The sequence below is a fragment of the Rhineura floridana genome, chromosome 2, assembly GCF_030035675.1.
Source record: "Rhineura floridana isolate rRhiFlo1 chromosome 2, rRhiFlo1.hap2, whole genome shotgun sequence".
NCBI classification, from domain to species: Eukaryota; Metazoa; Chordata; class Lepidosauria; order Squamata; family Rhineuridae; genus Rhineura; species Rhineura floridana.
In genome coordinates, this window is record NC_084481.1 from 239859655 (window position 1) to 239997918 (window position 138264).

At 48.0% G+C, this 138264-nt stretch overlaps 5 protein-coding genes across 14 annotated transcripts; 2 read left to right on the forward strand and 3 right to left on the reverse strand.

Moving 5' to 3' along the window:
- Nucleotides 1–9778: 9778 nt before the first annotated feature.
- LOC133377878 (transmembrane ascorbate-dependent reductase CYB561) lies at nucleotides 9779–30682 on the reverse strand. 6 transcript variants are annotated; one of them, XR_009760816.1, is made up of 8 exons: nucleotides 28688–29296; nucleotides 20968–21221; nucleotides 19004–19102; nucleotides 18547–18650; nucleotides 17490–17647; nucleotides 16277–16354; nucleotides 10679–11327; nucleotides 9779–10474 (listed from the first exon to the last, which is right to left on the reverse strand). XR_009760816.1 is itself a non-coding variant. In XM_061612669.1 (7 exons), the coding sequence occupies exons 2-7, from the start codon at nucleotides 21176–21178 to the stop codon at nucleotides 11132–11134; spliced, it is 846 nt and encodes a 281-aa protein (XP_061468653.1). In that variant the 5' UTR covers nucleotides 21179–21221; nucleotides 30326–30682; the 3' UTR covers nucleotides 9779–11131. The 6 variants fall into 6 exon arrangements, 5 of the variants coding, with proteins under 5 accessions (XP_061468653.1, XP_061468656.1, XP_061468655.1 ...); XM_061612669.1 differs by lacking the exon at nucleotides 28688–29296 and adding an exon at nucleotides 30326–30682 and having other exon boundaries at nucleotides 9779–11327; XM_061612672.1 differs by lacking the exon at nucleotides 28688–29296 and adding an exon at nucleotides 29311–29388 and having other exon boundaries at nucleotides 9779–11327.
- A 5573-nt stretch (nucleotides 30683–36255) lies between these two features.
- On the reverse strand, nucleotides 36256–47471 carry ZNF511 (zinc finger protein 511). 3 transcript variants are annotated; one of them, XM_061612680.1, is made up of 6 exons: nucleotides 47207–47453; nucleotides 46994–47067; nucleotides 46421–46622; nucleotides 45778–45902; nucleotides 41436–41630; nucleotides 36256–36633 (listed from the first exon to the last, which is right to left on the reverse strand). In XM_061612680.1, the coding sequence occupies exons 1-6, from the start codon at nucleotides 47282–47284 to the stop codon at nucleotides 36564–36566; spliced, it is 744 nt and encodes a 247-aa protein (XP_061468664.1). In that variant the 5' UTR covers nucleotides 47285–47453; the 3' UTR covers nucleotides 36256–36563. The 3 variants fall into 3 exon arrangements, 2 of the variants coding, with proteins under 2 accessions (XP_061468664.1, XP_061468663.1); XM_061612679.1 differs by having other exon boundaries at nucleotides 46994–47454; XR_009760818.1 differs by lacking the exon at nucleotides 36256–36633 and adding an exon at nucleotides 43510–43684 and having other exon boundaries at nucleotides 41539–41630; nucleotides 46994–47471.
- On the forward strand, nucleotides 47192–69445 carry TUBGCP2 (tubulin gamma complex component 2). 2 transcript variants are annotated; one of them, XM_061612674.1, is made up of 17 exons: nucleotides 47192–47633; nucleotides 48186–48314; nucleotides 49496–49669; nucleotides 51567–51729; nucleotides 52327–52534; nucleotides 52969–53168; nucleotides 54830–55019; nucleotides 55237–55382; nucleotides 56395–56575; nucleotides 58894–59074; nucleotides 64191–64363; nucleotides 64874–65002; nucleotides 66892–67012; nucleotides 67853–67996; nucleotides 68186–68314; nucleotides 68756–68919; nucleotides 69157–69445. In XM_061612674.1, the coding sequence occupies exons 1-17, from the start codon at nucleotides 47487–47489 to the stop codon at nucleotides 69266–69268; spliced, it is 2691 nt and encodes an 896-aa protein (XP_061468658.1). In that variant the 5' UTR covers nucleotides 47192–47486; the 3' UTR covers nucleotides 69269–69445. The 2 variants fall into 2 exon arrangements, with proteins under 2 accessions (XP_061468658.1, XP_061468659.1); XM_061612675.1 differs by having other exon boundaries at nucleotides 51570–51729.
- Nucleotides 69446–70440: 995 nt separating this feature from the next.
- LOC133377880 (erlin-1-like) lies at nucleotides 70441–84526 on the reverse strand. Of its 2 annotated transcripts, none has more exons than XM_061612677.1 (11): nucleotides 83685–84526; nucleotides 83280–83361; nucleotides 82615–82661; nucleotides 81580–81641; nucleotides 80248–80373; nucleotides 76251–76324; nucleotides 74777–74835; nucleotides 73578–73669; nucleotides 72878–72967; nucleotides 71940–72019; nucleotides 70441–71725 (listed from the first exon to the last, which is right to left on the reverse strand). In XM_061612677.1, exons 1-11 carry the CDS (start codon nucleotides 84509–84511, stop codon nucleotides 71501–71503), a joined length of 1764 nt encoding a protein of 587 aa, XP_061468661.1. In that variant the 5' UTR covers nucleotides 84512–84526; the 3' UTR covers nucleotides 70441–71500. The 2 variants fall into 2 exon arrangements, with proteins under 2 accessions (XP_061468661.1, XP_061468660.1); XM_061612676.1 differs by having other exon boundaries at nucleotides 82615–82682.
- CWF19L1 (CWF19 like cell cycle control factor 1) lies at nucleotides 83840–107763 on the forward strand. The gene is made up of 14 exons (XM_061612678.1): nucleotides 83840–84212; nucleotides 84856–84940; nucleotides 86277–86355; nucleotides 86805–86906; nucleotides 92756–92970; nucleotides 94494–94612; nucleotides 96276–96360; nucleotides 96869–97009; nucleotides 99320–99431; nucleotides 102032–102111; nucleotides 103223–103432; nucleotides 104313–104432; nucleotides 106188–106285; nucleotides 106507–107763. The coding sequence occupies exons 1-14, from the start codon at nucleotides 84187–84189 to the stop codon at nucleotides 106649–106651; spliced, it is 1617 nt and encodes a 538-aa protein (XP_061468662.1). The 5' UTR covers nucleotides 83840–84186; the 3' UTR covers nucleotides 106652–107763.
- Nucleotides 107764–138264: the final 30501 nt, after the last annotated feature.

Genomic DNA, 138264 nt, shown 5'->3' on the forward strand with positions numbered 1-138264 from the left:
GCGCTACAAAAAGAGTCTTGGCAAAGGAAGAGCCTCTTTGGCCCTTAAATCAGCACACTGTATTGTCCTGAGAAGTCACACTCTTTTTGGGTGTTGAGTGTTGCACTCAAGGCTTCTACATTGAGACAGAGAATGCTGCTGTCAGCAAAGTTATTGGACACAACCATCAGAATCCCTGGGCTGAATCTTCATGGCCTGAGCACTTGAAGCTCAAAAGTACTGAGTAAACTCTGCTTTGCACAACTGGGGCCTGTACTATGCACCCTCCAGATGATGCCCAGAACATTTGACCCAAAGTCAAAGCAGAATTGTTTACTCAAATGTATTTATGAAATCTGCAGCAGATGGGAATAGTCAATGAGTCATTTGAAGACTAAGCACCAGATGCCTGGATGCCCATCATTCAGATCTCCTGACCTCTCAGAATAGTTTTTATGGAAACCTTTGGTATTATATTGCTGGAATCTTTGGGGATCCTTTGGGGGGGGTGAGGAATCCTTGCACTTTCCTTAGCCAGGTCAACCAGAGTTGATTGCTGCATACATTAAGGAATGGATATCACTATGAAAAAGCCAAAATTATTCCCCAGTTGTACATGATGCTATAGTATTAATGCTTCCATGAAGCCCAGAGATGTCACCTTATTCTTAGCTCCATGATTACAGTTTTGAGAACAAAGAAGCCATATCACAGTCTTCCTAAGAAGATTTCACCAAAGCCTAAGTTGTCACAACCTATTAAAGCAAACAAGGGCTGGCATTTCACAAAAGGAAAAACGCTTTAATTTGATTGTGAGAAATAAAATCTTTTATCTCCACGGTTTCTGTTTCACCATAATCCTACTCAAATGACATAAGCACTTTCATACTGGTGATTATTTCTAAATCTCTACACTTGACAGGGGAAACATGACATTATCTCCCTACAGAGGAGTTATGGTATCTTTGGTGCCTGAAAGACAGTTTGAAAGGGCAGTTGCAGGTGCGTATGAAGAGCAGACTCTTTTGGGGAACAGCTTCCAGGTGTGCAGGGGGCATTATATTGTGGATGCAACCCAAATTGCAGCGTTCAAATGACTTGTCTTCAAATTGCATCCATTTGACGCAGTTCCACTGGAGATTATTTTGGATGTAAAAACAAGAAGAGTTCTGTGGCACCCCAAACATTGCCAAATACATGATGGCAGAACCTTTTATGGGTTGAATGTAACCTGGAAGAATTTCTATTGCCACAGAAAGTCTCTTCTAGGAACATGAACATCAAAATGACATATTTGGCCACTGCTTGTATGTTGAGGGCTTCCTCTTCGTCCTGCACAGGCACATGGGATGTGACTGCCTCAGGGGCTCCTCCACTCCCACCCAGTCTCTGGCTTCCGTCTTGCACAACTTCCTGCAAGCCAACTGGACACCAGGTCAAGGTCTGCTTTTCCTCATGTGGAACCTGGAACTGACTACCCTGGGGAAAATGTTACTTCAGAGGGTAGAGCCCAAAACACTGAGTTCAAATTACAGGAAAAAAGATTTAGGCTCTGTCCATCACACTAGGGCATTAATGTGAACGTGTGCACCTTTACCCACACGAGGGCCGTCAAGTTTATGCCTCAAGAAGATCTAGATATTTCCCATCCTCATGAGCAGTCAGGGCTTCATTGGACATTTCCCATCAGTACTTCCCCTCCTTCCAGAAGTTGCAGAAACCTGAGCTCCCCTTTGGGCAGGTGTGCAGGTATTTAATTTTATCCCAATCTACCAGATTTGCACAAAAGAACAGTAAAAAAAGGAAAAAGTGTGTGTCCTGGAAGCCTGAGATTCCTTCTGGCCATGCACCTACATATTTGCTTACTTGTGCCTGCACCTTTTAAAAAAAGATATAGTATGGAAATACATGTTTTCTTATATACGAGATTTGCACAAAAGAGCACTCAAAAATAAAAACAAAAACGTGTGCTGCTCCAAGCCAGGCAAAGATTTGGAGTTGTTTCCTTCCCTCTCCTTTTCCTTTCCAGCCTCCTCTACCTGCAAAGGCAAATTTTATTTTTAATGCAGCTGTTTTGTACAAGAGTGGCTTTAAAAATAAAAAAGCCTTCAGCAACAACTGGTGGGAAAGGGCAGGCAGATTCCTCCCCTTTCAGCTGATGGAAACAAAATTGCACTCAGGGAAACGCCACCACACATGTATTTAAAACAACAATATGGTTGGGTAACATGTGATTTTATATTTGACTTTCTCCCCTTGTCGTAGAGGGGGGCAGGGAGACCTTTTCTAGCTGGTGAGCGAGATCCTTGTGTCCGCACCGCTGGGGAGCCAAATTTGACGTATGGGTGCAGCCACCTGCCTGTCATATGCCTAATGCCAGGTGATGCTGAGCTTTGAAGCCCTGACTGTCAGGCCTTTGAAGAGCAGGTCAGGGCTGCTTGTAAAACGGCATTCAAACTGCCTTGCCCTGTGCTTTTGATCTGCACACTTGTTCTCAGTTGGGGAACTGGTGCATGCAACCAAACTGAGCAAGATTTAACTGCTGAACGTCAGCTGATGAGCAGGGGTTAAATCTTACTGCTTTGGCTGGCATGTCAGTTCCTAGCAGAGGGACTGGCATGTACAGCCCAGAGAATCCACACACACACACAGAGAGAAGACCATCAGCTGATGTCACCCCCAATTGGAGTGACATCAGCTGATTAGCAGGTGGGCATTTTTAAAAAAATGACCTTGTGAGTCAAGACTGGCCCTTGGGCTGAAGGTTCTCTGCCCTGGCCTTATCAGATTATCTGCAGATTGGGAAAATCCAAATTTTGTGGGGGTGGGGGAGTGTGGGCAGCCACTTGTCCAATGTGGAGAAGCCTTTGGACTAAACATTAGGAAGCGCTCCCTGGTGGTCTAAGCTGTTTGAGAGAGGCTCAGGCAGCTGCCTGGGCAGGAGTCAGATTCCCCTCGGCTAGAGGTTTCTAAGCGAACCCAGATGGCCACCTCTTCCGGTTGCTGCAGGAGTTTGGTTTCCTGCACTAGCAGGGAACCAACAACCTCTGAGGTAGGTCCCTTTCAACAGCTTTCGAGGAGTGGGAGGAAACATGAAAAGGACATCCATCCTCAAATGGAGGCTGCAAAGATGTCCTTGTGAGAGGAAAGGGAGGGACAAGCAGAGGTTGCTGTGATGTTCCTATATTAATGTATATATGGTAAGTGTTGGTTGTTTAGAAGATACATGGTAAGTGGAGTGAAAGAGGAGGGGGAGTGAATGGGCAGTAGAATGCTAGATGATTGGCTGAGTGTTTAAAATGGCTGAACGTATAAAAGGAAGAGTGAGAGTGGAATCTGGGGGTGGATGAGGTGAAACTGAGTGGGTTGCTTGGTGGGGTTTAGAGAGTTGTTTGCCAGGAGAGAGTGGAGAAGGAGGGGGGCGGAGTTCGGATTAGTATTGAGTAAAACCATATGCTTATGTGCCTTAAGAAGAAATCTTGTTAATCTTGTTAGCTTTGTTATCTGTAATAAATACTTAATTTGGTTTACCAAAGGCCTGATCCTTGGCTGGGGTTTCACAGACCAGAAGGGAGGGTAAGGTAATGACCAAGGCTGAAGGGGAACTGTAACAAATGGTGGCAGCGGTGAAGAGAATAACAATACCAGTATTCAGAGTCTCTGGGAATACTAGTATTGGGACGTGACTGGTGGTTGCCTAGCAGGGGGATCTGTTGAGATCTGTGCTAGAGCGGATAGGTAAACCATAAGAGAGTGCGGTCCGGACTGGTGGAGTCCCTGGTGGTGCCTAGTGACAGGCAGTAGCCATGCGCAGGTAGGAACCTGACAGGGAGAGCCAGGGAAGGCTGTCACATGTGGTGGCAGTAGCGGTGGGATACGAACAACAGAGAATCCAGATACGAATACTAGAGAATCCAGAACAGTGGTGTGGCAAACAGAAATAACAAAACAAGATTACTTGTGAGAGTGACTGGCAAAGAGTGTGTGGCAAAGAGTTAGTGAACTCAAACACCATGGCTGAATATATAAAAATGAAAAGAGAGGAGCTGGTGGAGAAGTGCATAACATTCAATTTACCTCACGAGGGTAAAGGGGTAGATGAATTGAGGGTAGCACTTATAGGATTTGCAACTGCCCAGCAAAAACAACCTGTCAGGGAAGAGACCCCAGAAGGATACTTAAGCAATCCCGCTTATATAGAGTACTTGAGAGAGAAGTTAAGATGGGAGGCTGAGGAAAAAGACAAGCAGAGGGAGTTGGAAGCTGAGAGATTGAGGATGGAAGCTGATGGGAAAGACAAGCAGAGGGAGTTGGAAGCTGAGAGATTGAGGATGGAAGGTGCAGAGAAGGAAAAACAGGGAGTTGGAAATTGAGAGAATGGGATTGGGGTTTGAGGAGAGGGAGAAGCAACGAGCATTGGATGCTGAATTACAAGTAGAAAAGTTAAAATTTGATAGAGAGAAATTTCACTCTGAGGAGACAAGGAAAGACAGAGATGGAGCAAAAATAAAAATTACTCCAAAGGACTTTGCTGTGTATGAGCCTGGTCAAGATCCTCAAATTTACCTCAGCACCTTTGAAAAAGCAGCTCAGTTGTGGGGGCTACCTGAAGATAAATACATGCAGTATTTATCAAACCTGATTAAAGGGGAATTGGCTGAGGTATACCAATATTTCCCCTCAGACAGGCCCGTCACCTATGCTGAATTCAAAGAAGCAGTGTTTAAAAGATTCAGACTGGGGCCTGATCATTTTAGAAAGCTTTTCAGAAACTGCCAGATACAGACAGGGAGGTCTTTCATGGAGCTGGGGGCAAAACTGATGGACATATTTGGGAAATGGCTGACAAGTGCAAAAGCTCAGTCTGTGGAGGAGGTGAAAAACCTCATGATATTGGATCAATTATACCATCAGTTACCACCAGAAATAAGGCTCCTGGTAAAAGACCGTTCCCCTACATCGGTGCAGGAGGCCGCAGAGATGGCGGATCACTTTGCCTCCAACAGAACTGGCTGGGTGGGGAAACCACAAAGAGATTTTAAAGCTAGACCAAATAACAATGGCAGAAGGGATGTGGTACCACAGCGAGTGTGTCCTCCAGTAAAATCTGAAGGGCACAGGACACCCCAGAGTGGATCTGTGTACCCTAAAAGTGAGGAGAAATTATGCTACAAATGTGGTAGACCAGGGCACCTACGTTTTCAATGTGAGGTTGCCAACCCCATTAGTAATCCTGCTCAGACAAGGGCAGTGAAAACAGAGCCCAAGGCTTTAGAAACAGCGAAAAAGGTTCAGTTCTGCCAGATAAACTGGACAGAAGTAACAGACCTTGATTCAAGTCTGAGAGAGGAAGTGAGTGTACAAGGGGCAAATTATTGGGCATTGCTTGATACTGGTGCCGCTCAGACATTACTGAGGCCAGATTTAATAAAATCTGAGGTAATATTACCTCAGGAAACTGTGACTATCCAAGGAGTGAGGGGTCAACCAGAAAGTTTGCCTGTGGCCCTGGTGGAAATGACTTGGAGAGGCCGAGAGGGCCGATATAAAGTAGGCATTAATGCCCAGCAACAAGAACCAGTAATACTGGGAAGAGATGTAATGGGAGCCCAAGGAAAGATATATGTAGTGACCAGACAGCAAATTAGCAGAGAAAAAGAAGCCATATTAAGGGGGGCTGAAACAAACAGGGTGGAATCTGTTAACCAGCCTCAGGTCACCATAGCAACCACTAGCAGGCCTGCTGAAGGAGACAAACTGTATCAGCTGGTCTCTGGAGAAGAGGCAGAGCATTCAGGGAAGAGCTGCATAAAGATATCAGTTTGAATCAAATAAAGGAACAAGCTCTGACCCAACAGATTCCTTTCACTGACAAACTGAGGAATCAAGTTGTGTGTGAGAATGGGATTTTATATAGACTGTGGATGCCTGCTGAGAGAAAGGATGAATGTGAACCAGTGAAACAAATGATGGAAGTGGTGAAAGAGAATCTCAGTCAAGCTCAGCAGAAGCAAAGTTACTGGTATGACAGAACAGCCAGGGAACGTGTGTATGATGTGGGAGATATGGCTATGGCGTTCATACCCAGGAAACATGACAAATTACAGGCTAACTGGGAAGGACCATATACCATCAGAGAAAGGCTTGACACAGTGACGTATGTAATCACCACAGACCAATTAAACAAAAGCAAAGTGGTTCATGTAAATATGTTGAAGCCTTACCATACCAGGGATGTACAGGTGTTGCAAGTTACCTTATTCCCTGAGGGAAGTGGGCCTGAACTTCCAGATTTGGTACAGGAAAGCAAAGACAAAGGAGGGGTAGATCAAGTGGAATGGTCAGAGGAGGTGAAGGAGGAAGTAAAAGAAGAGATTCTGAGAGTTTTGAAAACCTATAGGAATCTCTTTAGCAACAAACCTGGCCGAACCAGTATAGTTATACATTCCATTGATACTGGAGATCATGCCCCAATCAGATCTGTTCTGTACCGTGTGAATGGGAAAGTTTTGAATGAGATCAAAAGGGAGGTGGAAGATATGCTGGAATTAGGAGTGATCAGGGAATCCATCAGTCCCTGGGCCTCACGTATTGTCCTGGTTCCGAAAAAAGATGGAACGACCAGGTTTTGCATTGATTATCGGCTAATCAATAAAATTACTGTCCCAGATGCGTATCCTATGCCTAGGGTAGACGCAATGTTAGAGTTATTGGGGGCAGCAACCATTATCTCTACACTAGATCTCTGTAAAGGATTTTGGCAAATGGAACTAGACGAGCAATCCAGAGCCAAAACTGCCTTCAGTACACCAGATGGGTTATATGAGTTTGTGACCTTACCCATGGGACTAAGGAACTCACCAAGTTCATTTCAGAGGCTAATCAATACTGTGTTGCGAGGCATGTCAGATTTTGCAGTGGCCTATATCGATGACGTGGCCATTTTTAGCAAGTCGGTGCCTGAGCATGTCCAACACCTGACAACATTATTGGAGGCCTTAAGAAAAGCAGGCCTCACAATAAAAGCTAAGAAATGCCAGTTTGGACTAAAGGAAGTAATCTATTTAGGACATAAGGTGGGGAGTGGGAAAATCACCCCCTTATGGAGCAAGGTGGAGGCAATACAAGCGTGGCCGATCCCCTTAACCAAAAAACAAGTAAGGGCATTTCTGGGTGTGACTGGATTTTATAGGAAGTTTGTGAGAAATTTTGGGGAAATAGCAACCCCCTTGCATGAATTAACAAAGAAGAAGTGTTCTGAGCGTGTGGTATGGACGGATGAATGTCAGAAGGCTTTTGATCTACTGAAGCAAGCCTTGTGCCAAGGACCCATATTAATAGCACCAGACTATGAGAAACCATTAATCGTGGCTACAGATGCGTCGGACCTCGCGCGGGAGTCGTCTTGCTACAGGAGAGAGAAGGCACCAGACATCCAGTGGCATACCTGAGTCGCAAGCTGACGCCGAGGGAGAAAAACTATTCGTCGGTCCAAAAGGAGTGCCTAGCGGTCGTGTGGGGACTGAGCAAGTTGCGCCCATACGTGTGGGGACAAAGATTCACAGTGACTACAGATCATCGGGCCTTGTTATGGTTGCAGACTATGAAAAACCATAACACTATGCTGCAGAGGTGGTCCTGGGCCCTACAGGACTATCAAGTGGACTTACAGTTCATAAAAGGCAAGGACAATGTACTGGCCGATGGACTTTCCAGGCAAATGGCTGGGACTGCAGTGACGTGACCAGACGGAGGAACAAAGAAAGACATTTTCCCCATAGAGACTTTTATTTGTTAACGCGACGTATAAATCCTGGAACAGGAATAATACTCTGCCGTTGTTTTAAGGGGGGGAAATGTGATGTTCCTATATTAATGTATATATGGTAAGTGTTGGTTGTTTAGAAGATACATGGTAAGTGGAGTGAAAGAGGAGGGGGAGTGAATGGGCAGTAGAATGCTAGATGATTGGCTGAGTGTTTAAAATGGCTGAACGTATAAAAGGAAGAGTGAGAGTGGAATCTGGGGGTGGATGAGGTGAAACTGAGTGGGTTGCTTGGTGGGGTTTAGAGAGTTGTTTGCCAGGAGAGAGTGGAGAAGGAGGGGGGCGGAGTTCGGATTAGTATTGAGTAAAACCATATGCTTATGTGCCTTAAGAAGAAATCTTGTTAATCTTGTTAGCTTTGTTATTTGTAATAAATACTTAATTTGGTTTACCAAAGGCCTGATCCTTGGCTGGGGTTTCACAGACCAGAAGGGAGGGTAAGGTAATGACCAAGGCTGAAGGGGAACTGTAACAAATGGTGGCAGCGGTGAAGAGAATAACAATACCAGTATTCAGAGTCTCTGGGAATACTAGTATTGGGACGTTACTGGTGGTTGCCTAGCAAGGGGATCTGTTGAGATCTGTGCTAGAGCGGATAGGTAAACCATAAGAGAGTGCGGTCCGGACTGGTGGAGTCCCTGGTGGTGCCTAGTGACAGGCAGTAGCCACGCACAGGTAGGAACCTGACAGGGAGAGCCAGGGAAGGGCGTCACAGTTGCCCTACAGCACCGTCTGTTGATGGTCTCTGTCAACAGGCAACCCCCACTTTTTATTTAAATATTTGGCTTCCTGGCTTGTTTTGTTCTGTATTTTAATCTATATCCCTAGTCTGTGGACTGCATCCAACTGAGTAGACCCACTGAAAGGACTTAAGCTAGGCATGGCCACTAATTTCTACTGTGGGTATGGCTAACTCTTGCTAAAACCCAGTATTTCTAATTTAAATTGTGATTTTAAATAGCTGCCATTTTATCTGCTTGTGTCTCAGGAGGAGTCTTGTGCTCAGGTCCTGCTTGTGGGCTTCCCCCCGTTGGGGCATCTGGTTGGCCACTGTGAGGACAGGATGCCCCCTTTGGCCTGATCCACCAGCAGCAGGGCTCTGTCCTTATGGAATTTCATTGTTGTTTGCTGCCTTGGGCATTTTTGTTGAAAAGTTTGAATCTAAGTGTAGCAAAACAAACAAATAAGCCCACCCCACAGCCAACTCTGTACGAAGTGTGGCGGTTGGACAGAGGCAGATTGCTGCGTTCATCCACAGCCGTGTGTGTGTGAGAGAGAGAGTGAGTGAGAGAGTGAGTGAGTGTGAGAGAGTGTGTGTGTGTGAGAGAGAGTGAGAGATAGAGAGAACTTGGGCTGGAGAAGGTGCCAAGAGATGTTTCCTGCAACAAAGACAGAGTAGGAGAATATCCTCCTTTCTTCTGGTGTGGATCCACAGCCCTGTCCCCCTCTAGCTCACAGTCAACATACCTGCCAAAACATCTGAGCCTCTTGTTGGCTCAGAAAGAAATCAGACTAAGCCGCTTCAGGAGTGTAAATTTAACAGACGTCTAGGGCTGTGGGAATATTGGAAGCATCAAAAATACACCCAGAAAAACCATCCTGGCTGTTTCTGAAGCTTCTAGAGCTCCCACAGCCCTAGACTTCTGCCCTCAGCTGGCCACACCTCCCTTCCCCCCTGCTGACTTCAGACCTTTTGGGACCACCAATCACTGTCTCTGCCTGAGCCACCAGCAAAGTGTTCTGAGAAAACTGCCTGAAGGTGAATTTTTAAAAAATGCATTCGATTTGCTCCCACTATGTTTTACACTTAAAAGGGGCGGGGCTTGACTAGTGTCATGTGCCCCCATTTTCAGAAAAGAGAGGTGGAGACACAGTGGAACTGGCACAACAGTGAGTGTTCCTCTTCCCTTGATCCAGTCACACAGGCTACAGCTGAGATATCACTGTCAATTTAACTTCAAAAAACTCAAGACCTTTTCGTTTTTGCAGCAAATATTTATTTAAATCCATCTCATCCACCAAACAATATATACTGCTCATTACGAGAGACAGTTGATTTGTATTAAGGCAACATTTACATCAATGTTTTAGTTACAGGAACTGGATTATTTCCCCTTTGATTTTGTTAACTATCTTTTGGTGTGCAATTTGTGATGCTTGCAGTGAAAAACAAAACCTGAACTAAACTCAAGAAGTCCCCAGGAAAATAAATAATTTACTCATAATATGAGTATTCTTATAATGCCTATCAGGTGTCCAAAGTGGTCCTCACCCCTAGCTAAGTCATCCTTATATCTGGCCTAATATTACACCACCTGATGCATTCAGTTCAGAAGCTTCCATAGGATAATGTCCCACCTTTTTCTTCCAAAGATTTTTCAAACCCTCCTGTAGTGTGTTTGGGGTGCTTCAAACCCTACAACTATATATAGTTGAACTTTCCTGTCCAGCAAAGCACCACAAGAAGCTCCGAGCACAGTTTTGGGTCAGAGGAAAGTCCTCCACCCAAGCCTCAGCAAACAGACCAAGCAATTGTCATCTTCCAGGCTTTCTGGAGTGGAAAAGACCAAACATTTCAGTCATATCTCAGCTGGTAGAGAAAGAGATGTTTTCATAGCAAAACCAACATTCTTGCCTCTAGCTTCTCCCAGATGTTGAGTTTCATCAGTGCTATGGAAACAGGAGAAACTCTACATGTATTCAGGATTATTTAAATCTATCATTAATTTATTAATTTTTAAATTTATATCCTGCCCTTCCTCCTAAAAGGAGCCAAACAAAAGCACTAAAAGCACTTAAAAACATCTCAAAAACAAAATTGAAGGAGGGTGTGTGCCAAAAACCACTCACGAATTTTATTTTTTATTGACCCACCTCTCACAGTCTCAAGCTGGATAGAATCTGCAGCTGCCATCCCCACACTGGAACTTCTTCTGGGTGTTTTCACCAGGCCCCTTTGGGGAGCCCCCCCCGAGCTCTTTGTCAATCTGGCATTAACGACATGGCAGCAAATGAACACTGAGGAAGAAGAAAGGAGCAGCTTCCAGAGGGAAAAGTGGGAGCCCTGAAGAATTATCTTCCCACAGGGAAAATAGCACAACATCCCTGCAGAGCAGGGATGGAAGATGCATTTGCAGTGGCTGTTGGGGGAACTGGTATGGAAAACAGTGCTCTAGGGAGCAGAGGGCGGCGATGGTGGCGACAGAGGGAGGGCTTGCTTACGCGTGTGCAGCAGGGAACGCGGCAGCTGCACTGCTGGAGGAGAAGTGAGATGCACAGAGACACAGATCCTCAAAGCACAAGGCATGGGGGCGGGGGCAGCAGCCGTCAGCGGGAGCTTGCTGGGCTGCCCTCTTCTGTGAGGGTTTTGAAATCCATGGACAGCGCCAGCTCCTCGGCCAAGGGGGGCCTCTGCCACTCCTCCCGGGTCAGGATGTAGCCCACAACTGTCCCAAAAGCAACCAGCAGCAGGCCCAAGACATTGGCAAGGACTCCTTCGGGCGCAAAGGAACTGTAGGTGTCACTGCAAGAGCAGGAAGGGCAAGATTAGCACAGACACTTTCTCTCTGCCCCACCAATTTCGTTTCTTTGATTTATTTGCTTAAAAGTATTTCTAAAACACTTCAAAAATCTCTAAGCGGTGTACACACTGCGTACAATATAAAAGCAATATCTAGATCCATCCCAGTCTGATTTCTGACCAAGTTTTGGCACCAGAACAGCCGTGGTGGCCCTGACTGATGACCTGTATCAGGAGAGGGACGGGGCAATGCGACCCTGTTCATTCTTCTTGACCTCTTAGTGGCTCTTGACGCAATTGACCAGGATGACCTTCTGGAGCGACTGAAGGAGGTGGGAGTTAGAGGTACTGTATGGCAATAGTTCCACTCCTACCTGAAGGGCTGCTACCAGAGAGTAGCACTAGGAGATTGTTACTCGGCTCCGTGGCTTTTGGCCTGAGGGGTCCCACAAGGGTCCATCCTGTCTCCTATGCTATTTAACATCTCTATGAAACTGTTGGGAGCCATCATCCTGGGGTTGGAGCATCAGTATGCCGATGACACGCAGCTCTCTCTCTCCATTCCATCTGAATTAGGAGAGGCTGTGAAGGTGTTGGACAGGTGTCTGGAAGCAGTGATGGGCTGGATGGTGGGCAACAAACTGACCCTGATCCTGACCCAACCCTCCCCACTGAGGTGCGTCTGTCTCCATCATTACAGACTTTCAGGAGGAATTTGAAAACATTCCTGTTTACTCAGGCATTTGATGGCTGAAGAGGACTCTTCCTGGCCCCTGAAGATCACTGACGAAATAAGATTTTTAACTGTGTTTTAGAACATTTTTGTGTTTTGGAATGTTTTTAACTTTTTTTAGTATGTTTTTTCTATTTCTTGCAAAAAGAAGATGTACTGCTGGAAGAGCGACTGCTAACAAGTGATGGGTTGCACCTTACAAGGACTTGGAAGAATGATTTTGTCCACATCATGGACAACTTCATTAGGAGGGCTTTAAACTGAATTCTACAGGTGAGGGAGATGTAAACTTGGGGGTAACAACTGACAAAGGATTATGCACAGTAACGGGACTGGAGGGAACAACTCTAATGGGGTCCAGTAATCGTCTTCAAAAAAATGTAGGAAGGAAACCACATGGTCTTCAATGCCTGTATACAAATGCCCAGAGTACGGGAAACAAACAGGACGAACTTGAACTCTTAATACAGGAGAGTAAATGGGACTTGATAGGTATAACTGAAGCTTGGTGGGACGACTCCCATGGCTGGAATACAGAAATTGAAGGAGATAACTTGTTCAAAAAGAACGGAAGGAATAGAAAGGGAGGCAGAGTCACACTATATGTTAAAAATATATATCCCTGCACAGAAATATATATCCCTGCACAGAAATACAGGAGGATGAGCTTGGTAGCTCCACTGAGAGTATCTGAATTAAAATAAATGGGGCAAGGAATAAAAGGAACATGGTGGCTGGAGTCTACTACTGACCACCCAATCAAGGAGAAGACGAAGATGAAACTTTTGAAAGAAAATTTGCCAACGTTTCAAGGAGGCATGATGTAGTAGTCATAGGGGACTTCAATTACCCCAATATCTGTTGGGAGACAAATTCTGCCAAACACAGCCCCTCCAAGAAATTCCTGATGTGTTGGAGATAACTTTCTCCTACAGAAAGTGGAGGAACCAACTAGAGGATCGCTATCCTTGATTTGATTCTGACCACCAGAGATGACTTGGTGGATGAAGTGGAAGTTATAGGAACTCTGGAGGAAAATGACCATGCTATACTTGAGTTCTTGATTGTAAAGGAAGCAAAAGCTGAGAGTAGCAATACGCGTACCCTGGACTTCAGGAAAGCCAATGTTAATGAACTCAGAACAATGGTAAATAAGGTTCCATGGCAAATAGCCCTAATGTGAAAAGGAGTCCAAGATGGGTGGGAGTTTCTAAAACAGGAAACTCTTAAGGCACAATGGAAAACAATTCCATCAAGGAAAAAAGGGGGAAGACAGCAGAAGAAACCAATGTGGCTTCACAGAAAGCTCAGAGATGACCTGAAAACAAAAAAGGACACATACCGGAAGTGGAAAGAAGGCCAGGCCACAAAGGAAGAGTACAGGCAGGTATCACGGAATTGCAGGGATGGTGTCAGGAAGGCTAAAGCTGAGAATGAGCTGAGGCTAGCGAGGGATGCTAAAAGCAACAAAAAAGCTTTCTTCAGGTACAAGAATACTAAAAGACAAGAGAAAAGAAATGGTGGCACAGCAACTCAACGAGGATGGCAAAACGATTGTTGTTGTTATGTGCCTTCAAGATGATTACGATTTATGGCGACCTTATGAATCAGTGACCTCCAAAAGGATCTGTCATGAACCACCCTGTTCAGATCTTGTAAGTTCAGGTCTGTGGCTTCCTTTATGGAATCAATTCATCTCTTGTTTGGTCTTCCTCTTTTTCTACTCCCATCTGTTTTTCCCAGCATTATTGTCTTTTCTAGTGAATCATGTCTTCTCATGATGTGTCCAAAGTATGATAACCTCAGTTTCATCATTTTAGCTTCTAGTGATAGTTCTGGTTTAATTTGTTCTAACACCCAATTATTTGTCTTTTTGCAGTCCATGGTATGCACAAAGCTCTCCTCCAACACTACATTTCAAATGAGTTGATTACAATGAGATAACAGATAACAAAGGAGTTGATTGCAAAATGATAACAGATGACAAAAAAAAAAAAGGCAGAAGTGCTCAATTCCTACTTTGGCTCAGTCATCTCCCAAGAGGGTTTATGACCATCCTGGGAAACTTGAAGTTGAAGGAGCAGGATTGCAGCTTGAAATGGATAGACAAATGGTCAAGGAATACCTAATCACTCTGAATGAGTTCAAATCTGTAGGACCCAATGAACTACATTCTAGAGTATTGAAGGAACTGGCTGAAGAACTCTGGGAGCCAATGTCTATTCTCTCTGCAAAACCGTGGAGGATGGAGAATGGAGAGAGAGAGAGTTCCTACTTCTGCTGCCTTCCACCCCTTTTCCTTGATGGAATTGTTTGCCATTGTGCTGTTAGGATTTCCTCTTTTAGAAACTCCCATCCATCTTGGACTCCTTTTCTTATTCGGGTAGTTGGGCCTTGAACCTTACTTACAATTGTTCTGAGTTTATCAATATCGGCTTTCCTGGAGTCCAGGGTACAGGTATGGCCACTCTCAGTTTTTGCTTCTTTTAAGATCAAGAACTCTAGTATAGCGTGGTCACTTTTCCCCAGAATTTTCATAACTGCCACTTCATTCACCAAGTCATCTCTGTTTGTTAGAGTCAAGTCAAGCATAGCCAATTTTCCAGGTGCTTCCTCCACTTTCTGTAGGAGGAAATTATCTCCAACACAAGTCAGAAATTTCTTGGAGGGGACATATTTGGCAGAATTTGTCTCCCAACAGATATTGGGGTAATTGAAGTCCCCCATTACTACTACATCATGCCTTCTTGAAACATTGGCAATTTGCTTTCCAAAAGTTTCATCCTCATCGTGTTTGGGTGGTCAGTAGTGGACTCCTACTACCATGTTCCTTTTATTTCTTGCCCCATTTATTTTAATCCAGATCCAGTTATTATGCATATATGGCACACTTAATGCTTTTTGGTGGCCTTAGTCCTTGGACTTAAACATTTATTACCAGTACTACTTTCTGTTGGCCATGGCCAGTGAGTTAGCTACATCAGACTATATAGCTAATTACATCAGACTATATCAGACTGTATAAGGCCATCTATCACTATACATTTCTTTATAAGTACAATGTAAACAGTACATACTTTCTCCATAGAGCAAGCAATACATTTCTGTAGCTTATCCAGCAACTGATATATTTCTATGTTCAGAAAGTGATAGAAGTATCTATAGTCAAATTTTATGTCACTCAGCCTCCATCTTCTCCAGCAGCAAGCAGTATTATTATTTATTAGATTTATTAGTTGCATGATATCCAAAGGTCCCCAAGCGACTTACACAATGTTCAAACCAAACAAATAAAACAGACCATAAAAACATAACAGTAAACAACAAAACAATAGCAATACCACCACCGCACACACAGCCACAGGAAGGTTTGGCAGCATATTAGAACATATCAGAACAGTATTTCTTCTGGCCTGGAGGTACTGGTGATCTTGTTGTTTAACTCACCTCCTCTTATTTATTTATTTTATAGTCTGTGTTGGAATTGCTTTTTAATATGTTTTTAACCTTTTTTTCAAGATGTCTTGAAAGCTTTTTTAAAAAAATGTTTTTAAATATGTTTTGTTTTAATGTATTTTAAAGTCTGTTTTTATGATGTTTTAAAGTGTTTTTAGTGCTTTTGTTTGCCACCCTGGGCTCCTGCTGGGAGGAAGGGCAGGATATAAATCGAATACTAAATATATTATTTTATTTATTTATTTATTAGATTTATACCCCGCTTTTCCTCCTAGTAGGAGCCCAGGCATGGGTGAAAGACTGGGTAGATGTCTCATTTCCCTCGGAATTTCTCACTCTTATCCCTAAGGCCATCTCTGAAGTCTCACACTTATCTCAATCTCACTTGAGACAGCACTTGCTGAGAACACCTGGCAGGATGTGCCATATATGGTATGCAACTGGCACGGCTCCTAGATTTCAGGTTCAGCATTGTTGTCTGTAAGGAGGGGGCATGAGGACAGGAAAATGTAGCCTTCTGAATCCAAGAGGATTGACGACACTAAGGGAGACCATCATACCCAGGGCTTAACATAACTTTTCTATGGATGCTTAGAGGAGAAACCATACAGAATGCACGAAACACATGTGGAGAGCCCATAACACTAGCTTATCAGCTACTATCTAAGATGCACCTCAAGAGTTGCAGACCATACAGCTGTTAAACAAGATCATAGCCTTGAAGCACTCCTATAAAAGGAGGAGCATTTGTATAGCAAATTACCTCTGCTTCTTAAGCCTAGTCAAAGAAAGCTGATGTTGACATCTGCCTCTCACAAGGGTGAAATGATTCCATTTCTTTCTGGATAAGAGATAGAAATGTACTGACATGGAAATGTAACTAACTTGTATAGTTCTAATTTATAAGTCTGAACTAACTGAATATCATACTTTTAGATATTTTAAGAGAGCCAGTGTGTTGTAGTGGTTAAGGTGCTGGACTACGACCTGGGAGACCAGGGTTTGAATCACCACACAACCATGAAGCGCACTGGGTGCAGTCACTGCCTCTCAGCCTCATGAAAACCCTATTCATAGGGTCGCCATAAGTCGGAATCGACTTGAAGGCAGTACATACACACAGATATTTTAAATGTAGACTGCAATGTATAGTGATGGTGATATGTTATTCCAAGCTACAAGCCTGATATGTGACTTCTAACATATGTGATTATGATTCATGAATGAGAGATATATGGGCTTAAGCCTATACTGAAGGTGTACCTATAGGAATGTCACCTATCTACACACATTGTAACATACTTTGATTTGATTCTGACTCAGTGGCTAAAGCTACTATATGCATTACTAGTAGAGATATTTAATGTTTAAAGAACAAATATTATAAGAATTATAAAGATAATCTGCTGTTGAACTCCCAATTATTTTTCCTGATATCTGATATATGTAAGAACCCTCAATCCTATGCATTCATAAGAAAGAGGCCATGCAGGCAGTTTCAAGATGTTGCTGAACTAAGGCTCCCATCAGCTCAAGCAAGTGTGGCCAAAGGCCAGGGCTGATAGGAGTTATAGTTCAGCAGCAAATGGAGGGCCAAAGGTTCCCTGCACCTGTCTAAGACTAATCATCATCAGATCATTTCTGCAGATGTGCCACGACAACTGGTCTTTGGACACCTCGTCTGCTGGCCAGGCACGCTCAGAATCTCATTTAGCATCCGAACCGGGAGGAGGGAGACAGCGCTCAGTTCCTACGACAGCCAAGCATTAGGAACTGGACAAATTCCTATACTGGAGCAGCACTTTGGCCATTTTGCAATACTTTGGTTTGAGTCCTTTAACTGATCTGCCTCCCTTGCCATTTATACTCTGTCACTCACTTCTACTTATAGCGCAGCATTTTGGATTTACCAGAAAGAAAGCCAGCACAGAAAGAACAATCAAGCAGTTATTTCAACACAAGTGCCCCTCCCTTACTTTATTTTGAAGAGCAGGACCTCGAGGATGCCCAGCAGGGCGGTGGCGATGGACAGGATGAGGATGGCGGCTCCGAAGAAGACGTGCTGGGGCTTGTATCTGCTGCGGAGTGAGAACGATGCGCCGGGGAAGAGGAAGAAGCACAAGCCAAGCAGCCACTGGGAGGGAGGGAGAGAGAGAGAGAGGCAGCGGCCCACCTCCAAGGAGCTCCCCTCCCCGGAGCCCAACCTCCCTGCCTGCAGCCCTTACCTAAAGCACCAGGAGACAAGGAGCTGCTACCTGCTGCTCACCCTAAGCCCAGGTTTAGCAGGGAAGGGTCTCCCTCCCAACGACGCAGTTCCTAGCCCCACATCCTGAAGGGATCTTTCCCCTTTCAGGAGCTGCTGGGAACTGATCCCCGAAAAAGTACGAGCAGAGAAGGGCAAAGGCCACAAGGTCCAACTTAAAGAGGGTTCAGAATCCCTGCTCAAAGAGAAACACCCCCACCTCCACCACCGCCCTGATGTGTTGCCACTTAAACCTACCTCCGAAGGGGGGCGCGGCAGGGGGCAGCCACAAGGGACCCGGGTGTGTGAGCTGCCAGCTGTGCTCTCGGTACGTCTCACGTGGAAGCTTTGACTCCTGGGAGCCCAGCCAAGGCCCAGGCTCCTAGACACCCTAGACGTGCCTGGGAGTGTCCAGAACTCCACAGAAGCCCTATGTCCTCTTTGCAGTGTGAATGGAGCCCTCCCAGGCATAACTCGCCCCCCCCCCAGTGCAAGTGAGCCAAAGGCTGCTCGCTGGGATGGAAATGGGTGCAGGAAGGTCTGACCCTCTCAGGCTCCCTCATGTAGCAAGGGTGTCCTTCTCCCCTTGTGTCAAGACCCACAGACCTGTGAGCAACTCAAGCCCCTCCCCACAGCCCCTGATGTGGGGTGAGCTCTGAGCAATCTCAGGAGTCCCAATGCAAAATGGGTCACTGGAATCATCCAGAATCCTCCCCTTCAGGCTGCTCTCTGGGGCACAGGTATGTTCTGAAAGAAGGCCAGGCCGACTTTAGCATGCTTCCCCGCCTCACCTGTATGAAGTAGAAGCCGAAAGCCAGGATGCCACACCAGCTGTGCACGCTGTACATGTCCGGAAAGCCCTGCTTCTTGTGGTACTGGAAAATGGCAACCAGGCCTGGAGGGACAAGGAGTGGCCTCAGGGAACCCCTTGGCTCTCCTCACCCCCACCCCACCCCGGCCATTAACCTGCAGCAAAACAGCTGTAGAGAGAGGCACCCTCCTGCCTAGGGAAGAGGCAAATGAGCGAAACTGAAGGCGGTGACCGGGCAAAGGCCCTGCCAGCAACAGCGCAGGGAGGAATGCCAGGCGCTTGTGGCCTATCCCCCCTCCCTTACTGAGGGCCAGGGAAGGCTCAGCCCTCTGCGTCAGCCTGATGCCCCCTGGTTCTTCTGGGGGATGCCCTTTATGGCTGGCAGGGGTCAGGGTCAGAACATGGGGCAGACACCACCATGCCCCCCCATGGCTCACCAACTAGCGCAATGACGAGCGCAAGGGCATGGAGGAGCCCATGCAGGATCTTGGTGGAGCGCTTGCTCTCGTTCCTGAAGACCCGATAGACCAGGAGGGCTGCAAGAGAAGAGGAAGGCGCATCAGGTGTGTGGCTGGCTGAGGGGAGGCCTGGCTCCTTCCCTACCTCTGCCAGGAACTGCACCGAGAAGAGAAGTGGGAGGGACTAAGTAAATTGGTCTCGGCAGATCTCTTGCTGAATGGCTCGGATGTGCCTCCCCCTTTCTAAACCTGGAGGGGAAGGGTACCCCGGATTTGAACTTGCAACCCCCTGCATAAATGGCTCCCTGCAGGAGGCCTCCCCCGCCCCTCCTGTGAGTGGATCTTGGGGTTGGGGGGAAGAAGACATATGCTCCCCCCCATGTGTCCAGTTGCCATCTGTTGCTACTGCTGCAACACCTGGAGGGGAGTTAAGAATTTAAGAGCCTAAGAACAGCTTGGCTGCTGGATCAGGCCACAGGGGGGTATCTAGTCCAGCATCCTGTTGTTCTCACAGTGGCCAAGCAGCTGCCCTGTTGGGAAGCCCACAAGCAGGACCTGAGTGCAAAGAGCACTCTCCCCGTCTGCCCCGCGGCTTCCAGCACCTGGAATCTGGAAGCAGGTGGCCTCCGACTACAGAGACAGAGCCCAGCCATCGTGGCTAGCAGAGAGAACTGCTTCAAGGGGCTTGCAATGCAGGTGGAGCGCCCTTTCTTCTGCCCTGCACAACTGTTTTTGGATGAGCATGTGGAATATTCCCCCAGACTCCTGCTTCCCAGTCCTGCACTGAGGGCCACTGGAGTGTGTGGCTGTGGCCCTTTGCAATGCCTGTCCGACCCCTCCTTTAAGCTGTTAGGCAGAACCTCCTCCCCTCCTTGGTGGGCCTTGGACTATTGCCCCAGGAGGGCGGTGTGCAGCTCTCATCCTGCCCACGGGGGTGCTATGGGGAGCTTCTATTTTGTGCTCCACAACAGTAATTGTGAGGAACATAAACGGAGTCCCTCACTCCCTGCCTGGAGAGATGCCTGCAGGAGGATGGCCACAGAGGGGCTGTTGCTGGCTGCAAGGGGGCCAGCTGGGGGGCTGGCAGAGTCAGGATGCTGCAGCATCGCTCTGGGTGTTGTGCATGTGGTGAAGGGGGGGAGTGTCCCATTCACCATGAGTTCACTGGCGCCCTTGGGGAGGGGATGCACACAGGTAGGCAGTGGTGGCAGCAGAGTCCTGATTGGGGGGCTTTGGTGATGTTTCCAGGGACTGCTCTGTTTATATACATCATTTTGGGGTCTCCTTTGTTGCCAGTTCTCTTCTCCCCTCGCCCCTGAGCGGGTAGGATGTGGCGGCTGTTCTCCTGGTGGTGCAGCAGCATCTCTGGTCGATGTGTAACTGCTGCACAGACTACAGCTCCCATCAGCCCTACTGTAGGATGCCCCTGTGGCTCATGGGAGCACAGTCATGCTGGCTGGGGCTGATGGGAGTTGCAGTCCAAAGCACCTGGGGGCACCAGGTTGGAGAAAGGCTAGTGGGCAGGGCGCTCTGTTAGATTTCAGCCTATGAAAGCTCATGCCACTAACAAAAGGAGTTATTCTTTCTTCCCCTAAACCAGGTGTTTTATTGGCCAAAATCCCCACCTTTGGGGTTCTGCATTACAAAACACCAATATAAATTATAACTGAGCTTCAATAAATATTGTAAAATATTTTAATGTGGAAAAAGGACAGCCGTAAAAGTTGGAAAAGGGGGGAAGGCTCTATCAAACATCTGGGATTCTAAGAACATCATCAGCCCCAGCACGTGTCTTGATCACACAGGCTAGCTACCATCATACCTGGACCCAATTTTGGTCCCCTGGCTGGGGAGAGCAATGCGTGTCTGTGCCTCTTTCGGGGGAGGGGGGCATCCTGGTCAGCCCACCTCCCCAAACTGAGAGGGCTCACTGATGTCCTCACCATCCCCTTGCAGGAAGACCATCCCAATGACCATGCACAGCGGGTGGACGTTGAACTGCAATTTTGAGTTCTCCCACGCGATGCCTCCCTGGTAGTGGCCCATCCAGGCCCCTGTCATGGTGATCACAGCGAGGCCCAGGATCTGTGAAGCGGCCATCGCGTAGGTGAGGCCTCCTGGGCTCGGGGGCCTCCGGGCAGGGGAATCCTCCATGCTGAACTCAGTGGGGCGACTCCCCACCCAGCAGAGTCTGGGGCTGCCAATAAAGAACAAAAGGTGTCAAAAGATGTGTGTGAGAGGGGAGGCGGTCTGCGTTATATGGGCCCAGGACGGTTTGGGGTGGCCTCTGCGAATTGTGAAGGGTCTGGGAACTGGGGCCAGGGGGAGAAGGGCCACCCTCATTGCCCCGCTGGGAGCAGCGCCTTGCAGACACGGGGCTCATCTGTTATTTCTGGAGACCCCACAATTTTAGTGGCAAAAGAGTGGATCAGTACTCTGTGAGCCATGGTTGAGGAGGCGCACCCCAGTCCAATGGTGTTGGGCCACAACCACTGGGCAGGCTGCCTGGGGCCCCTGCCCCATCTGTTTCGTGGCTCCCCAAGGCATTCAGAGGAAGACGTGTCCCAGGTGTCAGAAGAGGAAGCTGGCGTGGCGTGGCGTGGCTCGTCCACATCCTCCCTAGGAGGCAGAGGACCCAAGCAGTTGCATCCACTACAAGCAGGGTCAGGGCAGCTCCATCTCTAGTACTAGGAACCTCAGGCCTCACCTTCTCCAACCTGGTGCCCTCCAGGAGAAGAGCACCCATCACCCCCTCTCCCATTAGTCCTGCCCAGCAGAAATGCTGGGCGGGGCTGATGGGAGTTCAAAATATCTGGAGGGCGCCAGGGTGTAGGAGGCTGCTCAAGCCACGCCCCCCAGCACCCCCTTCCAATCTGCCATTCAAGCCTTGCCTGCACTTTCCCTCCTCAATGCAGTATAAACATCCACAGAGCCCTCCTCTTCAAAGCCAGCAAAGCCCTCATAAAGACACAAAGAGGATGCACTTTGGCTGCCTCCCTCCCATCTAAGCAAGAGCTGCTAAACTTGAGAGAAGGAGTGCAAAGCCTGCTGCTGGCTCTCGAATCTCCCAGTGTGCATGGTGTGGGGCAGAATGCGGGAAAGGCAGCCTCCTCCTCCTCCTCGAGGGGGTCAGGACGGAGAGGCACCTGAGGCCCTCGCAGCCCATGCAGCCTCTCAGGGCCTTTCACACACTGCGCAGCAGCACAGCAGAAGTGAATTGGCCACCGGGAGCCACAGCCAATTGCAGCACCCTGAGGGGGAGACCCAAAGGAGGACGCACATGTGCTGATACAAGCCCATCGTATTTACACTTTGCAAAGAAAAAGTGTGTGGAAACTGCCCTAAGAGAACCTAGAAACTGCATGTGGTGTTCAGCCCAACCCACCTGCACAAGGTATTCCCATAGCTTCCATCAGCCTTCCTGAACCTGGTGCCCTCCAGATGTTTTGGACCATCAACCCCTGCTCACACAGCCATGCCCGCTAGCGCTGAGGAGAACTGGAGCGCAAAGCAGTGGGAGGGCATCAGCATGGGGAATAGTGGCTGGCTCACACGAAGGTATCTGGAGGGCTACACTAAGGTGCAGCCCAGGTTGGAAGTTGAGATCATCCTGTTGGGTCCCCGGCTCAGCCCAGCACTCCCTTGGGAAAAGGCTGGGCAGGAGAAATTGGCTCAAAAATAAGTATACTCGGTGCAAAATGTCACACTTGAAATATTCTCTCAGGTACGTATATTCCTGGGCAGAGTTCTCAGAAGGGCACCCTCTGTCCCCAGAAGTGGGAAGTGACTACTGGTGAAATTTCCAGTGAGGAAGCAAGGATCCACGCTGCAGCCCTCTTCTAGCACCTCTGCCCAAAGGTGCTTTCTTGACAGGAAGAAATTTGGCAAAACGAGGCATCGCTAAAAATCAGGGAGGAAAACGTTTAGGCATGATGGGGGTTGGATGTGGTTATGGATAAAACCTCTGCCCCACATTTATTGATGTATAAGAGGTGGAGAGAGGCAGCCCATAATATCTCAGAGATGCCTGACGGACTGCCTCCTAGCAACTGCACTGCGTTGCCACGTTTTGATTTCTCATGTCCCTTTGTGAGGGACGCCACTGCCCTGAAGGCTGCGCGTGACACAGCCCAGAGACGGGTGTAAACCAATTGTCTTAATCCAGTTTACCGTTATGATCTAATAATGTCTGCAGCTCTGGCCAAGAATCGATGCATGTGCAATTCACTGACAAAGACCACACCTCAGCTTCTGGTATCAGTGCTTCTGTGGTACACCATCCACTCCCCAACCATATCTCCCCTCCAAAAATGAGTGACCACCTCTGGCTCCCAGGCCATGGCTGACATGAAAAACCAATGGACCCACCCCTCCACAGCCCCCTCTTGAAGCTACTGGACTGATTTCACACAGGGCGTGGCCATTGAAAGCCAACCTTTTGTGGTGGTTTCAGGGCCAGGCCCACCCTCACTTGCCTATTATGAAGGGAACTCGCAATGGGCCCACAAGACAGAGGGGTAAACAAGAGCCCAGTCCCCAACCCACCCACTTGCCTGCCCCCTACGCAGCGAGGCACATCTAAGTAAGCTACAGGGGAGGAAAACATTCCCAATGGTAGGAAAGAGCCAGAAGATGCCCAGGGACCCTCTGGGGTCTCTTTTCTCGCAGAGGCTGGACAGCTGGACTGGCTGAGCACCACCACCACCACTTCGGCTATGGTAGGCCCTATCAGGGCAAACCCTCCGCAGTGGAGCTTCAAGGTAAGAAGAAGTCACCAGAACTAGTTGTGTGAGGTGCCTAAACTCAGGACTCCCAGTTGTCTCTTGTTAAACTGAGGAGACACACAATCTTTCACGGAAGCAGCTCTGGCGTGCCACTCTGTCAGCGGCAGGAGAGGAGACCTTCGGTTTTCTTTTTCTTTCTTTCTTTCTTTCTTTCTTTCTTTCTTTCTTTCTTTCTTTCTTTCTTTCTTTCTTTCCAGGGGAGGGGGAATAAATTACTGCTGTCTCACAGCACCACACCTCCCACATTCTTTGCTGCCGTCATGGCCAGGAGGTGCCTGCCCATTTCCCTCAGGAGCAGGTTTGCAGACATGCTGTGTTCGTCTCAAGGCTAGACAAAGCACAGCCTTGTCTGGAGGCTTCCCTGCCTAAGGGCAGACATAACCCCTTCCCTACCCCCCACCCCACCCCAAATATTGTTGGCCTTTGAGGAGCTGGTGGTGGAGGGCTGGTGGTCCTCTGATGTCTAGCATTAGCAAGCACAGCACAGACACCTCCCACCCCCAGCCAGCCATGTTGGGAGAATTATCCACCTCCCACCCACCCCTCCTGGGCGGCACGTTCCACTTGCCACATTGCTTCCGTCAGAGGGGATGGAAAGTCACCCTCCTGCTTGTGCAAAGTCATAGAAATGGCAGCTGGGGAGCCTCTGTTCCTGGCTGTTGCCTCCCCCACAAACTGTGCCCCTCCATGTGCTCTACCTTGGCATCTCACGCCTTGCCTGTAGAGTTGCCGTCGGCCACAGGATGAAATGCAGCTCAGGATGAGCTCGGGAGGCAGAAGGGCAGAGCAAGGGAAGCCATGCCTCCCCTACGAAAGATCCTTCCCCCCTGCCACCGCATCCTTTCCCTCTTAGGGCTCCATCCTCATAAAACAGAGAGACATTGTCCCTAGAAGGAAGCCACAACAGGGCTAGCTGTTCACGTGGCAAAACAGGCAATCTGGAGAGTCTTCAAAGGCAGGGAAATTTCTCTTCAGATGCAGACCAAACATTAGTGACATCCTCCGTGGATTTTTCCCCCTATGCATTTTGGAGTCTACAGAATCATTAAAACATTAGTTTTCATTGAGGTTAATTCCACCTTCTTGCTTTAGAGCTGGCCTTGCCCCAGAGAAAGAGGAAAAAGGGGTTGTCTTTAGGTTGCGGGCAGGAGCCATTTTTCTTGTTCCTGTCATCTTTAAAACTGGACTCCAATGCAGACTAGAGAGAAGTTGTTTTGATATTTTTATCCCAGGCAAAGCAAAGTATCGCTCAGTAAACACTGTCTTGTGGTTGACTCATTGTGTTGCAGGTGGAAACTTGGAAAAGTATAGAATAATAGGGCTCCATCTCAGAAATGGGGTAAATGGAGGATTTCCAACCCGGTGCTTGTCTTGCAATGCTGTTGGAGGAAAGAGAGGGAATTTGCAGGCAGGAAGAGAGAATGCCTATCATAGAATCATAGAATAGTAGAGTTGGAAAGGGCCTGTAAGGCCATTACGTCCAACCTCCTGCTCAATGCAGGAATCCAAATCAAAGCATTCCCGACAGATGGCTGTCCAGCTGCCTCTTGAAGGCCTCCAGTGTCGGAGAGCCCACTACCTCTTTAGGTCATTGGTTCCATTGTCGTATGGCTCTAACAGTTAGGAAGTTTTTTCTGATGTTCAGTCGAAATCTGGCTTCCTGGAACTTAAGCCCATTATTCCATGTCCTGCACTCTGGGACGATCGAGAAGAGATCCCAGCCCTCTTCTGTGTGACAACCTTTCATGGGCCTGAAGAATGCTAGCATATCTCCCCTCAGTCTCTCTTCTCCAGGCCAAAAATGCCCAGTTCTTTGAATCTCTCCTCATAGGGCTTTGTTTCCAGTCCCCTGATCATCCTTATTGCCCTCCTCTGAACCTCTTCCACTTTGTCTGCATCCTTCTTGAAATGCAGAGACCAGAACTGGACGCACTTCTCAAGATGACACCTAACCAGTGCTGAATAGAAGGAAACTAATACTTCATGCAATCTGGAAACTATACTTCTGTTAATGCAGCCTAAAACAGCATTTGCCTTTTTTGCAGCCACATCAGATTGTTGGCTCGTATTCAGCTTGTGATCAACAACAGTTCCAAGATCCTTCTCGCATGTTGTATTGCTGAGCCATGTATCCCCCATCTTATAACTGTGCATTTGGTTTCTTTTACCTAGATGTAGAACTTTGCATTTACCCCTATTGAATGTCATTCTGTTGTTTTCAGCCCAATGCTCCAGCCTATCAAGGTCCCTTTGAATTTTGTTTCTGTCTTCCATAGTATTAGCTGTGCCCCCCAGTTTTGTATCATCTGCAAATTTGATAAGCATGTACCTCCTCATCCAAGTTGTTAATAAAAATGTTGAAGAGCACTAGGCTCAGGGCCGAGCCCTGTGGTACCGCACTCATTAATTCCACCCAGTTTGAGAAAGAACAATTGATAAGCACTCTTGGAGTACAATTCTGAAGCTAACTGTGGATCCACCTGATAGCTGTTCCATCCAGCCCACATTTAGCTAGCTTGCTAATCAGAATATCATGGGGCACTTTGTTAAAAACTTTGCTGAAGTCGAGATATATTATGTCCACAGCATCCCCACAGTCTATAAGGAAGAGTGCCCGATCAAAGAACGAGATAAGATTAGCTTGGCAGGATTTGTTCTTCATAAATCCATGTTGGCTCCTAGTAATCACTGCATTGCTTTCAAGGTGCTTACAGACTGACTGCTTCATAATCTGCTCCAGAATTTTTCCAGGGATTGTTTTTAGGCTGACTGGTCTGTAGTTCCCTAGTTCCTCCTTCTTGCCCTTTTTGAAGATAGGGACAACATTAGCTCTCCTCCAGTCATGCAGCACTTCACCAGTCCTCTATGATTTTGCAAAGATAATAGACAGAGGTCCTGAGAGTTTTTCAGCCAGTTCCTTCAATACTCTAGGATGTAGTTTATCTGGCCCTGCTGATTTGAACTCGTTCAAAGTGATTAGGTATTCCTTGACTGTTTGTCTATCAATCTCAAGGTCCAATCCTGCCCCTTCTACTTCATGTTTCCTGGGAGGGTCATAGGCCCTTTTTTGGGAGAAGACTAAGCCAAAGTAGGAATTGAGCACTTCTGCCTTTTCTTTGTCATCTGTTACCATTTTGCCATCCTCATTGAGTAGCTGTGCCACCGTTTCTTTTCTCTGTCTTTTACTATGGATGTACCTGAAGAAAGCTTTTTTGTTGCGTTTAGCACCCCTCGCTAGCCTCAGCTCATTCTCAGCTTTAGCCTTCCTGACACCATCCCTACAATTCAGTGCTACCTGTCTGTACTCTTCCTTTGTGGCCTGGCCTTCTTTCCACTTCCGGTATATGTCCTTTTTTGTTTTCAGGTCATCTCAAAGCTTTTTGTGAACTCCCACCATCTTGGACTCCTTTTCTCATTATGGTCGCTTGCCTAGTATCGCTTCGCCTACAAATGCTTCCCCAGGCCTCTTTATACTGGATTACCCACCCAGCCCTGATAGGAAGAAAACAGCAGAGGCATTTACCAGGGCGAAGCAGTGGGTGTGCAAATCCCTTTCCCATTAGGGCTCCCCTGCAAATGTCCATTCCCCACACTCAAAAGGGATACGGACACACACACACACACACACACACACACGAGTCTTGCCGCGGGAATGTTCTTAAAGGTACAGGCACTCTGGGAGTCTCTAGCCAGGCGGGTCCAGCAACTGGGATGTCGCCACAGAGCGCACATTCCCTTTTCCACTACTAGCCCCAAAGACCTAGTGCAGCAGGGCTGGGAGGATACTCCCCAGTTTTAAAGGACACTGCCAAATGCTTGGGGGGGGGCTTGGGCTTCCTTCGTAGTGCTGATTTCCCCTAAGCTCAGTGCCATCTCATCTAGCTCCATCCCCCGCTCTGCTAACTCCCAGGTTTTATACAAGAAGGCAACGCTGTCAATGGTGAGGGGTGTATTTATGGTTTGGATGAACCTTGAATCCTGAGCTAAACTGGTCCACTGGAAAGATCTGGTGCTCTTGCAAGGCAAAGCAGGTGTGTCCAAGCATGTTTCAAAGTTGACTATCTCTGGGGTTCAGCAGTTCCAGAGAACATGGGCAGGCTCATACTGCCTGTCTCTTTAAAATTTCGCCAAGGTTGCCTGGGAGGGGGATGCAGTTAGGTGGCTGATGGCTCCAGTTTCCAGTCAAGGCACTCTCCTCACTACTTCCAATCAAAGTGCTTTTGGGAGGGATATAGAAGGAAGATATCAGTTTCTGGCAATTGAGCAAAAAACAAAAAGGAAAGTCTCAGACTATTTTTCATGTGGCTAGTCTTCTGAAATGTTTCAGGTTATGAAATGTTGGGGGCATTTCTGCAATATGTGCATATGTTATTTTCAAATGAATTGCCCCCAAAGCCACCGCAGTGAGCAGATCACTTTCCTATACATCTCACTTTACAGACTTCCTTTACACACACACACCCTGGACTGATTTGCAAATTCCAACAAATTATGCAAAGAAATAAAATAGCTACAGATGTCCCTTTAAAAAATGAAACTATAATGGCACCTAGTACAAATACCCCGGCACCAATTTGACTGAAATTTAGCAAGTGTTATCCACTCAGAAGAAACTACCAGGCCTTCAAATTTCATCTATTTCTTTCACAAAGTAAAAAAGTTACAGGTGTTTGCTAATTTGCCCATTATAGCCAATGGGGCCATGCAGTTTCTCAGATCATGCCTGAGGAAGTCCGAGCCAAAATGGGATCAGACCCAAATCTTGTCTTCTGTGTGCACTTGTTAATCTCCTATATTTCTGCCTAATTATTTTCCCCAAAAGTCTGTTCTGCCATGCAAGCGAGTGCAACCAGACAGAGCCACGAGAGCAAAGACTTACACGGTCCTGGAATCTCAGCTCCACGTCCTGAGCGGGAAAAAGCTGCGCTGCTTCCAGCACAGAGATCCTTTGCCAAGCAAAGTAATGAGGCTCAAGTCTCCTGAGATGACGACGAACCTTCTCCTCCACTTCTGCGGCCAATGAGCGATGGGGCCACCCTCCTGCCACTCTCATTTAGCCAGCACTGGGGACACTTGAAGCAAAACTGATGATGAACCTCTGAAGGCAGGACAGCCTCAGATGCAGCATCAGACGGGGGTGGGTGTGTTTTTCTGTTCTCTGCCCAGACTGGGCCCCCACCCACCACCCCCTGCCATCCCTGCTGTCCAAACAGACTGCCATATTGGCTTCCCGGCAAACCTCTCCCTTTCCTTGCCTTCAGCCACCGTTATTCTGAGTCCGGCATGTGAATCCTCGGAGAATTTACAGCAGTTCAGCCAACGGCACCCTGAGGACTGGCATAAAGAAAGGGGTGTGTGCGTGCCTGCCACGCAGTGCCTTGCGGGTGGTGAGGCTGTTGTATATCATGAACAGAGCTGTGAAGGGCCGAACCGTCTCCGGCAGCGCCTTCCAGTGGGCAGGGCAACCGCCACCCCGGGCCCCCCTCGGCTAGCATGACGCACCTTTCCTGTCCTCTCCAAGGCAGGACGTGACAAAAGGCCAAAGAAAACACACCGAGCGCGGGAGACAGCGCCGCGCCGCGCTGGAGTTGGGTAGCTGTAGACCTTACGGGGCGGGGACTCTAGGGCTGGCCATGCCCCAACTTTCCCTGCCAGTGGCTGCCCCAGAGAGCCGCCCTGGCCCCAAATGGGCACGTCACTCCCTCCGGCATTTGACTGAAGGCTCGGCCCTACTTTCCAGGCTTGATCCGGGCTGCACAACTTTAAGTATCCGCCAGAACGGAGGATTCCTTCCTAGGCAACCCGACAGGCATGTTGTCGCCTTTGTCGCTTCAGGAGAGGTTGCGCTGCATTCCAGCTTCACGCGCCTCTAAGGAAGGGCTGCATCCCTGGATGCGCCGTTGAAGATGAAGCCGGCTCGGCACAGGCCCGGCAGCCCACCAAGGTCCGGCTTGGACTTCGGGCGGGGTCCTTGCAGCAGAGCAGGAGGGCCGGCCTGCAAGGGGCCCGGGCCGGAGGAACCCTCGTGGTCTTGCCGCAGGGGGCTCTTGCTGCAGTGCCACCGTCCCCCCTCACCCGCCCTGACACTGTCGCCAGCGCCCTGGTCGCTTGACTGGCCGACAGATCCTGCGTTGGTTCAGGGAAAGGTCGCCCAGCCAAGCCCAGGCGGCCACTCTCCGTGAAGCCCGTGCAACCGGACTTGGGAGCCCCGCCCCGCCCCCGCTTGCCAACTGATGAGCAGTTGGGGACCGGGCAGGCTCCCTCCTCCGTCCCCCGTAGGTGAGGGCAGCGGGCTGGGCCTCTCCGCGAAGGGAGCCGCCGGGCGCGGTGCAAGGGGAGCCCGTGGGGGAGGATCCATTGACTCGGGATGAATCTCCCCTCCGCCCAGCTGGTTTCCTCCAAGGAGCTGCTCCCCCCCCCGGCACACGCTCCACGACTGGCAGGTGGGGGCGCCTCTCCCGCCCTGGCTTGGCTGCTGAAGGGCCCCCTCGCCCCCGGCCATGAAGGCGAGCCTCACCTGGCGGGCACCGCCTGCTGCTGCTGCTTCCTCTTCCTCCCGCTGCTCTGCCGGCGGCGTCAAGGCTCCTTTGCGCTTCCTTCAACGGGGAGGGTGGGGGGAAGCGACGGGCTGGCGGTGGCGGACAGCAGCTCTGTTTCTCCCCCCCCGCGACGTTGCCATATAAACTGGGGAAGCTGCGGGGCAGGGCTGGCGCGCGCGGGGGGCTCCCAGATTTTGCAGATCGGAGGGGGGAGGCGTAGAGAAAGGGGGGCTGCCCTCGGCCCCGACCCCCACACAGCAGCCCTGGAGCCAAGGTACTGCCAATGGGTGCACCTCCCCCCCCCCGATTTTTTTAAGCTGTCTTTTTAATTTGTGACATCACGTGGCGGACTTCGGCAGCAAGGACCCTCTTCCTCCCCAGCCCCCAACGCGGAGGGGGCTTGCTTGCTGCCGATGCCCTTTAGGGGGCCGGAGAGGCCCGATAGTGCCGCCCCGTCCAGTCTCTTCAGGGGTGGCCGCTTGAGGGTTCAAATCGGTCCCTTACGGAGGGAGTTGCAACATTTTTGAATGTGACTGGTTTGACCAGACCCTTCCGGACTCTCTGCGGTGTTTTTTTTCTTTCAGTATTCTATACTTTTTTCAATTAGTTGTCTTAATATGTATATTTATCCTTGTTGTTGTTGTTATGTGCCTCCAAGTCGACTGCGACTTATGGCGACCCTCTGAATGAGCTACCTCCAAGAGCATCTGTCATGAACCACCCTGTTCAGATCTTGTAAATTCAGGTCTATGGCTTCCTTTATGGACTCAATCCATCTCTTGTTTGGCTTTCCTCTTTTTATACTCCCTGCTGTTTTCCCCAGCATTATTGTCTTTTCTAGTGAATCATGTCTTCTCATGATGTGTCCAAAGTATGATAACCTCAGTTTCATCATTTTAGCTCTAGTGATAGTTCTGGTTTAATTTGTTCTAACACCCAATTATTTGTCTTTTTTACAGTCCATGGTATGCGCAAAGCTCTCCTCCAACACCACATTTCTTATCAGCTTTTTTCACTGTCCGACTTTCACATCCATACATAGAGATTGGGAATACCATGATCTGAATGATCCTGACTTTAGTGTTCAGTGATACATTTGAGGACCTTTTCTTCGCTGTTTTCTTTTTGGCGCCTGCTTAAATTTTTTTTTGTTTAGGCAAGCCTATCCAGAGGCATAGATGCTGATATGCTTAATTTTTTTTTTCTGTTGGTGTCTTGAATTTGTTTTAAAGATGTTTTTAATTATTTGTTTTTAACTGTCTTATCAATAATTGTAATATCTTTTGTAAACTGCTTAAGAGTTTTTTTATAATACATTTTGATACATAAATAAAATTAAATAAATGTTGGAAGATTCAATTCAGGCAAAAGAAAGTCCTTCACACAGTGCACAGTTAAACTATGTTATTCGCTCCCACAAGAGGCAGTGATAGCCACCACCTTGGATGGCTTTAAAGGGGGATTAGACAAATTCAAGGAGCAAAATAAGGCTATCAGTGGCTACTAGCCACAATGGGTATTCTCTGCACGCTTCTGAATGCCAGTTGCTGGTAACTGCAGGAGGAGAGAGTGCTGTTAAGATCCTGCTTGTGGCTTTCCCATAATGGGCAACTGGTTGGCCACTGTGAGAAGAGGATGGTGGGTGAGATGAGCCCGTGGCCTGATCCTGCAGGCTCTTCTTAAGTTCATAAATGCTGCTGACGCACAGACCACTCCCAGCGATCAGCTTCCTAGCTTGGGCTGCTAGAGAATTTACTTGATTGCTCCAGTATAGTAATTTCGCACCTGTATATAGAGCTTTTAGCAACTATCATCCCCTGATGAAAGCCCTTGATGGGCTGAAACGCGTTGGGCATTTTATATTATAAGCTACTTCTTCTAAGAAAATATACAGTAAACATATTGATACTCCCTCCTTTGGCATTCAGGGTTCGCACCCCTCCTTTTTTCTACACGTCCTTGTATGCCTTCCACCTTCCTTTCTTCTTACCCATTAAAGCCCTATACAGCTCAGGACCTGAGCACCTCACGGTCTACCTGGGGTCTACCTTCCGCCAGGTCCCCATACCCACCTCCATTCAGCACTCGAGGCCTTGCTCCAAATTTCCTAGTGGTTGGGAGGTGTGGCAGTGGGTGCAGGTGATGGGGCCCTTCCAGGTGAGATGGGTCAAGTCCCAGTGTGGTAGGCCTCAGCTGCACATTTGGTTAAAACTTGGCTATTGAACTTGCCATTTGGCTGAGCATATTTTATTCCCGTTTGCTTTGTCCATTAGGATTACAGTTCCCTTTGTAAAAATCAGTGCTTTATGAACTGCTGTTTTTGTTATGTAAATTGATTTCTGGGATTATATTAGTTGCAGTTTTCCGATCTTTTAAACAATATTTTTATATATAATTTGGCTGTTTTGTTGTTGGCACCTTGAGGTTTTTTTTAGTTAGGCAGGGAGTGAGTTTTAAAAACAGTAATAATGAAACAACAACACCCTTTAGTTCAGGTTTGTATATCCCTCCGTGCTTGGCTTCTAGGAAGCTACTTCACTTCACACACAGCGAGGGCCACCCCCAGGATCCTGCTGCTGCTTTTGCTCCTCTTTAAACAGCAGCCTTGGTTTTTGTAAGACATTTGTGCTGACCTCCCAGTTTAATTATGACATTTGTATACTATCTCACATTAGGCACCCTCACCATGTTGTTTTAGACACCTGCTTAAAACGTTGCCGTTTCGACAAGCCTATCCAGACACTCAATTAAGTTACCTATATTTGTTTTAAATTTTTTATTGATTTTCTTTGTTCTTAAGTATGATGGTTTTACATATGTTTTTAATTGGTTTGCAGATTTTATCTATGCTTTATCAGTTATTTATATACCACGTGGAGAAATTTTTGATCAAGTGGTTTAGCAATTTTCTAAATAAAAGTAAACAAAATTAAGTTTTCTGTGCAGCTTAGAATAGATGGGAAAAACAATATAAATGCAAATTAAAACTACAATATCAAAGACTACATAGATGCAGCAGAAACTAAACTCCTTTACTCCAGTGTCCTGCCTGTGTTCTCCTAATATTGCGGCTGGTCCTGCACTTCTCAACCATCTTCCTCCACTGCCAAGGGCTCTCTCACCTCCCCCCACTTCCTTCCAAAACTTCACAGAGCTTCTGGACCCAGCTAAATTATATTTAACCTCCTCCTGTGGTTCATGACCTCCAGCCTGCTCCCTTTATATGCCTCATGCAAATGTTCTCATACTTTCCGCAACCTTCACGGTCTCATCCTGGCTGTCCCCTTTTTTCTGCATCTCATATTGTATCTCCTCCTGCTATCTTTGGTCATGACACAGCTCAGTCTGTAAAACAAGGATGGTGGAGACTCCTTCTTGACCTAGGGAAAAACAGAAGAGAATAGAAAAAGAGGAAGGCCAAACAAGAGATGGATTGACTCCAGAAAGGAAGCCACAGACCTGAACTTACAAGATCTGAACAGGGTGGTTTACCACAGATACTATTGGAAGTCGCTGATTCACTCCATAAGTCGTAATCAACTTGAAAGCACATCACACACACACTCTTCAGATACACTCACTTCTATACAAAACAAGAATCTAACGGAAAAAAGCCTCAACCCTATTTGAACCTCATCCTTTTCATCTTTATGAACACCCACGAAGGACTCACTGGTTTGTGACAACTACCACCCGGTCAGGGAAGATGATCGAGAAGGTTGTGATGCAGCAATTGCAAGTATTCTTCGATGAAACAGATTATATTCACACATCCCAATCTGGGTTTGAGCCTGGTTATGGGATTGAATCAGCCTTGGTTGCCCTGAAGGATGATCTTTATTGGGAGACGGACAGGGGGAGTGTAACCCTGTTGTTCTTACTTGATCTCTCAGCGGCTTTTGATTCTATTGACCATGGTATCCTTCTAAGCTGACTTGGTGAGATGGACATCGGAGACACTGTTTTAGTGGTTCTGATCTCCAGGATTGTCTTTTGACCCCCTGGCAGTTGTGCAGTGGCAATTCCCCTCATAGAATCAGAGAGTTGGCAGGGGCCTATAAGGCCATGGAGTCCAACTCCCTGCTCAATGCAGGAATCCAAATTAAAGCATCCCCACAAATGTCTGTCCAGTTGCCTCTTGAAGGCCCACCATCTTCCTAGGTCATCGGTTCCATCATTGTATTGCTCCAACAGTTAAGATGTTTTTCCTGATGTTCAGTTGAAATCTGGCTTCCTGTAACTTGAGCCCATTATTCCATGTCCTGCACTCTGGGACAATCAAGAAGAGGTCCTGACCCTCCTGTGTGAAAACCTTTCATGTGCTTGGAGAGTGCTATCATATCTCCCGTCTTCTCTTCTCAAGGCTAAACAGGCCCAGTTCTTTCAGTCTCTCCTCATAGCGCCATTTCCAGTTCTCTTCATCCTCACTGCCCTCCTCTGAACCTGTTCCAGTTTGTATGCATCCTTCTGAAAGTGTGGTGTCCAGAACTGGATGCAGTACTCAAGATGAGGCCTAACCGTGCCGAATAGAGGGGAACCAACGTGCCATGCAATTTGGAAACTATACCTCGGTTAAGGCAGCCTAAAATAACATTTGTCTTTTTTGCAGGCACAGCAGTTGGCTCATATTCAGCTTATGAACAACAATCCCAAGATCCTTCTCGCATGTAGTATTGCTGAGCCAAGTATCCCCCATCTTATAAACTGTGTATTTGGTTTCTTTCTCCTAGGCGTAGAACTTATCCTTGTTAAATTTCCTTGTTTTCAGCTCAATGCTCCAGCCTATCAAGATCCCTTTCAATTTTGTCTTCCAGGGTATTAGCTATTCCTTCCAATTTTGTTTCTGTCCTCCAGGGTGTTAGCTATCCCTTCCAATTTTGTATCATCTGCAAATTTGATAAGCATTCCTTGCACCTCCTCATCCAAGTCATTAATAAAAATGTTGAAGATCCCCTTCTTAAGAGGATCTCCCTAGACCCACAAGTGTTAAACAACTATCACCCACTGGCAAATGTCTCCTTTCTGGGCAAGGTGCTCAATAACGTGGTAGCGGTCCAGCAAGCACATTTAGAGGAAACTGATGAATTGGATCCATTAATTGGATCTGGCTTCAGGCCTGACCATGGCACTGAGACAGCCTTGGTCGCCCTGGTTGATGCCATGTTAGGAGAGAGATAGGGGGAGTGCAAGCCTGCTTGTTTGCCTTGATCTTTTTATGTTGCTGACCACATTATCCTTCTCGAGCGTCTCGGGCAGGTGGGGGTTTGGGGCATTGTGTTTCAGTGATTTTGTTCGTTCACATCTCCAGAGCAGTTTCCAAGCAATACTTATGGGAGGCTACTGCTTGGGACCATGGGAACTGTCCTAGGATCTTTGGGTGAAGGGCGGGTAATAAATCATAATAGGGCTGACATTCTCTCTTCGCTTTGTTCTCTCCTACTGTCACAGCCAGGAACCTTTTTTTGGTTATGGGAAAAAGCACCATGTTGTAAGTTAACAAAAGAAGTTCACCTGGCACCAGCACTGCTATATTTTAAGCACCAGGCAAAAATACCTATTTATCCAGGCATATGAAAATAATTTACTCATTTAACCGAGTAAGTTTCAGTCCGTACTAAAGTCTTTATCAATTTTATTTTTTGCGTGTTTTGTATTTATTTGATGCTGTGAATTGCCCTGAGACCTTGTAACCCTAAGGCTTATCTGATGAAAGGAAGTATGAAAATGTTTTTAATAACTAATAACGAGTGAACTACAGGGGCAGAAAGGGGGGGTCCTACATCACAGCCAAAACAATTCACAGTGTGTCTCTTGCAACCTCAGCCCCTCACCCCTCCATCTGGAGTTTAGGGATAATACTGTCCACTCTTTTAGTGCTGAATTACCAAGAAAGGTGTAGAGCATCATATGAATGCTGAATATTTTATTATTAAGAAAAGTCTGGGAGATTTGACTACTTTCATCCTCCACCTTCATCTCTTGTCCTGAGTGTTGCTGGGTTGCCTGAGCATGCTCTCAGCTGGAGGAGCCCGGGGCAGCTCCTCAGTGGCAGGCAGGCAGGCAGGGACACCTTCCCATGCTTGGGTCAGCTCCGCTTCTGCTCAGGGCAAACGCCAGCTCCTCTGACACCTAAGGAAGGGGCCAGCCCTTTGCCAGAGGCTGTCTTCTCTTGCTGCACCTCTCTCTTCCTATTAGGCCAGATATGAGCTGCTGCATTCAAGCCTTCTTTTTTCTGCCTTTGAAGCCACGTGTTGCCCCCGGCCCAAAACAAATGGTGGTGGGAATTCTGGAAAACAAAACACAGCACGATAAGCTCTGGATATCCTCACCGTTGAAACCCAGCAGCAAAGGGGCTTGAGGGGGAGAAGCCTGGCTAGAGTTTTTCAGATTTCCAAATGGCATACATGAGGGTCACCTTTAAAGACGATTTGTGCAACTATGCAAGACCCAAAAATTTATTTAAATATTGTTTGTTACCCATTTCTGACCCCATTTAGGATGCACACCTTAACGTGGTGAGGGGGTTTGAGAGTGTTGAAGAAGCTGAGAGCAATGCCGTCAGGAGTCTAGACCAAGAGGCTAGACTCCTAGCAGGGGCACCCAAGGCGGAATGGTCAAAGCTGAGACACGAGACTAAGATGCATCCAAACTCAGAGGAAGGCAATGGTAAACCATCTCTGAATACCTCTTACCACGAAAACCCTATGAACAGAGTATCCAAAATGCAACACGAGATAGTGCTGGAAGATGAGACCCCCAGGTCAGAAGGCACTCACCGAGCTACTGGAGAAGAACAAAGGGCAAGTACGAGTAGTGCTGTGACTAATGACGCAGCTGGGTCAAAGCCAAAAGGAAGCCCAGAGGCTGATGCGCACAGATGCGAAAGGAGAGTCCGGAGTTGTACGACACACACAATAGGAACATAGAATGTGAGAAGCATGAACCAGGGAAAGTTAGAAATTGTCAAGCAAAAAATGGAACACATCAACATTACAATACTTGGCGTGAGTGAATTAAAATGGACTGGAATGGGACATTTTCAATCAAGCAACTACAAAATATTTTATGCAGGAAATGAGAAATCAAGAAGAAACGGGGTTGCTTTAATAGTGAGAAGTGATGTAGCAAAAGCAATTAGGAGCTACAACGCAAGGTCTGAGTTAGTGATATCAATGAGATTAAACGGGAAACCTATTAACATAACCATCATCCAAGTCTACGCTCCAACATCAAATGCAGAAGAAGAAGAATTGGAGAGATTTTACGCAGAAGTACAGGAGGAAATTGATCACACACCAAAACAAGATATGATGATAATCATGGGGGACTGGAATGCAAAAGCAGGGAACAGAGAAGAACTAGGAATTGTGGGGAAATGGGGCTTAGAAGACAGAAATGAAGCAGGAGAAATACTTATTGAATTCTGTGAAGCCAATGATTTGTTTCTTGCCAGCACATTTTTTGAGCAACCAAAAAGACGACTGTACACGTGGACATCACCAGATGGTCAATAAAGGAATCAAATTGATTATATAATTGGAAACAGAAGATGGAGAAGTTCCATACTTTCTGCAAAAACAAGACCAGGAGCAGACTGCAGTACAGATCATGAACTGATCGTATCGAAAATCAGAGTAAAGCTAAAGAACAACAAAGCACTCATAATGCCAAAATACAATTTAAATAACATCCCAGAAGAATATAAAGATAAAATAAGGAACAGGTTTGAGGCTTAAACTTAGTTGACAGAGAACCAGAAGAACTATGGACTGAAGTCAGGGACATTATCAGGGAAGAAGGCAAAAAGACCTCTTGTTAAAAAGAGAGAAAGACCTCAATGGATGACTGAACAAACTCTTAAAATGGTTAAAGAGAGAAGGAAAGCAAAAACAAAAGGAGATAGAAACACGGTCAGAACCCTAAATACAACTATACAACGACTAGTACATAGGGACAAAGAAAACTATTACAATAGTTACTGTATAGAAATAGAAAAGGACAACAAAATGGGAAGAACAAGAGCCAAAAGATTAGAGAAATGAAAGGGAAATTTAAACCACGAGCAGGGATGTTGAATAATCAACAGGGGAACACACTGACTGACTGAGATGAAATAAAAGGAAGATGGAAGCAATACACTGAAGAACTCTATAAAAGAGATGACAGGATGACAGGTTCATTCATGGAGGAACTATATGATGAAGAACCAGAAATTTTAGAATGTGAGGTGAAAGCTGCTCTTAAAATTCATGGAAGAAACAAATCACCAGGAATAGATGGCATACCAATAGAGTTGCTACAAGCTACTGAGACTGAATCTGCCCAAATTTTGAGAAAAATTTGTCAAGAAATATGGAAAACTAAACAATAGCCCACAGACTGGAAGCATTCAATATATATCCCACTTCCAAAGAAAGGGGATCCCAGAGAATGCAGTAATTACTGAACTATTGCCTTAATATCCCATGCAAGTAAAGTAATGCTCAAGATTCTACAACAAAGGCTCTTACCATATATGGAGCGAGAAATGCCAGACGTCCAAGCTGGATTTAGAAAGGGAAGAGGCACCAGAGATCATATCGCAAACATACACTGGATAATGTAACGGACCAAGGAATTTCAGAAGAATATCACCCTGTGCTTTATAGACTACAGCAAAGCCTTTGACTGTGTAGATCATGAAAAACTATGGAATGCTTTAAAAGAAATGGGGGTGCCACAGCATCTGATTGTCCTGATGCGCAACCTATACTCTGGACAAGAGGCTACTGTAAGGACAGAATATGGAGAAACCGATTAGTTCCCCATCAGAAAGAGTGTGAGACAGGGTTGTATTTTATCATCCTATGTCAGGCCCAAAGACTGCGTTTTCTCATGAAGCAATACAGGGATACAGGTCCTGCGGCATTGGGAGAAAGTTGACAGAGCAAGGGACTTCTTCCCGCCTGTTCTTTAAGAAGGGGCCAAATGGGCGTGCAATCTTTCGCTCCTCCTTAACTGCCCCTCAGGTACTGCCCGCCTTCCCCCCCTTCTCTCCTGTCTTTTCAGCTGTCTGCGTGTGCGCGGTGAGGGGGGAAGCATCACCCCCTCCTCTTCTGAAGTTTCCGATTCCAGGATGGGGGATAGGGGAGGGGCTGATGGTAAACTGCCTCCCCGCTTTTCGGCTGTGAGCAGCCCTCCCTCTTTCCCCTCTTGCTCTGAGCCTGAAAGAGAGGGAGGCGTGAGAATGTCCAGGGAGGGCTCAGGCTCCCCGTTGCTAAGCGACCTTATCACTGGCAGTTCCTCTGTTTCGTCTTCGCTCCAAAGGGGGGAAGTTCCTCCCCCTTCCCTCTGCCATCCATCCGAATACTCTTCTCCCAACTCTCCGGGATCCAGCTCCCCGGGATTGGGACCCCAGCTCTGCCTTCCGACACCCTATTTGTTTAATCTGTACGCAGAACATATCATACGGAAAGCAGGATTGGACCAAGATGAAGGAGGTGTGAAAATTGGAGGGAGAAACATCAATAATTTAAGATATGCAGACGATACCATACTCTTAGCTGAAACCCGTAATGATTTGAAACGAATACTGATAAAAGTGAAAGAGGAAAGCACAAACGCAGGACTACAGCTGAATGTCAAGAAGACTAAAGTAATGACAACAGAAGATTTACATAACTTTACAGCTGACAATGAGGACATTGAACTTGTCAAGGATTACCAATACCTCGGTACAGTCATTAACCAAAATGGAGACAATAGTCAAGAAATCAGAAGAAGGCTAGGACTGGGGAGGGCAGCTGTGACAGAACTAGAAAATGTCCTCAAATGCAAAGATGTATCACTGAACACGAAGGTCAGGATCATTCAGACCATGGTATTCCCAATCTCTATGTATGGATGTGAAAGTTGGACCATGAAAAAAGCGGATAAGAGAAAAATCAACTCATTTGAAATGTGGTGTTGGAGGAGAGCTGTGCACATACCATGGAATGCGAAAAAGACCAATAATTGGGTGTTAGAACAAATTAAACCAGAACTGTCACTAGAAGCTAAAATGATGAAACTGAGGTTATCATACTTTAGACACATCATGAGAAGACATGATTCACTAGAAAATACAATAATGCTGGAGAAAATAGAAGGGAGCAGAAAAAGAGGAAGGCCAAACAAGAGATGGGTTGATTCCATAAAGGAAGCCACAGACCTGAACTTACAAGATCTGACCAGGGTGGTTCATGACAGATGCTCTTGGAGGTCGCTGATTCATAGGGTCGCCATAAGTCATAATCGACTTGAAGGCACATAACAACAACAACAACCCATTTCTGATACCTACTTGCTAAGCTTCTACTAGCACGAGTATGCCAAGTCAGACCATTGGTCCATCTAGTTCAATATTGTCTACACCGGCTGGCAGTGGCTCTCTAGTCCTATCTGGAGATGTTGGGGGTGGCACCTGGAACCCTCCAGATGCAAAACCAAAGCTCAGCCCATTGGAGGGCTGGTCATTTGATTGGTTAAAAAAACACCCTGTGGCCAGTTCAGCAACGACATTATGGAAATATAGATGCATGCAAACATTCAGTAGGCTGAAAAGTTCCCCCTGACTCTTATTCAGGAACCCACAGGATTGCACGTTTAACATTCAATTAATTAGTAGTGTGCACATATATATGTGTGTACAAAGAGAAACATTTTTAAAAAATGAAAGTTCAGTTTCTGACTTTAGTGCTGGGCAGGGAACAACTGATCTGCACTGAAGAGTGTTCTGGACGTCCTGGGGGCATTTGACTCCTCTTGCAAGAGGGGGTGGAGGTGTACACAGGCCTTGTTCCTGCCATGATGCTTGCCCAGAGCCAAATCCAGGGCCATCTAACTTCCCCTGTGATGCCATTTATGCCCCTTCCAGTCACAGATGAGAAACAGCGATTCCAAAAGAATTCTGTACAAGATTTACAGCTAATTGACATCAAATGTGATGTTGAAGGTCGGTTGAGAAATGCATCCCATGCCAGAGAACGGCATCACTGAGAAGCAGCAATGGGGAGAGGCACGTGGTGACACCTTAGAAAGAGGAAGGCAGTCCTGGCCAGAGGCACTAACCTGGATCTATAGAGCCATTTCTCAGACGATGGGAAGGCCACTGTGTTCTCCACCCCAGGCTGGAGGACATTCTCCATGGTGCTCTCACTGGGACCTACTTCCATGGCAACCACAGCTGATTCTTTGCAGTCTTCCCCAGGCCTGACATCCATTGGTTCGATGCTGTCTCTGGATGGAGACCTCATTGCCTTTGTACTATTGCAAAAACATAATTCAGAGTGAAACCTTTGTGAATTTTGTGAAAAGGCACCAGAATCCTGCCCCCCCCACCATTTCTTCTACCAAATCGAGACCGTCCATGTGACCTGGTGTCTCACCCTTTCCACCTTCTTCCAACACCGACGCCTTTAGTTTCAACAACATGCAAAGAGGAGACAATGTCTCATAGTGGTTAAAGTGACAAGCAAAGACTGGGGAAACGGGATTTAAATCCTTCCTCACCCAGAAGCTCGCTGTGTGACTTTTGGCCAGTCACATTTCCTCAGCTAACCTATCTCGCAGGGCTGCTACAAGGATAAAATGGGAGGCAGGAACCATTACCACCGCCCTTGACTTCCTTCTTAAGAGGAAGGGGAGGATTTTTTAAAAACACAGTACTACCTTTCTGCTGACAAACATGTAAGACTTGTCTATTTCCATCTGCTACATCTCCAAATCTTAACTATAATGAACATATTATTTTGACAGATTATCTTGACCCATTCTAATCTGGGTTAAGGCCTAGTTATGGGACTGAATCGGCCTTGGTCACCGTGACGGATGACCTTTATCGGGAGAAGGACAGGGAGGGAGTGTGACCCTGTTACTCTTGATCTCTCGCCGGCTTTTGATATCATTGACCATGGTATCCTTCCGGGCCGAAGTGGTGAGATGGGTATCGGAGAATTGTTTGACAGTGGTTCCGATTCTACCTCCAGGGTCGTTTTTAGAGAAGAGCACTGGGTGATTGCCTTTCGCCCCCCTGGCAGTTGTGCTGTGGGGTGCTGCAGGGTACCATCTTGTCCCCCATGCTGTTTATCGCCAACATGTCACCCTGCTGCTGAAAGAACTGCACTGGCTGCCCATTTGCTACCGGGCCAAGTTCAAGGTTCTAGTTTTGGTGTACAAAGCCCTATACAGCTTGGGACAAGGATACCTGAAAGACCATCTTATCCCCCTCCCCATTAGAGCTGCCTAAGTCTCCCTGCTTTCCCCCTCCCTTTTATTGCTGGCTAAGCCCCTCCCCCACTTTCTCCCTCCCCTTTAGAGATGGCTAAGCCCCCTCCCTTTTCCCCCTCCCGTTAGAGTGGCGTGTCGGGAATGTTCCTTGTTCCTGTAACCTGGGCTGCTCCCCGCGGCCTCCTCTCTACTCCACCGCTCCAACATCATTTGGAGTGCCACCTATCTGTTGGGCTGTGAACTGCAGCGTGAAAGATACAGGGTTTATATTTTTATTTATAGAGACGCAGAGTGACCGAATGGGGATAGCCTCACCAGCTGCTATCAGGCAAATGGGCATAATTAGACCGTCTTATCCCTTATATACCCAGTATAGACCCAGTCTTATCCCTTATATACACCCGCAGGGGTGAAGGACCTACTAAAATGGTCTGCCCCAGACGCCTGATGGATCCGGATGGATTCCTGACTGCGCTTGGGGAATTGGAACCTGCTGAAGGTCGCCCGGTCAAAACCCTGGTGAAGGAGTGGAATGTGGGGATCACCAGGGCATTAGACCAGGTGGCTCCGAAACATCCTCTCCCCCTGAATAGAACTCAGCTAGCTCCATGGTATACACCGCGGTTGCGTAGCTTGAGACAGGAGGTGAGACGACTAGAGCGCCGGTGGCGGAAATCCCGCTCCGAAGATGTCCGGACACAGGTTAGAGCAGCAGTAGCTGCCTACCAAGTGGCAATAAAGGTAGGAAAGAAGGCTTTCTTTGCTGCCTCTATTGCGTCTGCGGAGTGTTGTCCCAGGAGGCTGTTCCAGGTGGTCCGAAGCCTGGTTGGTCCAGTTGCTCAGGAACCCTTGGAACAGTCAAAGGCCTCCTGTGACCTATTAGCAAAACACTTCGCTGATAAAATCGAACACTTACGGAGCTCGATCCCGCGCACCGTGGACACAGTCGATGAACCAGGGTTGGCCAGTTGCAAGCCGGTAAATTGGGATCGGTTTCGGCTTCTCCCTTCTGAGGAAGTGGACAAGGTGCTTTCATCTGTGAAGCCAACCACTTGTCTTACTGATCCTTGCCCTTCGTGGCTCCTTGTGAGCTGCAGAGAGAAATTGGGCGAGGGGATCAAAGCGGTGGTAAACGCATCCTTGAAAGAGGGTGTGATGCCATCAGCCTTCAAGGAGGCAATTGTAAAGCCCATCTTAAAGAAGCCCTCCTTGGATCCCCAAGTGTTAGATAACTTCCGCCCAATTTCGAATCTACCATTTCTGGGCAAGGTCATTGAGCAAGTGGTGGCCAACCAGTTGTCAGCACACTTGGATGAAACGGATTATTTGGATCCATACCAATCGGGTTTCAGGACTGGTCACGGAACTGAAACAGCCTTGGTCGCTCTGGTTGATGATTTGAGGAGGGCATTAGATAGGGGAGAATCCACCTTTCTTGTCCTCCTCGATCCTCAGCGGCTTTTGATACTGTCGACCACAGTATCCTTCTGCTTCGCCTGGAGGGATTGGGAATTGGAGGCACTGTATTACAGTGGTTCCATTCCTTTCTCTCCGACAGGTACCAACAGGTAGCGTTGGGGGAGGAGGTATCAGACCCTTGGCCTCTCAATTGTGGTGTGCCACAGGGATCTATCCTCTCTCCCATGCTATTTAACATCTATATGAAGCCGCTGGGAGCAATCATCAGGAGATTTGGGCTGCAGTGTCATCAATATGCGGATGACACTCAGCTCTATCTCTCGTTTAAATCTTCACCAGAGTTGGCTGTGGAGACCTTGTCCAACTGCCTGGAATCCGTGAGTGGGTGGATGGGAAGGAACAAGCTGAAGTTGAACCCTGATAAAACCGAGGTACTACTTGTGGGGGACAAGAGAAGGTTAGGTGACATTGACCTGAAGTTCAATGGGGTGAGTTTACCCCTAAAGGACCAGGTCCGCAGCCTTGGGGTTGTGCTTGATTCCAGGCTGTCCATGGAGGCTCAGATTTCGGCAGTGAGCCGGGCAGCCTGGTACCAAGTACACCTCATACGAAGGCTGCAACCCTACCTTCCTGTTCATCAGCTCCCACTGGTGGTACACGCCCTGATCACCTCTCGTTTGGACTACTGTAATGCGCTCTATGTGGGGTTACCCTTGAAAACGGTCCGGAAATTACAACTGATACAAAATGCAGCGGCTCGACTACTTACGAATAGTCGCCGCCAAGATCACATCACACCAGTGTTGTTCGACCTACACTGGCTTCCAGTTGTTTTCCGAGCCCAATTCAAGGTGTTGGTATTGACCTTTAAATCCCTATATGGTTTCGGCCCAGTTTATCTCACGGAGCGCCTTCAACACCACCAATTATGCCGCCTGACAAGATCGGCCACACAGGGCCTTCTCTCAATCCCGCCAACAAAAACAGCCAGATTGGCGGGTACAAGAGAGCGGGCATTCTCAGTGGCGGCCCCCACTCTTTGGAACTCCCTCCCACAAGATCTCCGGCATGCCTCTTCCCTAAATGTATTTCGTAAAGCCTTAAAGACCTGGCTTTTTCAGCAGGCCTTCGGGGGATCCGGGGAGGGTTAATCGATATAATTGTAATGCCTCCTACCCAGTTTTAATATTGTTGTTGTAGATCTATTGTTTTTATTGTATTACTGTATTTTATTAATTGTATTTTAATAATTTTGTAAGTCGCCTAGAGTGGCCATTGGCCAGATAGGCGACGAAGAAACTAAATTTATTATTATTATTATTATTATAGATCACTGTGCTCTGCAGGTGAGGGCCTCCTGCAGATACCATCTCATCAGGAGGTCCATTCTGCACAACATAGAAAACGGACCTTTAGTGTGGCGGCAGCTACCCTGTGGAATTCCCTCCCCTTAAATATTAGACAGGCATCATCTCTGCTAACTTTTCAGTGCCTATTGAAGACTCTTTCAACAAGCCTTTTAAGTTGAGCTATCCCAGTCTGCATCTGTTGGAATTGCTTTTAATATGTTTTTTAAACTTTTTTTTTAAAAAAATATGTTTTTAAAGATGTTTTGTTTTAATACATTTTAAAGTGTTTTTATGATGTTTTAGAGTTTTTTTGTTTGCTGCCCTGGGCTCCTACTGGGAGGAAGAGCAGAATATCAACACAATAAAGAAGCATTCATCTCAAGTGTACTTACTGCTATACATAACTGGGCATTTACCTTTTAAATTTCATGGGTTGATCAAAGCGGAAATCAGAAGGGTAGCAGTGAACTTTGACCAAGTGCTCCTTGCGGTCTTTCCTGCTCTGGAACTTCTCTAGACAGCTCTCCACCAGGCACTGGTACTGGAAAAGGGGGCGAGAAAGACATGGGGCTGCTCAGCATTCAGGGTCCTGGCCCCACAAGGATGGACTGTAGCCCAGTGGAGCAGGCCATACCCCTTTACTGTAATAAACGGGATGCTTGTCCTGCTCCGGCCTCATTAGCTTTGAAAATTTCTAATGTTTTACTGTATTCATTACTTTGTGAGGCAGCTTGGCCCAAATAGTTGCACAGAAGTTTTTTTTTTAAAATGAACTGAAAAGAAGGCCTCCGACTCTGTCTCTGCCATCTTGGACAGCAGGGGATGGCTGGGAGCAGACATGGGGCGCCCAAGAGCACTGGGCCGGCGAAGCCAGGCGTGAGGCTGAGGTGGCTGCATTGTGTTTGCTCCGGAAAGTGAGGAGCGGTGGTGGGAGTGGGCAGGCGCGGATCCCTTTAGGGCAGACGGATGAAGGCTCCAGACCTTCCACAGGTCTGCTGCTCTGCAGTCCACCTGGCCAGAGACAGTGTGACGCTCCCGCCAGCCAGGCCGCCTCCTTACCATGCTGTGCTTCTCCGCCATGAGCTGGAAGAGGGAATCGTGCCACTCCAGAACGTGGAGCTCCAGCAGATGGGCGGAAGGGAAGGAGCGCCTGCAGGAAGAACACACGCTCCGGTGCAGCAGGTTGTAGTGATGCTCGAAACTCTCCAAGGTGCCAAAAACTTGCCTGCACCCAGGAACGTGGCAGGAGAACTCGGGGGTGCTGAAGGAGGAGAACAGCGGCAACCCCCGAGAAAGAGAAACGTTTCGTCAGGCGGAGCAGTGGAACTGGGAGCGGCAGTGCCCCCGTCGCCCCCTCCCTCCCCACCCGCATGTCTCCGTCCCTCCCTCTTTCCCCGGGGGACTCTCGTGTGGCTCCTCCAAAGAAGCCGCTTCCGAGGAAAGCCCCAGACTTCCCTCAATGCGACATCCGAGGAGGAGGAGGACGGGCCCTTCCCCCATCCAAAGGCCCTTCATGGCCCCCTCCCCAGCTCTCTTCGGGGGGAGCGGTCGGGTCGCAAGGCATGGCTCCTCCCCCCGCCGATGAATGAATGAAAGAATGAATGGCCCCCTCGGGAGGCAAAACGTCCTCACCCTTCCCGCTGCTCCTCGGTGCTGGCGCCGGGCAGCGCGCCCTGGAGCTGGAGGTGCCGGTGCACGTCCCCGTCCTGGGGAGGAGAGGGGGTCAACTCAGCTCTGCTCCCGGAGGGGGAGGGGCCACTCCCAGGCGGGGCGTCCAAAGAACACGCGCCCCTCCCCCCGGGCGGATTCGCTAAATGGCCTCCCCCTCCCCCGGGGACTGCTGACCTCGAAAAAGGGGTGTTCGGCGGGAAAGCGGAGCCGGGCCGGACGGAAGCGGAAGGGGCCGCCGCCGTCTGCATCCATCCTCCTCCTCCTCCCCTCTCTCTCTCCCGCTCAGCGAGGGGGGCACCTGCTTCCGCTTCCGGGTCGCCCGGGGCCCGGTTGCTAAGGAGGAGGGGGGGCAGTTAGTAGCGGAGGCAGAGCCTCGCCGGCCGGCCTCCCTCACGGGGCTGTTGTGAGTCGCAAGGCCAGCCGGGAGGGTGCCTTCCTCCTCGGGGCCGCCGCCATGAGCGAGTTCCGGATCCACCACGATGTGAACGAGCTGCTGAGCCTGCTGAGGGTGCGGGGCGGCGGGGCGGAGGGTTACATCGAGCTCCTGCAGAAGAGCCGGGCACCCTACGTCACCACCTCCGCCTCCGCCCTCGGGGCCAAGGTGAGGGGCCTTCCTCCAGCGCCCAGAGCAGTCTATCGGGGGCAAGCGCAAGGGAGAAAGGGTCGCTGGCCAGATGGGCCCCCGAACCCCCCCCCGGGACTGATCCTGCGGCCGGTGGCGGCGACGGCTCCTCTGCTGCTCCCCCCGCCCAGCCCAGGGAAGGGGTGGGGTGCGAGTGGGGGGGGAGCAGCATAGCAGAGAACTGGTCCCTAAGCCAGCAGGGTCCCCTCTGCCACCTTGCCCTTCTCCCTGGATCTCCGGGCAGGGGGACCAATGGTGTCCAGAAGGGGTTTCTCCCTTGCAGCCTCTCCCCAGAGGGGGGCCCCTCATGGGTGCCCATGTTGGGAAGGTGGGCTGTCACCCCCTCATCTGCGTGCCTCCAGTTATGAGGGGAAACTCTGGGCCGCCAGGCTCCGCTGAGAGATGGCACTCCCTTCTGGTGCCATGGGCCGCCCTCCCGCCTGCCATCACCCTGCTGGTGCCAGAGCCCGCCCTCCTTTCTGCCTAAATACTTTTCATGTTTCCTTTGACTAACAATTTTGGGTGGTGCAGGTGAAGATTGCGGAGTTTTCCCGGACTCCAGAAGATTTCCTAAACAAGTACGATGAGCTGAAATCCAAAAACACCAGGCACCTGGACTCCTTGGTATTCCTGCTGTCCAAGCTCACGGAGGACAAAGAGGTAGCAATGTCAGAAAGGCCAGGAGAAAACACACACACACACACACCCCATTGGGAGGCCATTCTCCTATCTGGGAGGCTGAGCAGGAAACCAGCATTTGCTCCAGAGTGGAGGGGGGTGGGGAGGTCCTCATAGCAAGGCCCAAAGTAGAGTGGCTGGTGTGTTTGCGTGGGCATGCATGACAAAAGCCAGAATGGAGCTCTGTCGGATTCCATCAGAGCCAGCCTTGGCAAGAGAGGCAGGGAAGGGAACTTGGATAAGCACACAAAGTTGCAGCGCCAGGGGCCAGTGTATCTGTATCTGCCAGTGGCTCTCTGGTGGCTGTGGTGGGGATTTCAGCCAGAGAAGGGTCTTTTCTCTCTTCTCCTGCCTGCTATCTATTATCTTAGCTGGAGATGCTGCTGCCAGAGTTGTACCTGGGACCTTTGGCACAAGTATATAGCCCCCTTGCCACCGTGCATTGCTGTCTTTTTTTGTACAGGAATGCAGAGCGGCTGCAGCAAAGCAGAGGCCTTGCTCAGGGGTGCCTCAGAAGTTGAGTAAAAGCAGGTCCAGGGGATCCACTTTTGGCCTAAGGAGGGGTGGGGATCCTGCGGCCCTCCCGACATTGCTCGACTACACACTCCCATCGCCCTGCCTGTTGGTTGTCCTGGTGGGAGATGAGCCCACCAGCATTGGGGGGGGGCAGGCATAAAGCTATGAACCAGATGCAGACAATCTTTCAGTCAAGAGCAGCATGGTTTTGGGGATAAACTGTGTCTGTGGGGGGAGGGCTGGCAGTGGGTGGGATTGGGGTGAGTGGGGCCAGAGCCACCCGTTCCCTTTCCACTTAGCAAGCTGCCCAAGGAGTGGGCCAGGCCACTCTCACTGGAGACCTGAACTGATCTCTTGCGGAGAGCTTTGAAGACAGTCCTGATGGCTCACTCCTGCTTTTCTAAACTAAGAACAGCTCGGCAACAGGGCTTTATGGTAGATGGGAAATCTGGAGGGTTTGACCATATGAGCAGGATATAAAGTATGTCTCTTCCCCCCCCCCAAATGACACTCTCGCACCTCATGAAAGAACGCCAAGGGGAGGGGGCCTCTAACTAATGTGGCTCATGTAGGAAATTTTCTCTGCTTGCCAAAGTTGTTGCGCTCTTCCTTATGTGCTGAACTCTGCTTTTGTGGGGCTTTTCCAGACCCTCCAGTATTTGCAGCAGAACGCCAGGGAAAGGGCCGAGCTTGTGGCAAACAGTGGCGGTGGCGGCATCGCCTTCTCCATCCCCCCAGCAACGGCCAAAATGAGTGTCCAGGAGCTCGAGGAGTTACGGAAGCAACTGGGCACTGTGGCGACCAGCTCAAGCGTGCAGCAGGTGCTTCTTCTCTTGGGTTTCTTGATTTGTTGCTTAGGAAGTGCATGCTCGGTGTGTGTGATCGCTCCTGCCCCTCAGCACACGGGGTGCTGTCCATGCTGCTCCACGAGCTAGAGGGAGCCCCAGCTGACAAAGCGTCAAGGCGAGTTAAGCAGCAGAGCGAGTTTGGCAGCAGGGCGAGGAGGCCAGGGCCCCCCCACTCTGCCCGTCTGTTCCCTGACCTCAACTAAACCGCAGTCTCCAACCCATTGACGTAATAAACCTTAAACAAAACTATGCAGGTAAGAAGCCAGCAGGGTGTGGGGGCTTTCCAGTGTTTTGCACCGCCTGCAGCATGTACGACTATCTGCCTGTTGGACAGAAGTCGTGGGTGTGCTCTTGGTGCACTGAGCTCCTGGCTCTCCGGGAACGACTTCATTTCCTTGAGGCCAAGGTGGCGGACCTGGAAAAGCTGAGAGAGGCAGAGAGGTGTGTGGAGGAGGCCTTCAGGGACGTTATAGCTATGTCCCACTCCAAGGATGATAGCTCTCCTGCTATCATGGAGAACGATGGTCTCGGGGAAGGAGAGCATCCAGCTGAGGAAGAGGGAAACGATTCCTTAGAAGGGACCCATTCCTTGGGGGATGAGCAGCTATCCTCTCGTGCCGAGGATATATCTCCAGGGGGTGGAGGGATCCTTGTAGTGGGTGATTCGATCATTAGGAACATAGACAGTGGGGTGTGTGATGGGCGTGTAGACCGCAAGGTGTTTTGCCTGCCTGGTGCGAAGGTTGCGGATATCGGCCGTCGTTTAGATAGTTTGGTAGACAGTGCTGGGAAGGAGTCAGTGGTCGTGGTGCACGTTGGCACCAACGACATGGGGAAATGCAGCCGTGAGGTCCTGGAAGCAAAATTTAGGTTGCTAGGTAGGATGCTGAAAGCCAGGACCTCCAAGGTGGCTTTCTCTGAAATGCTACCGGTTCCACGCGCAGGACCAGCCAGACAGGCCCAGCTTCGCAGTCTCAATGCGTGGATGAGACGATGGTGTCGGGTGGAAGGGTTTGGATTTGTTAGGCACTGGGGAACATTTTGGGACAAGCCGGGCCTGTACAAAAGGGACGGGCTCCACTTGAACCAGAATGGAACCAGACTGCTGGCACTTAAAATTAAAAAGGTGGCAGAGCAGCTTTTAAACTGACTGAGGGGGGAAACCCGACAGAACCCCAAGATTGCCTTTTTGTAGCCACGTCACCTGTTGGCTTGTGTTCAGAGTATGGTCAGCAGTAGATATCCTTTTCATGTTTTCTGCTGTCGAGCCGGGAATATTCCGGCCTGTTATTTGTCAGCATCCAAAATGCAGGACTTTGCTTTTCTCTCTTTTGAATTTTATTTTGTTAGAATGGAAAACTGGGCAGAACTTTCAAGGTCATTTTGAATTTTGTTTCCTTTTCCCTGAGATAGTAGCTATTCTGTCAAGTTTTGTGTTACCTGTGAATTTGGCAAGGACTCTGTCCGTCGCGTCATCTGTATCGGGTGGGGGACGCTTGTGGGGGCTCCGCAGCTATCGCTGGACCCCAGCTTCCATCAGCCTGGTCCGTGTGGCCAGTGCTCAGGGATGATGGGAGTTGTCATCCAGGGATGTCTGGAGGGCCCCCACAGGGTCCCATCCCCGATTCTGCATCATTGAGAGAAAAGTTGCAGAGTGCTGCGAAGAAAGATTTTGCTGCGCTGTCTGAACCAGATGGGGGCAGCACAAGTCAGTTTTGTTTCCAGGAAACTTGCCTCTTACAATGGTCCTGCCCGCCCATGAGAGAGACAGAGATGCCGTCAGCCGCTCCACCCTTTTGCTGCGCGAGTCTTCCACTCAAACGGCTGGGCGGGCATTTCACTTGTGGTCACACGTCGTCTCTTCCTTCAGCAGCCTCTCGAGCTTGTGCGGAAGACACTCCGGGAAAAGCAGACCAAGAAGAATTCTGGGCAGCCCATTCCATCGCTCCCCACCTGGGTGTATGAGAGACCGGCTCTCGTTGGGGATTTCCTGACAAGCTCCAGTCTCAGCACAGACGTGACTGTGCCCATAGGTGAGTCTTGCAGGCAGAGTCAGTGTCCTGCCCTTTGGGGATGGCTTCGCCCTTGCCTGCCAGCTGGGCTCCTTTGGGGCCCTTCCTTGGCAGCGACCAACACAGCCTGCGAGTCGACTGCAAGCACGTACCCGCCAGCGTCCCTTGGAGGATCTTGGGGGTACAGCAGGGGGAGGACCTCAGGCCCAGGGGTTGGATTTGGCCCTCTGGCCATTGCTCTGTGACCCTTGGAATTCTCCCCGCCCTCCTCAGGGGGCTTCTGCCTGCCTGGATTGTGCTCTTGAAGCGTGAGAATGTCCCTTTGCGGCTGCCTGGGAGGGGAGTTGTGTAGAAAGCCTTGATCTTTGCACAGCTGGCGTGGCGCCTGCAGTGCAAGGTCAGAGTTCCATTCCCTCTTTCATCTGTTTTGTCTCTGGCCCCACCCACCTCTACCATGTGCCCCCCAGAAAGTTGCCAGTGAGGGAAAGGCTCCCTGCCCGTGAGGCAGAGGTTGGCGTGTCCAAGGTGCTCCTGGGAGTCACTGTCTCCCAGAATACTTTTTTTGAGTGGTTGCCCCCCAACATAATGTGCCTTCTTCCCTCTGGCTTTCTCCCCCAGGAACATTGCTGCTGGCAGCCCAGGAATCTGCAGTTGTGGAAGACTTGCTCTATGTCTTGATTGGGGTGGACGGGAGATACATCGCTGCTCAGCCCCTGGTCGGCAGAGAGAGCCGGACTTTCTTGGTGGACCCAAACGTGGACATGTCGGTCAAGGAGCTGGTCACCAGGATCCTCCCTGTTGCTGCAAGCTACTCCATTGTAACCAGGTACTTGCTTGGGATGTCGGGGGGGGGAAGCTGGGTATGGCACGGGTGCAATTTTCCCCCTTGAGTACCCCCTTTGTGGCGGGCCGCGTGATACTTGACCCGCCTGATGGCTGCATGGAGCCAGGGACCTGGAGTCCACCCGCCCGCTGGCTGGCCAGCCAGCCGCCTGTGCGTTTCTCAGGCCAGCCATTGGTGGTGGTTGCTGACAGCCATGGGCTTTTCACCTTCCAGTTGTCCAAGAGCATGGCTTCCTTGTTCCTGCTGGAGGGGACGTTGCTAGTGCCCTGTGCCTCCCCCACCCCTTTTGGACCTGCAAGCAGACAGCTGTCTCTGTCCTCTTCTGCTTGGCACCTGCCTGCTCCAGCAAGCGCTTCTGGACGTGCCTAAGTGTGGGATTGCCCTTACAGAGGAATTCTCGACCTGCATCTTCACAGGTTCGTAGAGGAGAAATCTTCCTTTGAGTACGGGCAGGTGAACCATGCGCTGGCAGCAGCAATGAGGACCCTCGTGAAAGAGTACATGATCTTGGTCACCCAGCTGGAGCACCTTCAGCGGCAGGGCCTCTTGTCCCTCCAGAAGCTATGGTTCTACATCCAGCCCACAATGAGGACCATGGAGATCTTGGCCTCTCTCGGTGAGGAGAAGCCTTTCTCTGGTTCTCTCCAGCTGGTCACTGGACAGGTTGCATTTCAGCTCGGTGGCTGGGGAGCCTCCCCTGGCAGCAGGGCCCTCCTTGTCTTCTGCTCTCCTAAAGCGGGGGGGGGACTCCAGCTGCTGGTCCCCCCTTTCCCACCCCCACCAGTCTCCTGGGCCCTGCTTGTTCTGCAGCCCTGCTTCACCACTGCTCAACCGTTTCCTGCCACCCGGCTGAGCCGTGAAAGGGGGGTGGTGAGGTTTCGACCTCCCCTCCTTGTGATTTCCAACCCCCCCCCCCCGCTGCTCTTTGGAGAGGAGAAGGTGTGGCTTCAGAGCCCCCTATGCCAATGGAGGAAAATGCTGCTCTCTTTTTCTGTCGGCAGCCCATTGTGTGTTGTGTGAGTGGACAGATGAGTGCGTGTGTGTGAATGTGGGGAGCATGTGTGTATTTGGCTTTGGCCATGCCCGCTGCTGGCATGTTGCTCCAAAAAGGCTCCCTGTGAGGAATGCCGCTTTCGCACGGAAAGGTTTCCCACCCGCACCAAAAGCCATAGCCTAACTTGGTGAATGCTGTAATTAGGTTAATCCTTTGCCCTGGGACTGCAGAGCTGAAGGGAGCGCTCTCTAGCCCATCCATCACCCAGACGGCCTGTGGCCGCTGGCCAGGTTTCAACCCCTGCCCCCATGGAGAAGATAATCACCCCCAGGTGGCTCCCATCCGTCAGCCACCGAAAGAGCAGCTGCAGGAGAACTGGCTTTGTCCATCCCTGCTCCAAGTGCCTCGTGCGTTGCAGTGCAGAGCTGAAGGGGGCACGCTCTGGCCCTCTCCAGTGTGTGTGTGGGGGGGGGAGGGGGCCCAGTATGTGGTAAGCTGCCTCAAGGAACCTGCCTTGTTTATTTATTTATTTAAAATATTTCTGTCCCACCCTTCTACCCTATAATAGGGCAGTCAGGGCGAATCAGACACGTGCATGATAAAATTGTAAGCAGTAAAATCACAAAAACATTAAAATACAATTAAAATACAATTAAAATACATAAAATACAATATATTTAACGTAGAAGGCATAAAATCAGTGTCAGGCTCTACTTTCAGTCCCTCTCAAAGGCTCTCTGGAACAAGATTGTTTTCAGAAATCTCCGGAAAACCAACAGGGAGGGAGCAGAGCGGGCTTCTTGGGGTAGGGTATTCCAGAGCTTGTTCGTTGTTTTTTGTTGATTTTGCATAAGCTTCTTTCAGCTGAGGTGTGTGGTAAAAATGTTTAATCAATTACACGTGACTTCGTTAATTTGAGCAGATTAGTTGGAGCTCATGGGTAGCATCAGGTTGACTAGCATCAGTTCTCCCTTTGACGTTGTGCTAGTGACTCCTTCCAAAGGTGTTAGGCATCTTTCAGGCCGCAAGGTTTACTTTCTGCAACTCCAAAGGCTTGTTGACCCCAACTGAGTCCTAGACTCCAATTGCTCTGTTTAGTGACTTGGGTGTCCCAGGCATGGCTGAGACAGAGAGCCTCCTGCAGGAGTCCAGGTGTGCTGTAGATTTCAGCAGCGGATGGGTGTGTGTGTGTATGTCTGGATAGGTGAAGTGTTGCTTCAGTGGGAGAAGGGAGATCAGTACTGACACCGCTGAATTCTCTAGATGCTTGCCTCTTGCTCTAGCTATTTCTGTAGACAAAGGCGAATGTGTGGGGGGCTCAACACTCAGCCTGCTCCACGATAAGACGTTCAACTACACGGGGGACAGCCAAGCGCAGGAGCTCTGCCTCTACTTAACCAAGGCCGCCAGCGTCCCTTACTTTGAAATCCTGGAGAAATGGATCTATAGAGGCATTATCAACGACCCATATAGGTATGTGGAGGGCTCTTGCCTTTGTTCTGCATGTTAGCGGAAGAAACCTCTGTAGCCTGTTTGGAAGACCAGACAGAATTGCCACTGCGGAAAACAACAGTGTCTGGTGTCCTGGGATTGCCAGGATGAAGCACCCTGGAAGACCAGGGAGCCTCCCCCCCCCCCCCCCGTCTTTCTCTGTTTCCCCCAGACACACTGACAGGTTTTAATTCTACAGTGAATTCATGGTGGAAGAACATGAGCTCCAGAAGGAGAAGATCCAGGAGGATTATAATGATAAATACTGGGATCAAAGATACACGATTGTGCAGCAGCAAATTCCCTCCTTCCTCGAGAAGATTGCAGACAAAATACTTAGCACAGGTAGGGACCTGCTGACCCCCCCAGTGAACAAAAGTGGGGGGGAGGGGGCAGGCGCTGGAAGGAAAGTCTCCCAAGCACCTAGAAGGAGGGCGGGGGAGGGGGCTTTGAGGGGGGGCTGTGCCAGGGAACTTAGCCCCCCTTGGCAGCTCTCCCGAGGAATTCTCTTCTTTATTATGCCCAGGCCCTAAGGGAGTTGGACGGGTGGGATATTGCTAGGTTTTCTTGAAATGATCAGTGTGCAACGTACTTCTTCCGTCCACTGCCGGCCTTTCCTCCGTCTCTGCAAGGGGTCCAGGGTGGCCGGCATGGTTTTCCGTCCTCGCCTGCTTTATCCTCGCCTCTGAGATTTGAAGACAAGCCCCCAGAGTCCTCAACAGTCTAAGTGATGCTCCATTGACACACGTGCAGACCCTTTTTGGGAAACAATTTATCTTTAAATGACATTTTATTTACTTTTATTTAACAAAAAATGTACGTTGCTTGATTGTAGAAAACCTCTTAAGAGGTTTACAAAAAGCATTACAAGTATCGATAAAAACAATTAAAAACATTTTTAAAAACAGCAATAGATTAGAAAGATGGAAACACAACAACATCTATGTGCCTGGATAGGCTTGCCTAAACAAAAAAGTTTTAAGCAGGAGCCAAAAAGAAAACAGCAAAGGCGCTTGCCTGATGTCAGTAGACAGGAAAGTTTATTTAAAGCGTGCTCTCAAAAGCCTTCATTGTTGACCACTCCCATTGTCTTTGTTGCAAGGCAGATCAGACCAAATCTTGTTGTATGCAGAGCTGTTATTAAATCATTGCCAATTTTGCTTACTTCTTTTTCATTTGTCAAACGTTACTTTTTCTTTTACATGTACAGGGATGGTAGGAGGATGGGATGATGTTGCAAAGACAGCCTGATTTTTTTGGGTGGGGAGCACATGTGGACTGTTTGTATGCATGGAGATTCTCTAAAAAGCTTTTAATGTAATTTTAACAACAACAAAGTCTTCCTTCATTCCTGTAGGGAAGTATTTAAACGTGGTTCGGGAGTGTGGTCAGGATGTGACTTGCCCTGTGGCAAAAGAGGTCATCTACACTTTGAAGGAGCGTGAATATGTGGAGCAAATAGAGAAGGCCTACAATTACGCCAGCAAAGTTCTCCTTGATTTCCTCATGGAAGAAAAAGAACTTGTGGCCCACTTAAGGTTATTTTATTTATTTATTGCATTTGTATACCGCCCCATAGCTGAAGCTCTCTGCGCGGTATACAACAAAGAAAGCTTTCTTTCTTTCTTTCTTTCTTTCTTTCTTTCTTTCTTTGAAATATTTAATAGCTATATTTTTCAAAATGTGGTCTTCGTTCCAGCCTGCTTTTCTGACATGATTCACTAGAAAAGACCATAATGCTGGGAAAAACAGAAGAGAGTAAAAAAAGAAGAAGGCCAAACAAGAGATGGATTGATTCCATAAAGGAACCACGGACCTGAACTTACAAGATCTGAACAGGGTGGTTCATGACAGATGCTCGTGGAGGTCGCTGATTCATAGGGTCGCCATAAGTCGTGCAGGACCAGCCAGACAGACACAGCTTTGTAGACTCAATGTAGTCTTCACAGTGGAAGACATAGGGCAGATCCCTGAACCTGAACTAACATTTGCAGGAAGGGATTCTGACGAACTGAGACAAATAGTGGTAACGAGAGAGGAAGTTCTAGGCTTAATGGACAATATAAAAACTGACAAATCACCGGGCCCAGATGGCATCCACCCGAGAGTTCTCAAAGAACTCAAATGTGAAATTGCTGATCTGCTAACTAAAATATGTAACTTGTCCCCCAGGTCCTCCTCCGTGCCCGAGGACTGGAAAGTGGCAAATGTAACGCCAATCTTCAGAACAGGATCCAGGGAGGATCCCGGAAATTACAGGCCAGTTAGCTTAACTTCTGTCCCTGGAAAACTGGTAGAAAGTATGATTAAAGCTAGATTAACTAAGCACATAGAAGAACAAGCCTTGCTGAAGCAGAGCCAGCATGGCTTCTGCAAGGGAAAGTCCTGTCTCAGTAACCTATTAGAATTCTTTGAGAGTGTCAACAAGCATATAGATAGAGGTGATCCAGTGGACATAGTGTACTTAGACTTTCAAAAAGCGTTTGACAAGGTACCTCACCAAAGACTTCTGAGGAAGCTTAGCAGTCATGGAATAAGAGGAGAGGTCCTCTTGTGGATAAGGAATTGGTTGAGAAGCAGAAAGCAGAGAGTAGGAATAAACGGACAGTTCTCCCAATGGAGGGCTGTAGAAAGTGGAGTCCCTCAAGGATCGGTATTGGGACCTGTACTTTTCAACTTGTTCATTAATGACCTAGAATTAGGAGTGAGCAGTGAAGTGGCCAAGTTTGCTGACGACATTAAATTGTTCAGGGTTGTTAAAACAAAAAGGGATTGTGAAGAGCTCCAAAAAGACCTCTCCAAACTGAGTGAATGGGCGGGAAAATGGCAAATGCAATTCAATATAAACAAGTGTAACATTATGCATATTGGAGCAAAAAATCTTAATTTCACATATACGCTCATGGGGTCTGAACTGGCGGTGACCGACCAGGAGAGAGACCTCGGGGTTGTAGTGGACAGCATGATGAATATGTCGACCCAGTGTGCGGCAGCTGTGAAAAAGGCAAATTCCATGCTAGCGATAATTAGGAAAGGTATTGAAAATAAAACAGCCGATATCATAATGCTGTTGTATAAATCTATGGTGCATTTGGAATACTGTGTACAGTTCTGGTCGCCTCATCTCAAAAAGGATATTACAGAGTTGGAAAAGGTTCAGAAGAGGGCAACCAGAATGATCAAGGGGATGGAGAGATTCCCTTACGAGGAAAGGTTGCAGCATTTGGGGCTTTTTAGTTTAGAGAAAAAGCGGGTCAGAGGAGACATGATAGAAGTGTATAAAATTATGCATGGCATTGAGAAAGTGGATAGAGAAAAGTTTTTCTCCCTCTCTCACAATACTAGAACTCGTGGACATTCAAAGAAGCTGAATGTTGGAAGATTCAGGACAGACAAAAGGAAGTACTTCTTTACTCAGTGTATAGTTAAACTATGGAATTTGCTCCCACAAGATGCAGTAATGGCCACCACCTTGGATGGCTTTAAAAGAAGATTAGACAAATTCATGGAGGACAGGGCTATCAATGGCTACTAGCTGTGATGGCTGTGCTGTGCCACCCTAGTCAGAGGCAGCATGCTTCTGAAAACCAGTTGCCGGAAGCCTCAGGAGGGGAGAGTGTTCTTGCACTCGGGTCCTGCTTGCGGGCTTTCCCCAGGCACCTGGTTGGCCACTGTGAGAACAGGATGCTGGACTAGATGGGCCACTGGCCTGATCCAGCAGGCTGGTGGCCATTACTGTGTCTTGTGGGAGCAAATTCCATAGTTTAACTATGCGCTGAGTAAAGAAGTACTTCCTTTTGTCTGTCCTGAATCTTCCAACAATCTGAATGTCATTTTGTGCCATCCTTGTAAGCAGGTCCATCAAGCACTACTTCCTCATGGACCAGGGCGACTTCTACGTCCATTTCATGGACCTCACCGAAGAAGAGCTGAAAAGGCCAGTGGATGACATTATTCCCACCAGACTGGAGGCCCTCCTTGAGCTGGCCCTGCGGATGAGCACAGCCAACACAGACCCATTTAAAGATGACCTAAAGGTAAGCGAGTCTCCGGAAAGAAAGCAAGAATCCAGACAGTAAAAGCAAGGACAGGTGCCTGATATGCAGAGGAGGCCTTGTTGCTGCTGTGGGTGCTTGTCTGTTTCTGTCTGAAAGTGCCCAAACCATCAGATTTAGTTATATGATACCAAAAGGGGCAATACTGAAGAACGTTTAGTCCAGGGGCTGCCAATCTGGTGCCCTCCAGGTGCTGGGGCTGGACTTCAGTTCCCATAATCCCTGGCCATTGGCCATGCTGATGGGGGCAAAGGGGAGTCCCGCAACCTCTGGAGGAGGAGGAGGAGGCGGCCTCATTGGGTGCCCTGGTTGCACTTGTGCCCTTCATGGCAGAGCCTGTAGTGAACTGGGGCTTTGACTAGACGACCTAGACGCCTCTAGGTCCGGGTGGAAGGCTTGGAAGCGGCTTCTCAATGAAGCAGCTGGCAGTCTGTGGAAGGGGTGGAGGGGTAAACGGCGCATGGGGTTGTGTTCAACCAAGTCCTGCTCCGAATAGGCCCACTGAAATGAATGAACCCAAGTTAGTCATGTCTATTAACTTCAGAGGGTAATAAACCTTAAACAAAACTATGCAGGTAAGAAGCCAGCAGGCGTGTGGGGGCTTTCCAGTGTTTTGCACCGCCTGCAGCATGTACGACTATCTGCCTGTTGGACAGAAGTCGTGGGTGTGCTCTCGGTGCAGTGAGCTCCTGGCTCTCCGGGAACGACTTCATTTCCTTGAGGCCAAGGTGGCGGACCTGGAAAAGCGGAGAGAGGCAGAGAGGTGTGTGGAGGAGGCCTTCAGGGACGTTATAGCTGTGTCCCACTCCAAGGATGATAGCTCTCCTGCTATCATGGAGAACGATGGTCTCGGGGAAGGAGAGCATCCAGCTGAGGAAGAGGGAAACGATCCCTTAGAAGGGACCCATTCCTTGGGGGATGAGCAGCTATTCTCTCGTGCCGAGGATATATCTCCAGGGGGTGGAGGAATCCTTGTAGTGGGTGATTCGATCATTAGGAACATAGACAGTGGGGTGTGTGATGGGCGTGTAGACCGCAAGGTGATTTGCCTGCCTGGTGCGAAGGTTGCGGATATCGCCCGTCATTTAGATAGTTTGGTAGACAGTGCTGGGAAGGAGTCAGTGGTCGTGGTGCACGTTGGCACCAACGACATGGGGAAATGCAGCCGTGAGGTCCTGGAAGCAAAATTTAGGTTGCTAGGTAGGATGCTGAAAGCCAGGACCTCCAAGGTGGCTTTCTCTGAAATGCTACCGGTTCCACGCGCAGGACCAGCCAGACAGGCCCAGCTTCGCAGTCTCAATGCGTGGATGAGACGATGGTGTCGGGTGGAAGGGTTTGGATTTGTTAGGCACTGGGGAACATTTTGGGACAAGCCGGGCCTGTACAAAAGGGACAGGCTCCACTTGAACCAGAATGGAACCAGACTGCTGGCACTTAAAATTAAAAAGGTGGCAGAGCAGCTTTTAAACTGACTGAGGGGGGAAACCCGACAGGAGCTGAGAAAGGTCCGGTTCGGAATAAACCTCCCCCCTGGGATAAAAACCAAAGAAATGATGAAATTTTAAAAGGGGTAGGCCTAGAAGTAGGCATTGTGAGAGCAGGGGCACAGGATATAAATTCAGAAGAGCAAAATTACCACAGGCCTAACCACAAGTGCCAAAGACACTTGAAGAGAGACACTGCTTACAAGTGCCTGTACGCTAATGCTAGGAGCCTGCGAACCAAGATGGGAGAACTGGAGTGCTTGGTCTTAGAGGAGAGCATTGATATAGTGAGCATAACGGAGACCTGGTGGAATGGAGAAAACCAGTGGGATACGGTTATCCCTGGATATAAACTATATCGGAAGGACAGGGAAGAACGTATTGGTGGCGGAGTCGCTCTATACGTGAAAGAAGGCATTGAATCCAGCAAGCTCGAAACCCCCAAAGAGGCAGACTCCTCCACAGAATTGTTGTGGGTGGTGATACCATGCCCCAGGAGGGACTTAATACTGGGAACGATCTATCGTCCCCCTGATCAAAATGCTCAGGGAGACCTGGAGATGAGATATGAAATTGAGGAAGCATCCAAACTAGGAAATGTGGTAGTAATGGGTGACTTCAACTACCCGGACATAGACTGGCTGCATATGTGTTCCAGTCATGACAAAGAAGCAAAGTTTCTAGATATTCTAAATGACTATTCCCTAGACCAGTTGGTCATGGAACCGACGGCAACCCTGGACTTAATCCTCAGTGGGGACCGGGACCTAGTGCAAGATGTAAGTGTTGTTGAACCGATTGGGAGCAGTGACCACAGTGCTATTAAATTAAACATACATGTAACTGGCCAATTGCCAAGAAAATCCAACACGGTCACATTTGACTTCAAAAGAGGAAACTTCACAAAAATGAGGGGATTGGTAAAAAGAAAGCTGAAAAACAAAGTCCAGAGGGTCACATCACTCGAAAATGCTTGGAAGTTGTTTAAAAACACTATATTAGAAGCTCAACTGGAGTGCATACCGCAGATCAGAAAAGGTACCGCCAGGGCCAAGAAGATGCCAGCATGGTTAACGAGCAAAGTCAAGGAAGCTCTTAGAGGCAAAAAGTCTTCCTTCAAAAAATGGAAGTCTTGTCCAAATGAAGAAAATAAAAAAGAACACAAACTCTGGCAAAAGAAATGCAAGAAGACAATAAGGGATGCTAAAAAAGAATTTGAGGAGCACATTGCTAAGAACATAAAAACCAACAACAAAAAATTCTATAAATACGTTCAAAGCAGGAGACCATCTAGGGAGACGATTGGACCCTTGGATGATAAGGGAGTCAAAGGTGTACTAAAGAACGATAAGGAGATTGCAGAGAAGCTAAATGAATTCTTTGCATCTGTCTTCACAGTGGAAGATATAGGGCAGATCCCTGAACCTGAACTAACATTTGCAGGAAGGGATTCTGAGGAACTGAGACAAATAGTGGTAACGAGAGAGGAAGTTCTAAGCTTAATGGACAATATAAAAACTGACAAATCACCGGGCCCGGATGGCATCCACCCGAGAGTTCTCAAAGAACTCAAAGGTGAAATTGCTGATCTGCTAACTAAAATATGTAACTTGTCCCTCGGGTCCTCCTCCGTGCCTGAGGACTGGAAAGTGGCAAATGTAACGCCAATCTTCAAGAAGGGATCCAGAGGGGATCCCGGAAATTACAGGCCAGTTAGCTTAACTTCTGTCCCTGGAAAACTGGTAGAAAGTATGATTAAAGCTAGATTAACTAAGCACATAGAAGAACAAGCCTTGCTGAAGCAGAGCCAGCATGGCTTCTGCAAGGGAAAGTCCTGTGTCAGTAACCTATTAGAATTCTTTGAGAGTGTCAACAAGCATATAGATAGAGGTGATCCAGTGGACATGGTGTACTTGGACTTTCAAAAAGCGTTTGACAAGGTACCTCACCAAAGGCTTCTGAGGAAGCTTAGCAGTCATGGAATAAGAGGAGAGGTCCTCTTGTGGATAAGAAATTGGTTAAGAAGCAGAAAGCAGAGAGTAGGAATAAACGGACAGTTCTCCCAATGGAGGGCTGTAGAAAGTGGAGTGGAGTCCCTCAAGGATCGGTATTGGGACCTGTACTTTTCAACTTGTTCATTAATGACCTAGAATTAGGAGTGAGCAGTGAAGTGGCCAAGTTTGCTGATGACACTAAATTGTTCAGGGTTGTTAAAACAAAAAGGGATTGCGAAGAGCTCCAAAAAGACCTCTCCAAACTGAGTGAATGGGCAGAAAAATGGCAAATGCAATTCAATATAAACAAGTGTAAAATTATGCATATTGGAGCAAAAAATCTTAATTTCACATATACGCTCATGGGGTCTGAATTGGCGGTGACCGACCAGGAGAGAGACCTCGGGGTTGTAGTGGACAGCACGATGAAAATGTTGACCCAGTGTGCGGCAGCTGTGAAAAAGGCAAATTCCATGCTAGGGATAATTAGGAAAGGTATTGAAAATAAAACAGCCAATATCATAATGCCGTTGTATAAATCTATGGTGCGGCCGCATTTGGAATACTGGGTATAGTTCTGGTCGCCTCATCTCAAAAAGGATATTATAGAGTTGGAAAAGGTTCAGAAGAGGGCAACCAGAATGATCAAGGGGATGGAGCGACTCCCTTACGAGGAAAGGTTGCAGCATTTGGGGCTTTTTAGTTTAGAGAAAAGGCGGGTCAGAGGAGACATGATAGAAGTGTATAAAATTATGCATGGCATTGAGAAAGTGGATAGAGAAAAGTTCTTCTCCCTCTCTCATAATACTAGAACTCGTGGACATTCAAAGAAGCTGAATGTTGGAAGATTCAGGACAGACAAAAGGAAGTACTTCTTTACTCAGTGCATAGTTAAACTATGGAATTTGCTCCCACAAGATGCAGTAATGGCCACCAGCTTGGACGGTTTTAAAAGAAGATTAGACAAATTCATGGAGGACAGGGCTATCAATGGCTACTAGCCATGATGGCTGTGCTCTGCCACCCTAGTCAGAGGCAGCATGCTTCTGAAAACCAGTTGCCGGAAGCCTCAGGAGGGGAGAGTGTTCTTGCACTCGGGTCCTGCTTGCGGGCTTCCCCCAGGCACCTGGTTGGCCACTGTGAGAACAGGATGCTGGACTAGATGGGCCACTGGCCTGATCCAGCAGGCTCTTCTTATGTTCTTATGAGGGTCTACTCTAAATAGGACTAGTGTTGAATACCATTCATAGCCCTCCTCAGCCCACCCCACAAGGCATAACCTTGTAATTAACAAGGAATGTTAATTAAAAAGGAATGTATTAAGAAATGGGAATGAACAGTGCTTTTAAAATTAAAAGGAAGAAAACATCTTTAAAAAATGTCAAAAAGTGCACTAGAAACAATACAAGTTTTTCTTTCCATTTACTAGCCCAGATTGTATTGCTAGCAGCAGTCTCTTAATGTACATTATGGCTCAGGAGAAGCCGTTGTCGTTTACGTGCATTCACTGGCTGTCCATGAGGCCACTATTCATACACTGCCATGTCTGCCAGTGGCTGCTTCAGCTGCAGGCCAGCCTCATTCCTCTTGCTGTCTCTCTTTCACCCTCTCTCTTTCCAGATTGACCTGATGCCCCATGACCTCATTACACAGCTCTTGCGAGTCTTGGCGATTGAAACAAAGCAGGAGAAGGCCATCATCAGTGCTGACCCAACAGAGCTCTCTCTCAGTGGCCTGGAGGCGTTTTCTTTTGATTACATTGTGAAATGGCCGCTATCGTTGATCATCAACAGGTAAGCCAGACTGCCTTCAGTGTAAGAACCCCTGCTGGATCACAGCAAGAGGCCTCTTTGCTGCCTTGGATGCTGGAGGAGGAGACGGGCTCACAGCCGTGGACAGCCTGGTCCACCTCATAGAATCATAGAATAGTAGAGTTGGAAGGGGCCTATAAGGCCATCAAGTCCAACCCCGTGCTCAATGCAGGAATCCAAATCAAAGCATTTCCGACAGATGGATGTCCAGCTGCCTCTTGCATGCTTCCAGCGTCGGAGAGCCCACTACCTCTCTAGGTCATTGGTTCCATTGTCGTATGGCTCTAACAGTCAGAAAGTTCTTCCTGATGTCCAGTCGAAATCTGGCTTCCTGCAACTTGAGCCCATTATTCTGTGTCCTGCACTCTGGGAGTTTGAATAATTCTGATGAGCCCCTCTGTGCCTCTGAGGGAAAGAGGCCTGGCTGGCCTCCGGCCCGGACTGCCCTCCAAAGCCCTTCTGCCCATGGCTCTCCTTGTGCTTGACTTGTAGGAAAGCCTTAACACGCTACCAGATGCTCTTCCGGCACATGTTCTACTGCAAGCATGTGGAGCGGCAGCTGTGCAACGTCTGGATCAGCAGCAAAACTGCCAAGCAGTCCTCACTTCATTCGTCCAAATGGTGAGTGCGCCTTCTGTGTGCCCAGGGGCAGAGGAAGACCCTCAGTGCCTTGAGCAGGAGGGAGCCTTGTCCCTGCATCTGGGAGCCTGGGGACATTCTGGCTCCTGCAGCCTCTCGATGCTGGAAAACCCCATTCCCCAGCATGATGAGGGAGGAAGCATTATCCCCTGCCCTGGGTGGGTGGAGATGCCAAGAACTGAGCCAGGAACCTTTGCATGCAAAACACGTGCTCTCCCCTCGCCTGTGGCTCTTTCTCTGGGCCTTCTTGGCTTCTGAGGAATGGACTCTTAGCTGCAGAAGAGGAACTGACTTGATGAAGGCGTTGAGTCGGCTGGGGCAGCAGGGCCTCTCTCCCCAGGCCTCTGACCCTGTGAGCTCTTCCTTCAGATTGTGGATGGGGCAGTGAGGAATGCTTGTTGGGTCCTCCACAGAAGGTCTCCTTGGTGGCTCCAGCAGTCAGAGCTCTGAGCAAGGGAGGATGCTGCTCTTGCTTCTGCCACCTCCCCCCACCCCACCTACGTCCACCTGCAGTTCTAGGGCTCCTGCCTGGTGCTACCGACTATCATTCCTGCAAAGCTCCTGCACGAGAGCTGAGGGCCGCCTTTTCTTTTTATTTATTTATTTATTTTATTTAATTTATATACTGCCCTAAGCCCGAAGGCTCTCTGGGCGGTGTACAAAAAGATAAAAAACAAGCAATATATAAATACAATAAATACAATAAATCAAGAAAACAAAACAAACAAACAATAAAAGAACCAAACAACATCCAAAAATACAAATAATGATGAAAATACCATTAAAACACACATTAAAATGCCTGGGAGTATAAAAAGGTTTTCACCTGGCGCCAAAAAGATAGTAGCGTCGGCGCCAGGTGCACCTCATCAGGGAGGCTGTTCCACAGTTCGGGGGCCACCACAGAAAAGGCCCTGGTTCTAGTCACCACCCTCCGAGCTTCTCGATGGGATGGCACTCGGAGGACGGCCTTAGATGTTGAGCGCAGTGTCCGGGTAGGTTCATATTGGGAGAGGCGGTCCACCAGGTATTGCGGTCCCATGCCGTGTAGGGCTTTATAGGTCAAAACCAGCACTTTGAATCTAGCCCGGAAACAAACAGGAAGCCAGTGCAGACGGGCCAGAACAGGTGTTATATGAGCGGACCTTCTGGTCTGCGTCAGCAATCTGGCCGCTGCATTCTGGACTAGTTGTAGTTTCCGAACAGTCTTCAAGGGCAGCTCAACGTAGAGCGCATTGCAGTAGTCCAGTCTAGAAGTTACCAGAGCATGAACAACTGAGGCGAGGTCGTCACTGTCCAGATAGGGACGTAGCTGGGCTACCAGGCGAAGATGGTAGAAAGCATTCCGTGCCACCGAGGCCACCTGGGCCTCAAGTGACAAGGAAGGATCAAAAAGAACCCCCAAGCTACGAACCTGTTCCTTCAAGGGGAGTGTAACCCCATCAAGAACAGGATGAACATCCTCCATCTGGGCAGAGAAGGCACTCACCAACAGCGTCTCGGTCTTGTCTGGATTGAGCTTCAGTCTGTTAGCTCCCATCCAGTCCATTATCGCGGCCAGGCAGCGGTTTAGCACGTTAACAGCCTCACCTGAAGAGGATGAAAAGGAGAAATAGAGCTGCGTGTCATCAGCGTACTGATGGCAACACACCCCAAAACTCCTGATGACCGCACCCAGAGGCTTCATGTAGATGTTGAAAAGCATGGGGGACAGTACCGATCCCTGTGGGACTCCACAATGACTCCCCTCCCGTGGCTGCTGCTCGCTGGGGCAATGGCAAGATTCTGTCCTGCTGCTCCCTCCTGGGGATCTCCCCTTTGCCAGCCCAGCCGCTCGTCTCACCCACCTTCCTTCTCTCCCCCTTTCCCAGGTTTGCTGGCGCCTTTACCCTCCGCCAGCGGATGCTCAATTTTGTGCAGAACATCCAGTACTACATGATGTTCGAGGTGATGGAGCCGACGTGGCATGTCCTGGAGAAGAACCTGAAGTCGGTCAGTCGGGGCAGCTGCTCTCAGACCTTTCCTGTGCCCAGCCAGGCCACTGGGCCACCTAGCCTTGGACTGCCCAGCCACAGGGGCCAGGAAGGGCGTCTGCTTCGGAGATGCCTCCCTCCCCGGCCACCACTAGGGATCGTGCAGATGTGCAGGACACGCTCTGCCCCCCGAGCCCAGGCCCCTCTCTCCCTCCCTCTGCTGGGAGCATTAGGCTTTCATTGCGGCTTCGTCCTTGTCTCCCTAGTGCAGAAGGTATCAAGCTGTGGGCAAGCCCTTGGCCATACTAGAGAGGGTCTGGCTTGAGAGCCTGGCATGTCTCCCATCCACAGAGGGCCACAGGGCCAGAAATGGCAGCACAAGAAATCCCCCTGAACCATTTTCAGCTTCTGCTTTCTTTCCTCAAGTGGGAAAGTGAGGATATGCTCTCTAGAAATGAGGCCCTTCTTCATGTCCTTGTCTCAGCCCCTAAAAGTGAGGCTTATTTTTCATGACCTTATAGCAAAACCATTAGAGAATGTTTCCACTGGGGGGGGGTGTTACTGGCTGTTTTAAGTGCCCTCTGCCTACGATAGCGTCTGCAGCCTCTGGATTCTTCCTTTAATGATCTGAGCCATGGGAAACTGGCTGTGTGGATGCTGCAGGGGTACCTGTTGACGCCTACACATCTGCCTTGGGCATTCGCTCCTGGCTTGCTCACCCACAAGCTTCAGCTAATGCATCCCCTCTGTGTCTTAAATCTGAGCATTAAATCTCTTGTGAGAATCTCTAGACTTCTGTCCTTGTTGCTCTTTGTTGTGGAGGAGCGGTTGCTGATGGCGTGTTGTCGTATTTAAACAGGCTTCCAATATAGATGATGTCTTGAGCTACCACACAAGTTTCCTGGACAACTGCTTGAAGGACTGCATGCTCACCAATCCGGAGCTGCTGAAGATATTCTCCAAGATGATGTCTGTCTGTGTCATGTTCACCAACTGTATGCAGGTTGGACACACACTCTCTCTCACACCCATATATCTATCTCACAAGGATATTGCTAGGGAATGAACCGCTCTCCATTGGTGCCATGGCCTGTCCTGTGTTGGGGAACGAGGGTCACCTACCAGGAATCCAATAATGCATACCTATTGAATGCTCTGTGCTCACTGGTCCTGTTTCTCTCCTTCCCACTAGAGATTCTCCCATAGCATGAAGCTGGATAACGAGCTGGGCCGCCTGAGTGTAGAACATGGGACCATGAGAGGCCCACCGACTGAGCAAGAGCGCGTGGAGGAATGCATGCGGAAGCAGCTCGCCAACAAGGTGCTTTGGGGATTGGAAGGAAGGGTGGGACTGAGCCGCTGTCAGGACCCCTCTGCAGCACAATGGTCAGGAGTGTAGCTCAATGGTAGAGCGCATAATCTGCATGCAGAAGTTCCCCGGTTCAGTGCCCGGCCTCTCCAGGACTCCTGTCTGAACCTCTGAAGGGTTGCTGCAACAAGCCAGAGAAGACAGTTGTAAGCAGGATTGGCCAACGGTCTTGCTTGGTGTCAGGCAGCTTTCTGGGTTCCTAGCGCCACATGCAGGTGCAGAGTGCTTCTGTCTTCGGGCTGAGCACAGCTTAGTTCTACGCCTCTTCCCCAAGTACTCCCCACCTCCTATCTTAAGAATAGCTCAACACAATGGGGAGAATTTTCCCTGCGTCAGTTTCTCTCTTGCAAGCATGAAGTTACTTCTAAAATTCTCTCCACATTGCTTTTGTAGCTTTTAGCAGAGCATGTGGATTCCCTGCATGTCACCTCTGGCTTTGAGGCAACAATCAACAAATTTGACAGCAATTTCTCAGCACATCTCCTAGACCTCCTGGACAAACTGAGCCTTTATAGCACCAACGACTGTGAGCACAGCATGCTCAACATCATCTACAGGTGTGTGTGGATTCTCTCTGAACTGCTTTTGGAGTTACCCCAAGGGCTGTATGCTGTTTCCAGGATCAGAGGAAGCGTTTGGGGGAGTAACTCTGTGGGAGGGAGCTATTCCGTTTGGGCAGGGAACACATGCTGGGCTAGAGCCCCCCCCTTGTTCAGACCCAGCTCCAGGTCTGCTGTTATGCTCTTACCCGGGGCCAGCCTTTTCATGCTCGTTTCTCTCTCCCCCCACCCCAGATTGGACTTTAACGGCTTCTACACAGAACGCCTGGAGCACATGTCTGCAGAACGGAGCCAGAAGGTGGTGGCGCATGCAGCCGCTCCTAGGCCTCTTTTGGCCACTCAGTGACACCTGGGAAAGGAATGTCGCACCCAGAACTGTCAGTGGCAGCTCAGCGCTTGTACCACACAGACAGCGTGGAGAGTGCATACACTGCAGCTGACAGTATGTAAAGGATTGTATTTCTTGAATGCTTCTACTTTTTAAACTTAAGTTGGTGTATTTTACTAAACGTAAGAAGTGTAAGTGGCTTCTGGAGTCCCATAATTTGGCACAGACAGCTTGGGTTACCTGAAAAGCACAATGGTACCTTGGCTTTGTGGTGCCCCTTGGATGTCACCGGGCTGCACCTGCCATGCTTGGCCACGCTGCCTGGAGCTGGAGGAAGAACCTGCATTCTGGCCAGTGTGCACTGCTTGAGCCAGCTTTACATGCTCCCTAAAAGTGCAGTAGGTGCCCTGTGTAACTCCACTTCATACCAAGTGGGTGAGTGCATGCAGGAGCCCCTTTCCCCAGATGAACTTATGACGATTCCTTCAAGGCTGGGGCAATCCCACTGGTGGATCTAACACAGGAGACTGGTAACTGCTCTCTCCATGAAGTTTGTGAATGCAAAGAATCTTCTGCTCCCCTACCTCACCTGTGGCTAGACCCATGTGTCTAGACCTATCACATACCTGAGTGTGTGTGTTGAAGAGAGGGAGATTAAAAGAAGCACATGGAGGTTGAGGCCTGTAAGAAGATGCTGTGGGCAGAAAAGAGCATGCAAAGGCATCATGCTTCCCCATGTATATGTCTGTATACACCAGGGCTGTGGAGTCAGAAGCAATTTTGGGTAGAGTCGGAGTCGGTAGAAATGTACTGACTCTGACTTCAAAATAAAATTAATATTTTTATATTAATATATTAATATTAATACATTAATATACATTTGCCATTTATGAAGGAGTCGGAGTCGGACAGTAGAAAAATAGAGGAGTTGGAGGTTTGACATACAGACTCCACAGTCCTGATATACACACACATTTTCCTTCTAAATGAGCTGTTAAGAAGATCACAGGACAGAGTCCTGGCCCTTACTGATCACAATTAGGTATGTTCAACTCTGGCCCAGCCAAATTACCCCCCCCCAGCTAATTTCAGCAAGTGGCAACCTGGATTCTGGGTAAGGAGGACCAGCTTGTTAAGGGCTATAAGGCAGCCAATAGCTCAGGGCAGCCAGGACAGATAAAGCTGCCATGTAAAGGGTTATGAAAATAGCTTTATTTTCCTTTAATCCAAAGTTCAAATATATATATATATATATATCACAAAAACCCCAGCACAGAGGAAACATTTCCAGTCAGCAGGTTTATCTTGCACAAACACATTCGTAAATTCTAAAGCAAGTCTTCACTGCCGTTTGGAATTACAGCTCAACAAATAATTACCACTTCTTGCACCCGCACCTGAGATCCCCAGTTCATTCAACAGATATGCAGGCTGCCGGCTGTGGAAGACACTCTGAGCCAAGAGGAATTGGGGCTCTGGGCAAGGAGCGTCCAGCAACATGCTGGCATACAAAGCATTACAAGGACCCACGCAGAGGACACGGGAAAGAGAGGAGAGACACACCCACAACTCCAGAGGCAGCCGCCTCTTTAGCACTTTCCAGTACAAAATGTGGAATCACTTGCCTGAAAGTAGCACGCGGAGGAGGGTTGTGAGAGGGGGATGCGTTCAAACAAGACACTTTGAGGGCTGCATGATGTTGCTGTTCTCGCACACTTAGTAGAAGGCTGTAGGTTACACGTATTGCGTTTCCCCATCAGAGGGCAAGAGGCATTCTTCCTCAGGGACAAGTGGACACCTGCAACTGGGTCATATGCCCGCTTTCAAAGCCATGACCACACAACCCCCCCCCCGAGGTAAGACAGAAGACGAGTGGGTCAGTTAGCACGTGGCCACAGCCACCGTCTCACACAACTGTCCTCCCAGGAACAACCCTCCTGAGCCATGCAGGGAGGTCTGCACCACAGTCTCCTTTCAAAAGTTAATGCCAGTGACTTAACTCCTCAGAAGCACTCATGCCACCACTCCTGTCTGAGGAAGATGAAGAGGTCTTCCATGGAGGTTTTGAGCTGCCCTCATATTTGGCTACAGAGGGCGACACAACCTCAAGGACTGTGTTTGCGCTGCAGAACATGTTTGACTTGCTTTCTGAACAGTAAAGATAAGGCAGATTTGAGGAGAAGGGTTGGCACTGCTTCTAAGGCAGCAGATCAGTTACAATTTCAAATCACGGAGGCAACAGTGCCTGGCTCAGCGGACGCATCCAGAGGCGCCACGCTCTCCTCTGTGCCTGAGGTGGAGCTTGCCTGTCTTTGAGATGAGGTGGGCTTCTCTCGCAGTTCTTGCAACGGGATCGTCAAAAGCACAGGAACCCAGAAACAGGTTAGCGGGGAAGCTGTTGCCAAAGTACAGCGTACTGTTGAAAGCAATGGCCTGATATTTCATCAGTTCCAGGAAGGCTGGTGTGAGTTTCAGCTGCTCAGAGAGGAGGAGAGAAAATGAATGAATGATGCTCGGGACTTCTGCATCATGGGTATCCTAATGTATGAAAACCTCTGGTGCAGACGTCCTTCAAAATGAGCAGGCCACTATTGTGGGATGCCGTGTTTATAAGGGGCAAAATTCCTTCCCTCCAAAAGGAGGGCTCAGCGTCCCCACCCCCACACAGGCGCAGGAAGAGTTAACTCACCTTGTTCGAGTCGGCTGCCTTCTGTGCCGTGTAGTAGTTGGCATCAGCCTTCGCCCTCTCTCTTGCTAAGAAAGCAGCATCTAGGAGAGGACCAAGGAGGCCGTGTCAGGCAGCTCAGAGGAAAGAAGGTTCATTTGGGCTCCTCCAAACCATTGTCTCTTTGTAGGCACAGCTCTGGGAATCCACTTGCTGTGTGGAATTACCCAAGCAAAACTATACTCCAACAAAGCAAGTTCAAACAGTGGCTCTAGCTGGTCGCTTTTCGCTGGTTCTGCCTTGAGGGGTCCTTGGAGACAGCCTGAGCCGTGCTGGATCAAGGAATGTTTAGGAACACAGGAACATTTGCTGAATAAAAAGGCACAGTCCAAACCCCAAGCAAAAGTTTCATCACCCTTTTCCTTGTTCTTTTCATCCCAACTTGGAGATCTGGATCACACTTTATGCACCAGACTCTGGAGACAACAAATGCCACCTCAGAAATGATGCAAGACAAACATACCAGGGGGAGGAAGAAAACTACACAAACGAGGGAATACCCAGCAACAACCCTGCCCTTCTGCCATTCTCCTCAGAGAAGAAGAGCCATAATGTCCATGAGGCACAGGCCGGCCCTTTTCTCCTTGGAAAGGAAAGCTCCATAGGATATTGGGGGGCTACGTGTTTGGGGGGGCTGAAGATATCAGAGCCAGTGAATAGTGTGGACCCAGACTCAAGCAGCAGCAACCACCCCCACCCTCTGCCCACCCCCAGTGGCAACAACAGGGCATTGGTGCTTGATGGTGGCAGGACTCCCAGGCTCTGCCTTGCCCTTGTTCCTCAGATCCAAGATGACTAGCAAAGCACCATCACTGTGTGTGGGCAGCAGAGCCAGGGATGTGGTGCCATCCTGCTCAGAACTTCTGCTTTGGGGAGGGGGAAGATGAGACAGTTCCAGCTACCTTCAAGCTCAGAAATGTGCTTCTCCATCAGCGTCTCCATGACCTTCTGCCGACAACGAATCTTTGCCACCTGGGCCGCCTTCTCTGCTTCTGTGAGTAGAGAGTAGTCAGTCAAGCACAAGCACCACTCACAGCAGCTGAGGGCAACAATAGCCAGGCAGAGCAGAGCCCTACACTGCCAAGCTTCCCAAGGGGAGATCTGTGGCAACCACACTCTAACAGCAAGCAACGTGAAGCCCCGGGGGCCCAGAGGACACGCTGTAGGCAGGATCATCCCTGGCCTCGTTTGCTTCTTGTGAAGGCTCTGCTGGGCATGGTGTACAGCTCATGTTAAAAGGGAACGAATGCTTTAGCTGAGGTGAAAAAGGCAGACACTCCAGCCTCTACCTGAAGCTAAGAAGGTCCCCCAAACATCCCATGCTCCGAGTGAGGCACACAAGGTTCCCAGGGAACCAGCCTCCTAGACTCTAGGCTCCCTCTGCATCAAGAGCCTTACACTCTTACCAAGTGAAGCAGTAAAGGCCCACAACTCGGCAGACTCTGCTAGAAAGAGGCCCAGAATTTAAAGGTCCACATTTCAGCTGCTGAGGAAGAACTGTCTGCCACATGCTTCTCACTCCCTCATGTTCTCTTACTTGAGGAAGCTAAGAGGCTGGGGGGAAACGACACCTGGGGAAAAGCCAAAGGGGAGTCTGGTTACCTATGACGGCCTTTTTCCTTTCTGTTTCGGCCTCCTTCGCCACCACTTTCTGCTGCTGAGTAACTATCAAGAATTTGGTCTTCTCTGCTTCCCTGCAGAGCAAAACAAACAGGAAATGGGTTCCCAGCTACCTGGTGTGGAGTCCCAGCTGGCCTGCCTCCCTGTCCCAGTGGCTGTGTCTCTGCCAGGCAGTGAAGAGGAATGAACCCTGGAAAGTTTGGGAGTGGGGACTCTGTCATTAGCCACAAGACTGCAAAGGGTGTGCTTGGATTCCTAAGGCCAGCACTGCCTTCCTATTTGGCCTTTAAATTATCTCAACGTTTTGGCCAGTTCCGGACTTGATTACTTTTTTTATTATTATCACTGGCTCTTTGCCCTTTCCTCAGATGGACAGAATGTACTCTCTTGAAAAAAAGCATGCTTTGAAAACATGATCATTTTTAAATAAACAGAAAATAAATGGTTGCACTGGAAATGGGCAACTGTCCTGCAAAGAGCTTCACAAACTGTCAGTGATGTTTCCAGCTCTTCGACACCTGTTCATGCTTTTTAAGCCAGCCTTCAACCAACACGGGATTTTCAGAATTAAGTCCCATTGCTCTGTCTGGTCTGCCTGATACTTCCAGGCTTCTGTTGCCTCCAACTCCAGCCATCCTATGCTTGTTCATGGCAGTCTTAAAAAAACAAGAGTACCTCTCAGTCACCCAGCAGAGCAATCCAGCAATGGCCTTGATGGTTTGTTTCTTTTTCACAGGAACTGTTTTTGGTGCAGCCTGACCCTCAAAGCAGCCACTCAACTCTTCCCCTGGCTAGTACAGGACAGCAAGGCCCTGAAAGCCCCTCACAGGAGGAGAAGAAGCAGGCAAGCACAGCCCCACAAGAGGCACTTGTGCCATCATGGACTTTGCCTCAAGCTGCGCAGAGCTGGAAAAGGCCTCTGGTTACGGCCATCATCTGAGCCTGCTCCACAAGGGGAAAGGACTACCAAGGAGTACCTCCCTCCAGCGTTGAAGGCAGTGAATGCCTCTGACTACCAGCTGCTGAGGAGAACTGCCAGCGGGAAGAGTCCTGCCGGTGGGCTCCCCCTAAGAGGCACGTGGTTGGCCTCTGGGAAACAGGATGTTGGGCTAGAGGAGCCGCATTTGGTCTCATCCAGCTGTTGCTTCAGGGCTCTTCTGATGTTCTCAGCCAATACTCACACAAGTTCAAAATTTCTTCGGATGGCTTCAGGGATTTTGGGCTTTGTCACACGCACTGCCTGCATGCACAAAAAAAGCCAAGTGGCCTAGTAAAACTGCACCCTTGCAGCATTTCCCAAACACAAGCTCCTCATTCTGCTACAAATGAATAAATGATGCCCCCGCATCCCCTGTGACTTGAGGCACCTGGTGGTCACCACACTGGATGGCTTTAAATGGGGCTTAGACAAACTCATGGAGGAGAGGGCTACGAATGGCAGCTCGCCATGCCAGCTGTATACCACCTCCACAGCTGGGGCCACTGCGTCTCTCAATGCCAGCCGTTTGGGGTCACAAGCAGGAGCACTGCTCGCTTGTGGCTTCCAGGAAGGCTTCCAACGGCATCTTCCCCAAAGCCGTCTTGTGCCTCTTCTCTCATCATGCTACCTGCTGGCTGGCTTGGCCTCCCACTGCCACACATCCCTTCCCTAGGAATCCCAAGCCTTCTCTTCTTGGAGGAGGCCCTTGGTGCCAAGAACAGCACAGAGAGCCTAAGTGCTGCCTATGCTGCGCCTCTTTGTCAGCGAGCAGATTCAGCCCTCGTCAAACAGTCCCTGAACTCAGATTTCCACTCAGCAGCCATGGCAGGGCAGTCTGGGCGGCGGCAGCACGCTCATAAAAGCTGTGCTACCAAGTTTCTCTCATACGAAATGGTAAAAATAGATCCGAGCATGGCCATTTTCTTTCCTGGAGCGCAAAGAAAAGCAAAATACTGACTGGGGTAAATATTAAAACTACCTCAAAGTATTGGAAGAACTTGTACAAAAGCACAGCCGAGTGGGATTTAATGCTGCCTGAGAAAGACGGGTTTTGCACCCATCTGCAGGCACATGGCCACTCTCTGGATTGGATCTGTACTATGGAAGCCCCAGCCAGGAACACACAGAGTGTCCATTGCTGTTGTTATGTGCCTCCAAATGGACTGCGACTTACGGCAACCCTCTGAATCAGCGACCTCCAAGAGCATCTGTCGTGAACCACCCTGTTCAGATCTTGTAAGTTCAGGTCTGTGGCTTCCTTTATGGAATCAATCCATCTCTTGTTTGGACTTCCTCTTTTTCTACTCCCTTCTGTTTTTCCCTTCTGTCTTTTCTAGTGAATCATGTCTTCTCCTTATATGTCCAAAGTATGATAACCTCAGTTTCATTTCATCTTTTTAGCTTCTAATAGTAGTTCTGGTTTAATTTGTTCTAACACCCAATTACTTGTCTTCCATGGTATCTGCAAGCTCTCCTCCAACACCACATTTCAAATGAGTTGATTTTTCTCCTATCTGCTTCTTTCACTGTTCACCTCTCACATCCATACATAGAGATCGGGAATACCATGTTCTCAATGATCCTGACTTTAGGAACAGAGAAGCCCCCACCCTCATACACCCAGAGCAGTGGGCAAGTCAGAAATCCCTCAGGAGCCAGAGAAGGGAGGGAATTACCTGGACAGTGAGACCTGGCGCCATGGCATTCAGATCCTGCTGCAGCGCCAGCTTCAGGTGTTCATCTATTTGATCTAGGGTGAAGGAGGAGACAAAAAATGAAGGGGAGCATTCACCAAGGAGGGTCAGCTATGCAAGTCTCCCCCTACACACACACAGTTGCAGAGAAACACAGACACTGCCTCCCTCATCGGCTGAGTCAGATAACTGGGGCCCACCTAGCTTGATGTTGTCCTTCAGGGTTTCAGGTAGAGGATGACCCTGAATGCCCAGCCCTGCTTGGAGACTGACCCTGTGACCTTCTGCATGCAAAGCAGATGCTGCACACACCAAGCAAAGGCAGGAGCCAACACCGACTCCTGACTGCGCTGACAAAGGGTGACACAGACAGATGAAGGCTTGGAACCAGAGAGAAGGCCTGGGGGAAAAACTGGAAAAGATTTGGGGGGGAAAACATCAACCAAATCAGGATTCCCAAAGGCAGAAACTCAGGTCAGCCAAATAATCCTAACTGTAGTTGAACTCAAAGCAAAATTCTGGTATGCAATCTGAAATGTTACCCTTACTGAAAAATTCAGACAGCCTCAAACAGCCATTCTGTGGTGCTTACTGCTAGGTGGAATACTTAAAACTCAGACTGGGAATTGCATTTGTGTGTGTTTTAATTCGGTTTTTATACAATGTCCAGCTGCCAGCCAAGAATGTATCTCTTAAAAGTTATCTTCACTACTTCCCCAGAAATCCCAAACTGCCTCAACACTGGGATCAGGTATCAATGTGTGTAGCTTGTTAACATACTCTGCTGGCCATCCAAAGGAATCAGCAAATCAGTTTCTGAACAGAGGACAGGACCAGCACCAAAAAGGGCCCCTCCTCATCCTGATCCCACATCTCTGGGGGATCAAAAAGAGCCAGGCAGGCTTCAAGTAAGAACTGACGGCAAACTGAGGGAGGTAACAAGCACAGCACTGAAGGCTCAGTCCTGGGTCCAGTGCTCTTTAACATTTCTATTAATGGCTTGAATGAGGAGGTGCAGGGAAAGTTTATCCAATTTGCAGATAATAAAAAATTGGGAGGGATAGCTAATGCCCTGGAGGACAGAAACAATTCAAAGGGATCTTGATAGGCTGGAGCACTGGGCTGAAAACAACAGAATGAATTTTAAAAAGAAACCAAATGCACTGTTATAAGATGGGGAATACTTGGCTCAGCAATACTACATGCGAGAAGGATCTTGGGACTGTTGTTGATCCCAAGCTAAATATGAGCCAACAGTGTGATGTGGCTGCAAAAAAGGCAAATGCTATTTTAGGCTGCATTAACAGAAGTATAGTTTCTTTTTTTTTTTACAATAATTTTTATTCAAATTTTCATAAAACATACAAAACAAAATCATAAAACATTCAAAGACAAAAAACAAAACAAAACAAAAATGATTAAACAAAAAAATAAAATGTTGACTTCCCATTTGTCGCAGATCAAATCAGTTATAGGTCTACAATATATAACAATCCTGTCTCTTAAATTATATTATAAAATCACTTTCCTCCAGTAGTTATCTTAATTAATCATCAAATCTCATAAACATTACTTTATTCTTTCCACAAAAAGTCAAAGAGAGGTTTCAATTCTTTAAGAAATATATCTATCAATTTTTCTCCAAATAAACATGTCGATTAATCCATCTCGTTAATAATAATAATAATCTTATTGTCATAACCATAGTCCAAATAAACATATCGATTAATCCATCTCATCAAAATCTGTTAGGTCCAATAATTTCAATAGCCATTATTCCATTATCCCTATTAATTCCATCTTCCATCTTCAATAGTCCTGTTAAGTCCAGTAATTTCAGTGTCCAATCTTCCATTATCAGTATTCCATAATAATCTTGCTGTCACAGCCATAGTCATATAATAAGAGTCTGATGGGAATTTCCTCTATCCCAAATATTTTCTTGCCATCGATTCTGAATAAGTTGCTGAAATATTGTTGTAAAGTCATATCTGTGTTCTTCTTTTTTACAAAATGCACTGGCTCATCTCTTAAGAGTTTTTCCATTGTCACATGGCTGCAGTTAATTCCATAGATTTTCTCTATATCAAGCTCCATCACATCATTCCAGTCCAGAAGATTATCCAAGCCATTGATAACTTTATCTCTAATATCTTCATTAATTTCTTCAGAGATAACGTTAAATTCCAAACAGTAGATTTTATTTCTAATATCCATAAACTCCAGATCTTTTTCCAATTCCACATTTGTTCCAATCTCCAGGGCTTGTATCTTCCCTTTATTTTTTCTTTTCTCATCTCTGATCTCATTCTCCTCTCTCACAGGATCCCCTATTTCTTTAAGCTCCTGCGTCATTTTGCTCAGTTCCATTTTCAGCTCCTTACTGCCCTGTCGCAGGGTTTGTTTCATTATCTCAATCTCATCCATTATTTTCTGAAACATAATTACTTCCAGATTCTCAGCCACTTTCTTGATTGCCATTTTTAAAACCACGAAAACAAAACAAAACAAAAATAAAGAAGAACCACTTCTTATTTCAGCAACAATTGGGTTAATATTCCAGGCTTGATGACATCACAGTATAAACAGAGCAGCCTGCCTTATCTCTCTATGTTCAAGAATACAAAACAAATTTAGTTCCCAGCATCAAAACAGTTAGAAGCAGATTCGTCAAAATAAAATAGACCAAAAAGAGAATAGTCCCAGACAATATAATGTTCCTCGGAATAGAAATCCCTCTTCTGTTTATATCTTTAGAATGCACTTCCAGGACAGCTTTTTGCAATAGAAACAGAGATAAGCTGTTAATTTCGTGAATAACAGAGAAGAGTTATAGCTCACCCAGAAGTTCTTTAAAGCTGATTCATTTGACAAATCTCTTTTTGCTGCAACAATTTAAACCAAATAAAAAAATAATAGAAAGAAGGGTGCTTGCCTGTTAGTCCGTTTTCTCTTTGAAGAAAAGATAAATGTATCGCATTAATCAGATAGAGCTTGTTCGGAAGTCCGTACGGCATTGCTGGCTGGACCTTTTCTCATAAATTAATGAAATCCAGTCCTCCCAACAGTCAGGCTTTTGAGGTTGATCTCTACGTTTCTCCCTGCCCGGGAGAAATTTCATCAGTCAAAAAAAAAAATGTTCTGACTGATTTATATCTGAATAAGCTTCTTTTGAGGCGGAAGCCCGTCTCAAAAGCAGGCATAAGCGAAGTCACCCTTCCCGGAAGTAACAGAAGTATAGTTTCCAAATCACATGAAGTACTAGTTCCCCTCTATTTGGCACTAGTTAGGTCTCATTTGGAGTACTGCATCCAGTTCTGGACACTGCACTTTAAGAAGAATACAGACAAAATGGAATGAGTTCAGAGGATGATCTGGGGACTGGAAACAAAGCCTTATGAGGAGAAACAGAAAGAACTGGACATGTTTAGCCTAGAGAAGAGAAGACTGAGGGGCGATATGGGAACATTCTTCAAGTACTTGAAAGGTTGCCATGAGGAGGGCCAGGATCTCTTCTTGATCATCCCAGAGTGCAGGACATGGATAATGGGCTCAAGTTGCAGGAAGCCAGATTTTGGCTGAACATCAGCAAAAGCTTCCTAATTGTTAGAGCGGTACAAAAATGGAACCAATTACCTAGGGCGGTGGTGGACTCTAGCACTTGAGGCCTTCAAGAGGCAGCTGGACAGTCATCTGTCGGGAATGCTTTGATTTGGATTCCTGACTGAGCAGGGGGTTGGATTTGATGTCCTTATAGGCCCCATCCAACTCTACTATTCTATGATTCTATGTTTGTTAAGCCACAACCCAGTAAGAAGCATCAGACCTATGAGGAACAGAAGGGTCTCCCCTCTCATAGGGTCACAGACAAGAAGGGTGAAGCTGTCCAAATGTGTTCCAAGTTATTTGGAAGGTGCATAGGGGGAGGCAGCAGAGAGAAAAGCACAGGCGTTCCCCTCCTCCCCCAGCCTGCACTTACCAAAGAGCTCGATGTACACCTCCTGGAGGGTGTGGGTGCTGCAGAACTGGTTGAGCTCATGGTGGACTTTGTTGAAGATGAGGGTCTTGTCATAGTCCACAGTGTACTTCTTTACAGTATCATAAACTAGGACAGGGAAGATCAGAAGCATCACATGAAGAGCTGCTCTAAACCCACTGACTCTTTCACCTGTGCCGGCATGTTTCAGGCTCTAGAGCTCAGCGTTTCCTGAACTTTCGGTAGTCAAGGTACATTATTCTCTGACTTTAGCTAGTAATTAAATGCAACTGGTAAAATTAAGTAAAAATTGTTTTCCAGACATTTGGAGCCTGAACCAATCTTGCAGCTTGATCCTCACCATATGTACTCAGAAGAAAGTTCAATTGCGATTTCAATGGGATTTACTTCCAAGAAAGTGTTTTTAAGACTGCCACTTTAAAGAGTTGGTTATGGGCCAAAATAGGGTCTTGAGCAAATGTCTTAATTTTTACTCGGCAAACCCCAGTCACAAAATGTGAATGACTCTACATTATATTAATATTTATTCTACCTACATTAACTATTTTAACTGAGGACTGCTGTACAGAAGTGCACATTTCACATTTACAAGTCCAGTTAACAGACCATGCCAATATTCTGCAAAGTCCCACTGGAATTGCAGTGAATCAGACTCGACGAGGGGAGTTAGCTTCAAGGGGATTTTTTGTACTACAAGCTTAGTTTTGAAGCTGCTGCTTTTCTTCACCGCTCACTCCCTCTGCAATCCCCAAGCAACATCACCTGCACAACCTTTCTGGCTTCAGCCCCTCCAGGCACTCCCTGGGACAGATTCCCTTCAGCTCCCCAGCTCAGGGCCCACTCAGTCCCCTCCTCCTGCCCCCCCAACAATCCAAAGAGCAGTTCTGGCCCTTCCCTGCTCCACTGCCGCCTTCTCTGCCTCTCCCCTGAGGGCTCCTCAAGGCTCCTTCCCAGCCATACATCACCAACCATACGACAATGGAACCAATGACCTAGAGAGGTAGTGGGCTCTCCGACACTGGAGGCCTTCAAGAGGCAGCTGGACAGCCATCTGTCGGGAATGCTTTGATTTGGATTCCTGCATGGAGCAGGGGGTTGGACTCCATGGCCTGATAGGCCCCTTCCAACTCTACTATTCTATGATTCTATGAACCCAGCCATACATCAACCCAGGGATACCACAACCCTCTGAGGCCAACATCAGAAGGCAGCAACAGTCATATAAACTAAGCCCGGCCTAGTTCTGGCCTCCCTCCATAAGACCCCCCTCCAGTCTGCCAGACACCTGCCAGCTGCCCAGCCCCACAAAAATACCTGCATGTGGCGCCAACGTGTTTACCACCTCTATTCGATCAATGTAGATCATGACTCCGCCACTGTAAGAAGAGGAAAAAGAGGTGCTAGCCCACCTGTTAGGGCAGCAGGTTCCATCCCCATGAGCCACCCTACCCCGAGAGAGCTTGACTGTAAGGAGGGCGGCAGGGCTGGGCTGGTGGGGTAGCCTCTTGCGCACTTCAGGTTCAGAACCAGGAGAACGCAAACAACCTTGCGCCATTGGCCATCGAGAACAGGGGCATGTGGGTGAGTGGCACAGACTGCCCACCTGGGTTTTCACACCACCAGCAGCGCATCTCTCCACACCGCAAATCTTAGCAAGGAGTTTTGCTCCGCAAGAGCCAATAAAGACAATGGTTCCTGAGTCTCCGCCCAGCCTGCGTCACACAAGCCATGAAGTGACAGACTGCTGGCCCCCATTTATTACACCGCTACCAGTGCAGATGAGAAAATGTCCTGCGGTCCGCTAAGCAGCGTGCCAGAGAACATAAAGAGTGACAGGAACCTAGAGGGCTGGAAGGGCCACCCTTCTTTTACCACTGCCCATTTTGTTCTACCACAACGGATGAGACAAAATTGTGTAGCCAGATTGGGTCCAACAACTGCCAAGGACGAAGGCACAAGAACCAGACTGGGGCCAACAACAGGCACCATACTGGCCCGCAGACCATGCAGAGAGAAAAGTCGGCAGCTCCAAACCTTCAAACAATCCACACGAGAGAACATCTCTTACGATGGACTCGTTTTCCATCTGCAGCTTCCATGAGGGAAAGAGCATGCTTTCAGTCTCCTGGCAGAATCATGCCAGGCGCACTAGGTGCTTGCTGAGCAACAGGGAAGCAAGGTCTGTGCACTCTATGCTTCCAGCCCAGGCCTCCCACGGAGACGCAAAGAGAAAAACGCAGCTCAAGACCTGCATGGCAATTGCACCCCTGTAAAAGCTTCACCCACCCCTTGCCACCGTTTACCAGCCTGTGCCAAACACACGGCAAGAACCATGGAAGGGTGACGTACCTTGTCCCACAAGGCACATTTTTCACTTCATCTGTTTGCAGCGTTGTCTGAAACAGAACACAATGACCCTGAGCAGCAAAGGAACAACAGAGAGAGAAGCTCTGCTAATTAACCTCAGAAGCACCTGGATCACTGTGGGGAAAGCATAGTTGTGCCAGGGAGGGTCCACAGGTCAGTCGCAGAGCCTCTCCTCTGCATGCAAAAGGTCCCAGGTTCAATTCTCGGTAGCGTGTCCAAGTAGGTTGGGAAAGACCCTTTACTGCCTGAACCCTGGAGAGCGGTTGGCAGTCAGTGCTTTGCTAAGAGGACCACAAGGCTGCCAACCTCAATCACTTCAGGCATCACAACGCTGCTGCTTCTAGTGAGTCCCACTGGCAAGGGGCAGGACCCTCATCCCGCCTTTAAGATGAGAGCAAAGTATTGCAGGGTTGTGGTCCAGCTGGGAAAGAGCTTCCTTACACAGCCGGCTTCCCCTGCTGACTTGCAGGGAGGCGGCAGATAAAGAGATCAAGCCAGGCCCATCGGCCCAGCCTTATCTGCAGAGGCAGCCTGGCCCCGGCGGGGAGAAGGCTGGTGCGGCCCCTCGGGCAACTACGGGTCCCGACCCTCAGCCCTGCCCTGGGTGCCCCTGCCCTCCCGCCGGCCTTCCCCGGGGAAATACGCACCTGCACGGATATGCAGGTGGTGACGAAGGGCAGCATGATGTGGTAGCCTGGGCCGCTGACGGCGGAGAGCAGCGCCCCGCCCCTGCCAGGGAAAGGCAGGAAAGAAAGGGGGTGAGGCCCTCGGCCAAAAGCCCCCACTGCAGGAGGGCTCTGCGCCGCCGCCCCCCGATCCGTCTCGCGGGAGGAGCTGGCCTGGTGGTAATGCCGCCCCCGGGGGCGTCTGGGCCAGTCCCCGGCGGTGGGAAAGGCCTCGCTCCCCGCGGGCCACATTCCGTAGGCAGCCAGGCCCCCTCCCTCCCTCCCTCCCTCCCTCCCTCCGTCTCCTGCGGGCCTTTACTTCTCGGGGAAGGGCCCTCGCCGCGCCCCGCCGACGCCCCACACGCCCGGCCCCCTCCGCGGCCGGACCTGTAGTAGAGGGCGAGGTGCCCCTCCTGCACGGTGTGGACGGAGGCCCAAAGCAGCAGCAGCACTAGCGTCGCCGAGGCCGCCCCGGACGCCACGCGGCGAGGCGCAGCAGCAGCAGACCCAGGCCACGCGGGGCGGGAGGCCGCGCCAACACCAGGCCGCCGCGGGCGCACCACGCTGCCCCCGAGGCAGCCGCTGCCGGGGCCCCCCGCAGGGCCGTCGCCGCCGCCGCCTCCTCCTCCTTCTCCGGGCATCATCGCCGCTGCTGCTCCTCCTGCCCCCTCCTCCGGCCTCTTCCCTCCGGCCACACCCTCATCCGGAGCGGCGGGAAGGCGGGCCTCGGCCTCCCAGCCGGCCTCCCTTCCAGGGCAGCGGGGCCTCCTGAGGCGGCAGCGGATGAGGCGGACCCGCCCGGCGGAGGGACTTTCCGGGAGCACCGCCAGGAACAGCGCCGGAAGTCCCTCCCCTCTCCCAGCTCCGCTTCCGCCTGCCTGGAGGAAAGATGGCGCCGGGGAAACCTCTGCGCGTGTCAGTGAGAGGAAGGGAGCAAAATGGGATCCCCCCGCTGGCCCTCTCGTAGGGGAAGGAGGGGAAAAGTCGCGGGGCGGTGCGGGGAGGAGAGAGACAGACAGAGCTGGCCCCCACCCTTGGATGCCGCCGCCAAGACTAAGAGCCAATCCCCTAGTCCTCATGAACGCTGCGGAATTCTCTCCCACAGGAGGCAGCGATGGCCTCCAACTTGGATGGCTCCGGAAGAGCAGTAGACAAGCCCGAGGAGGAGGCTGCATCGCCCCCTGCCAGCCACGACGGCCACGCTCTGCCTCCATGGCCGGGGGCGGCGTGCTGCTGAGCACATTCCTCTCTATGCACCACTTGCAGGGAGCCGCCGCCGCCGGGGGGTGCAGAGAAGGGGGAGAAAGCGCTGGCGTTGCGCTCAGAGGTCTCGCTTGCTGGCTTCTTCCCTAGTGGGCATCTGGTTGGCCGCTGTGAGAGAAGGGCAAGGCGGTGGGCTAGATGAAGGGCCCCTTTGTCCTGCTCCTGTTCCTGTTGCAGGGCCTGCCTGGTGTTCCACCACCGTCACCTCCTCCTCCTCCTCCTGTGCTGGGCTGCCCAAATGCCTCTTCTGGGTTCTTGTTCTCTCGCCTAGTGACAGACCCATTTCTTTCAATAGGTTGGCCTGCGGGGACGTGGAAGGAAAGCTCGGAACCTTGTACAGCAGAGTCCAAGCTGTCCAGAAGAAAAGCGGCCAGTTTGACGTAAGGCACCTCTTCTCAGACCCCCATAGCAAAGTGCAGCTGGAGGTTGCTTGCCCTGCCTAGGAAGGGGGCACGCCTCTCTCCTTCTCCAGCCTCGCTTTATCATGATACGCAGTCACCACTTGTGCTCATGCACAAGTCTCCCACTTACAGCCAATGTGGGCCTTGGACCACAACCCTTTTTGCTACAGTATATCAAACAAGATCACATACAAGGCTCCCTGTGTTTGTGTCGACATCCCTTGATCTCTAGAATTTGCCATTTTTTGTGTGCAATTTGCTTGACCTTCCTAGGCAGTGCAAGCATCTCATTGAGTTTTAACTATCTATTTGTTGTTCCCATGACTGAGTTGTAGACCTCAGAGCAGCTTTACTGATTCTCTTAGCTTAAAAATGGCTGTTGTTTCAAAACGTGTAGAGCTTACGGGCAATTTGATGAAAATATTGACCTAGCTGGGAAAATGGCAAATTCCATATATTAGGGATTATTAGAAAAGGAAGCAAAACTAAAACTGCTGGTGTTGTAATGTCTTTATGAGAATCTATGCGGTGACCACACTTGGAATTCTGTGCACAGATCTGATTGCTGCACCTCAAAAAGGATATTGTAGAGCTGGAAAAGGTTCAGAAAAGGGCAACCAGGATGATCAGTGAGTTGGAGCAGCTCCCCTATGAGGAAAGGTTGCAGCATTTGGGGCTTTTTAGTTTGGAGAAAAGGCAAGTGAGAGGTGAATAAAAGAGGTGATGTGAATAAAATTATGCATAACATGGAAAGCCAGATAGGTTTTATCCCTCTCAAATGATACTAGCATGACTGGGCATCCAACAGATGGAGGGGGATTCAGGACAGACAAAAGGAAGAACTTTGCAACAGCTATGGAATATTTTTACCAAAGGGTGTAGCGATGGCCTTCAACGTGGACAGCTCTGAAAAGGTTGTCAGTGGCTACCAGCCATGATGGCTATGTTCGGCCTTTACTGTTGGAGGTAGTATGCCTTTGACTACCAGTTCCTGGAGGGCACAAGTGGGGAGAGTTCTGTTGTACATGCATACTGCTGGTGGCCTTTTCATAGATGTCTGACTGGGCAGTGTGGGAAACAGGTTGCTGTTCTAGACAGACCTTTGCTGTGATCCAGCTGAGCATTTGTTACTTGTTCATCTTGCCTTCCATCACGTTGTTGTAAGAATATTGTTTGGGAGGGAAACCCCATGCAAGGTAGGTGCACGTCTGAGGACGTAAACGGGCATTGTTTCCTGTGTTCTTAAAAGCATCTTGAGAATCACTATATTAAGTCCTTTCTTAACCCCACATCTCTCCTTGGAATTCTTTTGTAGCTCCTCTTGTGTGTGGGGGAATTCTTTGGGTCTGCTCAAAACCCAGAATGGGAGGAATACCAGACAGGAGCAAAGAAAGGTATGAAAAGATCAGATGATCTGCCCGGTAGTCCATGCGTCGTACAAACCTGCTTCTGTAGATGTGGAAAGAGTGCTGGCAGGCATTTCAGAGTCCCTCTCCCCGCCCCGCCACTATTTTGGGCCTTTCCTGGCTGAGGTGGTCAGCGATGCCTGAGCTATGTCACGTTCAGACTGCCTCTGTGGGCTCACATGGCTCCACATTCCTCCACATGAAAAAACCATCCTGATAGGAAGCCCCTTGTCAGATGGAAGGTTTCTTGCCTAGCCCCCAATGCCCAGTTGTGCCTTTTCAAAACATAATTTTTAAAAGCCAGCACTTTGTCTGAAACAGATTGTCTGTAAATAAATAAATGGCCCTGCATCCTCTCCTGGCTATGTCCCCCTCCCTGCTAGGAGTGCATTTGTGTGAGCAGAACTGAGCTCACCGTAGCACCTTGTCTCCCTTAGCTCCTATACAGACATATGTGTTGGGTGCCAACAACAGCGAAACAGCACGACGCTTTCCAGATGCCAGTGGATGCGAACTAGCTGAGAACATCACTTATTTGGGTAACATCATGATTACTATTTGTTATGTGTTTGTTTTTGCATTTCTTTGTTGCTTTATACAAAAGAAAAATGTCTCAATGTGACTTCTTGAAAAAAATTCAAACAGGTGAATCAGTTAAAAGCCAAATTTAAAATTATATACAATACAACATTTCTAAAAATGCTCATCAGCAATACCATAAGAAGGACAAGCACTACTGCCCCCACTCCCCTACAAGATCAGCACCGTCGCAGAGGCTGAGCCGAGCACCAAAAGCCTGGCTGAATAAACACGTTGTAGCCTGCAATCTAAACGCTGACAGTGACGGTTCCTGACATGTTTCCATGGAGAGAGTGTTCCACAGGCAGAGAGCCACCACTGAAAAAGCCCATTCTTGTGCAGTTACCTTCTGCACATCCCTCTGATGAGGAACACGGAGAAGGGCTTCTGATGGAGAGCGCAGGGTCCAGGCTGCTTTGTATGGACATTGAGATATTGGGCTCCTGAGCTGCATAAGCCTTTATAGGTCAGAACCAGCACTTAGAATTGAGCCTGGAGACTCATCAGTGGTTCAGTGCAGTTGGCCAGAATCAGCGTTATATGCTCGGACTTTCTGGTCCCGCCAGTAATTTTGTGGCTGAATTCTACACTGCTAGTAGCTGCTTCTGTTTTCCTGTTTTAAAAACCTTTATTAATAAATTAGAAACAGTACAGTCTAATCAGTCTTACCCACACACCATAATTTGGCTTGATAGGAATATATGACACCTAGAAACACAGTCCTCAATCGGTTTAGTAAACGTGTTGTCCTTCATCCATAAGTTACTAAGTGTGGAAGGAATAATTATACAAATTTTGTATAATATATCATCATATTACCATAATTGTAAAGCAAAAAACCCCCCACATTATATAAAGATCAAGGCTTCTAAGGGGAGTTAAAAAAACTTAAAATGTAAATGGACTACCTTCAAGTCGATTCTGACTTATGGCGACCCTACGAAGAGGGTTTTCACGAGGCTGAGTGGCGGTGACTGGCCCAAGGTCACCCAGTGAGCTTCATGGCTATGTGAGGATTTGAACCCTGGTCTCCCAGGTCGTAGTCCAGCACCTTAACCACTACACCACACGGGCTACTTAAAATTATTCCAAATTCTTACTATTTTGGAATATGGGGATGATGAAATTCCTCTGATGTATGAGATGAAGGGCCACCAGATTGCAGCAGAATCTTCTGAATTAAGTTTATCCATACGAGCTTTAAGATGGTGTGTGTCTTCTTCTGAGAACACAATAAAAATAAGTTTTTATACCATTAATTCACTGTCACATTATATGCATCTTATATGCATCCTTCAAGAGCACACTGCTAAAAAATTTAAATGCAACAAAAACATCTTTAAATAAATTCAAAGCAGAAGACCATCTAGGGAGGCAATTGGAAGGTAAGGGAGTGAAAGGTGTACTAAAGCAGGATAAGGAGATTGCAGAGGAGCTCAATGAACTTTTTGCATCTGTCTTCACAGTGGAAGATATAGGGCAGATCCCTGAACCTGAACTAACATTTGCAGGAAGGGATTCTGAGGAACTGAGACAAATAGTGGTAACGAGAGAGGATGTTCTAGGCTTAATAGACAATATAAGAACTGACAAATCACTCGGTCTGGATGCTATCTACCCAAGAGTTCTAAAAGAACTCAAATGTGAAATTGCTGATCTTCTAACAAAAATATGTAACTTGTTCCTCAGATCTGCCAAACTGGCGAGTGTGACTTCAACCTTTGAAAAGGGGTCCAGGGGAGATCCCGGAAATTACAGGATGGTTAGCTTTATGCCTGGGAAAACTGATAGAAAGATTTATTTATTTGTTTGTTATATCCCGCCCTTCGTCACAGAAGGAGCCCAGGACGGCAAACAAAGACACTAAAAGCACTTTAAAATAACTTAAGAACAAAATACTTCAAAGCATATTAAAACTAAAGTATTGTTAAAGATAAAAATAACCAAGCATATAGAACAAGCCTTGCTGAAACAGAACCAGCATGGCTTCTGCAAGGGTAAGTCTTGTCTCGCTAACGTATTAGAGTTCTTTGAGAGTGTCAACAAGCATATGGATAGAGGTGACTCAGTGAACATAGTGTGCTCAGACTTTCAATAAGCTTTTGACAAGGTATCTCACCACAGGCTCCTGAGTAAGCTCAGCAGTCATGGAATAAGAGGAGAGGCCCTCTTGTGGATCAGGAATTGGTTAAATAGCAGGAATCAGAGCTTAGGAAGAAATGGACAGTTCTCCCAATGGAGGAATGTAGGGAGTCCCCCAAGGATCAGGATTGGGACCTATGATTTTTAACTTGTTCATAAGCGGTCTAGAGTTAGGGGTGAGCACTGAGGTGGCCAAGTTTCCTGATGATGCTGAATTGTTCAGGGTTGTTAAAGGGGGGGGGGGAATAGCGAAGAGCTCCAAAAGAACTTATGAGTAAATGAACGGTGAAATGACAAATGCAATTTAATGTGAGCAAGCGTAATGTTATGCATATTGGGAGCAAAAAATCTTAATTTCACATATACACTTATGGGGTCTGAACTGGCGGTGACTGACCAGGAGAGAGACCTCTGGGTCGTAGTGGATAGCTCGATGAAGATGTTGACCCAGTGTGTCGCAGCTGTAAAAAAAGGCAAATTCCGTGCTTAGAATCATTAAGAAAAGCATTGAACATTAAACTGCCAGTATCATAATGTTGTTGTACAAATCTGTGGTGCTGCCGCATTTGGAATCCTGTGTATAGTTCTAGTCGCCTCACCTCAAAAAGGATATTGTACAGTTGGAAAAAGTTCAGAACAGGACAACCAGTATGATCAAGGGGATGGAGTGACTCCCCTGTGAGGAAAGGTTGCCGCAATTAAGGCTTTTTGGCTTAGAGAAAAGGTGAGTCAGAGACAACAAGTGTATAAAATTATGCATGGCGCTGAGAAAGTGGACAGAGATGTTTTTCTCCCTCTCTCATAACACCAGAACTTGTGGACATTCAGTGGAGCTGAATGTTGGAAGATTCAGGACAGACAAAAAGTACTTCTTCATGCTTCACGTAGCTAAACTATGGCATTTCTTGCCAGAGGAGGCCGTGATAGTCGCCAGCTTGGATGACTTTAAAAGAGAATTAGATTTCTGTGCTCTGCCTCCATAGTCAGAGGCCGGATGCTTCTAGAAACCAGTTGCTGGCAGCCGCAGGAGGGGAGAATGCTCTTTGCATTGAGGTCCTGCTCGCGGGCTTCCCAGAAGAGGCATCTGGTTGGCCGCTGAGAGAACAGAGTGCTGGACTAGATGGGCCCCCACTGGCCTGATCCAGCAGGCTCCTCTTAGGAGGCCTGTGTGTGTGCTTGGGAGATCTTGGCTGGTAAGCAGAGCAAGCGGGGGGGGGCTGGTCCCCCTAGTAAAACCATAACATCAAAAGCAACAAAGGTCACCACACCCCCAAAGTTAAAATGGTGAGGCCCAGAGTGCACAAGTTATTTTAAAAGCCTTGATGAAGTAAATGTGATGCAATTAGAGTTGCAATGTTTGTGTGTGTTGTCCTCCAAGACCTTCCCATTATCTCTTCTGTGGAAAAGTGACAGACATTTCCGCCACCCTCAGAAGCTTGGGGGGGGGGTGGCATGGGAGAGGCATTCCGTCTGGCAGCCCCTCAGTTGCGGAACTCCCTCCCCACAGAGTTGCGTCTGGCTACTTCACCATGCAGTTTTTGGTGAATGCTGAACATGCACCTCTTTACCCTGGCCTTTGACAACTGAAACATAAATTTTTGTGACCCACCGTATTTGTTATGATGTGGTTTTAGGTTGTTTTTAATGATGTATTTTGAAACTTTTGTGTCCTGCTCTGGGACCTTTGGGTGAAGGGCGGGCAATACACCTAAATAATAACAACAACAACAACAGCAACAGGTTTGGCTGAGGCTCTTCCATTGAGGTGTGTGAGGGCTTCTCGGGCTGCCACGAGGAAGGGAGGAGCCAGCTGCTTCCGGGGCTCAGGTGTGGTTTGGGGCCCGCTTTGGGGCTCCTTGTGCTCTGTGGAGACCGTATTTTGTTTTTTCTTCAAACCAGCAAGGTGTGGATTTTAACTGCTGCCCACCAGAAACTATTTCTTTCAGCACGTACGGAGACACTGCGTCCAGCCAGGGATTCTCACAAGGGTCCTTTATTGCTGGTGCTTGGGGCTGGGAATCAGGATTGCCACTTGACCATCCCTTCAGCACGTTATTGGTGTAAGAACATACAGAACCTAAAAAGAGTCCTTCAGTAGCTGGATTAGGCGAAAAGCGGCCCATCTAGCCCAGCATCCTGTTCTCATGTGGCCAGTGAGATGCCCCTCTAGGGAGAGGCTCACAAGGGTTTTCTGCCAAGGTGCCATCCTGACCACTGTGTTCTGTGCCTGCGCAATTACAGACACACTTGGAGGAAACGGATTATTTAGATCCATACCAATCGGGTTTTAGGACTGGTCATGGTATGGAAACAGCCTTGGTCGCTCTGGTAGATGATATGCGGAGGGCATTGGATAGGGGTGAATTCACCTTCCTTGTCCTCCTGGACCTCTCAGCGGCTTTCGATACCGTTGACCACGGTATCCTTTTAAACCGCCTAGAGGGATTAGGAATAGGAGGCACTGTCTTGCAGTGGTTCCGTTCCTATCTCTCGGATAGGCAGCAACGGGTGGCATTGGGAGATGAGGTTTCAGACCCTTGGTCTCTTCATTGTGGAGTGCCACAGGGTTCTATCCTCTCTCCCATGCTATTCAACATCTATGTGAAACCGCTGGGAGCAATCATCAGGAGTTTTGGGTTGCAGTGCCATCAGTATGCAGATGACACTCAGCTCTATCTCTCCTTTAAGTCCTCACCAGAGTTGGCTGTGAATACCATGTCCAAGTGCCTAGAATCCGTAAGTGGATGGATGGGAGAGAATAGGCTGAAGCTGAACCCCGACAAGACTGAGGTATTACTTGTGGGAGATAAAAAGAAGTTAGGAATTAGTGACCTGATGCTTGATGGGGTAAGTTTACCCCTGAAGGACCAGGTCCGCAGTCTTGGGGTCATACTTGACTCCCAGCTGTCCATGGAGGCTCAGATTACAGCAGTGAGCCGGGCAGCTTGGTATCAATTACATCTGATACGGAGACTGCATCCCTATCTTCCTGTTTACCTGCTCCCTCAGGTGATACATGCTCTGGTCTCCTCTCGCTTAGACTACTGCAATGCGCTCTACGTGGGGTTACCCTTGAAAACGGTCCGGAAATTACAGCTGGTACAGAACGCGGCGGCACGCTTGATTACGCATAGCCGTCGCTGGGATCATATCACCCCAGTGTTATTAGATCTTCACTGGCTACCAGTTGTCTACTGGGCCCAATTCAAGGTGTTGGTGTTGACCTTTAAAACCCTATACTGTTTTGGCCCAGTATATCTGAAGGAATGCCTCCAGAATCACCGATTGTGCCGCCTGACGAGATCAGCCTCGCAAGACCTTCTCTCGGTCCCACTGGTGAGAACAGCTAGGCTGGTGCGGACCAGAGAGAGGGCCTTCTCTGTTGTGGCCCCCACCCTCTGGAACTCTCTCCCTTTCGATCTCAGACATGCTCCCTCCCTGTCCAGCTATCGCCGAGCCTTGAAGACCTGGCTGTTCAGGCAGGCCTACAAGATTGGGACAGATTAACTTATGTTACTTTTGAATTAATGAATGGTTTTTTAGCTTAAAATTTGATTATGTTGATCTATACGTATTGTTTTTATTCTTGTTGTTCATTGCCTAGAGTGTCCCTAACCCGGACAGATAGGCGGCTGAAAAATAAAATTTATTATTATTATTATTATAGGACGCAAAGGAGTCTTCAGCGGAGCCTCCGGGCTGCAGATTGCCTACTTCAGTGGGACTGAGTCCACAGTGGAGCCGGCTCCAGCACACTGCTTTGGTGCCAAGGATGTGGCTGATCTCAAAACCTCTTTGCTGTCCGCATCTCAGTTCAAAGGCATAGACATCTTGCTGACGTCTCCTTGGCCTAAGGGAGTAGAGGCCTTTGGAAATAGCCCTGTGAGTATTTGGTTTGGAGTGGAAGGGAATTGTGTAGCAGAGCTTGTGCGTTGTGTTCCAGAGAGATCCACATTCTGCAGTTGGAGTGTTGTAATAATGTTGATTGTGAAAAGCTGTACTAGTAAGAATCAAACTCAAGCGAAACAAATTTCAAAGTATCTTGCAGTGCAACACTCAACACAGTAGTGGTAGAGACGACTACGGTGTGTAACAAAATAAGCCATTCAAGAGTGGGATGAAGGAATAATGAAGAAATTTAGCAATGATATTAAAATAAGAGGTTATTGTTTATTTACTTATTTATTGTGCTTCTATCATGCCCTTCCACCCAAAGGATCCCAATAGCACAATGATAAATCATGCAAGTTCTGCTGCATATTATGTTCTGCCATCAGTCCAGCGACTGAAAAGCGAAGCCTTCCTAAGTTCCATTATCAGTCAATAGCTACCAGTTCAGTTCTGTGTTTGGGGGGAGGTCCTTTCTCCTTCCTCAGCCCCCAAGAGGAGAGGGAGGGAGGGTGCAAGTGGCAGGTCTGCTTCCTGAACTGTTTATATTGATTGGGAAGGGTGGGGAGGAGACCTTCCCAGGGTAGAGACGCAGGAAGTGGCCGGATACTGAGTCAGGCCGTTGGTCCATCCAGCTTAGCACTGTGTACCTTGACCGGCAGCCGCTGGCTCTCAAGGGTTCCAGACTGGGCTCTGTCCCAGCCCTGCCTGTGTCTGTGGGAATTGCTTTTTAATGTGCTTTTAAAGATGTTTTAATGGTTTTGTTTTGCTGTAAAAGTTATGTTATATTGTATATTTTATGTATATTTTGTGATATTTTAGAGTATTTTTAGTGCTTTTGTTTGCCGCCCTGGGCTGCTGCTGGGAGGAAGCGCAGGATATAAATCTAATAAGTAAATAATACATACCTGGACATTGGGAGCAGGTGCTCAGCCACTGAGCTAGGATGGCCTTTTCCTAAAGGAATGTTGTTTTGAGGTGGGCGCAGAGCTGCTCCCCACTCTGCTTACCCACATTTCTTTGGGGCAAATGCCAGCAGCATCCCCCTGCCTTTTTCCTTGGCTTCCAGTTGTCTTCTAAGAACATACCATTCCAGCATTGTCTCATAAACATTGGCCTTTGACCAGCCAAGGTTTCATCAGGCTGTGTCTTGTCCATGCCCTTCCTTCAAACTCCTCACCCATCCAGGCACCAGCTTGAGATCAGACAAAGTTGGGATGCAAAGTGAGGCCCCCTCCAGAGATCTCAACACCCTCTTATGGATGCAATCAGGCCTTTCAGCAGCCTGGGCCCAGCAGCTGTTTGGGGGCCTGTGCTAGCAGGGCCCTTAATAGGAAACTGGTTGGTTGGCTTGTATATATCATTTTAAATACGTGGCACTGAGTCCAAGGGACAGCTATAAGCAAAGTTCTAGCTTAGAGCTTGGGGATACAGTGGAGTGGCGTTCTCTTCTTATCTTGCTAATAAATCCACAGGAACATTAGAGCAAAATATGTATGTTTTTTTTAAAAAAATAGGGAGGAACTGACACTAAGAAATGTGGCTCAGGCCTCGTCTCTTTCCTAGCTGCAAGTCTAAAGCCAAGATACCATTTTGCTGGCCTGCAAAAGATCTATTATGAGCGGCTTCCTTATAGGTATGTAGAACCTCGGATAGTCAATTTTCTTAACAATAAATGACAGGTTTCTGAGTGAATAAATCATGTGCATTAGGCCACGGGGAAATAGCTATTGCTGTGTGCAAATGACCTCTTGAAATTCTCCACTCTGTTTGGCAGAGAAATTGGGGGACCATTTCACCACACTTCTCCAGAGAAAGGGGAAATTCTTCCCAACAGTTTCTCAGGAGGGTGGGGCTCACTATTAACAGGGGCAGGAACACAGTCCCCCCCCCGGCTGGATTTGGCTTTGCTGCTGCTGCTGCAAGTGGGAATAAGTGGCAGCAACTGTGTGGGCAGCCTGGCCACCATTTTGCATCCTCCACAATGACCTGGACATTGAATTGTTCTGGGACAAGTGGAGGTGGAAGTAGCAGCCACTAGCACCAAAGCCTTCCATGGGATGTTTGCTAAGTTTTTCTAGAGCAGCGGTCAGCAACCTGTCACACTGTGGTTGCCATGGTGCCTGTGAAGGTTGTAGGTAACCGATAATCTGAGCTTTCATTTTTTTAAAAAGTAAGTCTCTAGCCCTCCTAGAAGGGAAGTTATGGAGTAAAATGTTCAGGCATTCTTCTAAGCAATTTCTTGAAATGAAGTGGCCTGGCTGCTCCTGCCTGTCCATATTATTAGCCAACAAGTGAAGTCAGAGCAGTGATTGATAAATGAGTTGTTTCGACACCAGGCAAAAGGAATCCCTGGGGTCCAGAAGAGCTGCAGTTTTGCCTTCCCTTTTAGTGCATTTTCCAGCTTCTGCCTTTTTTTTCTTTTTTTCTAGTCCTTGGAATCTCTCTAGTTTGCCCTTCCTGTTTCCCTAGCAACCAGGATGCATCTTTCCTGTGTGGGGTTTGCCTGAGATCAGGGAGTGCCTACAAGTTATTTTCTGTAAAAACTGCTATAGAGTAGGTGTCGGTGAATGTTAAATAATCTCCATTCCCACAAAAGGCTAAGTTCCCTTCAGCCTTCCAGTGCCTGGCTGCTCTTTTTTAGGGTCCCTTCTCCCCATGGCTAAAGATATCTTAGAAGGCAGATTGAGCTTGCAACAGGGCTCCGAGATGGTTTCTCCGTACTGGACTAGAACATCGCAGCTGTCCCTGGTGTCTCCAGTCACAGACCTTAGCACCACTTCTATACCTTTGCTTTGGCAACGGAAGGAATTTTACAGCCCCCCGAACTCCTTAGTCACAGGAGTAGCTGCCATATTGGTCCCTGAGATATGCAGATGGGGATCAAAATGGTTTTGATGAGCCCATCCCGTTGCTCTGGAGGTCAAGCTAAAGCAGCACGTTTGGAGTTTCATAGAGACCATAATTTCTTCATCAAGGAGCTTTTAGGGTCCATTTGCCTAGCAGGGGCTAACCGTTCAGGATTAAATCTTACAGAATTCCAACATTTATGCTGTACTGACGGTTCCACCTGCAGCCAATCTCATGTGCCGCCCCCCCCCCCTAAACAAAGTGGTGCTGTAAAGTGGGACACATTTCTTGGGGAAGGTGTGGAATCTCCTTTCCTGGAAAATTTGAATGTACAACTTGCTGAGCTTCTCTTGAGGAAGTCAGACTGTGTCCAGATTCCATGCTGGCTTGCATGTGGCGCTCACAGGCTCAGCCCTTGCTGCAGCGTGCCTCCCTGTTGTCTTCTGCAGAAACCACACTGTTCTCCAGGAAACAGCACAGCATGTCAGCAGATTCATCGCCCTGGCCAATGTTGGCAATGCAGACAAGAGGAAGGTAAGACGAGGCCTTGGCATTCTCCTCTCTGAGCTAAACTGGCTGCCTGCAAACTGGGCTTTATATTCCGATTAACCTAAACAGAGAGGTTTGGTGAGAATTGAAAAATGTAATAATTGTTCCCATTTTAAAACAAGTCAATGTTTTGCTTTATGTTTATCTTTTTTCATTAGTAGGTTACCCCCTTCGCTCCCAATTTAAGCTCCCACCTAAGGTCCTCCAGAGTTGACTCTTTTTTCCTTTTCACTTGCAATGTCTGTGTAATAATATCCACAACTTCACTAAAGGCTTGAAGACAGATATTGGACCAGCATTTTTAACTGCTGTCCTCCTGAGGCTTTCCCCTCCCTCTCCTTGGTCTTCCTGGCCTCCATAGCCCTCCATCATGTCCAGGTGCTTCCAGCCTGCAGCACATCTTGCCGCTTCTGGTTTAAGGAAGCACTTACCAAATCAAGCAGGCGGTCCCTGCAGCCTGTTTCCCCTTCCTGTGTGCATTTGGTTTCTCCAGTACCTCTATGCGTTCAGCATCCTTCCAATGAGCTCCATGGATCCTGCGGAGCTGGTCAGACAGCCACAAGACGTCACTGAGAACCCGTACCGAAGGCCTGGGGACGGGGACCGTTGCGCTCTTCTGCTGCCGGATGCAAAGGTGCGAGGTGTGCTGCATGTGTCTAATGGGCACATTTGTGTCAGAACATGTAAGAAGAGCCCTGTGGCTGGATCAGGCTAAAAGCCCGTCCAGTGCAGCACCTTCTCACAGTGGTCAACCAGGGGAACACCACTGCACGCTCTCCCCACTTGTGCTTCACAGCAACTGGTATTTTGAGGCATTGTGGCTAGTGCCATCGATGGCCTTACCCTCTATGAATGTGTCCAAATTCTTTTTAAAGCCATCTAAGTTGGAGGCATCCCAACTTCTTGGGGCAGCGCGTCCTTGCTATAACTCTGGTGAAGAGCTTAATGTGCACTCTGGAACAACTCATGGAATTGCACAGTGCAACAAACGGGCTCCTGCTCTGGCCTGGTTCTCTTCCAGTTCCACCTTGACGGCAGCTTTGAAAAGCGAAGCCAGAGACAAGATGCACCATGTGGAGATCAGGGGTCTGCAGATAGCATCTTGGCCTCCCTGCGTTCATTCCCCTAGGCACATGCAGAGGGGCTCCCTGAAAAGGCCAGCATTTCTCTAGTTTGTATGGTGTTTTGGAGAAGACAATGTAAAGAAATGTAGAAGGATACATATTGGAGGAGAAAATCTTAATTTCACATATATGCCCATGGGGTCTGGACTGGCGGTGACTGACCAGGAACGAGACCTTGGGGTCGTAGTGGATAGCTTGATGAAGATGTCAACCCAGTGTGCAGCAGCTGTGAAAAAGGCAAATTCCACACTAGGGATCATTAGGAATAAATGTAAATGTACTGCCTTCAAGTCAATTCTGACTTGTGGGCGACCCTATGAAGAGGGTTTTTGTGGCAAGCGATATTCAGAGGGGGTTTACCATTGCCTCCCTCTGAAGCTGAGAGGCAGTGACTGGCCCAAGGTCACCCAGTGAGCTTCATGGCTGTGTGGGGATTCAAACCCTGGTCTCCCAGGTGGTAGTCCAACACCTTAACCACTACGCCACCTGGCTCTCTACTGGATAGGAAAGATCCTAGTTCTAGCTAACTAAAGTCAGTTCCTGACTGACCAGGAACGAGACCTTGGGGTCGTAGTGGATAGCTCGATGAAGATGTCTATCCAGAGTGCAGCAGCTGTGAAAAAGGCAAATTCCATGCTAAAGATCATTAGGAAAGGTATTGAAAATAAGACTGCCTATATTAAAATGCCATTATATAAATGTATTGTGTGGCTGCATTTGGGACACTGTGTACAGTTCTGATCCCCTAACCTCAAAAAAGGGTCATATAGAACTGGAACAGAATAAGGATATTGCAGAGTTGGAAAAGGTTCAGAAGAGGGCAACCAGAATGATCAAGGGGATGGAGCGACTCCCTTATGAGGAAAGGTTGCAACATTTGGGGCTTTTTAGCGTAGAGAAAAGGCGAGTCAGAGGCGACATGATAGAAGTGTATAAAATTATGCATGGCATTGAGAAAATGGATAGAGAAACGTTTTTCATGGATATCCAATGAAGCTGAATGTTGGAAGATTCAGGACACAAACGAAAGTCCTTCACACAGTGCATAGTGAACTATGGAATTGGCTCCCACAAGAGACATTGATGGCCACCAGCTTGGTGGCTTTAAAAGAGAGTTAGAGACATTCTTGGAGGATAAGGCGATCAAGGCCTACTAGCCATGATGGCTGTGCTCTGCCACCATGGTCAGAGGCAGTTGCCAAAAGCCGCAGGAGGGGAGAGAGTTGTTCTTGCATTCAGGTCCTGCTTTTGGGGCTTCCCATTGGGGCATCTGGTTGGCCACTGTGAGAACAGGATGCTGGACTAGATGGGCCCCTGGCCGGATCCAGCAGGCGCTTTTCTGTTCTTATGCAAGAACAAGCCGGAACTTTTTTCAATGTGCTGCTACTGCCGATTAATCTTTCCCAAACTGCTATGGGAATGAAAAAGCCTCCCTCCCTCTGGCAGGCATGCAGGGCTTGGGAAAGAGGCAGAGATCTTGGGGTCGAAAATGCTCTTGCCCTCCGGTCCTGCTTGCTTGCCGCCTTCCCACAGGCATCTGCTTGGTTACTGAGAAGAGATGTTGGACTAGATGGGGCCCCTATGGCCTAATCCAGCAGGCTTGTCTTATATTCTGGCTCTGTCCCATTAGCTTGTTCTGCTGTTTGTTCCAGGGCTCCTCAGTGCCACATTCCAGCTACTTTAGAAAAAAAGTTTGGTTGTGGGATTCCAGAAGACAGAATCTCAGTCATAAATGTACATGGAAGCAGCCTCCACCTCCCACTTTTCTCTCTGTGCTCCGGATGGTGGCCTAAAAACAGCATTTTCCTTTGACTCTGCAGGAGGAACCAGCCTGCCAGTTTTTCTTTGATTTAAGCAGCAAGCCGAGAGGAAGGAAGCGGCACACAGAAGGGGGGGAGGGGAGGTGGCCCAAACGTCCACCTTGCAAGCCCCGTGAGTACCAGACCCCTCTCGTTCGGATGCCAAGCAGAAGAGTGGCCAGCTGTGGGCTGGCAGCCTCTGGGCCAAGTGGGTGGGGATGGGGTGGATGGGCTGGATCTGCCCGCTCAGGCTGGGGATTGGATTTGTGGAGTGGTTTCCACGCCTGTTGCACGGAGACTCATACGGGGTTGTAGACCAGCGTAGAGTGTAATTTGTGGAGAGATCGAGAAGGACTTCCTGCCACCACCACCTGTGGCGAGAGTTTCCCCCTCCTCTGTAGGCCCAGTGGCCCCACAGATCGAGGCAGGCTCTTGGGTGGTGTGTGGGGAGAGGTCGCCCAAGAAACTTTCCCCTCCCAAGACTGCCGAAGGGAGCGGTCTCTGGATGGATGGGGAAGGAGTTTCCTAGCACAGGCTGGTTTTTTCAGCATTGGAGGCGGGTGGGCTTCCTTGAGTGGGTCTCCTCAAGCTACCTCCACGCCATGTGTCTGTTTTCTGCTTGTGGGGCTGCCCCTGAGATTTCTGTTGTGCTTGGGGTGAGAGCTTGCCTTGCCTTATGCCCAGGTCCAAACAAGAGAACTTGCCAGCTGCTTTCTCCCAAATGATTCCAGGACCGCCAGTAGCGTAGTGGCCAATTCAGAAGTGCTGGGTGCCTTCATGATTGTCGTGCCACGTCCCCTCAATCACCTGCTTGCTCTCCCTCGTCATCTCCACACTCCTGAGTCCTTCCCACGCGTGCCTTCTCCCACAACAGCAGAAGTCCATACGAGCCAATCACCATGAAGAGGGAGAAGGGGATGGACAGGGGAAGTGCCACCCTGTTGTTCTTGCTTGATCGCTCAGCAGCTTTTGATACTATTGACCATGGTATCCTTCTGGGCCGACTTGGTGAGAAAGGTATTGGAGGAACTTGTGGCCTGCTTGCGGGCTTCCCCCAGGCACCTGGTTGGCCACTGTGAGAACAGGATGCTGGACTAGATGGGCCACTGGCCTGATCCAGCAGGCTCTTTTGAACTCTTTTAAAAAGGTTCAGATCCTATCTCCAGGGTCCCCCTCAGAGAATAGCAGTGGGTGACTGTCTTTCGGCCCCCTGGCAGTTGTGCTGTGGGGTGCCACAGGGTACCATCTTGTCCCCCATGCTGTTGAACATCTATATGAAGCCATTGGAAGCGGTCATCAGGAGACTGGGGCAAGGTGTCAGCAGTATGCTGATGATACCCAGCTCTATTTCTCCATAACATCTGAATCGGGAGAGGCTGTGTAAGCCCTGGACCGTTGCCTGGACTCGGTAGTGGGCTGGATGAGGGCCAATAAACTGAGCCTGAATCCTACCAAGATGGAGGCGTTGTGGGTTGGTGGTTCCTCAGTTCAGATAATTGGTGAGGTGACCTGCTTTGGATGGGGTCATACTCCCTCTGAAAGAGCATGTCCATAGTCTGGGGGTGCTCCTGGATCCATCTTTGTCGCTAGAGGCCCAGGTGACCTCCGTGGCTAGGAGTGCCTTTTACAACCACTGTTGTGCACTCACTGGTAACCTCCAGGTTGGATTACTGTAATGCGCTCTGTGGGGCTGCCCTTGAAATTGGTCTGGAAGTTGCAGCTGGTGCAAAATGCAGCTGCAAGACTGCTCACTGGGGCAGGTTATTGCCAACATGTCACCCCGTTGCTGAAAGAATTGCGCTGCCTGCCCGCCCATTTGCTACCGGGCCAAATTCAAGGTTCTAGTTTTGGTGTACAAAGCCCTATACAGCTTGGGACCAAGATACCTGAAAGACCGTCTTATCCCTTACATACCCAGTCGATCACTGTGCTCTGCAGGTGAGGGCCTTCTGCAGATACCATCTGATCAGGAGGTCTGTTCTGCACAACATAGGAAACGGACCTTTAGTGTGGCAGCACCTACTCTGTGGAATTCCCTCCCTTTAAATATTAGGCAGTCGCCATCTCTGTTATCTTTTTGGCACCTATTGAAGACCTTCTTCTTTCAACAAGCCTTTTGAGCAGAGACCTTATCCCAGTCTGTATCTGTATTGGAATTGCTTTTTAATGTGTTTTTAAACCTTTTTTAAAAAAGTGTTTTTAACCTTTTTTTTAAAAAAAGATGTTTTGCTTTACTGTATTTTAAAGTCTGTTTTTATGATGTTTTAAAGTGTTTTTAGTGCTTTTGTTTGCCGCCCTGGGCTCCTGCTGAGAGGAAGGGTGGGATATAAATCAAATAAACAAACAAATAAATATTAACTACTGAGGAGAGTCTTCTCAGTGGCTAATTCACCTCCTTTCACTCTGACTGGCTCCTATCAGCAGGAAAGGACAAGGAAGCAAGTTAGAAGACTCTTCTCAATGGCTAACATGCTGCCCTTTCATGCTTATTGGCTCGTAGGACACTAGAGACATAAGGACCTTGCTAAGACCCCAGATGAGTACACCCCTGAGTACAGCAGCTGCCTGTGATTGTGGCAGGGAGGGAAGGAGGGTTTGGGGATGGAGGCTGATGAAGGGGCCCCACACATGTCCAGGCCTGTCGCTGGGGGCCTGAAAGGAGTCGTGCTCTTGCTGCCCTCCTACTGATGGTTCTGTGCGGTGTTATGTTTTGTTTCCCCTTCACTTTTGAAGCCCTGCCGACAGCCGCCTGCTGGTTTTGCCTTGCTAGCCCGGACGTCGAGAAGCATTTGGTGGTGAGCATTGGCACCCATGTAAGTCTCTTGTTCTGCTGCTGGGCTTTCGCTTGTGGTCTGCAATGACTTTGCATAACTGGTCAGTTCTGAGGGTTGCTGGGCATCTCTTGGATCGCCAAAGGACCCGGACGAAGGTCTAAGGACGCCGGTTATTGCAGCTTCCCTAGAGCTAGGCAGGTGTGGACTTAAATGAGCAACCTGGATTGGGGGGGTGGGGGCACTGGGAGACCCATGTCAGAGCAAGATATGATTTGCTTGCTAGCTTGCATTTAGAGGGTGTCCTGTTGCTTCCTGTCACTGAGCGTTGCTGTTCTGTTGTTTGACATCTGAGTGCTGAAGCAAGCAGCCAGAGTAGCGCCTTTGCAAAGGAAACTAGTATTGCAGCTCAGGGTGAGTAGAGCAGAGGGAGAAACGGCAGCCTGTGCCCTCCGCCAGGCAGGAACGCCCACCCTGCAAGGGGCTTCTCGGAGTCCTGGGCTGCGCTTCTCCATCCTGTGTGGCTCCCTCTTTTGTTCATATGCCACTTTCCCACAGCCAGAGTGCACATGAAACAAAACTAGAATGTTGATGACAGAACGAAGGCAAAAGCCCAGAGAGGTTGCCAGTCGTGGCCTGCAGCCAAGAGCTTGCGGTGAGGGCAACGCCTCCGTCTCCTTGCTGACCTCTTGGTCTTGATGTGGCTGCATCTTGGTCCCTGTCAGGGCTTCGCAAAGTGCTTGCTGGGCAACGATGCCTCTTAACATATATGATTTAGACAGTTTATTATTAGTATTATTATTTATTGCATTGATACACTGCCCCATAGCCGAAGCTTTCTGGGCGGTTTACAACAATTAAAAACAAATACACAAATGTAGAAACAGATTTTTTTAAAAAAGCAATTTAAAGACACATGCTAAAATGCCTGGGAGAAGAAGAAAGTCTTGACCTGGCACCAAAAAGGTAACAGTGTTGGCGCCAGGCCCACCTTGTCAGGATGATCATTCCGTAATTTCAGTGTAACCTCCAGATGCTGCAGGTTCAGCTTTGGCTCTGCTGCCGCTGTCCTCCATTTTGCAGCTGAGCTGGGCCTGGGGTGACACCAGGGGTGGCCCTTGCTGTTGTAACCTGTGCCTGGCTTTTCCCCTAGTGCTACCTTGCCCTGGCCAAAGGGGGCTTGACCCCTGACCACATCCTCATTTTGCCCATCGGACACTGTCAGTCGATGGTTGAACTTGCTCCAGATGTGGTGGAAGAAGCAGAGCAGTACAAGTCTGCCCTGAAAACGTACTTCAGGACCAAAGGGAAGAGATGTGTGGCATTTGAAAGGAATTACAGGAGTCAGCACCTCCAGCTCCAGGTGAGTGGGCTTGGCTTTGTGCCCTTTGAGTGCCCCTTTGCTCAGGCCTCTCTGAAAACACAGGGTGTGGGCTGCTGCTGATTTGCATTTATATGCCAGCTTTCCTCCAAGGAGCTCAAGCTGGTGTACATGGTTCTTTTCTCCCCATTTTATCCTCACAGCAACCCTGTGAGGTCGGTTAGGCTGAGACAGTGACTGGCCCAAGGTCACCCAGTGAGCTTCCTGACTGCGTGGGGATTCGAACCCTGATCACCCAAGCCCCGGTCTGACTTAACCATTACACCACACTGGCTCAGTAGTAATAATAATAAAAAATAAAAACCTGTTGTTATTTATCATTTATCAAAACAATTTAAAACAACTTAGAATCACAAACATCACAAAAAATAGGGCAGGTCCTAAAAATATACATCTCTGTATTATTACAATTACTAGAACTGCGGGAGGCCTGCCTCTTCTTCTGGGGAGCAGCTTGTGTCTCCCACTCTGCCCCCAGGCGGCATATTCCTGGGCCGGGCATGGTGGCAGTTCTGCGTGGCTGCTTAGAGCCAGTGTCTGAGCGGTGTCTGGCTGCCACCGAGAGCAAGAAGGAGACGAGGCAGCGGAGGGCTCTGGGAGGCAGCAGAGTCCTCTGCTGCTGCTCACCTCCTATAGCCACAGGGAGGCGTTTGTGTGTGGCTTTCCCTCACGTTCATAAGTTTAAGCCTGCAGGAGAGGCTTCTTTGCCTTTCGCCGTGATGACACGCTCTGCTGAGGGGCACCCGGTGGGGGTCCCCTGTGATGGCGTTCCCACTTTGCATTTTGCTTTCTTGTACTGAGGCGCATTTGCTGACTCTGATGTGTTGTGAATCTGCTGCTGCTGCTGCTCCTCCTCCTCCAGGTAGTTCCTGTACCCCAGAACTGCTGCACCACGGAAGACATTAAGGAGGCCTTCATAGTCCAGGCAGAGGAGCACCAGATCGAGTTGCTGGAGATCCCAGAGCACTCAGCTCTCAAACAGGCAGGGGACCATTTATTTATTTACTTACTTACTTATTTGATTTGTATCCCGTCCTCCCTCCCAGCAGGAGCCCAGGGCGGCAAATGAATGTACAGCTTCATTTGCACATATGGGTCACTTGGGGGCAGAAAGTCCCTTTTCTGTAGCAAGGGGTTGGATTTTGCCCTGTGTGTTGTGCCTGCTCAGAGTTAGATGGCTGCATGCAGCAGCCACCTTTTTATGTACATTCCCTCTGGGTGGCCTGGGTGATCCATGGTGCTCCGGTCACCAGCCCTGTGTTCGCCACCTGCTTCATAGGCCTGGACGGTGGAGCCATTTCCACCAGAGTGCCCCATGGCACAGGCAATGTGCTTGAAGGGAAGCAAGCATGGCTGGCAGGGGAGGAGGGGGCAGGAGGTGGCTGGGGCCGCTACCAGTTGGGGTAGCCGCCTCCCTCCCCTCAAGCAGGTAGAGGGCTGCACAGGCCCTACAGCTGCAGGCAGTTTCCTGAACTGGCTTCCCCTTGGAAGCTGCTTGAACGTGCCTATTCATTTATTTATTGAATTTATATCCTGCCCTTCCTCCCAGAAGGAGCCCAGGGCAGTGAACAAAAACACTAAAAGCCCTTTAAAACATCTTAAAAACAAAATACTTTAAAACATATTAAAACAAAAACATCTTTAAAATAAAACTTGAAAAACATCTTTAACAGCAATTCTAACACAGATGCAGACTGGGATAGGTCTCAACTTAAAAGACTTGTTGAAAGCAGAAAGTCTTCAAAAGGCGCTGAAAAGATAACAGAGATGGCGCCTGTCTAATATTTAAGGGGAGGGAATTCCACAGGGTAGCTGCCGCCACACTAAAGGTCCGCTTCCCATGTTGTGCGGAACAGACCTCCTGACAGGATGGTATCTGCAGGAGGCCCTCACCTGCAGAGCACAGTGATCAACTGAGTATATCAGGGGTAAGATGGTCTTTCAGGTATCTTTGATGCAGCTGATCCTTGGAGGTGCTGGTCTGCTCCTCTGACTTGCTATCATTGTGGCCAGCATTCCCTTCCTGGTCATCAGGGATGTAGTTGTCCAGGGTCTCAAGGGGTCTTAGACCCTTTACTTTTTTGGGAGCAGGGTCCCAATGTCTCCAGCATCCTATAAGCCAATCAGCATGAAAGGGGAGTGTGTTAGCCACTGAGAAGAGTCTTCTAACGTACTTGTCATTTCCTGCTGATTGGAGCCAATGAGAGTGAAAGGAGGCAAGTTAGCCAATGCTAAGACTCTTCTCAATAGCTTACACTCTCCCCCTTGATGCTTATTAGCTCCTAAGGATGTTTGTTGTTGTGGGAGAAGGCATTAGCGAGGATCTCATTCTCAACCCAGCAGCAAAAAAAGGGGGGGGGAGGGGCCATTGCTTTGACCATCATGAAGGGACCCTGCACTTCTGGATTGACGTGCAGGCCATCTGCATCTGGGGCCAGTCCCTGGAGCTCCCTGTGGAGGGATGGGGTGGGGGGCCGTGTTGGCCTGTAAAACTCTCCATGGTCTTGCTTCTGCTGCCGTGAAGCCGTCGTTTCTGTGCCTCTCGTGTGTGCACAGCTCTGGGCTTCCCATTCCTTTTCCTGGGGTTTGGCTGACAAGATCATATTTTGTTGCTGATGTTTTATCCTTTTGTCAGGAAGGGTAGGATATAAAATAACAGGCCCCTCCCTCCTGTTAGGCTGCTCTTGGTGTTTTATCTATAATCTTCATCCACGTTTATTATGGTTTTGTCTTTCAGATAGTCCAGCCAGGGACACCTTATTTTTATGTTGAGCTGGATACCGGAGAGAAGCTCTTCCATCGCATTGGGAAAAACTTTCCTCTGCAGTTTGGAAGGTTTGTTGCTCCCGTTTCTCGTTTAGATTCTTCCTCCCTCGCTACTGGAATGCCACAGACAGCAGGGGCCATAGAGATGCACTTGTTGCAGATGGAGCTCCCCCTGCGTGCGCACGTTCACATATCGTCAGAAGAGGCTTTGGGAGGAGGTGGATGGCCAGCCAGTCTAGGGGAGGTTTGGGGCACTTGGAGAGCGGATGGTTTCCTCTTTTCTTCTCTAGGGAGGTGCTGGCCAGCGAGGCCATTCTGGGCATGCCTGGCCGGGCGGACTGGAGGAGCTGCCTGGCAGGGCAGGAAGAGGAAGCTTCCGCGGCCCAAGACTTCCGCCAGGCCTTTGAGCCCTTTGACTTTGCCCAGGCGGACTAAGCGCCGGAATGGGAGGGACCAGGCAGCCCGGGGTGGCTGGATCATGCCCTTGCTGTCCCTGTGAAGAGTCTCCCTCCCCTGTTGAGGCCTCTTGTGGGGACGTCACAGGAGCATCCAGCGCCTTCTCTGGTGGCCACATCATGGAGGGAGGTTGCCTCCGTAGCCAGCCACGCCCATCTACCCCTGTTGGCCTGTGGCTTCCGGGACAGAGATGCTGCTGGGTGTTAGTTGTTGTCCATTTGAGCAACCCACAAACAGGCTGCATTTTGAAGGGAGGCACTTCGGACCCGCTGAAGTGGCGGGGCAGACTTGCCACACACATTGAGCAGCACCCACAAGTTTCTGGGGGGACGGCACTCTGCCTCCTCTAGGGTGCTCAAGGGAAACCAGACAGGAAGTGGATGATAGGTCAGGCACGGATGGAAACATGATCTGTCTCATCGGTGGAGCACACACAATCACACCCAGCTGTGGCTCAGAAGACGTTCCACATTGTTTTTCAAACTGCAGGCCAAATGCTGATTCAGAGGGAATAGTCTGGGGAGAGGTATATAGTTTTGAACATTTATTGGACTGTTGCGGTGCTGTAAAAATGTGAGTTTTTTAAAAAATAAAAATGGAAATGGACTGCCTTCAAGTCAATCCTGGCTTATGGTGACCCTGTGAATATGGTTTTCATGGTAAGCGGTATTCAGGGGTGTTTTTACCATTGCCTCCCTCTGAGGCTGAGAGGCAGTGACTAGCCCAAGGTTGCCCAGTTAGCTTCATGGCTGTGTGGGGATTCGAACCCTGGTCTCCCAGGTCATAGTCCAATACCTTAACCATTACACCACACTGGCTTCTTTCAAATAAAAGGGTGGTTTTATATTTAGATAAATAGTTTGAGCTCCTTCCAGTTAGTCTGTCATCTGGCTACTTGGAAGGACCTTCATTTCATACCCGCTGTAACACGTTACCCAGCAGAGGGGGGGGGTTGCCTGGTGCTTTGTATCTAAGCAGCCTGACATTGCCTCCCCTAAAGCTAGGAACAGGTGCCTTATTTAACTCAGATGTATGTATCTGCTTGTTTTTAATTAAATCCTCAAGTAAAGACCAGTAACCTCTCCAGGGCCACCCTCTGTTGTCTTGTTGTACTTTGAGTAAGTCTCGTAACCATCTCACTCACTCACTGGCGATGACTGAGTAAGATTGCCTTCCAAGATAATTTGGTTGGAAGACGCCTGTGCGTGAATTTGTTTTGTGGCTTTCACCATCAGGAGCTCTCAGCGCTGGATTTAAGAGATTTCATGCTACCTAACTTTATAATAAAGTGTATATCCTGCTTATGCAAGCCAGCTCAAGGTGGATTACATTAATAAAAACAGGTACAATAAAATGATTTAAAATATAGTCACAGTCATGAGAAAGCAGAAGTAGCAGATTAGATCAGTCATGGCCCCAGCTTTAAAAAGGGCTCCAGGAGTAATACAGTTGTCAGAACATGCTCTGGAGGGCAGCAGCTGTGCCACTTTAGGGAGAGCCGTGCATGGTCTGCCCTTCAGAAGGGGGGGGGGAGGCACCTCCAGCCTGCAGGCCACATGTGGGGTGAGGGGGGTCTCCATTTGGCAGTCAGATTACGGCTGAGCAGCTTTACAGAGGGAGCTTGACTGAGTCCTATTGGAGGGTGAGACAGCTCTCAGTTCACTGTTTCTCTGCTGTCAAATCTATTATGGCGCAAGCCTTTGTGAACTCTAATCGATGTGATGATTTTATATACATTTAAGCTGTATTGTAATTATTGCTATCTGGAGTTTCTACATTTCATTCCCCTCTGACCTCACTACTACTTACAATCACACATGCATCACTTTCTGCAACATGTGCATGTCATTGCTAGCTTAGGACAGCATTGAATGCAACTGATGAAGCGTTAGGGTTGTGCCACAAGACTGTTGTGCAGATCCTCTGGTGTATGGTGGGAGGACAAAAATTGCATCAAGCAATGTGGAAGAGGTGCATGGGGGCACAGCACATGCCCTTTCCCTCTGAGACTCCATGCACCCCACGTTTGCACACTAAGCACTGATCATTCATGAGTGCAGCAGAAGGCACAAGCCTTTGGTGGACAAGGACCCATCTCTCTTCCGTGGAATCACAATGACTTAGTCACACTGCCGTGATGATAATCTGAACGTGCCTGACCTCTGCAGCTGCTCTGGCAAACTGAGTTTATGCAACCTGAACTCTGGTGAACTGAGTTGGCGTCTGCCTGAAGAGCAGCCCTAAAGAGTACTGGCTGGGCCCAGAAGGGGTGAGCTTCTGTGCCCTGCGCTGGAGCAGGCAGAACAGCAGCAGCAGTTGGCAGGAAAAAGGGATGCCCTTTTCGTTTACAAGGAGGGATACAAGTTCAAGCAGCAGCAGAAAGAGCAATGGTGGAGCACGTTTTGGGTTCTTTTAATCCGTCTGCGTTTCAGGGCCTAAAGAAAGGTAAAGGTGTCCCTGCAGTTGTAGTGCGAGTCGTTTCCGACTCTTAGGGTGACGTCTTGTGACGTTTACTAGACACCGTATATATGGGGTGGGATTGCCAGTTCCTTCCCCGGCCTTTCTTTAGCCCCCAGCATAGGCCGGGTACTCATTTTACCGACCACGGATGGATGGAAGGCTGAGTGGACCCCAACCCCTTTTACCGGAGATTTGACTTCCTCCTTCCGTTGGAATTGAATTCTGGCCGTGAGCAGAGCTTCGGCTGCGTTACCGCCGCTTACCACTCTGCGCCACGGAGGGCCTAATCACACATTATTAGGAATGAAAAGGAGCCCTGCTGGGTCAGGCCAGTGGCCCATCTGGTCCAGCATCCTGTTATGCTTGTGGCTAACCAGATGTCTCAGTGGAAGCCTACAAGCAGGACCTGCGTACAAGAGCGTTCTCTCCTGCGGTTCCAACAACGGATATTCTGCAGGTGTCCCGGCCGTTCATTAGACAGCATTGCCAGCGCGCACTGTAGCGCATGGCAGATTATCTGTCAGTGCCTCATAAGGGTCTCAAGAAATCCAAGCACTTAGGGACACTAGCAGAGGGTCCAGATGTCACCACCATCCCGTCAGTTCCCGCCAAAAACAGCTGCTGCCATTTTGGAAGCAGTTCCCTCAGCGGCCCCTCTAAAAAGAAAGCTAAGACTGCCGCCGCTGCTCCCCCAGAGAAGGCTGTTTCCTCAAAGGAGCCAGCGCCTTCTCTGCTCTTGGGGCCAGGGACTGTTACGAAGCGCAGTTCTAAGCCAGCGCTCAGCACTCGCAGCCGCAATCAGTGCACTGTAAGCTCTCGGCTCCATCGCAGAGTCTCCATTTTTCCCACCAAGAGCCTCCACAACCCTGTAGCTAGGCACCCTCAGGAGTCACGTTTGGAGCTGATGCCAGCCTCATAGCATCTAAGCTTACAGACCTGACAGATCAAATTCTGCTAGGCAACAGTTTATGCACGATGATTCAGTTGTTGCTCTGGAGGAGGAAACAGATGAATGGAGTGATAGTTCACAACCTGATGAGCAGCTGAAAATAATGTAAGAACATCATAAGAGCCTGCTGGATCAGGCTAGTGGCCCATCTAGTCCAGTATCCTGTTCTCACAGTGGCCAACCAGGTGCCTGGGGGAAACCCGCAAGCAGGACCCGAGTGCAAGAACACTCTCCCCTCCTGAGGCTTCCGGCAACTGGTTTTCAGAAGCATGCTGCCTCTGACGGGTGGCAGAGCACAGCCATCACGGCTAGTAGCCATTGATAGCCCTGTCCTCCATGAATTTGCCTAATCTTTTAAAGCCATCCAAGCTGGTGGCCATTACTGCATCTTGTGGGAGCAAATTCCATAGTTTAACTATGCGCTGAGTAAAGAAGTACTTCCTTCTGTCTGTCCTGAATCTTCCAACATTCAGCTTCTTTGGATGTCCATGAGTTCTAGTATTATGAGAGAGGGAGAAAAACCTTTCTCTATCCACTTTCTCAATGCCATGCATAATTTTATACGCTTCTATCATGTCTCCTCTGACCCTCCTTTTCTCTAAACTAAAAAGCCCCAAATGCTGCAAGCTTTCCTCATAAGGGAGTCGCTCCATCCCCTTGATCATTCTGGTTGCCCTCTTCTGAACCTTTTCCAACTCTATAATATCCTTTTTGAGATGAGGCGACCAGAACTATACCCAGTATTCCAAATGTGGCCACACCATAGATTTATACAACGGCATTATGATATCGGCTGTTTTATTTTCAATACCTTTCCTAATTATCGCTAGCATGGAATTTGCCTTTTTCACAGCTGCCGCACACTGGGTCGACATTTTCATCGTGCTGTCCACTACAACCCCGAGGTCTCTCTCCTGGTCGGTCACCGCCAGTTCAGACCCCATGAGCGTATATGTGAAATTAAGATTTTTTGCTCCAATATGCATAATTTTACACTTGTTTATATTGAATTGCATTTGCCATTTTTCTGCCGATTCACTCAGTTTGGAGAGGTCTTTTTGGAGCTCTTCGCAATCCCTTTTTGTTTTAACAACCCTGAACAATTTAGTGTCATCAGCAAACTTGGCCACTTCACTGCTCACTCCTAATTCTAGGTCATTAATGAACAAGTTGAAAAGTACAGGTCCCAATACCGATCCTTGAGGGACTCCACTTTCTACAGCCCTCCATTGGGAGAACTGTCCGTTTATTCCTACTCTCTGCTTTCTGCTTCTTAACCAATTTCTTATCCACAAGAGGACCTCTCCTCTTATTCCATGACTGCTAAGCTTCCTCAGAAGCCTTTGGTGAGGTACCTTGTCAAACGCTTTTTGAAAGTCTAAGTACACTATGTCCACTGGATCACCTCTATCTATATGCTTGTTGACACTCTCAAAGAATTCTAATAGGTTACTGAGACAGGACTTTCCCTTGCAGAAGCCATGCTGGCTCTGCTTCAGCAAGGCTTGTTCTTCTATGTGCTTAGTTAATCTAGCTTTAATAATACTTTCTACCAGTTTTCCAGGGACAGAAGTTAAGCTAACTGGCCCGTAATTTCCGGGATCCCCTCTGGATCCCTTTTTGAAGATTGGCGTTACATTTGCCACTTTCCAGTCCTCAGGCACGGAGGAGGACCCAAGGGACAAGTTACATCTTTTAGTTAGCAGATCAGCAATTTCACATTTGAGTTCTTTGAGAACTCTCGGGTGGATGCCATCCGGGCCCGGTGATTTGTCAGTTTTTATATTGTCCATTAAGCTTAGAACTTCCTCTCTCGTTACCACTATTTGTCTCAGTTCCTCAGAATCCCTTCCTGCAAATGTTAGTTCAGGTTCAGGGATCTGCCCTATATCTTCCACTGTGAAAACAGATGCAAAGAATTCATTTAGCTTCTCTGCAATCTCCTTATCGTTCTTTAGTACACCATTGACTCCCTTATCATCCAAGGGTCCAATCGTCTCCCTAGATGGTCTCCTGCTTTGAACGTATTTATAGAATTTTTTCTTGTTGGTTTTTATGTTCTTAGCAATGTGCTCCTCAAATTCTTTTTTAGCATCCCTTATTGTCTTCTTGCATTTCTTTTGCCAGAGTTTGTGTTCTTTTTTATTTTCTTCATTTGGACAAGACTTCCATTTTTTGAAGGAAGACTTTTTGCCTCTAAGAGCTTCCTTGACTTTGCTCGTTAACCATGCTGGCATCTTCTTGGCCCTGGCGGTACCTTTTCTGATCTGCGGTATGCACTCCAGTTGAGCTTCTAATATAGTGTTTTTAAACAACTTCCAAGCATTTTCGAGTGATGTGACCCTCTGGACTTTGTTTTTCAGCTTTCTTTTTACCAATCCCCTCATTTTTGTGAAGTTTCCTCTTTTGAAGTCAAATGTGACCGTGTTGGATTTTCTTGGCAATTGGCCAGTTACATGTATGTTTAATTTAATAGCACTGTGGTCACTGCTCCCAATCGGTTCAACAACACTTACATCTTGCACCAGGTCCCGGTCCCCACTGAGGATTAAGTCTCGGGTTGCCGTCCCTCTGGTCGGTTCCATGAACCACTTTCCACTTTCCAGTCCTCAGGCACGGAGGAGGACCTGAGGAACAAGTTACATATTTTAGTTAGTAGATCAGCAATTTCACATCTGAGTTGTTTGGGAACTCTCTGGTGGATGCCATCCGGGCCCGATGATTTGTCAGTTTTTATATTGTCTATTAAGCCTAGAACTTCCTCTCTCGTTACTACTATTTGTCTCAGTTCCTCAGAATCTCTTCCTGCAAATGTTAGTTCAGGTTCAGGGATCTGCCCTATATCTTTCACTGTGAAGACAGATGCAAAAACTTCATTTAGCTTCTCCGCAATCTCCTTATCGTTCTTTAGTACACCTTTGACTCCTTTATCATCCAAGGGTCCAGTCGCCTCCCTAGATGGTCTCCTGCTTTGGATGTATTTATAGAATTTTTTGTTGTTGGTTTTTATGTTCTTAGGAATGTCTTCCTCAAATTCTTTTTTAGCATCCCTTATTGTCTTCTTGCATTTCTTTTGCCAGAGTTTGTGTTCCTTTTTATTTTATTCGTTCGGACAAGACTTCCATTTTCTGAAGGAAGACTTTTTGCATCTGAGAGCTTCCTTGACTTTGTTCGTTAACCATGCTGGTATCTTCTTGGCCCTGGCGGTACCTTTTCTGATCTGCGGTATGCACTCCAGTTGAGCTTCTAATATAGTGTTTTAAAAGAACTTCCAAGCATTTTCGAGTGATGTGACTCTCTGGACTTTGTTTTTCAGCTTTCTTTTTACCAGTCCCCTCATTTTTGTGAAGTTCCCTCTTTTGAAGTCAAATGTGACCGTGTTGGATTTTCTTGGCAATTGGCCATTTACATATATGTTTAATTTAATAGCACTGTGGTCACTGCTCCCAATCAGTTCGACAACACTTACATCTCGCACCAGGTCCCAGTCCCCACTGAGGATTAAGTCCAGGGTTGCCGTCCCTCTGGTCGGTTCCATGACCAACTGGTCTAGGGAATAGTCATTTAGAATATCTAGAAATTTTGCTTCTTTGTCGTGACTGGAACACATATGCGGCCAGTCTATGTCCGGGTAGTTGAAGTCACCCATTACTACCACATTTCCTAGTTTGGATGCTTCCTCAATTTCATATCTCATCTCCAGGTCTCCCTGAGCATTTTGATCAGGGGGACGATAGATCGTTCCCAGTATTAAGTTCCTCCTGGGGCATGGTATCACCACCCACAACGATTCTGTGGAGGAGGCTGCCTCTTTTGGGGTTTCGAGCTTGCTGGATTCAATGCCTTCTTTCACATATAGAGCGACTCCGCCACCAATACGTCCTTCCCTGTCCTTCCGATATAGTTTATATCCAGGGATAACCGTATCCCACTGGTTTTCTCCATTCCACCAGGTCTCCGTTATGCTCACTATATCAATGCTCTCCTCCAAGACCAAGCACTCCAGTTCTCCCATCTTGGTTCGCAGGCTCCTAGCATTAGCATACAGATACTTGTAAGCAGTGTCTCTCTTCAAATGTCTTTGGCACTTGTGGTTTGGCCTGTGGTAATTTTGCTCTTCTGAATTTATATCCTGTGCCCCTGCTCTCACAATGCCTACTTCTAGGCCTACCCCTTTTAAAATTTCATCATTTCTTTGGTTTTTATCCCAGGGGGGAGGTTTATTCCCAACCGGACCTTCCTCAGCTCCTGTCGGGTTTCCCCCCTCAGTCAGTTTAAAAGCTGCTCTGCTACCTTTTTAATTTTAAGTGCCAGCAGTCTGGTTCCATTCTGGTTCAAGTGGAGCCCGTCCCTTTTGTACAGGCCCGGCTTGTCCGAAAATGTTCCCCAGTGCCTAACAAATCCAAACCCCTCCTCCCGACACCATCGTCTCATCCATGCATTGAGACTACAGAGCTGTGGCTGTCTGGCTGGTCCTGCGTGTGGAACCGGTAGCATTTCACAGAAAGCCACCTTGGAGGTTCTGGCTTTCAGCATCCTACCTAGCAACCTAAATTTTGCTTCCAGGACCTCACGGCTGCATTTCCCCATGTCGTTGGTGCCAACGTGCACCACGACCACTGACTCCTCCCCAGCACTGTCTACCAAACTATCTAAACGACGGCCGATATCCGCAACCTTCGCACCAGGCAGGCAAAACACCTTGCGGTCTACACGCCCATCACACACCCCACTGTCTATGTTCCTAATGATCGAATCACCCACTACAAGGATCCCTCCACCCCCTGGAGATATATCCTCGGCACAAGAGGATAGCTGCTCATCCCCCAAGGAATGGGTCCCTTCTAAGGGATCGTTTCCCTCTTCCTCGGCTGGATGCTCTCCTTCCCCGAGACCATCGTTCTCCATGATAGCATTGCACAAATGTGGTTAATGAGCAGCAGGGGCCACAGAGAACATGATGGTGCTTCACCAGACCCACATGAGGTGTCCAGAGGTAGAGCACCAAGGCTCATGGTAAAGCAGTTTGGCAGTTTGGTCTGAATAATCCTGTTGTGTTCCCTCAATAGTATTAGGTAGTCCAGTCGCAATGATTGGGCAGCAACTAATGGCCATTACAAGGACAGATGAATGGCTGGAGAGCAGGAAGACACGCTATTTGACGGAAGTGTGGCCTGGATGCCCTGGTCAGTTGAAGTGAATTAATTCAGCTTGGCAAATGGCAATCAAGCTTGCAGATGAGCCCTTGTCAAATGTGCAGCACCCACCTCATTACTAGGGGCTGCTTCACGTGCATTATCTGCATCAAGTGATGAATTTGTGGGCACAAGTAATATCTCCACAATGCTGTATGTGCTCATTTGCCTACGTTCAGATCATCTGAGCAGGACACTTAGTCCATGCGATTATATGATCTGCATCTGTTTTGGCAGCAGATATGACAAACTGCAAGATGTTAAATCTCTCATTTGCTGAGATACAGTGGCTCAAGTGCACTCAATAGGGCTCAAGTGCACTCAACAGGGCCATATAGTGGCACACTTGATGCACTGCAGTTGTCTAATTCACAGTGTGTAGTTCCTCAGTCCAACCACAGACAGGCTGATCAGCTTGGTTATCCACAAATTGTTGCTGCCAAATCATGCAAAAACAATGATTAAAAAATTAATAAATAAAGTAAATTAGTTGGATGCACAGTCAGATTACGAGAAAGCCATGTCATGGGCACACTTCCTCTTCAGATGAGGAGGGTGTTAAGTTCCCAGACTTACATGCAATTCCAGCGGGCCATGGGCCAAAGTTCAGAGTGACATCACAGGTTGATAGACAGCCAGATGCTGCTATGTACACTGATTCCCTTGATCCTCAAGTGACGCCAGATATTGAGGAGGGGAAGTAATTTCCTGGTACAGATTGAAAAGAAAGAATTTCACACTCTGTTAAGGATGAACATTTTATTCATTTGTTTTTGTAGAATGTTAGCAGCATTGGACCAACCTGACAAACCAACTGATCCAAAGCACAGAGGTTCCAAAAAAACCTAGCACTAATCACAAGGTGTTTCGGTCCAGTTCCTAATTGAAAGGCTTAGATTCCAGGGGTAACACTTCTTCAGATTAACAGACTAATGGTTTTGGCAAATAGATACTATTCTACAGACCCAGACTTTATGTATAAACTCTGACTATTAGCAATTAATCTGCCAGTGCTTGTTTTAGTGGCCAAAGCTAATCTACTAAATGAGACAGCACCTCCATTATACATGGCTGTTAGAAGAATAGCTTGGAGGCATGAAGTGCATCCCACTGCTCGGTAATGGTATTCAATTCTGTTTTGAGCCTCACGCTATTCCACAGCAACTTCTTACTACTCACCATTCCACCACATGGTCACAGTTGCCAAGTACTGTATATGGGGCCAACTTAGGCGCTTCCAGATAGGAGGTGAAGAGTTATTGGGTTCCAGTCTCCACATACAGTAAACAGAAGCTTCAGGCAGCCTTTCAAAGGCAGAGAGCTGTCACTGCACTCTATTGTAATGTGAGTAGTAGTTTTCCACAATGTCCCATACTGGACAGTTCGTTTATTATCAGAGCAGCTTTTGCTGGCTCAGCAAAACATTAGATCAGTTGGGGTTAGATATGGTATGTTCTGAATGTAGAAAGAATGCAGAAAGAAGAGCCAAAATGGTCTCTAATAAATCATGGCCCACACCTGTGTTTAAGGCCACCATGGCCTCAGACACAATGCACCAGGTGTGAAGTGCATCCCTTCTGCTTCTCAGGAGTGTTTCCTGCTCCTGATACAAGTCTTGAGGATGGGCTATTTCTGTTCCACCTCTGTCTCAGAAACTGGTTGGATCACAATGGCAAGATGCTAATGCATTTTTTCTTGTGTGGCAGACTGCCTTGATGGCCATTTTTAGCTCCATGAAGACCAAGTCCCTCACCGAGAGGAAAATAACATAAAAATGATAGCAATTATGTTGAGGATTATAACAACATATAATAAGGGGATACTGCTCAGTAACTATGGGGTTGTCACATCGGTCATTCAAGAGTGTGCCATAAGATCCAGCTACAACATCTTTTTTAGTTCTAAAAGCCAATTTCTGGATATTTGAACCTGAGAATGTTCATACCATGTTGAAGAATTATAAGACATGTCTGTGGAGACTGTTTGGTTTTTCCCCTCACCACCCCAGAACATTTGCTCCTTGGGAAGAGTCTGCTGGTTCCTAGAGCGCCAGAGGCATATAGATAAGTATCAGTTACCTCATGAGCATCATGAGTAGGTGAAGGTGTTTTTTCTAGCAGATAGCCCTGGAAAATTTTTGTCTGGAAGTGTTTTGCAAGAGTAGCAGCACATAGCACAAGCTTGCCCTCCTGGAGAGCTGCAGTCCTTAACAGTTGAAGGAATGCATAATTATATATATCTTATCGATTCTTGAGGAGTTCAAGGGTCCCCTATAGGGTGACCTTAACCATAACGATTAAATAGCAGCAAATAAATAGAATATAGATTGTGAGGAGGATTTTGATTTATTCTGGGGACCATTCCCTGTAAGCAGGGGAGTCACATAGACAATAGTGAATAGCACTGCTGCAATAAACTGAATATGTGCCAAGGATACTGATATCGCAGGAATGTATGGAGGAGGATGGTTGGTACAGAGGGCAGCGCATCACTGTAGCATTATAGCATAGAACAATTGGATGAAACTGTTGCCATAGTCATGACAAATGTGGGGGTATACAGTAGGGCCCTGCTTATACGGCAGGTTAGGGACCAGGCCCCTGCCGTAAAGTGGAAATCACCGTAAAGCAGAACCCATAGACTATAATGGGGTCATCACGTGAAAATGTCGCAAAATGTCACAAAATCGGCTTTAAAAAGTGGAACTTCCCGCCGCCGCATTAGCAGAATGCCAGAATACGAAGCGCCAGTAAGCAGGGCCCTACTGTATATCTGTCTGTAACTGACCACCATTTTAGCTGAGTTCTATACTTTGCTCCAGCTAAGCGCTTGGCTGAATAAACTACCTTAAACCAGGCTTTGGCTTCATTCTTAAGTCTCCTTCAAAAAGAACCTAGTCGTAAATACCACAACAATTGCTTTGTTTCATAAGATTTCCAGGAGGCTTCAACCATATCCTCTGCAACAAAAATATTCAGTATTATCTTCTGAAATGACATACTCACTATTATTTTACTAGGGGGTTCAGTTCATTAGCTAAGGATCTGTTGGAATGTTACTGATGTTCAATTTATTGCCTGCCCTTCGCCACCAGGTCCCAGGGCAACATAAAACAGTTTATAGATTAATATCAATATTACAAATATTAGTTTATAGATTAAATTATTTATTGGACCAAAGTAACCTTTGGTTGGGATTACTACTCTGCACTGCTTGGTAACTTGGCTAAGGTCCACACATTTGCAGTTCTGTTTCATTTCCTCCGAGAAAGATGCATATTTACTAAGTTAACTTGTCTTTATTCCTTGTCTTCAATAGGTAGATAGTTTTACATAGTTTTTTGAGCATGTGGGCAACAGATCGAAGACAAACACTTGCTTCTTATTCAATCCTTAATTCACTGGAAATTAAGGCTACCAGGTTTTCTGTTGAGGCCATCCTCTGGAGTGTGCTTGGCACTCATTAGATATAAGGAGAGCCCTTAAGGTCTATATATGTAGGACAAGGCTGATAAGGCACACCGACTTGTTTGTTTCTTACCACCCATCTACTCTGGGTAAAAAGGTGTCCTCTTCTACTTCAGCAAGATGGATTAAGGCTTGCATTGCTTTAGTTTACAGTTCTCTCAATATACCATTGCCATCAGGTATAGTTGCTCATTCAACAAGAGCAGCAGCTGCTATTGCAGCTCATTCAACATTTGCACCTCTCCAAGATATTTGTCAGGTGGCCACCTGCACAAGCCCAAATACTTTTACTAAACATTATAGGCTAGACATCTATGCATAGGCTGAGGCAGCCTTTGGGAGACGAGTTGTTCAGCAGGTGCTAAAAGATAATTGAACATTTATGTACCCATCCAATCAATAGGTCCGCTCTGGAACATCCTGAAAACTATAATGGCACACTCGACGCGTTCAGCCTCAACTTCTGTGGCTTTTTCAGTCAGTGCTCTTCTATTGGAGATTTGCTGGGCGGCCGTTTAGTCCTCCTTCCAATACTTTTGCTTCCCATTATAAAATGGACTCTCATGCTTTGGCCGATGCATTCTACAGTATGCTCATATTTATTTATTTATTTATTTATTCAGCTTATATCCCGCCCGACTAGCAAACAGCTCTCATAAGGTCAGAGTCACGGTAGTTGCCAGCATGTTCATAGAGGCTGAGCCACATTGCCCTCCCTATTCTTGGTGGGACTGCTTTGGTATATCCCACTTGATGGACTATCACCCAGGGAGAAGAGGACTTTGGTCCTTACCTGAAATAAATTTCTCCCGTATGATAGTCCATCAAGGCCCACCTCTTTTTCTTTCTTTTTCTAATGTTAAATTATTCTTTAATAAAATTATTTTTTTAAAAATATTTTAAAACATGTTAAAGTAAAATGTCTTAAACATATCTTAAAAAGCAATTCTAACAGACACAGACTGGGATAAGTTATCTATTCAAAAGGCTTGTTAAAGAGGAAGGGCTTCAGTAGGCACAGAAAAGACAACAGATGGTTTCTGTCTAATATTTAAGGGGAGGAAATGTAAATTGCAAAGTTTCAGGGCATAAGAACATAAGAAGAGCCTGCTGGATCAGGCCAGTGGCCCATCTAGTCCAGCATCCTGTTCTCACAGTGGCCAACCAGGTGCCTGGGGGAAGCCCGCAAGCAGGACCCGAGTGCAAGAACACTCTCCCCTCCTGAGGCTTCCGGCAACTGGTTTTCAGAAGCATGCTGCCTCTGACTAGGGTGGCAGAGCACAGCCATCATGGCTAGTAGCCATTGATAGCCCTGTCCTCCATGAATTTGTCTAATCTTCTTTTAAAGCCATCCAAGCTGGTGGCCATTACTGCATCTTGTGGGAGCAAATTCCATAGTTTAACTATGCGCTGAGTAAAGAAGTACTTTTGTCTGTCCTGAATCTTCCAACATTCAGCTTCTTTGAATGTCCATGAGTTCTAGTATTATGAGAGAGGGAGAAGAACTTTTCTCTATCCACTTTCTCAATGCCATGCATAATTTTATACACTTCTATCATGTCTCCTCTGACCCGCCTTTTCTCTAAACTAAAAAGCCCCAAATGCTGCAACCTTTCCTCGTAAGGGAGTCGCTCCATCCCCTTGATCATTCTGGTTGCCCTCTTCTGAACCTTTTCCAACTCTATAATATCCTTTTTGAGATGAGGCGACCAGAACTGTACACAGTATTCCAAATGCGGCTGCACCATAGATTTATACAATGGCATTATGATATCGGCTGTTTTATTTTCAATACCTTTCCTAATTATTGCTAGCATGGAATTTGCCTTTTTCACAGCTGCCGCACACTGGGTCGACATTTTCATCGTGCTGTCCACTACAACCCCGAGGTCTCTCTCCTGGTCAGTCACCGCCAGTTCAGACCCCATGAGCGTATATGTGAAATTAAGATTTTTTGCTCCAATATGCATAATTTTACACTTGTTTATATTGAATTGCATTTGCCATTTTTCCGCCCATTCACTCAGTTTGGAGAGGTCTTTTTGGAGCTCTTCGCAATCCCTTTTTGTTTTAACAACCCTGAACAATTTAGTGTCGTCAGCAAACTTGGCCACTTCACTGCTCACTCCTAATTCTAGGTCATTAATGAACAAGTTGAAAAGTACAGGTCCCAATACCGATCCTTGAGGGACTCCACTTTCTACAGCCCTCCATTGGGAGAACTGTCCGTTTATTCCTACTCTCTGCTTTCTGCTTCTTAACCAATTCCTTATCCACAAGAGGACCTCTCCTCTTATTCCATGACTGCTAAGCTTCCTCAGAAGCCTTTGGTGAGGTACCTTGTCAAACGCTTTTTGAAAGTCTAAGTACACTATGTCCACTGGATCACCTCTATCTATATGCTTGTTGACACTCTCAAAGAATTCTAATAGGTTACTGACACAGGACTTTCCCTTGCAGAAGCCATGCTGGCAAAAGGTCAAGGCCCTCACCTGCAAAGTCACTGCACAGTGATCTACTGGGAATATAAAGGGTAAGGTGATCTTTTAGGTATCCTGGTCCCAAGCTGCGTAAGGCTTTGTTCACCAAAACCAGAACCTTTAACTTGGCCGATAGCTAATTGGCAGCCAGTGCAATCCTTTCAGCAGTGGGGTGACATGTTGGCGATACCCTGCTCCAGACAGCAGTCGTGCCACTGCATTTTGCACCAACTGCAGCTTCTGGACCAACTTCAAGGGCAGCCCCACATAGAGTGCATTACAGTAATCCAGCCGGGAGGTTACCCGTGCATCAACAACAGTGGTCAGGCTATCCCAGTCCAGATAACAGCTTCAGCTATTTTACCAGCCAAAGCTAGTAAAAGGCACTCCTAGCCACTGAGGTCACCTGGGCCTCTAATGACAAAAATGGATACAGAAGCACCCACAGACTATGGACCTACTATTTCAGAGGGAGTATGACCCCATCTAAAGCAGGCAATTGACAAATTATCTGAACTTGGGAACCACCAACCCAGAGTGCCTCCATCTTGCTAGGATTCAGACTCAGCCCTCATCCAGCCCACCACTGAGTGCACACACTGGTCCAGGACTTGCACAGCCTCTCCAGATTCAGATGTTACAGAGAAATAGAATCACAGATAGAATCATAGAATTTGACATAGAGTTGGAAGGGGCCTATAAGGCCATCGAGTCCAACCCCTGCTCAGTGCAGGAATTTGTCAAGAATGCCTGTTTTCTAAAATGGTTTTGTGACAAGGAATTAGGGGGGAATATATCTTGCCTGAATTAGCTCCTCTGAGAGGCCATGAGATTGTCAGTTCTCACTGCTGAACTTAGTTAATTAGCTGCCCTCCCCAGTCCTAGCCTTCTTCGAATTCTTTGACTACTATCTCCATTTTGGTTAGTGACTGTGCCAAGGTATTGATAATCCTTTCCATACTTTTGGTGAAAACAAGACCAGGAGCAGACTGCGGTACAGATCATGAACTGGTCATATCAAAAATCAGAGTAAAGCTAAAGAAGAACAACAAAGCACTCATAATGCCAAAATACAATTTAAATAACACCCCAGAAGCATATAAAGATCAAATAAGGAACAGGTTTGAGGCTTTAAACTTAGTTGACAGAGAACCAGAAGAACTATGGAGTGAAGTCACGGTCATGATCAGGGAAAAATACAAACAGACAATAACTCTTGTTAAAAAGAGAGAAAGACCTCAATGGATGACTGAAGAAACTCTTAAAATGGTGAAAGAGAGAAGAAAAGCAAAAGGAGATAGAAACTCAGTCAGAACCCTAAATGCAAATACAGCGACTAGTACGTAGGGACAAAGAGAACTATTACAATAGCTATTGTACAGAAATAGAAGAGGACAACAAAAAGTAAGCAAGTGATGAAAGACGTACTGTCGGGCATGAGTAAAACATCATAACCGTGCCTGTGTGGTGGTGAGGGTGGTGAAGAAGGCCCACTTCTCTGCCTCCATCACATCCTCAAGTAGAGGGGGGTTACCATTGCCCTCCTCTGAGGCTGAGAGGCAGCGACTGGCCCAAGGTCACCAAGTGAACTTCATGGCTGTGTGGGGATTCGCACCCTGGTCTCCCAGGTCATAGTCCAACACTGACCTGGGGGAGGGGCAGGGAGGGTAGGAGGAGGGGAAGAGGAGGAGATTGGATCGGTGGGCACTGGGCAGAGGGGAAGCCCCTTTCCTTTCCAAAAGGAAAACATTGTGAACAGTATCATTCTTTTTCAGTGTTTCCCCCACCTTTTTATTCTACAGCAGGCACATGTAGCCTCCCACACAAATTTAAACCAAAGCTGTCCCTGGCCACATCCACAGCAGACTATTATTTCACTTTGGACCGTCAGGGCTTGTCCCAAAGCACCCTGGTAAGTGTAGTTAGTGAAAGGTGCTGAGAATACCGCTTACCATGAAAACCCTATTCATAGGGTCGCCATAAGTCAGGACTGACTTGAAGGCAGTCCATTTCCATTTTCAAACATGATTGCACAGAAATAAATCCCACTGAACTAAAAAAATATGCAACTGATCACACCTACCCTCCCTTCTCTTCCCTCCTATCCCCTCCATTTTGCCGCCTCCCACTCCAATCCCCTCCTTCCCCCTCACCTCCCCATGGTGTTTTACCTATCTTAAGCAAGATTGCACGGGAATAAATACCATTGAACTCAATAAGCATGCAAATGATCAAACCTGCCCTGCCCTGCTCCTCCAATCCCCTCCTTCCCCCTCCCCCTCCCTTTCTCCTTCCCTCTCCTCTCCCCTCCCCCATGGTCAGTCTTACCTATCCTAACCATGATTACATAGGAGTAAATCCCATTGAAATCAATGATGCAAATGATCAGACCTGCTTTTCCCTTCTCCTCTCCCTTTCTCCTCCCCTCCCCTCTTCCTTCTTCCCTGCCCACTCCAGCCATCCCTCTGCCCCCTCCCCCAGTTAGTTTTACCTATCCTAAGCATGACTGCACGGGAGTAAATCCCATTGAACTCAATAAATATGCAAATGATCAAACCTGTCCTTCTCCTCCCCTCCCCCTCGTTCCTGCTCCCCTCCCCCTCCTCCCCTCTGCCCTTCCTCCTCCTCCCCTCCCCATCCCCTGTGGTCAGTTTCACCTATCCTAAGCATGATTGCAGGGGAGTAAATCCCACTGAAAATAAGCATGCAAATGATCAATCCATTCTTGGCAAACTTGCACAGGATCCCATTTCTTACCTCCCGGATTAAAAAGCAGAGAAATTCACTAACCGGCAAAAAACCTTGTGGTTTAAGAATGTACCTGTATAGCCCACAGATACTTCTATCAAACTTTAAAAAGCAAGGAAATTGGGCAGCTATAGTGAATGCATCAGGGGAGCAGGACACCTGACCTCCTCTCTGAGATATTGGACTGCCCTACACATTTGTGAAAATGCAAACCCAATTTGGGTTGGTCTTTCACAGTCTAATCCACTTCCTGCGTAGCTTGGAAGAATTTGGTAACATGTGCCTCTGAGCATCGGGCAGGAGCACAGTGACTCCTGAGTCCTATCCTGGCCCAATTTTAACACCAGCATCACCTGGCTTGGAGAGCTCACTGATGCTCCTAGTTAGGGTTGCCATATTGTCCAGTTAGCTGGGTTTTACCCGGATTCTTTGCATGCCACCCAGTGCCCGTTTAGCCCCTTAGCTGGCCCGGTTTCTCAGCTTTAATTTTTTAAAAAAAATTAAGTTTCTAGGTGGTCCGGTTCTCAAGATATACATAAAAACGTCAGCCCCCCCGTTAAATCTTTTTTTAAAACTACTGTATAGCACTTCGTAGCTTTAACCCGCCCGTTCAGGATTGCAGCCAATCAGTGAAGTGTTTGGTTGACCTGTGGCAGTGTCTAGTAAACCTCATTGCAAGGCCAGAAAATGGTGGTTTCCCCCCCTGTTTATCTGAAAATCTCATAAATTGTTTAAGTATATACATTTCAGTTTTTTCCTCTCTTGTGTGTAGGAGTCAGATCCTGGGCAGTGTTTTGAAAACCTTCCCAATACTTGCTTTTGTGGGGGTAAAAGCATTGCTAATCCCATATGTCCAGAGTAAATCCCATTGAATTCAATAGGATTTACTTTTGAGTAGACATGGTTATGAATGCGCTGAAAATCAATGGGACTTTGGAGTGAATGTAAAAAATTGTGTTTGTGTTCTCTTTCTGTCCCCCCCCCCTTCAGTCCTATTTTAAAGCAAGTAGGCAGGGCTTACTTAGGTATTACAGTTTTTATTCTGTAGGAAACTAATACTGATTTTTTAAAAACTAATACTGATTTTTCTGCAATGACCAACTGGTTTGACAATAAACTATTACATGGGCTGTATGTATTTATACATCTGCAGTGTGTGTGTGCGTGTAGTCGTTCCAACACCCCTGTGAGGTAGGGTTGGAAACCAAGGCAGCTCACAACAAGAAATAAAGCCATTTAAAATCCAATAACCATAAAAACAAGTATAAACAGTTGCAAAACAGCGTAAAGTGGCATGATTCAGAATTTTGGGTTGTGTGAATGAAGTTGCTTATCACTTGAAGTTACAGTTCTGTCCCTGTTTGAGTAAGTTCCACTGAATACACTGTGACTTGCTTCTGAATAAATAAACCTAGGATTGCACTATAAATATCTTTACAGTTTGTGTAAATAATAGATATATTTGATAGTCATGCTTATATAAATATTTCTTCATTTATCATATTTTTGGTTTTTGGTTAGGAATCCTGACTGGTTGTGAGATGCTTAGTTTTCTGCCTTACTCATAGGAATCTTGTTGTGGTTGGTATGGTATTACATTTAGGAAAGTGTTACTGCCTTCTGTTTTTTTTTCCTATTTGCATTTTCCCTTATCTTTAACCTCACTTGGTTACAGCCATAGAAGCAACAGCAGCATATGCAAGATAGTTAACTCCCATTAGTGATAAGAGCAAGAACTTATAATTATTATTTTAATTAAAACAAGAGGCTTATCAGTACTTTGAAGAGGACCAGATATTTATTTTCTTTCCGAGCCCAGGACTGGGTCTTTCATGATGCCCGGTGGGGGGGGGGGGGACAGGAGAGTAGTCGATAAGACAGACATCCTGGCATTGGTAATCTAATTAGCAAGGTATGTGTGGGGTTGTTGCATGCTTCCTGGCCCAGTTTCATTTTGAGTATGGAGGTGGAACCTGTGTAGATGTGGTTGATCAAAGGGAGAAGAAATTTTGAGTTAAGCAAAGCTCTGCTTTTATAAAACCTAAGAAACATACAGATACTTTGAATGTCTGAGTGCCTGCACCAGTGGAATACTGGAGGAACTTGTAAAACTTGCTGCAACAGTATTTAGAACTGAGCATGTAGTGTGAAAGACTCCTTTTCCTAACATTTTGGCTTCTTGTTTTTCTCCACCCACCAGATCTCTGAAATATATCGTATATATAATGGTTAACCGTACTGCTGCCCTGACTTACTTTATGTTTGTTGCTATTTTGTGTTTTTATTATGTTTTTATATTGATTGTGTATTTTTATTGTTTTTATTATATTTGTAAGCTGTGCTGAGCTCTGTTTTTAACAGCAGAAGGGCAGGATATAAATCCTCTTAATCAATCAATCAACATTCCATAGTGTTGGAAACTAGAGTCTAGGCATTTAAGGCTGAAAATGTTAAGTTTTTAAAAAAAAAAAGATTTCTCATATCTTTCCCCAGTTTTTGGTGGCAATTCCTAGGCACAAAAACAAAACAACTGGACAATCAAAATATTAATATGCAAATATTTGCATAATATTCAAATAATCTGCATACTATGCAAATTAGCTTGCCCGGATTTGTGGAACTGGAATATGGCAACCCTACTCCTAGTGAGTCTTCTATTGTCAGTGTCTTCTATTCTGCCCATCCTGAGGGCATCTGGCATCACATGTTAATGACAAATTCTCCAGCCCGCCCAATCAAGGAGAAGATGAGAATGTAACTTTTGAAAAGCAAATTGCCAATGTTTCGAGGAGGCATGATGTAGTAGCAATGGGGGACTTCAATTATCCCAATATCTGTTGGGAGACAAATTCTGCCAAACACAGCACCTCCAAGAAATTTTTGGCTTGTGTTGGAGATAACTTTCTCCTACAGAAAGTGGAAAAAGCAACCAGAGGATCTGCTATCCTGGATTTTATTCTAACCAATAGACATGATTTGGTGGATAAAGTGGCAGGTACAGGAACTCTGGGGGAAAGTGACCACACCATACTTGAATTCTTGATTTTAACAGAAGCGAAAGCTGAGAGTAGCCATACGCGCACCCTGGACTTCAGGAAAGCTGATTTCAATAAACTCAGAAAAATTGTAAGTATGGTTCCATGAAAAGCCACCCTAATGAGAAAAGAAGTCCAAGATGGGTGGGAGTTTCTAAAAAAGGGAATTCTAAAAGCAAAATGGCAAGCAATTGCAATAAGGAAAAAGAGGGGGAAACAGAAGAAGAAGCCAGTGTGGCTTCACAAAAAGCTTTGAGACGACCTGAAAACAAAAAAGGACACATACCGGAAGTGGAAAGACGGCCAGGCCACAAAGGAAGAGTACAGACAGGTAGCACTGAATTGTAGGGATGGTGTCAGGAAGGCTAAAGCTGAGAATGAGCTGAGGCTAGCGAGGGATGCTAAAAGCAACAAAAAAGCTATCTTCAGGTATGTCCATAGTAAAAGACAGAGAAAAGAAATGGTGGCACAGCTACTCAATGAGGATGGCAAAATGGTAACAGATGACAAAGAAAAGGCAGAAGTGCTCAATTCCTACTTTGGCTCAGTCTTCTCCCAAAAAAGGGTCTATGACCCTCCTGGGAAACATGAAGTAGAAGGGGCAGGATTGGACCTTGAGATTGATAGACAAATGGTCAAGGAATACCTAATCACTTCCAGGATAAAATCTCTTGCATCCGTCAGGACTTGGACTCCAATGTTCTGGCAGTGGAATCAAATGAGGTGTCCGTAGCGCAGTCTGGTCATGATTCTTTGGATGAGTTTCAATTGGTGCAGTTTGAGGACGTTGACAAGGTGCTTGGACAGGTGCGTGCAACCACTTCTGTGTTGGATCCTTGCCCCTCTTGGCTAATAAAAGCTAGCAGGGTTGGAACTGCCGGCTGGGCCAGGGAAGTGATTAATGCCTCTTTGCGTGAGGGAGTGGTCCCTGACTGCCTGAAGGCGGTGGTGGTGAGACCACTTCTGAAGAAATCTTCCCGGACCCAGAAAATCTTAACTACAGGCCGGTAGCAAATCTTCCATTCCTGGGCAAGGTCCTAGAAAGAGTGGTTGCAGACCAGCTCCAGGCGCTCTTGGATGAGACCGATTATCTGGATCCATTTCAATCGGGTTTCAGGCCCGGTTTTGGTACAGAAACGGCCTTGGTCGCCCTTTATGAGGACCTGTGTCGGGAGAAAGACAGGGGGAGTGTGACTCTGTTGATTCTCCTTGATCTCTCAGCGGCTTTTGATACCATCGACCATGGTATCCTTCTGGGGAGACTCACTGACGTGGGAGTTGGAGGCACTGCCTGGCAGTGGTTCTGCTCCTACTTGGCGGGTCGTCTCCAGAAGGTAGTGCTTGGGGAATTTTGCTCGGCACCCTGGGCTCTCCAATATGGAGTTCCACAGGGGTCAGTACTATCCCCCATGCTTTTTAACATCTACATGAAGCCACTGGGTGTGGTCATCAGGAGTTTTGGAGTGCGTTGCCACCAGTATGCTGATGACACGCAGCTCTACTTCTCCTGTTCATCTTTTTCAGGTGAGGCTGTCAAGGTGCTGAACTGATGCTTGGCTGCGATAATGGACTGGATGAGAGCGAATAAATTGAGGCTCAATCCAGACAAGACTGAGATGCTGTTAGCAGGTGGTTCTCCTGAACAGATGGTGGATGTTCATCCTGTCCTGGATGGGGTTGCACTCCCCCTGAAGGAGCAGGTCTGTAGTTTGGGAGTTCTTTTAGAACCATCCGTGTCACTAGAGGCACAGGTAGCCTCGGTGGCATGGAGTGCTTTCTACCAACTTCGGCTGGTGGCCCAACTACGCCCCTATCTGGACAGGGACGACCTTGCGTCAGTTGTCCATGCACTGGTAACCTCTAAACTAGACTACTGCAATGCACTCTACATGGGGCTGCCTTTGAAGACGGTTCAGAAGCTACAGCTCGTGCAAAATGCAGCGGCCAGACTATTAACAGGGACTAGGCGGTCTGATCATATAACACCGATTCTGGCCCGCTTGCACTGGTTGCCCATATGTTTCCGAGCTCGATTCAAAGTGCTGATTGTAACTTTTAAAGCCCTAAACGGCTTGGGACCGCAATACTTGTTGGAACACCTCTCCTGATACGAACCTACCCGTACACTGCGCTCAACATCAAAGGCCCTCCTCCGGGTGCCTACTCAGAGAGAAGCCCGGAAGGTGACAATGAGAAAAAGGGCCTTCTCAGTGGTGGCCCCCGAACTGTGGAATACTCTTCCTGATGGGGTACGCCTGGCACCAACATTATTATCTTTTCGGCACCAGGTAAAAACCTTCCTCTTCTCCCAGGCATTTTAATATTTTAATATTTTAATACCTTTAATATTCAGTGTTGTAATTCTTAACACCTTAACATCTTCACATCCTAATATTTTAACTAATTTAATTTTAATATTTATTATCATGTACTGAGTTTTTTAGTTACTTCTGTGTTTGATTATGTTTGATTTATGGTATAATGAATCTATTTTAAAGCTGTTTAATATATGGTTTTAATTATGTATTGGTTGTTTGTCTGTTGTGCACCGCCCAGATAGCTTCGGCTATGGGGCGGTATATAAATTTAATAAATAAATAAATAAATAATAAATCACTTGGAATGAGTTCAGATCTCCAGGGCCCAATAAACTGCATCCTAGAGTATTGAAGAAACTGGCTGAAGAACTCTCAGAACCTCTGTCTATTATCTTTGCAAAACCATGGAGGACTGGTGAAGTGCCGGATGACTGGAGGAGAGCTAATTTTGTCCCTATCTTCAAAAAGGGCAAGAAGGGGGAACCGGGGAACTACAGACCAGTCACCCTAACATCAATCCCTGGGAAAATTCTGCAGCAGATTATAAATTTATTTATTTATTTGTTTATTAAGCTTGTATACCGCCCCATAGCCGAAGCTCTCTGGGCGGTTTACAATAACTAAAAACAAATACAATTTAAAATACATCTTTTAAAAAACAATTTAAAACACATATTTTAAAAACAATTTAAAACACATGCTAAAATGCCTGGGAGAAGAGGAAAGTCTTGACCTGGCGCCGAAAGGATAACAGTGTTGGCGCCAGGCACACCTTGTCAGGAAGATCATTCCATAACTTGGGGGCCACCACTGAGAACGCCCTCTCCCTTGTTGCCATTCTCCGAGCTTCCCTCGGAGTAGGCACCCGGAGGAGGGCCTTTGATCTTGAACGTAGTGTATGGGTGGGTTCGTATCGGGAGAGGCGTTCCATCAGGTATTGTGGTCCCAAGCCTTGTAAGGCTTTATAGGTCAATACCAGCACCTTGAATCGAGCTCAGAAACATAAAGGCAGCCAGTGCAAGCGGGCCAGAATCGGTTTTATATGTTCCGACCATCTGGTCCCTGTTACCAATCTGGCTGCTGCATTTTGCACAAGCTGCAATTTCCGAACCGTTTTCAAAGGTAGACCCACGTAGAGTGCATTGCAGCAATCTAATTTAGAGGTTACCAGAGCATGGACGACTGAAGCCAGGTTATATCTGTTGAGATAGGGACGTAGTTGGGCCACCAACCGAAGTTGGTAGAAGGCACTCCATGCCACTGAGGCTACCTGAGCCTCAAGTGACAGAGATGATTCTAGGAGAACCCCCAAGCTATGAACCTGCTCCTTCAGAGGGAGTGCAACCCCATCCAGGACAGATTGGACATCCACCATCTGGTCAGAAGAACCACCCGCTAACAGCATCTCAGTCTTGTCTGGATTGAGCCTCAGTTTATTAGCCCTCATCCAGTCCATTGTCGCAGCCAGGCTCCGGTTCAGCACATTGACAGCCTCACCTGAAGAAGATGAAAAGGAGAAATAGAGCTGCATGTCATCAGCATACTGATGGCAACGCCCTCCAAAGCTCTGGATGTCTGCACCCAACGGCTTCATGTAGATGTTGAACAGCATGGGGGACAGAACTGACCCCTGCGGAACCCCATACTGGAGAGTCCAGTGTGCTGAGCAATGTTCCCCAAGCACCACTTTCTGGAGGCGACCTGCCAAGTAGGAGCGGAACCACTGCAATGCAGTACCTCCCACTCCCAACTCAGCCAGTCTCCCCAGAAGGATACCATGGTTGATGGTATCGAAAGCCTCAGAGATTTATTTTATTTATTTATTTTATTTGATTTCTATACCGCCCACAGCCCAAAGGCTCTCAGGGCGGTGCACAACATAGGATAAAATACAATAGAATCACAAAAACAGTAAAAGCATACATATTAAACAATTAAACGACCTAATATACATTAAAAGCTAAAAGATATAATTAAAATGCCTGGGAGAATAAAAAGGTTTTAACCTGGCGCCGAAAAGATAAAAGTGTAGGCGCCAGGCGCACCTCATCGAGAAGACTGTTCCATAATTCGGGGGCAACCACCGAAAAGGCCCTAGATCTTGTTACGACCCTCCGAGCTTCTCTGTGAGTCGGAACTCGGAGGAGGGCCTTAGATGTTGAACGTAGTGAACAGGTAGGTTCATATTGGGAGAGGCGTTCCGCTAGGTATTGTAGTCCCGCGCCGTGTAAGGCTTTATAAGTCAAAACTAGCACTTTGAATTTGGCCCGGAAACAAATAGGTAGCCAGTGCAAACGAGCCAGAACAGGTGTTATATGTGCGGACCGCCTAGTCCTCGTCAACAGTCTAGCTGCTGCGTTTTGCACTAGCTGTAGTTTCTGAACTGTCTTCAAAGGCAGCCCCACGTAGAGCGCATTGCAGTAATCCAATCTAGAGGTTACCAGAGCATGCACAACTGAAGCGAGGTCGTCGCTTTCCAGATAGGGACGTAGCTGGGCTACCAACCGAAGGTGGTAGAACGCATTCCGTGCCACCGAGGCCACCTGCGCCTTGAGAGACAGGAATGGGTCGAAAAGAACCCCCAAGCTATGAACCTGTTCTTTCAGGGGGAGTGTAACCCCATCTAGAACAGGTTGAACATCCACCATCTGGTCAGAGAAGGCGCTCATCAACAGCGTCTCAGTCTTGTCAGGATTGAGCCTCAGTTTATTAGCTCTCATCCAGTCCATTATCGCGGCCAGGCAACGGTTCAGCACATTAACAGCCTCACCTGAAGAAGATGAAAAGGAGAAATAGAGTTGCGTGTCATCAGCATACTGGTGACAACGCACTCCAAAGCTCCTGATGACCGCACCCAGCGGCTTCATGTAGATGTTAAAAAGCATAGGGGACAGGACCGATCCCTGTGGGACTCCACAATGGAGAGTCCAGGGTGTCGAGCAATGCTCCCCAAGCCCTACCCTCTGGAGACGGTCCACCAAGTAGGAGTGGAGCCACTGCCAAGCAGTACCTCCAACTCCCAACTCCGTGAGTCTCCCCAGAAGGATACCATGGTCGATGGTATCAAAAGCAGCTGACAGATGAAGGAGAATCAACAGAGTAACACTCCCTCTGTCCCTCTCCCGACATAGGTCATCGTACAGGGCGACCAAGGCTGTTTCAGTGCCAAAACCGGACCTAAAACTGGATTGAAACGGATCTAGATAATCGGTTTCATCCAAGAGCACCTGGAGCTGGCTGGCAACCACCCGTTCTAAGACCTTGCCCAGGAATGGAACATTCGCTACCGGTCTATAGTTGTTCAAATTATCTGGGTCCAGGGAAGGTTTCTTCAGGAGTGGTCTCACTACTGCCTCTTTTAAGCAACTAGGGACCACTCCATCTCTCAAAGAGGCATTTATCACTTCCCTGGCCCAGCCGGCTGTTCCAACCCTGCCAGCTTTCACTAGCCAAGAGGGGCAAGGATTCAGTACAGAGGTGGTTGCACGCACCAGTCCAAGCACCTTGTCAACGTCCTCAAGCTGTACCAACTGAAACTCATCCAATAAATGAGGACAAGACCGTGCTCCGGATACCTCATTAGGTTTAACTGCCATAATACTGGAGTCTAAGTCCCGGCGGATGCATGAGATTTTATCTTGGAAGTGCCCAGCGAACTCATTACAGCAGGTTTCTGAAGGTTCTATAATATCCTGAGGACTAGAATGTAAAAGCCCTCGGACAATTTTAAAGAGCTCCGCTGGGCGGTTGAGAGATGATTTAATTGTGGCAGTGAAGTATCGCTTTTTCGCTGCCCTCACCGCTTCTGTATACAACTTAGTGGAGGCACTTACCAAGGCATAATTGCATCCGTCAGGAGTACGCCTCCATCTGCACTCAAGCCTTCTCCTCTCTTGCTTCATCGCTCTCAGCTCTGGGGTATACCACGGGGCTGCATGAGCTCTGCATTGGATAGGGCGCGCAGGAGCGATCATGTCCACGGCCCGGGTCATTTCCGTATTCCACAGTTCGACCAGGGCTTCGACAGGAGCGCCTGTCTTATCAGCCGGAAAATCCCCCAGAGCCCTTTGGAAACCCAAAGGATCCATTAGTCTCCGAAGTTGGACCAGCTTAATAGGTCCTCCACCCTTGCGGAGGGAAAGGGTGGCTGTAAGCCTAAACTTCAACAGAGACACATTCCCCCTGTCTCTCTCCCGACAAAGGTCATCATACAGAGCGACCAAGGCTGTTTCTATGCCAAATCCAGGCCTGAAACCCGATTGAAATGGATCCAGATAATCAGTCTCATCCAAGAGTGTCTGGAGCTGGCCCGCAACCACTCATTCCAGGACCTTGCCCAGGAATGGAACATTTGCTACCGGCCTATAGTTATTAAGATTTTCTGGGTCCAGGGAGGGTTTCTTCAGGAGTGGTCTCACTACTGCCTCTTTCAGACCGCCAGGGACCACCCCCTCTCGCAGACAGGCATTAATCACCTCCCTGGCCCAGCCGGCTGTTCCATCCCTGCTAGTTTTTATTAGCCAAGACGGGCAAGGATCCAGCACAGAAGTGGTTGCATGAACCTGTCCAAGCACCTTGTCAACGTCCTCAAGCTGCACCAACTGAAACTCATCCAAGAAATTGGTACAAGACTGTGCTCTGGATACCTCGCTTGATTCACCTGCTATAACACTGGAGTCTAAGTCCTGGCGGATGCTAAAGATTTTATCCTGGAAGTGCCTAGCAAATTCATTACAGCGGGCCTCAGATGGTTCTACCATGTCCCTGGGGCCAGAGTGTAATAGCCCCCAAACAATTCTGAAGAGCTCTGCTGGACAGCAGATTGATGATTTGATAGTGGCAGCAAAATATTGTTTTTTAGCTGCCCTTACTGCCCCTAAATACAGCTTACCATAGGCACTTACCAGTGTATAATTGCATCCACTAGGAATTCGTCTCCATCTGCACTCAAGCCGTCTCCGATATTGTTTCATCGCTCTCAACTCTGGAGTATATCATGGAGCCGTACGAGCTCTACACAGGAGAGGGTGCTCAGGAGCAGTCATGTCAACCGCCCAGGTCATTTCTGTATTCCACATCTCAACCAGGGTTTCGACAGGAGCACCAGCCCTATCAGCTGGAAAACTCCCCAGAGCCCTTTGGAAACCATCCGGATCCATCAGTCTCTGGGGGCGGACCAACTTAATAGGTCCCCCACCCTTGCAGAGGGGAAAAGCCACTGTAAGTCTAAACTTCAGCAAGCACTGATCTGTCCATAACAGAGGGACTGATGTAAGGCTCCCCACATTCAGATCACCAACTCCATGTCCAGGTGCAAAAACCAAATCTAGAGTATGCCCTGCTATATGTGTTGGGCCAATGGCATATTGCGACAGTCCCATGGTTGTCATGGAGACCATGAAATCCTGAGCTGCCCCAGATAAAGCAGTCAATCTGTACGCACCTTGAAAGCAATGCCGTGATTACTAGGAGCCAACATGGATTTATGAAGAACAAATCCTGCCAAACTAATCTCATCTCATTCTTTGATCGGGTAACCTCCCTTGTAGACTGTGGGAATGCTGTGGACATAATATATCTCGACTTCAGCAAAGCTTTTGACAAAGTGCCCCATGATATTCTGATTAGCAAGCTAGCTAAATGTGGGCTGGATGAAACAACTATCAGATGGATCCACAGTTGGCTCCAGAATCGTACTCCAAGAGCGCTTATCAATGGTTCCTTCTCAAACTGGGCAGAAGTAACGAGTGGGGTAACACAAAGTTGGGGGGCATAGCGAATACCGTGGAAGACAGAAACAAAATTCAAAGGGACCTTGATAGGCTGGAGCATTGGGCTGAAAACAACAGAATGACATTCAATAGAGATAAATGCAAAGTTCTACACTTAGGAAAAAGAAACCAAATTCACAGTTATAAGATGGGGGATACTTGGCTCAGCAGTGCGACATGTGAGAAGGATCTTGGAATTGTCGTTGATCACAAGCTGAATATGAGCCAACAGTGTGATGTGGCTGCAAAAAAGGCAAATGCTATATTAGGCTGCATTAACAGAAGTATAGTTTCCAAATCGTGTGAAGTACTAGTTCCCCTCTATTCAGCAGTGGTTAGGCCTCATCTTGAATGCTGCATCCAGTTCTGGTCTCCGCACTTCAAGAAGGATACAGATAAACTGGAACATGTTCAGAGGAGGGCAACAAAGGTGATCAGGGGACTGGAAACCAAGCCCTATGAGGAGAGACTGAAAGAACTGGGCATGTATAGCCTGGAGAAGAGAAGACTGAGGGGAGATATGAGAGCACTCTTCAAGTACATGAAAGGTTGTCACACAGAGGAGGGCTGGGATCTCTTCTCGATCGTCCCAGAGTGCAGGACACAGAATAATGGGCTCAAGTTGTAGGAAACCAGATTTTGCCTGGACATCAAGAAAAACATCCTAATAACTGTTAGAGCCATACGACAATGGATCCAATGACCTAGAGAGGTAGTGGGCTCTCCAACACTGGAGGCATTCAAGAGGCAGCTGGACATCCATCTGTCGGGAATGCTTTGATTTGGATTCCTGCCTTGCGCAGGGGGTTGGACTCGATGGCCTTACAGGCCCCTTCCAACTCTACTATTCTATGATTCTATATCCCCCTTTTGGGCAAGGTGCTTGAGAAAGTGGTGGCGGACCAGCTTCAAGCATGCTTGGAGGAAACTGATTACTTGGATCCGTTCCAGTCTGGCTTCAGGCCTGGCCATGGCACTGAAACTGCCTTGGTCACCCTAGTTGATGACATTTGTTGGGAGAGGGATAGGAGGAATGTGACCCTGCTCACTCTCCTTGATATCTTGGCAGCTTTTGATACTGGTATTCTTCTGAAACATCTCAGGGAGGTGACGGTTGGGGGCACTGTGCTTTAGTGATTCTGTTCATACCTCCAGAGCAGCTTCCAAAAAGTAGTTATGGGAGGCTACTGTTTAGCACCATGGGAATTATCCTGTGGTGTTCTGCAGGGCTCCATCTTGTCCCCCATGCTATTTAACATTTATTTGAAGCCACTGGGAGCTGCCATCAGGAGATTTGGAGTCAGGTGTCATCAATATACAAATGACACCCAGCTCTACCTCTCTATTCCATCTAAATCAGAACAGGCAGCTGAGATGTTGAACCGATGCTTGGAGGCAGTGATGGACTGCATGTGGGCCAATAAACTGAGACTGAATCCTAAAAATACAGAGGTATTATGTGTCCAGAGTTCTTATGACCAGGAGGTGGAAAGGCGGCCTATTCTGGATGGGATTGCTCTCTCCTTGGAGCAGGTCTGCAGTCTCAGATTACTCCTTTATCCAACACTGTCAGTAGATGTTCAAGTAGCCTCAGTGACTAGGAGTGCCTTTTTCCAGCTCTGGCTGGTTTGCCAGCTTTGGACCATTTTGTACAGAGAAGATGTGGCTGCAGTACTCCATGCTCTGGTAACTTCCAGACTGGATTATTGCAATGTGCTCTTCATGGGGCTGCCCTTTAAGACTACTCGGAAACTTTGACTGGTTCAAAATGCAGCAGCCAGATAACTGGCTGGTGTAATGGGCCAGCCCAGATAATGACTTAAAATATGCATAAATTATGTTGAAATCATTTACATCTGCTTATATTTGCTTAGAATAAGCTATTTGCTGAAATAACCTATAAAGTCTGCTTCATGCATAAGAGCCAAATAGTAAGAAAAAAATTAAAATGGACTGCCTTCAAGTTGATCCCAACTTACGGTGACCCTATGAATAGGGTGTACATGGTAAGCGGTAAAGCAGTAGTTTAAAACTGCCCCCCTCCCTCTGTCTCCTGACTAAAGCTGTAATTTTCCTATGAAAACAACTGGAACAGAAATTGAGATAAGCAGTCTGGGCAGACAGCCCATGTGGTATGTTAACTATCAACATGAAGTAAGCGGAAGCTCATTATATGAAATGGCTGATACTTGCAGACAGGGCAAAGCAGACTTTCCAGGGATTTGACAATAGAAGACTCACTGGGAGCATCTGACTATCTGATGGAGAGCCTGATGAGGTTGCATGGACAGAAGGCAGAAAGAGACAGCAAGGAGGCAGATAGTGTTGCTTCTAACAGGCAGTAAGCAGAGAAGACCATGGCAACACACCTTCCCTTAGATAAGAAAGTGTATAAAAGGCCAGGTGTTATAGCACTCATGACCCCTCAGCTCTGGCTGGATTGAGGGGGTCGAAGAAAGCAGGAGGAACCATCCATCTATTCCATCCATGGCATCTGATGGGCGATATATCATGACATGTATTTTTGTGTACTTTGGCTCTGTGATATGACTTAGAGTTTAACTCGGTCCTTCATCTATTGTAACTTGTTTTAACTAAGGTGTGCCTTCAGAGTCTTTTACTTTGATGTTAAATGGATATCCAGCAACTTCTTTCATGCTGATACATATTTCTATTTTTCTGTTTCTGCAATGATGGCTAAGGCCATCTAGAATGCATTTTATTAGTTGTAGTGTGCAAGATATGAATAAATAGCTTATATTATCAAGACTGTTGTGCTGTCTGAAGTCTGACTTCCAAAGAGAAAATTTCTGGTACCTCCCAACACTCAGAATGCTCAAGTGGGGTCTCCTCTATTCTCTGCCTACACTACATGACTGCTGTTGATAACCTTTGCGCTTAGGTGAACTAATGTTCGACATACAAGGACTCTATGGAGGCACGGAGGAAGGGAGAAAGCAAGAAACCTCAGCCCAGTTCAAGGTGCTCACATTAGTCTTTAAAGCGCTAAAAGACTTAGGTCTCAAATATCTGAAAGACCGCCTTTCTGGTAGTTCCACCACCCTCTGAAGTTTGGGTGGTGGCGGACTGGGAGAGGGCCTTCTCTATGGCAGCCCCTAAGCTGTGGAACTCCCTCCCCACAGAGGTGCATCTGGCAACTTACTTTCAT

Bases quoted from the DNA above. Each gene is read 5' to 3' on its own strand.
- LOC133377878 (XM_061612669.1), bottom strand. From the start codon at position 21,178: ATGGAGGATTCCCCTGCCCGGAGGCCCCCGAGCCCAGGAGGCCTCACC. The intron at 18,651-19,003 runs GTGAGCCATGGG...TTGTCCCTCCAG, and splicing joins GCTCGTCATTGCGCTAGTTG to GCCTGGTTGCCATTTTCCAG. The intron at 17,648-18,546 runs GTGAGGCGGGGA...CCTCCCTCCCAG, and splicing joins TCGGCTTCTACTTCATACAG to TGGCTGCTTGGCTTGTGCTT.
- ZNF511 (XM_061612679.1), bottom strand. From the start codon at position 47,280: ATGCAGACGGCGGCGGCCCCTTCCGCTTCCGTCCGGCCCGGCTCCGCT. The intron at 46,623-46,993 runs GTGAGGACGTTT...CTCCTCCTTCAG, and splicing joins ACCGAGGAGCAGCGGGAAGG to CACCCCCGAGTTCTCCTGCC. The intron at 41,631-45,777 runs GTAAATGCCCAG...TTTTTGCAATAG, and splicing joins CAACCCATGAAATTTAAAAG to TACAAAGGCAATGAGGTCTC.
- TUBGCP2 (XM_061612674.1), top strand. From the start codon at position 47,487: ATGAGCGAGTTCCGGATCCACCACGATGTGAACGAGCTGCTGAGCCTG. The intron at 55,020-55,236 runs GTATGTGGAGGG...TTAATTCTACAG, and splicing joins ATTATCAACGACCCATATAG to TGAATTCATGGTGGAAGAAC. The intron at 59,075-64,190 runs GTAAGCGAGTCT...CTCTCTTTCCAG, and splicing joins CATTTAAAGATGACCTAAAG to ATTGACCTGATGCCCCATGA.
- CWF19L1 (XM_061612678.1), top strand. From the start codon at position 84,187: ATGGCGCCGGGGAAACCTCTGCGCGT. The intron at 84,941-86,276 runs GTAAGGCACCTC...ATTCTTTTGTAG, and splicing joins AGAAAAGCGGCCAGTTTGAC to CTCCTCTTGTGTGTGGGGGA. The intron at 99,432-102,031 runs GTGAGTACCAGA...TCACTTTTGAAG, and splicing joins ACGTCCACCTTGCAAGCCCC to CCCTGCCGACAGCCGCCTGC.
- LOC133377880 (XM_061612676.1), bottom strand. From the start codon at position 84,511: ATGGAGGCAGAGCGTGGCCGTCGTGGCTGGCAGGGGGCGATGCAGCCT. The intron at 80,374-81,579 runs GTATTTTTGTGG...TCCCTGTCCTAG, and splicing joins CACGTTGGCGCCACATGCAG to TTTATGATACTGTAAAGAAG. The intron at 72,968-73,577 runs GTAACCAGACTC...CTCTACTCACAG, and splicing joins AAGGAAAAAGGCCGTCATAG to AAGCAGAGAAGGCGGCCCAG.